General features: G+C 37.4%; 6 protein-coding genes and 2 pseudogenes across 8 annotated transcripts; 5 read left to right on the plus strand and 3 right to left on the minus strand.

The window, feature by feature from the left end:
• Positions 1-16,308: 16,308 nt before the first annotated feature.
• Positions 16,309-19,480, minus strand: LOC115956122 (annotated as a pseudogene).
• Positions 19,481-28,678: 9,198 nt separating this feature from the next.
• On the plus strand, positions 28,679-31,174 carry LOC115957764 (receptor-like protein 46). The gene is made up of 2 exons (XM_031076086.1): positions 28,679-29,384; positions 29,734-31,174. Exons 1-2 carry the CDS (start codon positions 28,679-28,681, stop codon positions 30,915-30,917), a joined length of 1,890 nt encoding a protein of 629 aa, XP_030931946.1. The 3' UTR covers positions 30,918-31,174.
• A 4,577-nt stretch (positions 31,175-35,751) lies between these two features.
• On the minus strand, positions 35,752-39,171 carry LOC115957765 (altered inheritance of mitochondria protein 32-like). Its single transcript, XM_031076087.1, has 5 exons — positions 38,656-39,171; positions 37,345-37,430; positions 36,963-37,268; positions 36,720-36,803; positions 35,752-36,334 (listed from the first exon to the last, which is right to left on the minus strand). Exons 1-5 carry the CDS (start codon positions 38,938-38,940, stop codon positions 36,019-36,021), a joined length of 1,077 nt encoding a protein of 358 aa, XP_030931947.1. The 5' UTR covers positions 38,941-39,171; the 3' UTR covers positions 35,752-36,018.
• Positions 39,172-40,932: 1,761 nt separating this feature from the next.
• On the minus strand, positions 40,933-46,189 carry LOC115955774 (WEB family protein At5g55860). Of its 2 annotated transcripts, none has more exons than XM_031074099.1 (4): positions 45,598-46,189; positions 45,300-45,364; positions 43,199-43,425; positions 40,933-42,978 (listed from the first exon to the last, which is right to left on the minus strand). In XM_031074099.1, the coding sequence occupies exons 3-4, from the start codon at positions 43,373-43,375 to the stop codon at positions 41,176-41,178; spliced, it is 1,980 nt and encodes a 659-aa protein (XP_030929959.1). In that variant the 5' UTR covers positions 43,376-43,425; positions 45,300-45,364; positions 45,598-46,189; the 3' UTR covers positions 40,933-41,175. The 2 variants fall into 2 exon arrangements, with proteins under 2 accessions (XP_030929959.1, XP_030929960.1); XM_031074100.1 differs by having other exon boundaries at positions 45,300-45,368.
• Positions 46,190-52,988: 6,799 nt separating this feature from the next.
• On the plus strand, positions 52,989-53,429 carry LOC115956123 (splicing factor U2af large subunit B-like). The gene has a single exon (XM_031074595.1). It carries the CDS (start codon positions 52,989-52,991, stop codon positions 53,427-53,429), a length of 441 nt encoding a protein of 146 aa, XP_030930455.1.
• A 22,552-nt stretch (positions 53,430-75,981) lies between these two features.
• Positions 75,982-92,889, plus strand: LOC115954547 (cellulose synthase-like protein E6). 2 transcript variants are annotated; one of them, XM_031072423.1, is made up of 8 exons: positions 75,983-76,453; positions 77,206-77,524; positions 78,730-78,870; positions 90,594-90,725; positions 90,957-91,169; positions 91,267-91,491; positions 91,571-91,918; positions 92,227-92,889. In XM_031072423.1, exons 1-8 carry the CDS (start codon positions 76,170-76,172, stop codon positions 92,770-92,772), a joined length of 2,208 nt encoding a protein of 735 aa, XP_030928283.1. In that variant the 5' UTR covers positions 75,983-76,169; the 3' UTR covers positions 92,773-92,889. The 2 variants fall into 2 exon arrangements, with proteins under 2 accessions (XP_030928284.1, XP_030928283.1); XM_031072424.1 differs by lacking the exon at positions 90,957-91,169 and having other exon boundaries at positions 75,982-76,453.
• Positions 92,890-102,152: 9,263 nt separating this feature from the next.
• On the plus strand, positions 102,153-103,878 carry LOC115956124 (annotated as a pseudogene).
• Positions 103,879-111,952: 8,074 nt separating this feature from the next.
• Positions 111,953-121,276, plus strand: LOC115955591 (cellulose synthase-like protein E6). Its single transcript, XM_031073779.1, has 9 exons — positions 111,953-112,179; positions 112,645-112,937; positions 115,248-115,566; positions 118,000-118,140; positions 118,454-118,585; positions 119,256-119,468; positions 119,567-119,791; positions 119,896-120,243; positions 120,550-121,276. Exons 1-9 carry the CDS (start codon positions 112,138-112,140, stop codon positions 121,093-121,095), a joined length of 2,259 nt encoding a protein of 752 aa, XP_030929639.1. The 5' UTR covers positions 111,953-112,137; the 3' UTR covers positions 121,096-121,276.
• Positions 121,277-122,881: the final 1,605 nt, after the last annotated feature.

The raw sequence follows: 122,881 nt of genomic DNA on the forward strand, positions 1-122,881 counted from the left end.
TATATTTCTTCTTGTTCCTCAAACTTCAGAGAATGTGGCAACATATTATTGTAACTTCCCTGTTCCAAATATTGTGTGAAAGTAGATGACAAATGTTAAATGCAAGCAAGGCATGTCTTGTTTTTTTTGCCACATTGTGTATAACGGGTTTACGGTTTATTGTAATAACTTATAGAGAACCTGATAATGAATAATAATTGGTATCATATTGCTATGTGTATCTTTGAAATAGGTAAGTTCCTATGAAAACGTGGGTCACTTTCTTGTAGTATGTGATTGGATGTAATGGTTGTTGATGGCCATTTTGGAAGCCCAAGTGGAAAGGAGAAGCCCAGCAAGACGGACAGGAAAGAGTTGGCAAATGGATAGAAAACCTATTAAGCCCAAGCGGCAAGAATAATGGATCACAGGCCCATGAGATAAACAAATGGGTCTTGAGGGGTAAATAGGCTTAAAGGAGCCCGGAAAGAGAGAAAAAAGCAAACCATGGGCAGTATATGATGTGGAAAAGTAACAATAGGCCACGGCAGGCCCAAAATAATGAAAGCAAAAAAAGTAAGGGATTGATAGCAAGCCCATGAACCCCATGGATGAGGAATAATGTAATTGGGTCGGAAAAACCCAAAGAACTCAGTAAAAGTCCATGGGAATGCAAAGTTAAAGAAAAGGGCCGAGGAAGTCCAAGGAAAACAAATGGGCCCGAGACACCCAAGGGGAAAACAAATGGGACACAGGAGTCCACCAGTGATGTAATAAAAGAACTAATGGCCGTATTGGGCCATTGAGAGAAGAATAAACAGCAGGCCCAAAAAGGCCCAGCAGGATTGAGGTAAACGACTTTGCAGCAGGAATGATATAGTGGTATGACAGGAGATGGTAATAGGAAAAAGGGTGGGCTGAAGAAAAGCAAAGCCCACAGTTGAGCAAGGCCCACTCCTAAGTGGGGCAAGCCATAAAGGAAAGGAGAACTAGAAAATAGTCAAAAACAGATGGCAGACTGTGTAGGCCAACCACGGCAAACGCATGAGCAGCAGGTAGATTTTGGACATACATGGAAGAGAGATATTTGCAAGGCCCAGACTTCACCAGCCTGTACCCAGCCAATACAGGACACGGTGAGGTCATGGGTCAGAGGTAAGAGGGTATGGTTTGGTGGTGGGGAGAGGGGAAAAACCTATTTTGAGGTTCTTGCTAGGGCTCTTTTGGGGGAAGTATCCTACTGGGATGACATACCACCCAAAGGAGCAAAACTGAGTTGGAACCACTAGGTGTATGCCATGAGGGATAGGGAGAAAGAAGACACCCATACCATAGTAGGAAAGGGTGCCACGGTAGACAAACAAACAAAATAGTTTTCTTTTGTTTGGCGATGGGGAGTGGCACACAGACGGACCAGTGGTGATCGGCAAGTACACCCAAACCAGAAAAAGGTAGTTAAGGGCTAAAATAGTAAAATCTGGTCACAGCAAGTACTATAAAGAGGCCCTTGTCGTGTACAAGAAGGAGGGACACATGCACCACGGTATTAGGAATTTTGAAAACCAGGAAATAGAAAACAAGTATTAAGAAAAAGAAGTAGTAAGAAAAAAGGTAAGAAAGAGGAATATTAGAAGAGAAGGAAAGAAAAAAGATAAAGAGTTAGAGCAGTAGGCATGCACCAGTACGTTGATTCCCTCTCTCCCTCTCAAAGTCTTGCTTTCTGCTGAAAACAAAGGGTTTTCTTGTGTACCAACCATTTAGGTCTGCTTCCCTCAAAGTGATTAATTTCCACACTCCCTATGAGATTATTCACTTTGAGAAGAGGCGTTCTTCCTTCTCTAGCTTTGGTCCTGCGGATCAGATTTAATCTGATTTCTTTCCTCTTTCAATCAACCCATATACTACCCACTTGTTTCCCTTACTTTTCTTATAAAATAATTGTTGTTAAATTGTAATTATATTTTCTTAAATAGGTATTATATGTTTACGTTAATAAAGGTGTCAAAGTACTTTATTTTATCTTATTATTATCATATCTGCCTGCCATAATTCGTTTGAAACAGTTTTGCTCGTCATAAGCGTGCTATTGGCGGACAAGGCATAGTTTGCGTACAAGCCGGACTAAACTGAGTTTCAGTTGGATCGATCTCAACTCTCTTACTTAGAATGTTTGGGCCTAGTACTGCAGGAGGCAGCCTAGCCAGATTTAACCAAAAAGGCCCACTACAATGGTTAATATTGTCAATTTGTGATTGGATGTAATTGTTAAGATTGTCTATTAGATAAATCTTTCTCTTAATTGATCTCTTCTTGTTCTTCAATTTTAAGTATTCGGCATGTTGTATTATTGTAAGTTCTCTATTCCAACAATTTCCTGGAAATTAGACTACATGCTTTAAATTCTAATTGACATGTCTTGTACTTTTTGCCACATCTATAATGAGTTTAGAATTTTGTTTTAAATGGAAAAAAAAAATGACATTTCAAATATATTAAAGGGTAAATTAAGAAATTTGTGAGAATTGTATTTCATCTATATATATTTATTTAAAAGCTGAAGTATAACATTTATTGTTGCTATGTTCTAGTTAAGCCACATTAGCATCCGCGTCATTATCTTTTTTCTTTCCAATTTTCCTATAATTTTCTTTCCAATTTTCATCTCCCCACTACTTCTCCAACCTTTATCCCTCCTTTACCTTTTCATTTCCCCACTACCTTCTACATTAATATCATTCTTCATTTTTCCCTTCATCTTCCTTTATTTTTGTCTCTTTTTATTCATACCCTCTTACTATAAATTTGTCATTATCTCTTCCATTCTATACATAGTTTCCCCTCACAAGAAAGGTTCTCTCTCTCTCTCTCTCTCTCTCTCTCTTAATTTTTTGGTAGATTTTTAAAAAAATTTCTTGCATCTTTGCTTTAGGTTGATAATTTTTATTTTTTATTTTTTTTTATATTCTTTAAAACTCTCCTTTAAGTTAATGCAATTTAATTTTGTTTTTTAAATTGTTGTTGTTTTTTAAATTGTTGTTGTTTTTTTTTTTTTTTTTTGGTTCTCTTTGATTGTTAAATGTTATCCTATTGCGTTATAAAGAATTAAATATAGCATATAAAATATAATATTGTTCTAATAATTTAGTATTTATTCTATTACAGAGCATGATTTTTTTTATAATGCTCAATTTAGATGTTAAACTATAAGACTATACTAATTTTTGTTTATTTTTTAATCCTTTGTGGTAGACAAAATCCTCGTAATAATTGTATTAGAAGTACTTTATAATGCCATTTATTTAGAGAAACGCAAAGGTTAGCCAGACAAAAATAATTTGATAGGTGACAAATTTTAGTTTTTGCAATTTTTTTAATTATTATTATTTTATAACAATGTATATATAGAAATTTAATTTTTAGATTTTGCTAATAATTATTTATTTGATAGTATGTTTTGGATGGACGAAATTACAATTTCTGAAAAAAAAAAAAAAAAAAAACCATAATAGATTATCAACAACAAATTGTTTTCCTAATTGGTCCAATTAATCATTGTTAAATTTTATTAATTTTTTAGTTATGTTTTTCGTTGTTTTGGATTGTAGGTAGAAAAAAATAAGGTTTGAGAAAATTTGTTTAAAACTAAAAGAATAATTTCTAAATTTTATATTCTTTTTAATGATTCACAAAATGTTATAAATAACTTATATTAAAAAAATGAATGTAGGGACTGGGTTCAAGCACTTCTTCTATTGGATGAGTAGACTCAAACCCAACTAGTCCAATACAATAAATTTATAGAGAATGGGTTTAAGAACTAGGTTTTAGTCAGGATTACAACAACTAGACACGGTTATGTATGGATTGGATAACAAGAATATAGACTAAAGTTTGAAATTCTGTCCTTGGGCACTTCGTTCGAGGAACTTAGTGTTCTTCTTCTTTCTTCAATGTTAGGTTACAAAGGCTTCCAAGATCATGCAAATTTCTCCCGTATTCTCCTTTTTTCTCTTTCTCCTGATTTTTGATCCCCCATTCTTGGAGGATCTCTCACATTATATATTTCCTTCCAATCGATCTTGGCCCTCCATCTGTTGATCATGCAAGTCCTTACTCGAGTGCTCGTCCCATTAGCCACCTTCCCAAACTCTCTGTGAGTTGTGGCAACTAAGGCCGTACTGTTTAGGGGTCATTTCCTCATTAATGCGGCTAGAACGTTAGTTGGGTACATTTAATGTGGAGGTGACAGTTTCTCCTTGAATTGCTACTACACCATACCCCCATGGGTGTCCTATTGTACTTGTCATTTTTTTGGGGGCGTTCTGGGAGGCTGCCTTTAACGGCGTGCCATTCTTTCCTTCTGGAATGCCGAGAACAAGATCGTCCTTGGCAACGTTTCTAGGCTATTTGGGCTTTCTTTGTTTGCCCTCGGCCATTTCTTCCTCCTCGGCGTGGGCCTTGGGCTTAGTATGAAGTGGGCTAGGGTTGTCAAATTCTTTGGCCCTATAATAGCCCCTTAAAATCCTGCTATCCGGCTCCTCGGACGGAGATAAGGGTTTTGGTGTCCTCAGGCCTTTATCATGGCTTATCAAGTCTTGTCCTCCATCAATACCAGAGCCTCTTCACTTGTCTAAGGCACGTTCCTGGTGCCTTGGTATACAAAGCACGTCTTCATTAAATTCTAGCAGCTCGGTGCTCCCTACGTTCAATGGTGTGATGGTAATCTAACGGTGGGGATTTCCTTAACTTTATGTGCGGGAAAACCCGTACAGTTACTTTTAATGGGAGGTATAAATACCCATTGGAACTGATTTGTCTCTTTACTTTTGCACTCAAGAGTTCTTGCGCACATATCCTGAGTTCAGTCAAACCTCCAGCCAAACTCAAGTCTCTTTCCAGTATAAAAAGCCTGTCCGAGGAGCTTTTCCTCATTTCTGTAAGTTTTCTTCTCTCTCTAACTTGCGTTTTCTCTCTTCTAAGTTTCTTTTCCTCTTATTCCTCTCCTTCTTTCGTCCTTCCCTGAGTCTTTTTAGCCGTTTCCAAGGATGGGTAAATTAAAAAAATTGGTTGAGTCCGAAGAGGCAATGGAAAAATTCATCGCCGATTATAGGATACCCCCTAGTGTAGGTTTGAGGTACTATGAGGAAGGGGAGTGACATTTTAGGAGGCATGAGGGTGAATTGGTGATTCCCCTAATCGCCTTTATAGAAGGTGGCATGAGGATCCCTATGGGGCCATTGATGAGGGATTACCTTAGGTATTTTCGATTAGCTCCCACCTAGTGCGCTGCCAACGTGTTTAGGATTTGGGTTGTATGTATGCCTTAAACGAGAAAATGGGGTTGAGGTTAACCCATCATGATGTAAACTAGTGCTACAACCTCCAACACTTAAGGGGTAAGTCCTACTATATGAAGACGAAGGATGATAAGGTTCGGCTTATTCAGTGCCTCCCTGAGACTAGCAAAGGGTTGAAACTTCCTCATTATGTCTGGAAAGTGGCACGACAGCCTTCATTGCCCAACAGAGGAGGGGGAATTAGGTGATGTATCGAGAGTAGGAGAGGGCTAATCTTTTGTGCCATCATAATTTGCACTGTTTGGTTACTAATATGAACATGTTTTCTTTTTGCAGATCCATAAACCTTTGAACGACACTTTCGCCTGGTCAACTGGCGAGATTTAGAAACTATTCTCAAAGTGGTGGTTTTTGTAAACGAAACTGACAACCAAGTCAGGGCTGCTCACAAGATCCTAGGGTACGATCCCATCCAGAAATTGTTCCCCGCTCCGAAGCACGTGATCAGAGCTAATGATCCTCGGCTTCACTAAATCACCATAGCAGAGCATAAGTTTTTCCTTCCCGGAGGATCTCCTGTCCTAGATGGCATCCTGTTGACAGGCCCTTCTTCTTCCCACCAAGTAGTGGAGGCCAAGGGTGATTTGGGTCCAGCCGAGGAAGAATTTGGTGTATTTGACCAAGTTAGTCTATCCGAGGATCCTTCTGGTGACTTAGGCGACCTCGATTTTTCCAAGGCGAATCTCCTGTCAGTAGGGACATCTTTTTAGGCAAAAATGGACTTTAAGAGAAAACCCTTGACAAATCTGTTCGACCTAATTGAGGGCCAACCGAGGAAGGATGCATTGGGAAAGTCACAATCCAAGCTTCCTCCTTCTCCACCCCAGCCTCAGCCTGCCCAGACCAGGTCGTCTTCTGCCCAACTACAGCCATTGTCCCCACGATTCAGACTTCCTTCTCCCCCCCCCAATCGACTTTACCTCCTCAGCCCAAGCCCACCGATCCAAAAAGGAAGAGGGCTACTAAAGGCAAAGAGCCCATGGATGGGGGGAAATCTCGCTCCTCTCGGGAGGAAGATGAAGCCCCACGAGCTTCAAAACAGTTAAAGATTGGGCACCACAGCCAGGAGAAGGAGGTCGATGCTCAATCCATGCCCCAGGCTTGGCTTCCCGCCCCAATGCTCCACGGGGAGCCGTTGATGGACAACGCATCCCTTAGGGACTTCTGAGAGGGTGAAGGCACTTATGTGGCTGACGCATTGGAGAGGTCCTTGTTGCTCCCCACTAATATGGCCGAGCTGGGGAACTTGAGGAGGCAGGAGGTCTTTCTCAGCATTAAGAGATACCTAGGCATGGTGAGGTTTCTAGTACACGTGACTCAGTTGATCTTTATTCCTTGGTTTCCAACTTACCGTGTATTTGTTCCAATTGGTAGGCCGTCTAGGCCACTTATAGGCTAGATGAGGATGCTAAGGAGCAGAGCAGGTCCTTGGAGCTCGAGTGTAACAAGCGCGTGGACGCTGCGCAGACCCTCAAAAACTCCGAGGCTGATTTCTCGAAGGCCAGGGAGGAGCTAAAGGAGATGACCAGGTCCAGGGACAACGATGAAACAGGCCTGGCTGGCACTCAAAAACAGGCCGGGAACCAAACGAGACACTCACTCGAAGCCGAGAACCAGTTGAAGATCGCCAAGGAGCAGATCAATGATTTAAAGAGGAAACTGTCCGAGGTAGAGGGGGCTAAAAGCGTCGCGGAATAGGCCAGGGATGAAGCCTTGAGGGCTAAGACAAAGGCGGAGTTCACCAGGACGGATGCTGAGAGCTCCAAGGAGAACGCCGAAGAGGAGGCTTATGACTTGAGAGTGGCTGAGACCCAGGCTAGTCTCAAGGCTCAAGTCCCTAGAGTATGCAGGCTTTACTACTCCGAGGTTTGGAATGAAGCCCTCAAACAAGCTAGGGTTGAGGCTTCATCAGATCTGTGGAAGGTGGAGAATGTATACTACCCTCTGGCCATCCAGGAGACCACCACTGTCAGTTTCGAGGTTGAGGGTGCTTCAGAGGAGGTTGAGACTGCTAAGCCTGAGGCTGCTCTGGCTATAACCACCCTTGATGAGCCAACCGAGGAGGGTGAGCTTCCTGAGGCGACAAAAACACATGGAAGTTTGAATCCTGAGGTGCTCCAGGAGGCTGCTGAGTCTACAGCTGGTGCTCAGGCCCTTCATGCCGAGTAGCTAGCTATCTTGGTTCAGCCCCTTCAGACCGTTCCTCCGGGTGATGCCTCCAAGGGTCTTGAGGTCACTCCTGCTCAGCTCCCCAAGGAAGGGGTCAAGATAAAGTTGAAGAGGTAGGCGACCCGACTAACTTTTGTATTAGTTCTAATTTGTTTTTTTTTTTTTTGTTTTTTTTTTTTTTTTTTTTTTTTTTTGTTTTAAGGGCATTGGAATCATTGTAACTAAATTTTTAGACTAAATGTATGAAATTCCTTTCTTTCCTTTCTCTTCTTCCCTTTTTTACATTATATGTTTATTGTCATTACTGCTATTGTTATTACTGTGAACCTTGTGTCTTGTGAATTGGTTATCCTAATGGGTAAGAATGGCTTTGTTCATGAATAGCTTTACAATCCTAATTATCAAAAAATTGAATTAAACAATTGGTAATAAAACGTCACCATCCATCCATGAATTGCTTGACAAAGGGTATGAGAGAAGGTGCACTTTAAATTGAAAGAGATGATTCTACCAATTTAAACTTTAAACTCTATATATGCACTATTATTGCCGGGTTTACATATCATCTTTGAAATTAAAAATTTAAATTCTAACTCACCGGCATTAAAGGGACGCTTAGTTTGTGTCTACCCACATTTTTAGAGGGCAGGGGCCGAGTATATGATCTGAGGCGACAAAAACACATGGAAGTTTGAATCCTGAGGTGCTCCAGGAGGCTGCTGAGTCTACAGCTGGTGCTCAGGCCCTTCATGCCGAGTAGCTAGCTATCTTGGTTCAGCCCCTTCAGACCGTTCCTCCGGGTGATGCCTCCAAGGGTCTTGAGGTCACTCCTGCTCAGCTCCCCAAGGAAGGGGTCAAGATAAAGTTGAAGAGGTAGGCGACCCGACTAACTTTTGTATTAGTTCTAATTTGTTTTTTTTTTTTTTTTTTTTTTTTTTTTGTTTTTGTTTTTGTTTTAAGGGCATTGGAATCATTGTAACTAAATTTTTAGACTAAATGTATGAAATTCCTTTCTTTCCTTTCTCTTCTTCCCTTTTTTACATTATATGTTTATTGTCATTACTGCTATTGTTATTACTGTGAACCTTGTGTCTTGTGAATTGGTTATCCTAATGGGTAAGAATGGCTTTGTTCATGAATAGCTTTACAATCCTAATTATCAAAAAATTGAATTAAACAATTGGTAATAAAACGTCACCATCCATCCATGAATTGCTTGACAAAGGGTATGAGAGAAGGTGCACTTTAAATTGAAAGAGATGATTCTACCAATTTAAACTTTAAACTCTATATATGCACTATTATTGCCGGGTTTACATATCATCTTTGAAATTAAAAATTTAAATTCTAACTCACCGGCATTAAAGGGACGCTTAGTTTGTGTCTACCCACATTTTTAGAGGGCAGGGGCCGAGTATATGATCTGAGGTACCGAGCACGTACTTACTACTTAGGCCATAGTCACAACTTTTACGAATCTTGAAGTAGCTAATTTCCCCATAAGTTTGAGTCCGAGGACCATGCGAGGTCTTGGTTCCATCTAGTACTTAGATTTTTCTTAAAGTAGCTAGTTTCCCCATAGGTTTGAGTCCGAGGACCATGCAAGACCTTGGTTCTATCTAGTACTTAGACGGTTAACAAAATGCAAGACATACACTCATGATAGACTTAAGATTTGAACTAGAGAAATGCTTTTGTTAATAATAATACATTTTCAGGTTATTTACATTCCATGGACGAGGTACAACTTTTTCATCTAAGTCTTCTAAGTAGTATGCTCCTATTCCTGCTACTGAAGTAATTCGGTATGGTCCTTCCAAATTGGGTCCAAGCTTTCCCCAGGATGGATTCTTCGCAGCACCCACAACTTTCCTTCACACTAAGTCCCCTAGTGCTAACGGTCTAAGCTTCACATTGGCATCATATTCCTCCTTGAACTTCTGGTGGTAATAGGCTAACTAGATCATTGCCTTTTCTCTTCGTTCGTTGATCAAATCTAGGTTCTTCTCCAGTAGTTCATCATTACTGTCTGGGGTGAAGGAGTTCGTCCTCAGCGTTGGGAAGTTTGCCTTTAGAGGGATAACAGCCTCGACCCCATAGGTCATGGCAAAAGGTGTCTCCCCCGTTGACCGCCGTGGTGTAGTTTGATAAGTCCATAAGATGTGCGACAGCTCTTCTGCCCATCTTCCCTTAGCGTCATCCAGTCTCTTTTTAAGCCCATTGACTATGACCTTGTTGACAGTCTCGGCCTGCCCATTTCCTTGAGGATAAGCTGGGGTTGAGTACCTGTTAGTGATCCCCAACTCGCAGCAGTATCTTCTGTAGGCCTTGCTGTCAAATTGGAGTCCATTATCTGAAATGAGGGTACGAGGGACCTTGAATCGTGTAACAATGTTTCTCCAGATGAATTTCTTAGCATCCACATCTCTGATGTTTGCCAATGGCTCAGCTTCGACCCATTTGATGAAGTAATCTATGCCGACCAGCAGATATCTCTTATTTCCTGCTACCTTTGGGAAAGGGTCTACAATATCCAGGCCCCACTAGGCGAATGGCCATGGACTGGACAAAGGGTTGAGGACCTCTCCTGGCTGATGAATATTTGGGGCGAACCTTTGGCATTGGTCACACTTCTTAACATATTACAGGGCTTCCATCTGCATCCTCGGCCACCAATATCCCTGGGTAATGGCTCAGTGCGATAGAGATCTTCCTCTTGTGTAACTCCCACAAATCCCTTCGTGCAGCTCTTCAAGCAGTAACTTTGATGCTTCTAGGTGAATACACAGTAAATATGGCCCAGAATAGGAATGCCTATACAATTTGTGATCCTCGGACAACCAGAACCGGGGGGTGTTTCTTCATATTTTTTCAGCCTGTGATTTCTCTTCGGATAGGACATCATCTTTAAGGAACCTCACTATAGGGTCCATCTAGCTAGGACCCACTCTAACCTCATGGATAGAGACCATGCCTTTTGCTACTTCATTTGCTCTATCCAGATGCTCGACAAGAATAATTCGAGGCAAACCCCCTGTTTAGGAGGTAGCAAGCGTGGCCAATGAATCTACATGAGTGTTTCCACTTTTGGAGACGTGTGATAGGCTGAAAAGATCGAAGTCTAACTGCAAGCGTTTGACTTGGCTTAAGTACTCTTGCATCCTTATGTCTCTGAATTTTAACTCTCCCTTTACCTAGCCCACTACTAGTCTCGAGTCCGAGAACATCTCTACTGCTTTTCCTCCCATTTTTTGCACCATGGTCATTCCTTGCAACAAGGCCTCATACTCGGCTTCGTTATTCGTGGCCGAGAACCCAAGTCTCAGGGATTTCTCTATGATAGTCTTCTCAGGGGATATTAGGACTAGCCCTACTCCGGACCCTCTTTGATTTGTTGCACCATCGATGTACACCTTCCAACATGGGGGTCCTGGCGTAGAGATTACCCCAACCGATTTCCCATCCATGTTGTGCTCTTTTGCTATTGTTTCTATTGGTGGTTTAGCAAATTCGGCCACCAAGTCAACTAGGATCTGGCCCTTTATGGCGGTTCGGGGCATGTACTTGATGTCAAAAACTCCTAGGATTGCGCTCCAAATGGCAATCCTTCTAGTGTAATCAGCGGTCTGAAGTATGGACTTCAAGGGTAGTTGGGTTAGAACAACCGCTGTGTGGGCTTGGAAATAATGGAAAAGCTTTCGCATAGCATGGACCACGGCCAGTATGGCCTTCTCTAGGGGTAAATATCTGACCTCAGCTTCATGCAACAACTTGCTCACATAATAGACTAGCTTTTGGAGGCCATTGTCATCCCGTATTAGCACCAAACTCACAGCAAGGGGGGCCACAACAATATATACGTATAGGACTTCATCGGCCTTAGGATTGGACATGATAGGTGGCCGGAATAGGTACTTCTTGAGTTGTTGGAAGGCCACAATACAGTCCTCGGACCACTCAAACCCTTTCCACTTGTTGATCAAGAGATAGAATGGTCTACATCTATTCGCCAACCTGGAAATGAATCGATTTAGGGCTACGATCATCCTAGTAAGCTTTTGAACTTCCTTAGCGTTTTGCTGTGGTTTTAGATCATTTATAGCCTTGATATGGTCAAGGTTAACCTCAATTCCCCTATGAGAAACCACATAGCCCAGAAACTTGCCTGATCTCACACCAAATGAACATTTGGAAGCATTTAGGCACAGTTTATCCTTCCTTAAGACACTAAAGATGCTGTCGAGGTCTCCTAAATGCTCGGACACCACTTTACTCTTCACCACCATATCATCAACATAGATTTCGATGCTCTTGCCCAACTGCGGCTCGAACATTCTCGTCATCATTCTTTGATAAGTGGACCCTGCGTTCTTCAGACTGAACGACATTACCTTGTAGTGATAGTTCCCAGCTGGTGTCACGAAGGTTGTCTTCTCCTGATCCTCCAGGGCTAGTGGTATTTGATGATAGTATTGAAAGGCATCTAAGAAACTCATCCGAGGATGGCGTGCTGTTGCATCCACCAGCTGGTCTATCTAAGGCATAGGGAACGGGTCTTTCGGGCATGCTTTATTTAGGTCCATGAAGTCCACATAAACCCACCATTTTCCGCTTTTCTTCTTGGCCACCATGGTGTTGGCCAACCACTCGGGGTAAAAAACCTCTTTGATAGCCCCTGCACGCTTAAGTTTCGCCACTTCGTCCCTAATTGCATTAGCATGCTCTCTTGATGGGCGTCGGGGTGGCTGCTTCTTGGGAGTGATGATCGGTTTGAAATTGAGATGGTGACAGGTGAAGGTTGGATCAATCCCAAGAGCATCGCAGGCATCCCATGCAAATACGTCAATATTTCACTTGAGAAACTCAATTGACTCATCCTTCTCCTAAAGGGGTAGCTGAGCCCCTACCCGAAAGAACTTCTCCAGGTCATCACCAATAACCACCTCCTTTAGATCTTCGTATTTCGCCTCATCGGCACCTGTATCAGGAGGCGACACTAGGGCCCTTGATTGCTATAAATTTTTTTCAGCGAAGGCTGAGTGCTCCGCATTGAGTCGATGTGAGATGGCAGCCACCACACACTACCTTGCCGTGGGCTGGCAACCACGGATTTCGAGAATTTGGTCCCCTGATGGGAATTTCACCTTCTAACGCAATGAGAAAGCAAGAGCCCCTAAGGTATGGAGCCAGGGCCTACTGACGATGGCTATGTAGGGAGAGTAGGTGTCCACCACGATAAAGTTCACCTCCACTATCTCCGGGCGTTCTGGATGGGTAGCCTAATCATGCCCTTTGGAATGACCAGCTTCCCGTCGAAACTCATTAGAGGGGAGCTATAGGGCATCAAATCTTCCAGTTTTAACCTCAGCCCCTTATAGAGGTCGGGGTACATAACCTCCGCCGCATTGCTGCCATCCACCATCACTCTGTTCACATCGTAATCCCTGATTCTGAGAGTGATCAACAGCGCATCATCATGGGGCTGGGTGGTTCCGATCTTGTCTTCTTTTGAAAAGCTCAAGATTGGATGAAAATTCATTCTGGCTCTCTTCGGCCCTAGCTGGGACTCCTCGGCAGGCAGTTGAGTTACGGACAACACTTGTGAAAGGCGTGTGCCTGTTCTTCTTGACACGGCTAGGATTACATTGATCGTCCCCACGGGTGGCCTTAGGGCAGTATCTCTCTAGGGTTCCTGGTGGGTTTGGCCTTGATGACCCCCGGAATGATGTAGAAGGTGCTTCGGCTTTCCTTCTCGGACTAGTTGGTTCAGATAGTTCCAGAGGTTCCTGCAGTTCTCCGTGGTGTGTCCATGGTCTTGGTGGTATTAGCAATAAAATTTTCGATTGCGCTTCGTGGACTTTCCCGCCATCTTATTCGGCCACTTAAAGTATGGCTCGTTCTTGATTTTTTCTAACACTCGATGTATTGGTTCTCAGAATACAGCATTGACAGTTTGCGTGTTGGTTACTCTGGATTGCCCTATGAAATCTCTCCTCGGGCGGCTGCTGTTATATCGGTCCAACCTGAAATCCCTCCTCTCTTGAGGGATAACCTTCTCTTTTCCCTTACCTTGCAGCTGGTCTTCCTCTACTAGTTTATACTTGTCGATCCAATCTATCAGTTGGAGCACACTGGTGGCCAGCTTGCCAGTCAGAGACTTCCTTAAGCTTTTGCTTGGCTGGGAGACTATTTTTGAAGGTACTGATGGCGACATCGTCAAAATTGTCGTCTATTTCATTATATATCTCCCAATATCTGTCCAAGTAGGCCTTTAAAGTTTCTCTATCATGCATGGATAGCAACAATAAAATGTTCAAGGGCCGAGGAGCTCTGCTGTTTGTGACGAAACGGGAGCCAAAAGCTTGGGTTAGCTGCCTATAAGAATCTATGGAATTCGTCTTTAAGCCATTGAACCACCTCATTGCCACTAGTCCTAAGCTAGACGGGAAAACCTTGCACATCAGTGCCTCGTTTTTAGAATGGACAGCCATCTTCTGGGTGAACTGGCTCACGTGCTCCACGAGGTCTATTTTACCGTTGTAAATGGCAAAAGTTGGCTGTTGGAATCGTCGAGGAAGTGTAGCCCCTTCTATGTGGTGCGTGAAAGGTGACTTGGAGAGTTGATCCAGTGCCCTGCTCTTGGCATCGTTTCCCAAGCCCCTAGGAGATGGGCTTTTACGCTTATGCCTCTAGTAATGCTCTTCTTCGTGAGAAAAGGTCTCACTTGGGGGAGTTCTCGATCTTTGCCTATAGTCATCGTCACTTTCATCATCGGAGGGTATGTCAAGCCTAGAATGAGATCGCCTTCGTTGTGCATGGCGCAGCCTTCTTTTCAAATCATCTATCTCCCGCTGCATGGCTTGCTTATCGTTCTGAATTTGGGATACATGACTCCTAACCTCTTCTGGTTGCGCAACCTACTTGTTGTTTCGTCTTTGGGGCACGTGACTGCCCACATGAGAATAGCTTTTGCTGGTTTGAGTGGTGTGTGCACTTTCCTCTCGGAACCTTCCATTCTCTTCATTTCGATCACGCTCAGGATTAGGAAAGTTGCCATGTTGCGATCTAGCTGGTTCAGGCTGATGGGAGTCTGCTTGATGAGGGCCTGATCCTACCATGCTTGATTGTTGTCCTTACTAACACACAAGTTCTTCCCACAGACGGCGCCAATTGTAGGGATTGGGTTCGAGCACTTCTTCTATTGGATGAGTAGACTCAAACCCAACTAGCCCAATACAATAAATTTATAGAGAATGGGTTTAAGAACTAGATCATAGTCAGGATTACAACAACTAGACATGGTTATGTATGGATTGGATAACAAGAATATAGACTGAAGTATGAAATTCTGTCCTCGGGCACTTCGTCCGAGGAACTTAGTGTTCTTCTGCTTTCTTCAATGCTAGGTTACAAAGGCTTCCAAGATCATGCAAATTTCTCCTGTATTCTCCTTTTTTCTCTTTCTCCTGATTTTCGATCCCCCATTCTTGGAGGATCTCTCACATTATATATCTCATTCCAGTCAATCTTAGCCCTCCATCTGTTGATCATGCAGGTCTTACTCTAGTGCTCATCCCATCAGCCACTTTCCCAAATTCTCTGTGAGTTGCGACAACCAAGACCGCACTGTTTAGGGGTCATTTCCTCATTAATGCAGCTAGAATGTTAGTTGGGTACATTTAATGCGGAGGTGACAGTTTCTCTTTGAATTGCTCCTATACCATACCCCCATGGGTATCCTATTGTACTTGTCCTTTTTTTGGGGGCGCTCTGGGAGGCTGCCTTTGACGGCGTGCCGTTCTTTCCTTCTAGGATCTGGAATGCTGGGAACAGGATCGTCCTCAGCAACGTTTCTAGGCTATTTGGGTTTTCTTTGTTCGTCCTCGGCCATTTCTTCCTCCTCGGTGTGGGCCTTGGGCTTGGTATAAAGTGGGCCGAGGTTGTCAAATTCTTTGGTCCCATAATGAATATTTTCGTTAACTTGCATTTTGAATTTCTGAGAAAAATTGTATTATTTTTATTTTGGTATGACAAAATTTATATTTATGATTGTTCCTTTAATAAATAAAAATATGATCACCAAATACATTACTCATTATTAATTTAGTTTAAATTGTAAAAAAAAAAAAAAAATTAATAAAACCACCATAAAAATAATTATCATGCGCAACGCGTGGGTTCATAGCTAGTTTATTAAATAAAATGAGATGGAGAGTGAGAGTCAATGCAATGTGCTTAGAATCAGATTATCGACACAAGAGAGAGCATACAATGTTAAGGAAAAATGTCATGCTCATTGGTACTTTCCTCCAGGCTTCTATAAGGTGAACTATGATATAACAATAGAAAGAACCCATGTTGAGATTGCACATTGTAATCAGTTTTTGCGATTAGGAAGGAGTTATGAGAATTCCCAAATGTAGTTTTGAAGTGGCAGAGGATATATGGGGATGAGAAACTTGATATTTGAGAAATGCAAGCTTTAGATGAGCATTAAAGTCTTGTGAATACTGTTCGTATTTGGACTTTTCCTCTTAAGGATATAGCACTGAGGAAAGAGCATTGTGCATTTTGATATACGTTAATGACTTTATCATTTATCCAAAATAAATAAAGGAATAAAACACTAGCAATCAATGTTTTGTGTTGTTGGTCATATTTTCAATATTACTAGAATTATATGAAGTCAATATTTTGTGTTGTTGGCCATATTTTCAATATTACTACAATTATACGAAGTCAAGGGCTATTAACACCACTTAGGGTTATTCAGGTGGTGGAATCATTGATTTGGAGCATGACATAAACACAAAGGTCTCATGTTTAATTTATCACACAATCAATCCATGGAGTTTCTAGAGTGTCTCATGGATAAGGAGTAAAATATTCTAGCCAGAGATTGGGACACCACTTCTTGATATACATACTTCAAATTATCAGAGTAGGGCTCCTTATGAGTTCCAGTCTTCCAGATGTGATGTGAAACCTTATGGTTTTGCTTACATCTTTACAAGTGATCAATCAATTAACTTAAGAACAAATAGTTACAAAGTTAATCTATTACCAAAGGAAAGAATGTATTCAGTCGATAATAGCATAGCTTCAGGGGACTAAAATCATGGTTCATAGGTTGGGGCGTGCTAAAGTAGGCTTTTGATCCCGGAGTTTAGTTCCTTGCTGCTATTTTTATCAGAAATCATCTTTGTTGCACCCACATTGGCATCTAGATTCTCTAGCTTTTCAGGAAGCACAGGGTTTTGGCAGTAGTATGAGTTTCCATTTCCCTGGCAGCATCCCTTTACCTCAAGTTGAGATCGACAAGCAGCAGTGTCCTTCTCACTCTTATGGGTTTGCAACAGTTCTTCAGCATTTTTCCCAACATCTGTCTCGCCATTTAACTTGATCCTTATTTCTTGGGATTTTTTCTGTTCCTCTTCCGAGAATCCCATCTCACCCCTGAATGCACCATCAAATGTTTCAGTAAAGCCTAGTCAACAATTTGAATTCAATCATGCTTGGAGGCAAAATATGGACCAGCAAGTGTTCGACACTACAATGCAGCAACAAAAAATGAGGGTTGATAAACTCATTTATATCTACTCTAGATCCTGGGTCAGTTGAAGCACAATTTTCCATTACACTATTTTCTTTCTTACCTCCCAGCTTCATGACTAAAACAAAAAAAAAAAATTCATGTATGCTCCTATCATACAGCTAAAACTGATATCAAAAGTGGATACAGCTCTGATGTAGATGCAAACTACCTAGAAAGAGATCTTACAGTTTACAGTTCACAGTTTACATGTGCACACACAAAGGACGAAGAAATGAGAATATTACCTCCACAGCCAATCTACAATTTCTCCTTTCAAAATATGTTGCTCAAGCAATACGGGTACATCCTCAGGAGTGACATATCCATACCTATAGATTTAAAAAAGAAAAAAAGAGGGCTCCATTATCAATAAACTGATCAATGTATTATTGGGAAGGATGAAAAACTTTACCTGCAAAATCACAGAGTATGAAAAACTTGAACGCATTAGGAGGTAAAAGTAAATCAATCAATTGACATCCGCTTACCAGTGCCCAGTGACTTCTCCATTGATTTTTGATCCAAATATGATAACATTTCCTGCATGCTTATGCCCCCCAAGGTGTGAGCATGGGTTAACAGAAACTGTACTTTGAACACCATGTAATTCTATCTCTTCTTTGAATCTACTAATCAAGGCAGGTCCACAAACTCCACAATGTCGATCCCATGACCCATGACAACATACAAAAACATAGGAACCCTATAATCTTTCAGGAGTTCCAGGAAGCCATTCACCATTCTTCACAAGCACTTCCTCGACAAATGAATCGACGTCAAAGTGGGTCAATCTCCTGCATTTTTCACCAAACTAAATCAGTATTAACCCCTTTTTTTTCTGGAGGGGGGCGAGAGGGGGGGGGGGGGGGAGATTGAAAAAGCATCTAACTAAATGCCAAATGAGCATGTCATTGACCTGTATCTTATCATGTCTGGAAAGACTAATACATCCCCATTTGATGTCTCAGTTCCATCATGTCCCTCACATATTGTCAAGCGGGTCTAAAGAGAAACAAGAGGAAAGAAACAAGGAGTGAAGGTTAACATCAACTAAATACTATATGCCTGAAGGGAGGGAGACTATGGAACAGCAAGCAACATGTTGACACACAAATTTAGGTAGGAAAGAATTATAGAATTGATGTAACCGGTAAGATCAAGGATCAATAAACAGCATTATTCACTATCATCACAATACTTCATTCACTTGCCTAAACTCATATGCTGGTGGATACTCTCATTATGAAACAAATATAAAATACTGATTACCATAATAATCAAATTTAATAATTTGCTGGCCACATTTAACGTTGGATCTAGGTAATAAGCGGTCAACTAGCAGCTGATAACAAATAAATTGCCCATCTATAATACATTATCTCCACACTCATGAAAGCTCTGACAGACACCCAGAAGGCCAAGAACTGTTCTCCTACATAATAGTTTGAAACAGCAATAGTAGTCCAGCTGAAACTGTAATCAAGATATCACAATTGCTATGCAAAGCACATTTCAATTCACTAAAGTTGCAATGAACCCATATCGACATTTAGAACAAAGGCCTCCAAAATCACATAACTACCCAATTCAAATTCACTAAATTTTCAATGAACCCGTACCAACTCCTAGAACAAAAGACACCCAAATCACACAAAACCCATTATTTCCATTCACTAAATTTACAATGAACACATATCAACACTTACACTAAATTCTACATGACCACACAAAAAAACCAATTTCAATTAACAAAATACCAAACCTAACTTTCACCAGAATTAGAAATGGCAAAATAAGCCGAAACCCATTTACTCGCCCAAACTCACCCACTCTAATTGAACCCAAACCCATCTAATTATTATTTGAGTTAAATAGACATCAACACCCAGTAATTATTGAATTTTAACTAAAAACTCATTTAACCCAAAAACAATTAACCCAAATTCAACCCAGCCCTTCCCATCATCCAAAATAAATAAATAAATAAAATAAAAAAAACCCAGCCTACCCTTCTTTCCGCCTCTCTAATCATTTCACTAGGTTTTCAAATTTTAAAATTTTCTTTCACTTTCTCAGCCTCCAATCATGTATTCAAATTCCTAAACCCACCTAAGCAATCACTGGGAGCGAGTTCAGAGCCACGGTCAGGCAAGAGCTAAACGACGTCGGTGAGTCCATTGCAGGCTGCGACGTTGAGAGCTGTGCGGCCGTCGCTGTCCTTGAAGTTGACGTTGACGCCGGAATCCAATAGTTCTCTCATCCCGTCCAGGTCGCCTTCGTTCGCCGAGTACATCAGCCTCACTTCTGGATCAATTGGTCTCTCCACGTCATCAGTCTCCTTCGCCGCCGCCGCCGTGGCTTCGTGCCTCTCCGGCGCCATCGACGACTACTTCCCCAATGTGAATCTCCGGCGCCAGCGACCGAGAGCGGGGTCCATGGGTTTTGGCGTAGAATGGGGAGAGGAGTGTAGAGAGTTTTTGGTGGGAGGTTGAGTCTGGGAGTGTACTTTCACTTCCGCTTCTATTTATTTCTCGGGGAGCGCTTGTTTGCTGAAAAAATTAGAGTTTTAATTTAAAATTTTCTTATTTATTTAATTTCTTTATATTGAACCAAAAAAAAAAAAAAAAGGTTTAATTTAAATTTGATTTTCTTTCTTTCTTTGAACTCAGAGACTCTGAATTTTAGTTTCGCTGGAAAGAAGTTTTGGTTTTCACTTTTCAGGTGTGTTTTGCTGTGAGATAGATCCATTTTGTTGTAGCAAATTTCTGCTTCTGATTAATTTTTTTTTTTAGTTTTTATTTATTTATTTACAATTTTGTGCATGTCTGAATTGTTTTGTTATTGATGTATACTTTGATTGGTTGTGGAGAAAATACTGGAAATGAAAAGGATGCTATTTTTATTTATTTATTTATATTGAACCAAAAAATAGGTTATTTAATGGCATTTTTACTTTAATCGTATTTTGATAATTTTGATAATTGGGTAATTAGGTGAGTTAGGGTTTACCCATAATAATTGGGTTGAGTTAGATTTGAATTAGAAGCAATTAGTTAAATAAGTTTTATATACTCAATTCAATTATGCTCACTCCAAACCTACCCATTTGACACCCCTAACTAGAATGAAACTAAAAACCACAAAAAATCACAGTGACAAACACACACATCTTTGTTCAATTAGAACTTAAAGTATATTTTTATTAAAATTATTTACTTATTTTATAATTTATTTCTTCTCTACATATTAAAATGATTTAGAAAGTTAGTTACCCTCTCCCTATAATGTCTAAAGTAGCTGTAAAATTTATTAAGCACTACTCTAAACAAAAAATAACTGAGTATGTTTAAGAGACGTTTAATTTAAACTCAACTACAAATACCTAACACGTTTGAATTCCACTTTTCACGTTTTACTCCCAAAAAACCTTTTTAACTTCTTCCTAAGAAAAACTGTTATTAATTTCTTTTACTTATCAGGATTTTTTTTTCCCAATTAATCGCAAAAGTTGGCCAAGGGAGCAGAGAAGCATGGAAAATCAAACTCATGTAGGTTTTTAAATTTTTAATCTCTGACTTCATCACCACCCTTTTCACATCGCTGGGTAATATCCCTATTTGAAGTTCTATTTATTTTATTAAAAGATAGAAACTCTCTTTTTGAAGTCCATAAGCCATTGCGCGAATCACATTGAGTCAGTAAAGATTTTTTATTATTATGAGAAACGATAGATTTTATTGCTTTAGAGTTTAGACCAAAATTTACGTTCAACGTATATAGCAATATATAATGGTGATTCTGTTTCTCAAAAAAATATATATATATATATATAATGGTGATTCTTCAAGCCACATAACACTTTGCCACAAGTAATCTATAATTTTACAATTCTACAGACTACAGCTGCTCCGTTAGCCTTTTTTCATGTGCTATTAAATACTACTCTTCTCATGCGCTGGCATATGCAATTAGGGGTGGAATTAGAAATTTTTGTTTGGAGGGTCGATTTGTGTTACTAATTTACTAATTTATACAAACTTTCGCACATATACACAAATACATACATTTATACATATACAGAAGTTAGAATCTTTTATAGTGAAATCCTTAAAATTAAATGTTTCATAGAATTAAATTATCTTTTACCATAATTTCAACCAAAAAAAAAAAAAAAAAAATCATCTTTCACCATCTTCCATAGTGAAATCCTTACAATTTTTATTTTCAATATAAGTTACCAAATTGCCTATCATTGCAAGTAAAAAATTTTCAATTAAACTAATGAAGTGTTTGTCGGGGGCTGTCTTTTTGTTGCCCATATGGTGTTAGGGGAGTTAAGACCCAGACTCGACTTTAGGCTTGGAACATAGCCCAAAGGCTATCGATGAAGTGTGAAAGACTCATTTTACTCAAGCCCTAGGTTGCATCCAACAAATATTATAATAAGGCCCCAAAATAAGATAAGCTGGCACAAAGGATGGTCCACTACAATGAGTGCTTAAATAATAGTAGCCGTAAATAAGAGAAACGTCCAACGGTAGATGTTTGGAAAATCAATAAATGTATTTGCATAGTAAAAATTATATATTTTCTCCTTAGTTAGTTAATATAAAAGTAGGCCCATTATTACAAGTACACTAGAGGAAAGAAAGGTCCAACAGTGGGTATGACAGACCTCCAGCGGTAGACGTCTGACAGGTTAATGAGTGTGTTTACATGGTAAAAATCATATGTTTTCCTTATTATTATTAATTCAACGTAAGGAAAAACTTTCATAGCATCCAAAACATCATGACTTTCATCATAATAACAATAAATAAGGATTAAAGGTTTCATAATTACAAGTAAAAGAGGAAAAAATAGGATGGAATGAAGGGAGAGAGAGATTCCAGGTCAGTGTAGCATATATTGAACTAAGATGATTGGGGAATATATATGTGGGGCATGAATAGGGTAGTATAGGCTGTTTTGAGTGAGTGGGTATGTAAGCTTATGATGGTATGATAGAGTTAATGTTGAAACTAAGTCTTTAATGGGTACAGGGTTGTTTATGACTAATTAGGAAGCATTTATGGGCTATTAATATGCAGAAAAAGAAAGGGAATATCTAAGGCTAAGTGAGTGAGGGTTGAGGGGAATGAGTTGTGAGCTTGGGGAGAGCTAAACTACAAGCAAAATAGCATGCAAATCAAAAATTTCAGAGGGAATAGTTGGTGTCTTGTGGGCTGGTATGCTTAGGCTTTTATAAGGGAGTTTAAGGGAGCATTAATTAGCAAAAATCCAAAACGTAGGACTGATTCAGGAGTAGAATAGTTGATATAATTATCATAGGATTTGGCCTAAAATGGGAGATTTGCTTTTGGGGCTGTTTTGCTTCTATGGGCAATATCACACATGGGTAAAAATCAAAATAATCTTGCATTAAATGCTAAGAATTTTGAGATTGTATTCAGCCAAAGGGATTAAGGTAGGTATTAAGGAGGAATCCTAGTGCTGCAACTGAGATTTGGACCCTAGGAAGTAGAATTCAACATCTCAAGCCAGGTGTCAAAGTTTAAGTCCACTTCAGAGGGTTTTGCTAGAGATCCCTTTATCCCTCCAAACCACATGTTCCCAAATTTTCCCCTTTGGGATTCATGGGCTTGGTTCATGAATTAATTACATACATTTTTAGTAATAAATTAAACTATATGGTTGAGGATTTCATGAGTTTGGAGGTTTTCGTTATAGCTTTCTTGAGTTGTGACCAAAACTTGGAGAAGAAGGGTACTTATTGCTCATTAGCCTTTAGGTGTCAGCCTTTGGTACTGTTCACGTCAGAGTTGGCAGTGGGACAGGTGGCTAGCTCCTAATTTGGTTTGGGAGCTTGGTTGCTTCTTGAGGTGACCTCCAGCGGAAGGCAGAACTGAATGGAGTTCTCCAACGAGACTTGCACACATGAGCTGTTTTGGCAGAGATTTCATGTTGGACTTGGCCATGAGAGCTGAGTATTTTGGTGGGTCTCTGATTTGGTGGTTCTCTCCACTTGGGCCTATCATTTTGCTTTCTCATTGTGAGCCCTACAAAATGGATAAAGCTACCATATATTGCCATGGATTTTTATTCTACATGGACTTTAGTTGTTAGTAGAAATAAAATTAATCCATAAGCTTTAATAAATATTTATGATAGATTCTGGGTATTAATTTCCATGGGCTTTGAATAACAACTTGTATAGTTTCTCATAATTTTTGTTATGGATTATTTTTGTAAATGATATTTTCTTTAGAGCTTTTAAATAATGACCTCTAATATTTCATGAGAATAATATTTACTAAATTGAGGCAATATCCATGGGTTTCAAATAAAATATGGTAACAACTACTATAGTGGAACAATGTGATTTATCATGGGTTTTTCTATAGCTAATCATAATATGCTTGTAAGGTGAATAATTATTATGAGTTTTGGAAATAAATATTATGAATGTTGTGATGTAAGATAAATAGTGAACATGAGTTTATAATATGATATGAAATAAATAAATGTCATGTGTCTAAGATAAATAATTATAACTTTCTATGGGCTTTTATAAGATGATTGTCATGGATTTTGAGAATAGATAATTCATAAATTCCATGAGCTTGTAATATTATAGTAATAGGTTTAAAAATCTAAAGTATTGTTCATTATTGGACTTTTAAGTGAAATAATTTAGATATAGTATTTTGCCAAGTATTAATTACCTTGGGCTTTTGATAAAATAGTGCCAACATAAGTTGGGCTTTTGATATTGCCAATAAGAATTGGGCTTTCAATATTGCCAATGAGAATTGGACTTTTGATGTTGCCAGCGAGAATTGGGTTTTGATGTTGCCAATGAGAATTGGGTTTTGATATTACCAATGAGAATTGGGTTTTGATATTGGTTTTGGATAAATAAACTGCCATGGGTTTAAATCATGGGTTTTGATTATAGATTTGAATTCCATTGATAAAATTGCCATGGATTTAAATTATGGGCTTTAATTATGGATTCGAATTCCATTAATAAAATTGTTTTGCCATGAACTTGAATCATGAGCTTTTCAAATATTGGCAAACATAAGTATTCTTGGGCTTTTAAATAAAATATGATGTGTGTATTGGGCTTATAAGGCCAGTTTTGGGCTTAACTAAATAATAATAATAAAATTGGATAAAATATGAGTTTTTTTGGGCTTTTTGTGATAATTTATATTATGATCCAATTTAAATAATGAGTTATGAAATATTTGTGATTAACATAATAATAGAGCATAAAATATTTGGGAAAACCCAATAACTTATTAGTAGTATTTGAAAATAAATAGGTGGTACTTAAATAAAATTAGGTGTAAAAAAAAAAGTACCCTAACAATGTTCAAAGACATGAATGATTTAAAACTTTATGAGATACGATAACACATTTTATAATAAAAATTACTTTGAAAAACAATACGGTCTCTATAACTACAAGACCAATTGAACAATTTTTTAAAGAACTACTAACTCAAATATTGGGGGGGGGGGGAAGTTCCATTTTTGGGGGCTAATTATTAAAATATTAAATATTTCAATATAGTATAAAGATACTCTCAAAATTTTTGGAATTTCATTTTTATATAATGGATTGGAAACCTGTAGTTATATTTGTGTTAGAAATTATTTCTATGATATTTAGACATCTATTACTATGTACTAGTCTCTAAGCATAGAGCGTGTGCTTGGAGACTTTTTTTTTTTTTTTTTTTTCCTAAAAGTTAATAATTTTCATTCATTATAATTTGGGGTTGTTGTATTTTTCAATCACAAAAATACTTAAGCGTGTGATGAGATTATATACTTAAAAATTATTTTTTCCACAAACACATAAATCTCATCACACTTCTAGGTATTTTTTGTGATTAAAATAATGCAACAATCTCAAATTATAATAAATGAAAATTATTTGCCTCTTCAAAAAAAAAAAAAAAGCATCTAAGCACATGCGTTAGTACATGTTTAGATGCTAGTTATTATTATTATTTATTTAATAATTTAATTTTAATTATTTAAAAAAAAAAAAAAAAAAACTTACACATGAATCTTCGGCGAGTCAGACATCTCACGTAATAATACTACTAGTCTTTATGAATTATGATACTTCTCATCAAGTTCACGTTAAAAAGCAGTGCCTTGTCCACAACGTTGAGAAGGTACCGTTTTTCAAACGTATGAATGAATGTTCAAGACCCTCCTTTTACGGTCACGCAGATTGCTTTAACTTTTTGATTTGTCAAACACTCTTCCTTCCAGCCCCTTTCCTTGGGCACACCCACCTACGGTTTTACTTGACTTTTAGTTTTATTTATTTATTATTTTTTAACTAATCTATTTTTTTTTTTTAGAAACAATAACTAATCTACTTGGCTTGACTTGACTAGACTGAATCTTTTAATTTAAAAAAAGAAAAAAAATAACTATTGATTATTTTTATCATCGTTCACGGAAATTAAAAATTAAATTGATCAATTTAGAAATATTTTAGACTTTAATTGGCATTAGGCTAAATTTCAATAACGTTAACTATAGTTTACTTTATTTTATTTTCTATTTATAAAAAGAGCGGAAGAGTAAAACAACGGTGGCAAAGTTATAGTATTTTGGTTTAGTCAAGTATTGTCTATTTTGCCTTTTTTTCTTCTTCAATCATCGGTTTATGCTCTCTTTTTTTTTAATATTTATATGAGTTGGCATATATATTGTTATATTGATACAATAAATTTCACAATTTTTTTCACAATTATTAAGGTATCAATTTTTTATAAGTCGAAATAAAATAATAAAATATGAATCTGTGACCAACTACAACAAAAAATAAATGTTTTGTGAAAATGTTGTAACACTTGTTTTTATCACCATATTTTAAATTGTCGAGATCTCAGTTTCTTATAGATCAAATAAAAAAATAACTACGTCCACAACATTTTCACATTAATTTCACAACAAATTATAAGTGGTAAGCTACTATTGATAAATAAAAAAATGATATTAGTCATGGGTCTATTTTAAAATCAGTAACAACTTACCATTTAGAATTTGTTATGAAAATATTATGAAGATAACATTTCTATAAAATAAATAATAAAATATCAGACCGAAACTAACCACTGCTAAAAATAAAAGTACTGTGAAAATATTATGACACTTTTTATGTTCCTAAACTTCTTTTTTGGTTTAGTCAAATTTGGTGGGCAAAAATTTACTGGTTCATGCACAATTTTCTTCTGTTGGTTTTTTGTTTGTTGTTTTTTTTAATGCATAGTTTAAAGTGGTTGTCCCAATAAAAAACCAATAACAATAGACCACCTATGATTTGTTATGAAAATGCATTATTCTAAAATAAAATAATAAAATATCATACCAGGGCTCATCATAGCTAAAATAAAGGTATTGAGAAAATATAATGACATTTATTGTGTTCTTGACTTTTTTTTTAGCCAATTTGTTGAGCCAAAATTCATAGTTTTATGGACAGTTTTCTCGAGCTAACCCTTTTTTTTTTTTTTAACACATTGTTTTAAGTAAAAAACACATAGTTTTACCAACAAACAAAAAATAATTATGGAAAAAAAAAAAAAAGAACTTTTCCCCTTTACATTTGGGGTAGTTTCATCCCCCAACTTTAAAATTGAATAATTTCCTCATTTATATTTGGCAGAAATACAATTTTCGTCTCTACATTTTCACCTCATTCTCACTTTGGTCCCTACTTTTTTTTTTTTGTTACCGCTTTTAGTCCCCAAAATAAAAAAAACGTTCCATTTTGGTCCCTACCATCATCTAACCGACGGAAAATAGCCTACATGGCAAACAGAATGCACGTTAGCACACAAAATGCTGACATGGTTATTAAAATAATATTAAAAATGCCATGTCAACAATCAATTAATTTTTTTTAAGTTATCAATTTTAATCCAAAAAATAAATCAATTTAAATCTGTCTTCATCTTCAACAAGAACACTAAAGACCACAAACCCAGATTTTAAATATAAAAACACGTGCCCAGATTTTCTAGCATTTTCTTACCCTTTCTTGTCAACCAAACACAAAAACACAAACCAATCTCTAGCAAGAACACAAACACAAGCCCAGCAGTAGATATCTCTTGTCAACCAAACACACAAAGAAAAACACATACCCAAAAAGCAGCAAGAATACAAACACAAACACAAACCCATCAATCCATCTTCAGCAACAACCCAACAGTCCATCTTCGACAAGATTTTCTTAATCTGTGAAACCAAACACAAAATCACAACAATCCGTGATCTAAAACCCAACGATTCGAAACTCAACTCAAACCAACGATCCAAAATCTCCAAACCCACCACATCCACATCCACAAGTTTTAATCCTTCACTGATCTTCAAACCAATCACAACTATTCGAACTTCTACTTCTGTTTCATCGCGAGGAACCCAAGCCGAAGCTCCTCAAGCTTTAATCCTTCACCGTTGACCACCACAGCCACGAATAGCAGTGGGTCCTTTCTAGGTTTGGTTTATAGGTTTCAAATCCAAACACCATACAACAATGGCTGAGGGTTTAGATCAATCTAAAGAGAGAGAGAGAGAGAGATGAAGCCAAGGGTTTGTGTGAGAAGAGATCTTGAGATAAGAAATTAAAGATGAGATCTGAAAACCATGGCCGTGAAGGTGACGATTGGGTCTTGATCTGAAGAGAGAGAGAGGGGCTTTGAGGAGGCCATGAGTCTTGATCTAAAGAGAGAGAGAGGAGCTTCGAATACACACACACACACACACACACACACAAGCTTTGAATTTGGTTTGTGTTTGAATCGGGTGAGAGAGTGTAAGGCTCTTCAACATAATATTTGTTTTGTTTATTTTTTTCCATTTGGGGCTATCAAGAGCTTGAAGAACATGAATTCATGTTCTGTTCTGAGTTCTTCGTATTCTTCCCAAAAAAGAGGGAAATTTTTTTTTTTTTGAGTTTTAAAATTTTTAGGTTCAAAATTCACTCAGATCTTAATTCATGTGATTTTTTATTTTTTATTTAGTTAAAATTGATAAATTATTTTTAAAAAAAATTTTATATGTTGATGTGGCAATTTTAAATGTGAAATAATTGTAGCATATGTCATTTATTGGAAATTTTGAATATTATGACAATATTTTATCAATACTTAGTTGTTTATTATTGGAAGATGATGGCATTTGTTATCATTCTTAGTAGAATTTTTTTGCGAGTAGATATTATCTTTAGTAAATAAGTTCTAAGATATTATCATACTAAATAAAAACTCATATGTTAAATAACGATTCCAAATTTAAGTACATAATTTGATAGAATAAAAAATTATCTTAAAATTTCTCACAAAGGGCAGCACCTGCCATCTACTTAACTTTGCGGATTCTTAAAAAAAAAAAAAAAAAGACTTTTTTTTTTTTTTTTTGGAGAAGATAATAAAGAAGACTTGACTAAGCCATCGCAGTATTCCAACGCCATTCCTCCCAACTTAATTTATATAAATAACCATCTGAATCCGTAAACAAAGAAGAAAGGAACACAAGAATGGCAAAGCTCCTCAGCCTACTAATGTTTATACTTTTCATCTTCTTTTTCACCCCTACTCTCTCTTGTCCTCCTGAATGTCAAAAACAAGCCCTTCTTCAGTTTACAGCCTCTCTCGCCAATCATACTGATGATGTTAGCTTAAAATATTGGAATTCCAGCTCAGATGGTTGTTTGTTCCCCTTTGTCACGTGTAGTTCGAGCAATGTGGTTCAAATAGTTCTGGGGGACCTCAACCCTTATCGGGAACCAGGGCGAGTACTGTGGAATTCCACCATCTTGACACCACTATTTCACATTCGAACCTTGACATACCTTGACTTGTCCTTCAATGAAATACAAGGAGAATTGCCACGCGACGGCTTTGCCAATCTAAGCAAATTAGAGTATCTATATTTGCGGGGCAATGACTTCAATGGCTCCCTTCCTTCTCAACTTTTGCAATTGAGGTCTCTTCAATTTCTTGATATGGCTGACAATTCATTCCATGGAAATATACCCCCGGAGATAGGGAATATGACAAAGTTGAGCTACTTGTCTTTTAGCAACAACTATTTCTCTGGCGAAATTCCAACCTCAATTGTGAGTTTGAAGGAATTGACAACATTGGACTTAAGCTTCAATTCATTGTCATTGGAAATTCCTATTGATCTTGGCAATCTATCTAACATAGACCATTTGGACTTGAGCTACAACAATCTCACAGGTACAATCCCATCATCCATACAGAATTTGACAAAATTGGATACACTCAACTTTGTAAACAACTTGCTCAGTGGAGAATTCCCATCTTGGTTGTTCGATATGAAGAACTTGACGAGTCTTCTTATCGACACAGCTAGAAGGAATGTTCCCACAATGGCTTGCTGAAATGAAAGCTGAATATATAAATCTGTCAGACAATCGACTTACAGGTTCTCTCCCACCTCAACTTTTTGCCTCTAATCTACTTGTTCTTTCCTTGTCTCGGAACAACTTTTAGGGAAAATTGCCAGGCAACTTTAGTAATGCCACTGGACTCATGGCTCTTATGTTGGATGGCAACAATTTTTCAGGGAAGCTTCCTAAATTCATCTCCAACATTAAACTTTGTTTATTGGACTTGTCAAACAACAAATTTTCTGGCAACACTCTACCAGATTTTAGCTCCAATGTAAATCTCCGAATCATTGATTTATCTTCAAATGAATTCTCAGGTGAAATTTCAACAAACTTTTCCCAAAAAACTTCATTTCTCTCATTGGGAAAAAATAAGTTTAGTAGCTTCCCTAGAAATCTTACTTATATGAGCAACCTTCAATACCTAGGCATCCATGACAACAAAATCACAGGTGAATTGTCAAATTCTATCTGTCAAATATCCACCCTTCAAATCCTAATTTTACGAAACAATTCCCTTCAAGGCTCAATCCCTGATTGTATTTTCAATCTTCCTAGCCTCCAAATTCTTGATCTGTCGATCAACCATCTTGTTGGAAAAATCCCTACAAATCTTGGAAATCTTACTGGTATGATTGAAACGCCTGGAGAAATCTTTTCAGGGTTTGGAAATATGGAAACTGCCTATCTTGGAAGACCGGAAACCCGTGTTCTTATTATGCTTGGAAATTGGAACAAGCCAAAACGTGTTATGTCATTCAAGACTAATGATCTGATTGTGAATTGGAAGAAGTCAATACAAGGTTTGTCATTTGACAACCTCAAGGGCTATTCCTTGTTAGACTTGTCAATGAACCAACTTTCTAGTGAAATTCCAGCTTCATTAGGAAGTCTGAAGGCTCTAAAAATTTTCAACATCTCACATAACAACCTTTTTGGGAGGATAATAGCAAATCTTGGTGATTTAGAGAATCTAGAGAGTTTGGACTTGTCACACAATAATCTGTCAGGCTCTATTCCACAATCCATAGCAAAGTTGCTACAGTTGACTATTTTTGATGTGAGTAATAACAAACTCAAAGGTAAGATTCCAGAAGGTAGCCAAATGGATACAATGAATGATCCAAAAAGTTATGCCAACAACAGTGGGTTGTGTGGAATGCAAATTCAAGTGCCATGCTCAGAACATCTATCGCCAACAAAACCACCAGAGCTTAAGAGTAAGGAAACATGGTTCTCATGGGAAAGAGCGGGGATTGGATATGCGGTTGGCTTCTTTGTAGCAGTGGGAATCTCATATCTAAGTAATTCCTGCAAAACCTTCAATTATTACAGTCAACAAAGAAGGCGAAGGGTATAAATTTCAAGTTTCCTACAAGTTATGCATGAAGTCTTCTACGAACATTGTACAGAAAAAGGTGTTATGTTGTTTGTGGGAGATCCCATTACTGTTTTAGATTGTTTGGTTATTGTTTTTGTTGTAATATAGTAGCCAGTGAGGCTTATTTCTTATTGTCTTAGTGTTTCTGCTTTTTTTTTTTTTTTTGGTTATGTTTAAGTTTTGTTTGTCTGTTTGCACCCTTTTCGCACGTTGTACTGTTGCTTGTTTATGTAGGATTACTAAGGTTGAATAAAATCTTGCTTATTCATCTAGAAATATATATATATATATATATATTTGTTCTAAGGTTGAGGATTTAATTGAAGGGGAAACAATTGCATTTTGTATTAAGGAGAAAAGACCCACCAGTAGAAGCAAAACAAGGGTGAATTTGAGCGAGGAAAGGAAAAATATGATATCCAAATTGTCTTTTTATTGGAGAATTGAGAATGCCACATTACATTACATGTTGTGGAAGTTGAACAATCAAATTTTGTGTGCTTGATATGGATACAATTTTTTCCATAATTGATATAATTGGTTGAGTGACAGAAAAATAAATAAATAAATAGCACCAAACTGCTTATGCATTATTGCTTCAGCTCAGCTTAAAGACTAGTTAACACCAGCGTTATTTTCAGAGGAACCATGTAATGGGCAGTTCTTTTGATCACCACAAAATTGGTTTATTTATCCTGATAGCTTTTAAGGAATGCTGATGGTAACAAAATGAAAACTCAGATTTCCAATGCCAATTTTCAAAACAATAATCTGACTTCTCTTATTTACAAAATCACACTTCCCTAAAGTTGCTATGGAACTCATCTTCTGATGGTTCATTTTTCCTCTCCAAGCAGAAGAACAGGGAAGTTAAGAGTGTTGCTGGAGGTCCATTTAGCCAATCTTTATGGAAGCTGGGACTGCTAAAGATGTGACCCTTTAGTTTCTTTTTGGTGAACTGTTACTGATTTAATGATAAAAAATTCAACACCTGCAAAATGTGACCTATTGTAATTAGTACACAATAAAAATAGAGTGAAGGGGAGTTTCTTGACCCTTGGAGTTGGAGTGTCTGTCTCTCTTTTGACTCTTGGATCACTTTTTCTAGTCTAATCTATAGTTCTTGGATGTAGTATAATGTTCATACTAGCTAGGCTAAAACTTTGTGTGCTTGTATTGTGTTTGTGGTGACATTCATAATATTTACTTTAACGGTCTCAAATAAAAAATGTTAAAGCTAGTAGTATTAAATTATCAATTATTATATAAAAGGTTTACAAATGAAGGTATCAATGAATGAGATTAGTATCATATTTACAACATAATAACTTAAAATTTGAGTTGATAATGAATATGATTGGTATCATATCATTATGTGAGATCTCTGATAGGTATGTCCCCATAAAAAAAGGGTAACTTTTGTGTAGTATATGACAGATATAACAATTAAGATTCTCATTTTGTGATTGGATGTAACTGTTAAGATTGTTTTTTTAGATAAGTCTTTCTTTTAACAGATCTCTTATGGTTCCTTAACCTTTGGAGAATGTGGTGTTGTATTATTGTAAGTTTTCTATGACAGGTAAGTTCCCATAAAAAAAAGGGACAACTTTCATGTAGCTTATAATTGGATGTAATAGTTAAGATTCTCAATTTGTGATTGGATGTAATTGTTATGATCGTATCTTACATAAATCTTTCTCCTAATAGATCTCTCTTTGTTCCTCATTTTTTGGAGATCGCGGCATTGTATTATTGTATGTTCTCTATTCCAAACATTTCGGAAAAGTAAATGACAGGTTTTAAATCCTAATGCAAGCAAGATATGTCTTGATTTTTTTCACCACATCATGTATAACACGATTAGTATTTATTACAACTTACAAACTAACCAAATAATGAATGTGATTGGTATGATATTTTGCTATGTGCATCTCTTTGATAGGTAAGTCCCCATGAAAAAGGAGTAACTTTCATGTAGTTTGTGATTGGATGTAACAAAAAATTGTTAGTTTGTGATTGGATGTAACTGTTAATGTTGTCTCTCGAGTAAATATTTCTCTTAACAAATCACTTCTTGTTCCTTAATTTTTAGAGAACATGGCATTGTATTATTGTAAATTCTCTATTCCAAACATTTCCTAAAAGTAGACAAGTTTTGAATCTTAATGCAGTTAAGTTAAGTCATGTCTTTTCTTTTAAGATTTGTTACAATAATTTGTGAACTAACTTGATAATGAATATTATTGGTATCATATTGCTATGTGCGTATTTGTGATAGGTAAGTCCCTATAAGAAAGGAATAAATTTTGTGTAGTTTGTGATTAAATGTAATAGTTAAGATAATCTCTTAGATAAATCCCTCTCTTAATAGATTTCTTCTTGTTCCTCAAACTTCAGAGAATGTGGCAACATATTATTGTAACTTTCCTGTTCCAAATATTATGTGAAAGTAGATGATAAGTTTTAAATGAAAGCAAGGCATGTCTTGTCTTTTTTGCCACATTGTGTATAACAAGTTTAGGGTTTATTGTAATAACTTATAGACAAACCTAATAATGAATAATATTTGGTATCATATTGCTATGTGTATCTTTGTAATAGGTAAGTTCCTATGAAAAAATGGGTAACTTTCTTGTATTATGTGATTGGATGTAATGTTTAACATTGTCAATTTGTGATTGGATGTAATTGTTAAGATTGTCTATTGGATAAATCTTTCTCTTAATTGATCTCTTCTTGTTCTTCAATCTTAAGAATCTAGCATTTTGTATTATTGCAAATTCTCTATACCAAACATTTCCTAAAAAGTAGACTACATGCTTTAAATTTAATTGACAAGTCTTGTACTTTTTGCCACATCTATAATGAGTTTAGAGTTTTGTTTTAAAAGGAAAAAAAATGACATTTCTAATATATTAAAGGGTAAATTAAGAAAGTTGTGAGAATTGTATTTCATTTATTAAATTTTCAAAGTGGACAACACCTCAAAATAGAACAATTTATAAACAAAATGAGATGGGGAGAGAGAGTCAATGCAATGTGCTTAGAATCAGATTATCGACACAAGAGAGAGCATACAATGTTAAGTAAAAATGTCGTGGTAATCGGTACTTTCCTCAAGGCTTCTATAAGGTAAACCATGATATAACAATAGAAAGAACCCAAGTTGAGATTGCACATTGTAATCATTTTTTTATGATTAGGAAGGAGTTATGAGAATTCCCAAATGTAGTCTTGAAGTGGCAGAGGATATATGGGGATGAGAAACCTGATATTTGAGGGATGCAAGATTTAGACGAGCATTAAAGCCTTGTGAATACTCTTCGTGTTTGGACTTTTCCTCCAAGGATATAGCACTCTTTGAGGAATGAGCATTGTGCATTTGGATATACATTAATGACTTTATCATTTATCCAAAATAAATAAATGAATAAAACACCAGCGATCAATGTTTTGTGTTGTTGGTGTAAGGTTGAATTTATTCAACCATCTTATTGGCTTTATTCCGTGTCAAATTTGCTTGTAATTCAGCATTTAGTAACCCTGTAATTAGGTGGGTTTGATGTAAGGGTAGTGAGTGAGATAGAGTGAAGTTTGTTCAAGAGTGTGCAAGAAAACAGAGTGTCGCGGCTGGGTCTCGCGGGTGACTCGCGGCTTCAAGCCGCCAGAAGCAACCTCACGTGCCAAGCATGCTGGAAGGTGAACAGTCTGCTAGCTGGAGCACTACAGGACAAAACAGAACAACTGGCCATACGGTTATCTCGCGACTGGATCTCGCGACTTAGTCAAGCCGCGAGGTCAAGCCGCGAGGTCAAGCCGCGAGCCACCCCTGTTTTGTAGAATTCTGACGTTTCACATTCCTCTCCACTCCAGTATAAATACCCCTATTACCCACGATTGAAAGAGAGCTTCCAGAGAGAATTTTGAGAGAGAAACCCTAAAGAAAAACCAGATTGTTTCACCCACAATCTCTACCTTAGAATCTCTTCAAATTCCTCAACTCTCTTCCTCTCCATTGTCAAATCCTTGAGAGGCATTATACCAAACCAGGTTCTCACCATCATCATCATTGTGAGTCTGTTGTTTGGATTTCTGGGAAGCAGTTAGGAAGGAACCAATCTTCATTGGTTGATGCTACGGTCTAGTAGCGGAATCCAGAAAGTTAGAAAAGAAAAAGGTTCGGCGCAACCTCGTTGGAGCAAGAAGCTTGGAGGGCTTAGGTGCACTGGGTAGATTAGGCTTGGAGGGTCTATTGCTGTCCTTGTATCCCAACTATATTTCCTAGTGGATTGATTACCGCTTGGAGGGCGGCGGAGAGGTTTTTCGCCGAGGACTTCGGTTTCCTCTTCGATAACACATCGCGTGTTGTCTTTGTGTTTGCATCTTCCTTCCTCTATCTTTGCCTTTAAATTATCTGCTGTGGATTTTATTTTGTTATGGCTTAGATAATATTTAATCAATTTCGTATGATAGCATATGTTAAGTTTCCGCACACTAGTTGTTTGACATATTGCTTGAATTGATTAAGTTGTTATTTGGGGGTCTAAACGTTCAAAGGTGTTTTTACACGTTTTTGAACTTTCAGTTGGTCATATTTTTAATATTACTAGAATTATATGAAGTCAATGTTCTGTGTTGTTATTCATATTTTCAATATTACTAGAATTATATGAAGTCAAGGGCTATCAACACCACTTAGGGGTATTCAGGTGGTGGAATCATTGATTTGGAGCATGACATAAACCCAAAGGTCTCATGTTTAATCCATCACACAATCAATCTATGAAGTTTCTAGAGTGTCTCTTGGATAAGGAGTAAAATAGTCCAACCAAAGACTGGGACACAACTTCCTTAAATATATACTTCAAATTATAGGAGTAGGACTCCTTATGAGTTCCAGTCTTCCAGATGTGATGTGAAACCTTATGGTTTTGCTTACATCTTTACAAGCGATCAATCAATTAACTTAAGAACAAACAGTTACAAAGTCAATCTATTACCAAAGGAAAGAATGTATTCAATCAAGAATAGCATAGCTTCAGGGGGGCTAAAATCATGGTTCATAGGTTGGGGCGTGCTAAAGTAGGCTTTTGATCCCGGAATTTAGTTCCTTGCTGCTATTTTTATCAGAAATCACCTTTGTTGCACCCACATTGGCATCTAGATTGTCTAGCTTTTCAGGAAACACAGGGTTTTGGCAGCAGTATGAGTTTCCATTTCCCTGGCAACATCCCTTTACCTCATGTCGAGATTGACAAGCAGCAGTGTCCTTCTCACTCTTATGCGTTTGCGACAGTTCTTCAGCGTTTTTCCCAACATCTGTCTCACCATTTAACTTGATCCTTATTTCTTGGGATTTCTTCTGTTCCTCTTCTGAGAATCCCATCTCACCCCTGAACACACCATCAAATGTTTCAGTAAAGCCAAGTAAACAATTTGAATTCAATCATGCTTGGAGACAAATTCAACCATCAAGTGTTTGACACTATGATGCAGCAACAAAAAATGAGGGTGGATAAACTCATTTATATCTACTCTAGATCCTGGGTCAGTTGAAGCACAATTTTCCATTACACTATTTTCTTTCTTACCTCCCAGTTTCATGACTAAAAAAACAAACAAAAAAATTTCATGTATGCTCCTATCATACAGCTAAAACTGATATCAAAATTGGATACAGCTCTGATGTAGATGCAAACTACCTAGAAAGAGATCTTACACTTTACAGTTCACAGTTTACACGTGCACACACAAAGGACGAAGAAATGAGAACATTACCTCCACAGCCAATCTACAATTTCTCCTTTCAAAATATGTTGCTCAAGCAATACGGGTACATCCTCTGGAGTGACATATCCATACCTATAGATTTAAAAAAGAAAAAAAGAGGGCTCCATTATCAATAAACTGAATAATGTATTATTGGGAAGGATGAAAAACTTTACCTGCTAAATCACATAGTATGAAAAACTTGAACGCATTAGGTGGTAAAAGTAAATCAATCAACTGACATCCGCTTACCAGTGCCCAGTGACTTCTCCATTGATTTTTGATCCAAATATGATAACATTTCCTGCATACTTATGCCCCCCAAGGTGTGAGCATGGCCTAACAGAAACTGTACTTTGAACACCATGTAATTCTATCTCTTCTTTGAATCTACTAATCAAGGCAGGTCCACAAACTCCACAACGTCGATCCCGTGACCCATGACAACATACAAAAACATAGGAACCCTTTAATCTTTCAGGAGTTCCAGGAAGCCATTCACCATTCTTCACAAGCACTTCCTCGACAAATGAATCAACATCAAAGTGGGTCAATCTCCTGCATTTTTCACCAAACTCGTCAGTGTGGGGGGGGGTGGGGGGCCAACTAAATGCCAAATGAGCATGTCATTGACCTGTATCTTATCATGTCTGGAAAGATTAATACATCCCCATTTGATGTCTCAGTTCCATCATGTCCCTCACATATTGTCAAGCGGGTCTAAAGATAAAAAAGAGGAAAGAAACAAGGAGTGAAGGTTAACATCAATTAATACTATATGCCTGAAGGGAGGGAGATTATGGAACAGCAAGCAACATGTCGACTCACAAATTTAGGAAGGAAAGAATTATACAATTGATGTAACTGGTAAGATCAAGGATCAATAAACAGCATTATTCACTATCATCACAATACTTCATTCACTTGCCTAAACTCATATGCTGGTGGATACTCTCATTATGAAACAAATATAAAATACTAATTACCATAATAATCAAATCTAATAATTTGCTGGCCACATTTAACATTGGATCTAGGTAATAAACGGTCAACTAGCAGCTGATAACAAAAAAATTGCACGTCTATAATACATTATCCCCACACTCATGAAAGCTGCGACAGACACCCAGAAGGCCAAGAACTGTTCTCCTACATAATAGTTTGAAACAGCAATAGTAGTCCAGCTGAAACTGTAAACAAGATATCACAATTGCTATGTAAAACACATTTCAATTCACTAAAGTTGCAATGAACCCATAGCAACATTTAGAACAAAGGCCTCCAAAATCACGTAACAACCCAATTCAAATTCACTAAATTTTCATTGAACCCGTACCAACTCCTAGAACAAAAGCCACCTAAATCCCATTCACTAAATTTACAATGAACCCATATCAATACTTTGAACAAAAGCCTCCAAAATCACACAAAAAACCCCATTTCGATTCACTAAATTTACAATGAACCCATATCAACACTTTCAACAAAAGACACCAAAATCATACCCATTTCAATTCACTAAATTTACAATGAACCCATATCAACATTTAGAACAAAGGCCTCCAAAATCACATAACAACCCAATTCAAATTCACTAAATTTTCAATGAACCCGTACCAACTCCTAGAACAAAAGCCACCTAAATCCCATTCACTAAATTTACAATGAACCCATATCAATATTTTGAACAAAAGCCTCCAAAATCACACAAAAAAACCCCATTTAAATTCACTAAATTTACAATGAACCCATATCAACACTTTGAACAAAAGACACCAAAATCATACCCATTGAATTCACTAAATTTACAATGAACCCATATCAACACTTAACACAAAAGTCTACAAAATCACACAAAAACCAATTTCAATTAACAAAATACCAAACCCAACTTTCACCAGAATGAAACTAAAAACCACAAAAAATCACAGTGACAGACACACACCTCTTTGTTCATATCAGCCTTCCTGACCATGACAGCAGCAAAGAGAAACCTGGGAACCTGATCGAATTCGGAGTCCTCGATTTTGGAGGGCCAAACCTGGGGGTTCTTGTAGCAAAGGAAGACATGGCGCTGGTAGAACTCGACTGACCCGGCGAGTTGACTCGTCCTGAAGTCCGGGCGAGAGAAACCGAACTCAGCATCAAGTGGGTCTGACACTGTGATTGGAGAAGAGGATGATGATGGGTTTGTGAGCATCAGAGCTTTTTCTCTGTCTCTGCGAGCCATAGATAGATATTATCACTGTCACAGAGAGAGAGGGAGAGAGAGAGAGAGTTGAGTGTTGTGTGTGTCTGTGTTTGTCACTTTTCACTTTTGAGACAGAAAGCCTTTTTGTTTTTTGTCTCTTTCTTTCTAGTTTCTTTCTTTCCCTTTGTCTGAAGTCTGTAAAGTAATGGATAAAAAAATTGATAGATGTATAGAGAATTGATGATTCTCCAATTATATAGTCAAATCGTAGGAAAAGATATGTTTTTTTTTTTTTTTTTTTTTTGCTTGAGTAAACACTTTATTTGCAAGAAGATACAGGAAGACATGTAATTAAAGGAGGGGCTTATGGCCAGCTCTATCTAAAACTGAGCTAACAATGACGACAATTTAAAAGACAAAAATTAATCCACTCTAGTTCGAAAGAGTAGCCCATTAGGCTAAAAGGTGAACAGTAACGTTGCCTGTTTTGTTAACTATACTCATTAAAGAGGACTAGCGTGCCCTAGTGTTGTCATATGTGATAAATGTTAAATTTAGCATACCAAAAACACCCCCATCAACACTCAATTAGATGTTTCAGATACCAAATTATTTTTAGAATATGCTAATAGAACTATAGAATTGCTATATGCTCATTTTTAAAAAATAATTTCTCTCTCTTCTCTACTACCTCTCTCCCTTTTATCTTGCCTCTCTCTCTTTATTGTGGGTGATTTACCTTTTTTTTTAATTTTTTTTAATAAACGACGGGTGTTATTTTAGGTTATTTTAATGGTTAATCGATTAAAGTAAGTGATAAGATATATGGTGTAATGTTAAATACTATAATAAAATAAATTAAGTAAATTTTTTATGTGTAAAAATAATATTTTTTTTTAGAACATTTGATTCTAATGCTCTAAGGTTTTACACAAATCACAATTGCATTGGAAGTAGTAAAAGTTAATGAACAAATATCATTTAAACTCAAAATACTTGACTCTCTATAAAAAGCTAATCGATTGCATTATAAAATTCAACTTTAACAAATGCTATAGACCATGCATTGACTGAAAATGAAATAATGAATGTTATCTATATGCTCATGAAATGTTAAAATTAAATAAATGATCCAAATTGTAATGCCAACAACAATGAATTGTGCGGAATGCAAATTCAAATGCCATGCTCAAAACACCTATCACCAACAAAACTACCAAAGTTTAAGAGTAAAGAAACATGATTCTCACGGGAAGTAATAGGAATTGGACATACGGTTGGCTTCTTCGTAGCAATGAGAATCTCATATCTAAGTAATCCCGGCAAAACCTTCAATTATTGTAGTCAACAAAAAAGGCAGAGGGTATAAATTTCAAGTTTCCTACAAGTTATGCATGAAGTCTTTTAAGAACATTGTTCAGAAAAACGTGCTATGTTGCTTGTGGGAAATCCGTTACTGTTTTAGATTTTTTATTTATTTATTTATAGGAGTTTGGTTATTGTTTCTGTTGTAGTACAGTAGCTAGTGAGGCTTATTTCTTATTGTCTTGGTATTGCTGCTTTTATTTTTGGCACCCTTGCTGCTCGTTGTACTTTTGCTTGTTTATGTAGGATTACTAGAGTTGAATAAAATCTTGCTAATTCATCCAGAAATATATATATATATATATATATATTTGTTCTAAGGTTGAGGATTTAATTGAAGGGGAAACGATTGCATTTTGTATCAAGGGGAAAAGGCCAATCAGCAGAAGTAAAACGAGGGTGAATTCGAGTGAGGAAAGGAAAAATATGATATACTGATTGTCTTTTATTGGAGAATTGAGCAATGCCACATTACATATTGTGGAAGTTGAACAATTAAATTCCGTATGCTTTATATGGACAATTTTTGCCATAATTGATATAATCGGTTGTGAGCAGCGCAAAAAAGAGAAAGAAAAAGCACCAAACTGCTTATGGATTATTGCTTGAGCTCAGTTTAAAGACTAGATTGGTTTATTTATCCTGATAGCTTTTAAGGAATGATGATGGTAACAAAATGAAAACTCAGATTTCCAATGCCAACTTTCAAAACAATAATCTAACTTCTCCCATTTACAAAATCACACTTCCCTGAGGTTGCTATGGAACTCATCTTCTGATGGTTCATTTTTCCTCTCCAAGCAGAAGAACAGGGAATTTAAGTCCATTTGTCTCAAATATACACACACAACCAAACAAGTTCCTCTCTTAACCATTTATGATTGCACAAATTTCTGCTACACAAAAAAATCACACAGGCTTCTCACCAGGTAGATACGAAGGAGATGCACCCTCAATCTGATTCTTTTTCCTGTGAAAGATGCCACTGATATTAGGTAAAAGTACTTTCTTTGAAACAGAAGTAGTCTTCTTCTCCAACTTCCGGGCCTCAATAATTTTTGTTGGTTGGTTTTGCTTCGCTGGTTGGATTTGCTTTTGAACCTTATAGTGGAGTGGGGATGACTCTGATGACATCTCTGTTTCTGCCAAAATCCGAGATGCAGCCTCAGCCGCCTTCTTTTGTTCTTTCTCACGCCACCTCCGCATCTCTCCCTCCACTGCCCTCTTGGCTGCTTCAGCCATCTCTGCCCTCTTAAGAGCCTCCTCAGTTGCAGCTTTCATATCTTGAATCTCCTTCTCAGTTGCTTCTAACTTCTTGAGGGCCTCATTTTCACTAGCCTTCACAGCTTCTACCTGAGCCACGGCAGCAGCCACTTTCATTTCTGCTAATGTGTCAGACTCCTCAACTTTACGGCTCAAGGACTCATATTCTTCCCTCGATATTGTGATATTGGCACCGGACTCAGAAGTTGAGGCACGTGCAGCAGTAGTTCTCTCAGACAAGGCCCTAATCCGATCAAGGGCACTTGCCTCTGCTGCTTTTGCTTCTTCAGCTTCTTCCAAAGCAACTCTCAGCTTCTTTTCTGCTTCTTCTAATGCAATTTTGGTAGTGTCAGCTTCTTTTTTCAACTCCACTGCTTTAGTTTTCATCTCTTCTGCTTCTCGGCATTCATTTTCAGTTTCAGACGAAAGCTGGTTAAGTGCTGAGATCATCTCCTCAGAAGCACCTCTTGCTTTCAATTCTTCCCCAAGGCATGCTTCAAGCTCAGATTTAACTTTCTGAAGCTTGACATGCAGATTTCCAGCAATGGACTCTGTTTCTGCTTCCTTTGCCTTCAGTTCGGAATGCTCTTTTTTCACATTCTCCAGCTCCACCTTGAGAGCTTCCGCCAAGCTTCGAAGGGTACTTTCCTCTTCTGCGACCTTCTGTAGTGACCCCTTAGCATCATCCAGCTCTGAAGTGACAGTTCTCACAGAATCCAAATCTGAAGCCTTTGCATTTTCCATTTGCTTTTGCAGAGCCTCAATTTCATTCATTGTATTGGTCAGTTGTGCTTCCATATTTTTGGTGAGTTCAGGATCCAACTCTTTCTTCAAAGCAAGCAAGTTCTTTGATGACTCCTCCAGACTAGCTTTATATGACTGTCTTTGAACATCCTTTTCTGCAAAAATATTTGCTTGTTCTTCTTGGGCTTGTGAAGTTGCAAGCTTCACTTGTTCAATTGATTCCTGTATAGTTGAAATTTCCTTGGAAAGCTCACCAGTTTTCTCCATGTTTGCTTTCACTGCACTTTCGGCTTCTGCTGCTTGCTTTAAGGCAGCAACTTTTGCTTCCAAGGACTCATCACAGCCCTGACGGATTTTCTGTAATTCTTGCTTTGCAGCATCAAGTTCAGTAATCACTATCATGTACTGTTCTCTTGCAGTTTCTAAGTCTTGCTTCCAAGCACCATTAGTTCCAATAGGTTGGCCAGAGTTTGATTCTTCAAGCTCCTTTGCCTGATTCTTTGCAGCTTCTGTTACCTTGACTGCTGATTCCCTGGATTCACTAAGTGAAGTCAACTTTTGAGTCAAACCCTCAACTGTTATTTTAGCCTTTTCAAGCTCTACAAAGGCTTGGGCCTTAGTGGTTTCAGCATTCTTTAGTTGTTCCTTTAACTTGTTCAGCTCTTTCTGAGCCAGGAGAAGATGGGTCTCCTTGGCTAGCACTCTCTGCAGTGAAATAATTAAAATCATAAACAGCATATTTGAAACTTTAAAAAGAACAATTGTATACTTGGCATTACAGGATTCATTAAACGTTAGAGGAGTCTCAATGGACAAAAATCTGTGGTGATTAACCATCTCAAAAATGCCTGGATAATAAAAGTGTCTAGTGGTACAGATTTATAAGTACTTTACAACACAAGGAAAATGGAAGATTCACAAGTACCTCTGCAGAATGAGGTTTCGCCTTCTTGATGGCAGGTTTTTCCCCTGAGAAAGCACCTTCACCAAATAGGTTGACAGCATCTTTAACAGATTGAAAAGGTGCACTGGTGTCTATCTCTCCCACCTCTGCTTTAGTATTAGGAGAGTCAGTAGCATTTTGATGGTCTTTTGTACCCATACTACTTCAATATTATTATTTTTTTTCTTTTCAATTTCTATGAGGCCCACCTGCCGATAGCAATTAAAAAAAAAAAAAAAAAAGGTTAAATATTGAACACATGTTGAGAAGGAAGAAGAGAGAGGGTGATCACCACAAGTTGACAATACATCAAACATATCTCAATCTCATCAGACAGTAGGACTTCAACCAAATTTCATTATCCTCAATATCTTAAAAAAAAAAAAAAAAAATACTAGTTACTACCACATTTAAGTAGAGGAGGGGGGGGGGGGGGTAGGAATGATATATACACATAGATTGAAAAATCCTAATACAATAGGATCTAGAAATTATTAAAGCAACTTGATTTTAAAGAAGGGAGAATTAGATCAGAGATGACCAGACAGTTTTACAAATTCATGAAGAGAGTGGGTTTGAACCATCCTTCTCCTATTCAAACAAATGTGAAGTCACTCTTGAATCTAAACAAGAGCTATGAGAAAATGATGAACCACTACTGGAGGAGGGGAAAAAAAATCACAACATATCAACCTTAAATTTTATCTTAACTTCGTCCCATTTCCTGTTAACATCCTTTTAACATGACAACAAATATACTGGATACGTACATCCAACTGGAACTACTATTATGAATCATTCTGAACCCCCCCTCTTTTACCCTGTGGTCCTACTGATCACAGATGCCATCTCTACAACAGACAGAGGCATCTATCAGTTTCTGAAACTCAGGGCAAGAGTTTCTCAACAGATGGGGAATAAAATATGATCAAGGGATATTGAAGCCATAAGAGACACAAGATCCTTACAATTTGGCATAAAATGGCCTAGATGGTACTCACACCTCCAATAAACCAACAACCATGTCATTTACGTACCCTTCATAATATCATTTTTGTAGGATCCTAGCTTTAAAGTACCAATTATAAAAATAAAAAATATACAAAACAAAGTCCCCAAGACCAGCACCAGCAATGCCCATAGACTTCAAGGATGACCTCAATTTTCCATAGAATTAACAACTAAAATTTTTCATAATTAATATATGATACCATAACTAAGTTGGGTAATTCTTCTACAATCTCATCAATTTCTCTTCAATCATTAAATGCTTCATCAATTTGAGGCTTTGATAAACTATTGATTCCACAGAAAAAATGATGCCAATGGCCCAATACAAGAACAAGGAAGTAAATGGACATAGCATATTGCTACCTAAATCGACCTCCAAACAGTAGCACAGAGTGCACTGAGTTTGGCTCCCCCACCCAAAGCACTTTACATAAGTATCAGCTATGAAACACATGTAAAACAAAACCAAAAAAAAAAAATTCTAAAAATACGTAGCAGAGCATATCTTGCTCTAGAGAAATCTATGCCAACTACAAAGAATAAGTGATAAAGGAAGGGTTGCCAACAAAGAAACTTTTAAAAATAGACTAACCTATACCTTCTAAGCATTCTACTGAGAAAATAAGGAACAGAATAATGATGAAAAATAAAATGTAAATATGTGATACCCTTATATAAAAAGTAAAAAACTTGAAAGGAAGCTGGTGGGCACCACATTTGGCAACAAGGTAAATTGTCCATCACTTGGCACTCATCTAATTATCCCAGAAATGGCCCAAAATCTCATTTGAAATGATCACAGTTCACACCCACATAGAAACTCTACCGCTACCCCTTAACTAAAAGTTAAAAGTAAAACTTTATTTTTTATCTAAAGTTTGCCCCAAACCCCAACCTCTAAAAACTTCATACAACACAAAAAAAAAAAAAAAAAAAAAAAAAAAAAAAAAAACACACAATTTAGAAGGCATTTCAATTATTCAATACTTTTCCCACAAGTTTCCAAGACTATTCCACAAATTCACATAGAGCAAAGCAAAAGAATTAATTATATAACAAGTAACAACTATACCTTAGTAATCACTTATTCTCTCAGCGATACAACTCTCCAATTCTCAAGCTGTTCAAGTCCAAAACCTAACTTGACAATCCACCAAGTTAGAAATTTTAAGCTTCCAAAGTTGAAAATGAAGTTAATAATGATAATAAAAAATAAAAAATAAAAAAATAAAAAAACCAAAACAAATAAAAAACAAAAAAACCTAGAACTAAACAATGATTAACCACCAAACAAAATTAAACCCAGAAAATAAAAATTTGAACTTGAAAAGCAGAATTAGAACAAAAGGGTTTAACAAAAACTTGCTTACCCAGAAACCCTAATCAAGCCCTAAAAAAGTCACGGCAAAGTCAAAGCCAAAATACCCACTTTCAGTACAACAAAACTGAAAATCAGAGACAGTCTTCTTTGATCATCATCTTCTTCGAATCATCTTCTTCAATCTTCTAATAAAAACTCAAAAAAAATTAACAATAAAAAAAAAAACATACCCTTTTGAAATTCAAAACCCAAATATTGAAAATTTCTCAGCTTTTGCAATAAATTCAGAGAAAAAAAATTTAGTACCCAGAAAAGAAAAAAATGGAAACTTTCCTCTGACAAAGTAAGGAACAAACTTATAAGAAGATACTGAGAAATCAGATTTTAGGGTTTTGAATTTGAAATGGTGTCTGAGAAAATAGAAACGGTCAGAGAGAGAGAGAGAGAGAATTTGAAATATTCAGAAAGCTGTTTGAGACAAAATTTCAATCAGAGAACTCAGTGTGTGAGAGAGAGAGTTGGGTGGGAATCTAGTGCAGTGTTTATTAGTGAAGTCATTTTATTGTGTGCTTTGGTTATTGTACATTTTGGACAAGTTTTGGGCTTCATGCTGACGTGTCTCTCAGATGTACAATGCAGTAGAGCGAGTTAGCAAAGAAAACTGGAGGGGTATGAATTGCAAGGGACTTTACAATGTAGAATTTTGGCTTATTGAAAGGTACGGGGGTGACACGTCAGCTGGTGGCACCGTCCAAGACGACACAGTGGGTGACCTAAAAAAAAGGTTAAGTTGAGAAAGTAGAGAAGGGGTTTTGGACCATTGGGTTTTTATGGGTCTCAGCAAAAAAAAAAAAAAAAGGTTATAGTTTATGGGATCATTGGAGATAGGGAATAGTGCTTTGCCTTTTAGTTATTTTCAAGTTTCATCTTTTTGATGTGTCAAGACTGATATGTGTCTCTCTCTCTCTCTCTCACAGGTCACAGTTCACACAGCAAACAAAGTTAACAAACACAAACTTGCATCACTTTCTCTGGCTTGAACCTCTGACTTGAAAGCGGTCCAAATGGACATGCATATTGCATATCCAAGTTTAATGATCCAAATGGATGTGCTACCAACCTTGATCCATATCCTTTTTTACTCAGAAAAAAAGAGAGAGTAAATAAATGTGCTACCATATATAATGATATATTTGGGATTTTTCACCAAGAGAATGATGGTAAGGATATAATTTTTTACCCAAATGATGGTGAGGATATGTTCACTTTATTAGTATCATATGAAGCATTTTGCTTATGGATTAAATGAAGATACAAGATTTACCACTCATACTCATCGTCTAGGGTTAATGGCTTGGTATGAGGTAGGTCTTGAATTCGTCCATTCAAAGATGATGGCATGAGACTAGTTTGCCTCTCAGCACCTGAAACCTTGGTATTGACATCTTCCACCACCTACAGCCATTGGCACCAGGGGGGTTGAGGTTTTCTTATGAATCAAATCACTTGAGGGCATCCTCATCTAAGCTCCTTGGGTATTATTGGTTACTCAACAGTAGAAGAGTTATTGTGGTCATACTCATATAGAATAGCCACATCTAGTCACCCCTCACCCTTTTTATTTAAAAACTTAGGGGGGGGGGGGGGGATGTTAAGTGTGAGAGAAAATTATGTGTGTAATGTATGAACCCTACCCCCATGTGAGAGATTTACACATATCCCCAGTTCACCTAAATGTCTAATACCATCTGAGGGGAGGTCATATGATTTAGAAAATCATTCATGTGATAAGTTTTATATTATTATTTTGTTATTAGATTTGTCATTTTGATTCATTTATGCCTTTTGGATGAACAAGATATAAAATAACATGACTAAAGTATCTAAAATTATTTTCTTATAGGTTAACTTTGCTCAAGAGTTATGTCAAAGAAGTACACCCTCGAAACATGACCTAGAATTCAAGTAATCTATTTAAATGAATGATACGTACAAGAATGATTATTCTAGAAAAAAAAGGGGGGGGGGGGGCTTGTGATGTCCTCCACCTTATTGGTAAGCTTTACAAGCATTATAATTTTATTTTTTTTTTTGATAATTTGATAGTTAAGAGAGGGGGATTTGAATATTAATCATCTCCATTGGAAAGACAAAAAATTGCTACTTGAATTATAAGACTCTTAGCAAATTAAATCCTAATTTTAAGGTTAACCATTTACTCCCACAAGTCAATCTCCTAATTTTGAGAATACATACATACATACACACATACATATATATATATATATATATGTATGTATGTATGAATTATTCACATATTTTTATAACTCCAAATATTAGCCTAAGTACATTTACCTAATGTGTTAAATAACATGTTTTATAACTTCTTCTTTTTAAATTATTTTTTATTGTATTGGTCAAAATATCAATGCCACACTAAAAATATTTGATATAATCGATATATGTCAATACATCTTGGAATTTTATCAAGTACATTTTAGAGGAGTACGGTACCAGTTTAATGACCGGTATTGCAAGTAAAATAGATAATGGTACGATATTGACTACTCTGCTTTGAATACTTTAGGATTTGAGTAAATTTATAAGACCTATAAGTTGGTATAATATTTACTTAAGCGTTTGGCTTGTTGAAAATTTTAAGAATTTTTGAAATCCCCTTCTTTCCAATATTGTTAGGCGTGGTTGCTTATGGCTCATGGATATTGAATCCAAATTTCTATGGGCATGTTATTTAAATATGAATTTGGATTAAAAATGAATAATTCCTAAAATATTGTGAAATTTTGATTATTTATTTGATAATTTTACATTTTAATTTTTTTATGGGAGATAATTTTACAATTTCTGAACACGCATCATAATTTTAGGAAATGCGAGAATTCTAGCCAACTCCCAACTTTTAGGTAGAAAATATTAATTCTCATATATATTGTATTTGAGATAATTAGTAATTAGTATTACTGATGAGTGGTGTCCTTGAATTCAAATTTTCATTTTTTACCCTTCAAAATAACTACACGAAGTTAATTTTGTAATATATATATTTCATCAAATAAGATGGTTATCAATATTCATGGGCATTGTTGCAATTTAAAAATGCATCCATGATATTTTTTTGGGCCTTACATCCGTAATGGTCTAATTATTAATTTTTAAAATTGATTTCTTTAGTCACTAAAGGTATATGCATAAGAATATTTTAATAATTAATTTTTTAAATATAATGTAATCCAAAATATGGTATAAATTTAAATTTTAACACATTTGAGCAACATCAATATCATCTCTCGAGAATTATGATTATTGTAAGTTTTTTTTTTTATAAGATAAAAATTCTACTATAACTTAATCTAAATGTATATGTATATAAAGTTTTTTTTTTTTTTTGAGACTTGAACTCTAGCCCTACTGTACTAAAAGTGCATAGTGTATAATTATTGACTTATTGTAAGTTTAAACTCTTATGGTCTGTTTGAGATCCGCTTATTTTATTGAAACTGAAAACTTTTTGCTGAAAGTACGGTAGATATAGGTAAAAGTTAACTTTTTTTTTGAAAATGATAGGTAAAAGTTAACTGAAATAGTACAGTGGAACCCATGAATAATATTAAAAAGTGCAGTAGGGTCCATAAATAGTAGTAAAAATAAGCTGAATAATAAAATAAGTTGATAAAAATAAGCATTGCCAAGAATCAGTAGTTTATATTATAATTCTTGAGATTTTAAAATTTAAATTCTCAACGACTGAGTAGAGACCCTTAAAAATATTCGGAATCTACTTTCAAAAGTGCCTTTAATGTCTAAAGAACAAGAATATTCTAATGAGATCCTTTTAATATATTTTTTACACAAACATGTGAAAGGCTATCACGTGGATATCTCACTAGCTGGCAATTTATTTTATCTAACAGTATAACGTCCCTATAAAAAATTTGAACTAAGATTACAAAAACTGTAAGGGGTATCTTTGAATTAAAAAAAATTATAAGATTCTCCTGAATAAACCAAATTTGGACATAATTGATAATTCTATTTCTATCATCTAAGGGAATTGATCAATATAACAATTTGTAAATCTTTAATAAAAAAAATTGTGCTATATCTTATATAATAAATCTCACAAATAGAAACACCAATCGATATTAATCTTTGATTGAATAACAAAGTATACCACATTACATGCTAGATATACTTAATCTAATGAGCTCATAACAAGGAAGTTTAATTCTTGCAAAAACGAGGAAAATGTTTTGTTTCATACTTATATGCAACAAATACTGCATAATAGGTTATGTGGCAGTAAAAAAAAAACATGTGTGTAGAGATCATGTATAATGCATATGATTAGGTGAACCTTTAAATACTTATCATTTTCTTTTTGCTGTCACATAATCCTATATGAACTAAGGGCACGTTTGGTAGATTGTAATAGATACTGTAATGTAATAGTTATTCCTATAGTTTAGTTATTCAATAGTTTGGTTATGTTTTTATTACAGGGAATAGTTATTTCTTATGAATAGCTATTCTTTAAAATGAAGAATAACTATTCCTCTCTAAAAGGGTTGTAATAGTTATTCCTTAGTAGATATAATAATTTCCAACACTAATATATTTCCAAATAAATAAACTTTCCATATCCACCTAACAATTATGGAAATAAAAAATCATTAAAAAATAACTCATCTCTCTAAAATTTAAAATATATTATTTTCTAGGAAATATAATCGTATGAATGAGATATTTTTTAAAATAGATCATAAGTTTTATTCTAATGTTACAACTTACAACCAAACTAATGAATGTGTTTAGTTATTCCATTACAACATATTTTATTCATGGTAATAAAGATTACCATTCATGTTGTAATCTACATTCAGTGTACCAAATATACCCTAATTGTTGTATACAAGTATGCAGCAAAACTTTTCTCAAAAGACAAATGCCGAAAGGTATATTTTTTGGGAAGAGTATTTTGGTGTTGATGATGATGAAATGTTGATGAAATGCGCAGCAATGGAAAGCATATCATTCATGATTTTTTTTATTTTTATGAACGCATACCATTCATGATATATTACAATCTATGTATCAATCATATATACAACTATAGGCCCTAAAAAAAAGAAAGAAAGTATATATTAGTACTACTATGGATGCCAACAAGGAGAGTACTGGCAAACATTTAGCAATATATAAATGCACAACCTGTCTAGAGGTACAAGCACTTACCACTCAACTACCGTAACAATGTTCTCAAAAAATGAAATAAAATATCACAACAATGTTTGCTTTTATAACTTAAAGATGTTGTTTAATTGGTGTGCAGAAAGTCTCTTGTTCTCTTATAAAAAAATTTCATAGGTTGAAATTCTATATATAAAGTGTGCACTTGAATTTTTTTTTTTTTTTTGATTGAAATGTTTATTTGTTAAAAAGTTGATAAAAGTATAATTATACTTAAAAGATTAATGAATTTTTAAAATACTGTACATAAATAAATTAGTTAAGAAATTACTGGAAAAAAAAAAATCCAAACACACTTATTAAGATTTTCATAATCTTGTAGCAGTGAAATGATTCTTTGTTCTTTATCCAGTTATAAATAAACTTTTTTTTTCTCCTTACACTAGTTTTGTTTTTGATAAACTGTTGTATTTTTCTTTAATTGTCTTATCTTCTGCAAATTAATAGGGACTAGGTGTCTTGTTAGTGCAGTGTGTCTTTGGTGTCATCCACTTAGGATCTACAGATTTTATTTTGTGTTTTTACTTTTAAGACAAAAGTCAAGTTGTTCATTATAACTATATTGTACATAATAACAAACAAGTTCTAACAATGGTATCAAAAAGTTACTCGTGTCTTTATTGTGTTTGTGGATTATTTGCATATTGCAAGTTTCATGAATACGTGTTTTTGGATTATTTGCATATTGCAAGTTTCATGAATACATATATATATATATATATTTATTATACTAAGGTGGGTGTACCTTGATTGGTTCTTCCAAGAACTCATATTTTGTTTTTATTTTCATATTTTGTATACATTTTCTGAATCTGATAACAAAAAACATTGAATATTCCATTTGGCACTTGATTTTTCATATAAAAAAAGTTACTTTTCTCATTGTTATGCTCACAATCTTTTCCCACAACCTTAAGTTCTGTTTACGAAAATGCCATTGAACTCATTTTGCTAAAGATGAAAATGCCAAAAAATTGTTTTTGTAATTTGCTTTCATTCTCACATTTTTTGGGTATTAAAAAAAAAAAAAAAAAAAAAAAAAAAAAAAAAAAAACAAGTTTTTCACTAGTAGGTCCCATGAAAAATAAGAAATAAAAAAACATAATACTTCATGTCTTCAGAGGAATCAATATGTAAGCTCTCGAAAGTTGAAACACTTTATTAACATTTTTGAAAGTTCAGTAAGTGTATAAAACACCTTGAACGTTTAGACCCCCAATTTATAAATTACCAATTCAAACTTAATATCAAACAATTAATATGCGGAATATGAACATAAACTTAATACAGAATTGATAAACAATCTAAACTGTACGACACCGAGATCCCAAGACCCAATTAGGCCCTAGGTTCAGGCCCAATGGCACGACCTCATTACTTTTGTATGGCACCAAGGTCCTAAGACCCAATTGGGCCCTGGGTTCAGGCCTAATGGCACGGCCCCATTACTTTAAATTCTGCTTGAAACTACCTTCACAAACTACGAGTTTTGAGCCTCGACCCCTAACCAATGCTCGGCATAAATTTCCCGAACAAACAAGGAAGTCTTGTCCAGACGTACCATAGAATGCTCGGCAGTTCAGGAAACATCACTACCGAGCATATTAACTTAAGTTGGAACCAAGTTCCAAAGCCATAATCGCTGCATTCCACTCTCACCTAAACATCCACTTACAACAGATAATATTGGACTTTCAATTGCACTAACAATGGCAGAAATCATGATCTCACCACTAACTTAGAGCTATAAATAGGAGAAGTTGGGGAAGAAATGGGGGTTGAGAAAAAAGGAGAAAAAACAGTTATTCAGGGAGGGAGAGAGGATATTACTTTGAGTCTCTATGCCGAGAACGACCCAAAGTAGGAAATCCTAAAGCCCACCTTATAAATAAGTTGTGAGCCTAAGTGAGGCTAAGCCCAATAGTCTCATTTCCGGCGCGCACAATTGGCGCCTATCGTGGGGCTCTGCTATGAAGCTGTGGTTCGACTGAGACTCAAACGAGGGAAATGTCCGAGGGGCGTTCGGGAGGGCGCGCCCAAAGCGGTTCGATAGGATTTTCTCGGGGTTCCACATGGCGGGAAAGAAGAGAGAAAGGGCGTGAGGATAGGGAGCGTCTGCGAGGAGAAGAAGAATCTGGCCTGGGAGAGGGATCAGACCAGACTCACCGAACCATGTCGGGTGCCTTGAGACACAGGCAGCGTGATGATAGGGACCGAGAGCTGGAGCGGTTACGCAAACTGGTAATGGATCTAGAGTTGGAAGCAAGGGGTCGACACCAGGAAAGGGATCGAAACCACCGACAAAGGAGAGATGATAGCATGGGAAATCGAGGCGAAGAGAGCTCTAGCCAATCTAGTCCCCAACGATTCCAGGACCGGTCACTCTCCCGAGAATCACGCCGGCGTAGGAACCACTCACACTCCCGAGAGACACGTTATCACCGGAACCGTTCACGTTCGCGCGGATACGACGATCGAGGCTCAGATTCACCAGAGGAACGACGACCCCACAATGCTGCCATGGACGCCATGAGTCGAGCCATACGAAGGGCTGCTCAGTCACCATTCTCCGATGAAATTGAACGGGCCCCTATGCCGAGTCGATTTACATGACCACCATTCAATTCCTACGATGGGAAAACGGATCCTGTGGAGCATGTCAATCATTATATCCATATGATGTCCTTGCATGCACACAATGATGTGCTGATGTGTAAGGTATTCCCCTCTAGTCTCGGCTCCACGGCCATGAGATGGTTCAATGGGTTACGAAAAGGTTCCATTCGCAGTTTCACCGAGCTGATCCAAGAGTTCGCCAATAGATTCGTGACACACAGCCAAGTGCCACAATCGGTGGATGTGCTACTTTCCATAAAGATAAGGGTCGGTGAAACCCTTCGGAGTTACACTAATCGGTACTAGGAACTATACAACGAGATCGGTGGGAGAAATGAGAAGATAGCGGCAAGCACCTTCAGGATGGGGCTCCCCGAGGATTTTGAACTACGGGAGTCGCTGATGAAAAGACCTCCCGAGGATATGAGGCAACTTATGAGGCGCATTGAGGAGTATAAGCGTTTGGAAGATGATCGGCTGTAGAATAAGGGGAAGGCCCCATTACTCGGCAGATCTTGGTAGGGCATTATTCTAGTAAAATCGAAAAAAAATTTCAGGATGCAGGAATCAGAAGCGCAAATTGAAGGAGTTAATGTGACGTTCAAAGAGCCGGTGCATAAAATTCTAGATCGGATTAAGAACGAATCGTTCTTCAGGTGGCCGAACAAGATGGGGGGTGACCCATCTCGGAGGAATCAAAACTTGTACTGCACATACCACAGGGATAAAAGGCACACCATCGAGCAGTGTCGGGTATTAAAAGATCATCTCGGGCAACTAGTAAAAGCAGGGTATCTGAAAGAGTTCGTAGTGGATTTTGTAGACCGAGATGCCGGCCAGGGTGTTCAGCAGAAAAGGAATCCCCTCCCACCCCCGCTGGGAGTGATCGAAGTCATCCACGCTGCCCCGAGAGATGCAGCCACAGCTAAGGGAGTATTGACAATGGCCTGCGCGGAGGGAGAATCACCCGAGAAAAGGATGAAAGTTGGTTGGCTAACAATCTGTTTTGACGAGGAAGACTTGGAGGGGACGATCCAACCTCATGATGATGTGTTGGTAGTAACAGCTCGGATAAGCGGGTTCTTGGTGAAAAGAGTAATGATAGACCAGGGAAGCGGAGCTGACGTAATGTACCCAGATTTGTTCGAAGGGCTCGGATTGAAGAGCCATGACTTGGTGAAATATGATACGCCGCTGGTCTTGTTTGACGGAAGAGTCGTGATCCCCGAAGGTCAGATTTCTCTCTCAGTGGACATGGAAGGCAAGGAAGTAATCGTGACCTTCATAGTAGTCCGATCATTCTCGTCGTACACTGCAATCCTGGGAAGGCCGTGGATTCACGCAATGAAGGCTGTTCCGTCCACCCTGCACGTGAAAGTTAAATTTCCCACCGAGTATGAAGTCGCCGTGGTACGAGGGAACCAACGAGTGGCTAAGCAGTGTCTTGTCGCTGCGGTCAGGTGGAAGGGCGAACAGGTTGGACAAACAGAAACCACCGAAAGAGAAACTTTATAGCAATTACAGAAGCCTCGAGGAGAAACAGGGGCGGATGGTGCCGAGGAGGTTTTGAAGGTTAGAATCTTTCCAGACACTGACAGGTATTTCCAGATAAGCACGAGCATGAATGACCAAGAAAAGGTAGAGATGTTGTTATTCATTTTGCAGAATGTGGATGTTTTTGCTTGGAGTCCGTATGAAGTGGCCGACGTAGATCCCGAGTTCATTGTCCATAAGCTTAACATGGACCCATCATTCCCCCTGAAAAAACAAAAACCGAGAAGAGCATCGAAGGAGCATGTTGATGCGGTAAACTTGGAAGTCCAGAGGCTGAAGGAGGCATGAGTGATAAGAGAAGTATTCTTCCCGAAATGGTTAGCAAATACGGTGGTAGTAAAGAAAAAGAACGGTAAATGGAGAGTTTGTGTGGATTTCACAGACTTAAATCGGGCATGTCCTAAAGATCCGTTCCCAATGCCCAAGATTGATCAATTAGTAGATGCCACATATAGGCACCCGAGGATGAGCTTCTTAGATGCTTTCCAGGGGTATCACTAGATCGCCTTGGCGCCTGAGGACCGAGAAAAGACAACATTTATCTCCCCTGGTGCAAACTATCACTATGAAGTCATGCCATTTGGGTTGAAGAATGCCGGAGCCACTTACTAGCGGATGATGACGAGGATGTTCAGAGAGAAAATTGGGTGCACAGTAGAAGTATACATTGACGATATGGTGGTACAGAGCAAACAGGAGTCGCAACATACGGAAGATATTCAGGGAGTATTCGAGATACTTTGGCAGCATAAGTTGCACCTGAACGCCGAGAAGTGTACTTTCGGTGTGGGGGTTGGCAAGTTCTTGGGATATCTGATTTCTACTCGGGGGATAGAGGCCAATCCCGACTAGATAGAGGTCGTGAATCGTCTCAAACCGCCGAGCAATCCCAAGGAAGTACAAGTGCTAACCGGGATGTTAACCGCCCTAAACCGATTCATCTCCAAATTTGCTGATCGCTGCAAACCATTTTATCAACTTCTGAAGAAGTGGAAGGGGTTTCAGTGGGATGAGGAATGTGACAAGGCTTTTCGTGATCTGAAGGAATACTTGGCACAAGCTCCCATGTTAACGGCTCTGGAGTCCGGAGAGGATTTGTTTATGTACCTCTCAGTGTCCAACCACGTCGTGAGTGCTGTGTTGCTAAAAGACCGAGGAGTGCAGCAGCCGGTGTATTACATAAGCAAAACCTTAGTTGATGCCGAGACGAGATATCTGCCCCTAGAGAAGTTAGTGTTGGCACTGGTGCATGCCACGAGAAAGTTGCCGCATTACTTTCAAGCTCATACTGTGTTCGTCCTCACTGAGTATCCCCTGCAGTCATTGTTAAAAAGATCAAACTTCACGGGCCGAATAGCCAAGTGGGGAACTCGGTTGGGTTCGTTCGACATAAGGTACCGACCGCGAAGCTTGGTGAAAGGATAGGTTCTTGCTGATTTCATTGCAAAATTTACCCCTAAGAATGACGGGAAGATAATCTGTAATGCAGAAAGTCGTCCGTTGAAGGTGTTTGTAGACGGTGCTTCGAATGCTATGGGGGCTGGAGTCGGTATTGTCATAACCACCCTGGAGGGCATACGACTAGAACATTCCTTCAGATTAGGATTCAAAGCCTCAAACAACGAAGCCGAATACGAGGCCTTTCTAGTCGGATTGAGGGCTGTATTGCATCTGGGCACGAAGGATGTGGAGATTTATTCAGACTCTCGGCTGGTTGTTTATCAAATCCTAGGAAACTTTGAAGCTCGGGACTCTCGGATGAAAGCTTAGCTGAGCATAACTAAGCAAATCATTAGCAAGTTTGGGACAGTGAAGGTGGCCCAGGTAGGTCGGGCACAAAACAGACATGCCGACTCGCTAGCCACGTTAGCCTCGTCTACTACCGAGGAGATTCCTCGGCTCGTCAAAATAGAACTTATAAGGGAGCTAAGTATCGATATGAAAAATGATTGTAACCTGGCCGGGGTTGAGGTGGCCGTGGTATCAATAGCCAATCCATGCTGGATGAACCCGATCATAGATTTCCTAGCCGAGGATAAAGTTCCGGACGATGAAAAGGAGGCTAAAAAGATTCGTCGAGTGGCTCCCCGATATTGGCTGTCGGCAGATCGCAAATTGTACCGGAGGTCTTTCGCAGGCCTGTACCTTTTATGCCTACATCACGAAAAAGTAAATGAACTTCTGACCGAGCTGCATGACGGAGTGTGTGGTGGCCATGTTGGGGGGCGGTCTTAAGCACACAAGGCGATGACCCATGGGTTTTGGTGGCTATAGATGCAAAAGGATGCTGCGGAATATGTCCGGAGGTGTGAACAATGCCAAAAATATGCCCCTCTGATCCATCAGCCAGCAGGTCGTCTAAACCCCGTCAGCAGTCTATGGCCATTTGCACAATGGGGGTTGGACATCCTTGGCCCTTTTCCCCGAGCAACAGGTAACCCCCGGTTCGTATTGGTGGTAGTCGATTATTTCACAAAGTGGGCGAAAGACGAGGCTTTGGCCAATATCCGGGATATCGACGTGAAAAAGTTTATATGGAAAAACATAGTCACAAGGTTTGGGGTGCCGGACTCATTGATATCAAACAATGGGCTACAGTTTGATAGCAAAGGTTTCCAGGCCTTCTGCAGCGATCTCAGCATTAAGAACAAGTATTCTACTCCGGCATACCCTCAAAGCAACGGCCAAGCTGAGGCAGTGAACAAGACAATTTTGAACGGGTTAAAGAGAAGGTTGGATGGGGCAAAGGGGAGGTGGGTTGAAGAGCTACCTAACGTTTTGTGGGTTTACTATACAACTCCCAGAAGATCCACGGGTGAGACCCCTTTCTCCTTGACATATGGGGCAGAGGTCGTGATACCGACCGAAGTGAGCCTGTGCAGTGCACGGGTCGCAGGATTTGACCCTGTCCAGAACACCGATTTAATGATGGAGCACTTGGACTGGTTAGAAGAATGCCGGGAGGCAGCAACCATACGGCTCACGGAGTATCAACAGAGACTTGCCCAAAGATACAACTGAGATATAAAGGGGTGAGAATTCAGCGCTGGGGACTTGGTGCTGAGGAAGGTCGTGGGAAACATGCGAGACGTAGTTACAGGGAAGCTTGCTCAAACGTGGGAGGGACCGTACAGAGTTACCGCCATTGCAGGCGCGGGGGCTTACTACCTGGAAGGCCTTGACAAGAGGCCGCTCCCCGGCTATGGAATGTCCACAACTTAAAGAAGTTTTATCCGTGACCATCCATACACTGGAATGTAAGTCGAAATCTTGTACTTCACTAAAATCAAGTTAATGATGAAGTTACTTGTCTAAGTTGTTTTCGATTCCGTCATTGCACTTTAAGTAAATTGCATATTTTGTACCCAAAAAAAAAAAAAAAAACTCTAAGGACAGAAGCCTCATTCTCGGTTCGATCAAAATAGCCGAGCAAGTGGAAACCTTATCGTTACCCAAAAAAAAAAAAAAAAAAAAAAACTCTAAGGACAGAAGCTTCATCCTCAGTTCGATCAAAATCACCGAGCAGATGGAAACCTTTATCGATACAAAAAAAAAAAAAAAAAAAAAAAAAAAAAAAAAAACTCTAAGGAGAGAAGCCTCATTCTTGATTCGATCAAAATCACCGAGCAAGTGGAAACCTTATCGTTACCACAAAAAAAAAAAACCTCTAAGGATAGAAACCTCATCCTCGGTTCGATCAAAATCGCCGAGCAGGTGGAAACCTTATCATTACCAACAAAAAAAAATAGCCTCATCCTCGGTTCGATCAAAATCGCCGAGCAGGTGGAAACCTTATCGTTACAAAAAAAAAAACTTAAGGACAGAAGCCTCATCCTCGGTTCGATCAAAATCGCCGAGCAGGTGGAAACCTTATCGTTACAAAAAAAAAAAAAAAAAGACATAAGCCTCATCCTCGATTCGATCAAAATGCACGAGTAGGTGGAAACCTTATCGTTACAAAAAAAAAAAAAAAAAAAAAAAAAAAAAAACCTAACGACAGAAGCCTCATTCTCGGTTCGATCAAAATCGCCGAGTAGATGGAAACCTTAACACCCCTACAAATACTAACGTCTGCAATTTCATTCTCGGATCATCCAAAATCGCCGAGCAGGGGAGAACTGTGCACCAGGTTTTGAGGCATCATGCCACTTACAGTCAGGAAAACTAAAACACGTTGTATGAACGCGATATATTGGGGCACGATTTAACCCACCGTGCAGGCAGCTCCCGGCCAAACATGCGACAGAATAAATAACGACAAAAATAGATAAAGAAAGACAGCACCGAGGGTCAAAGTGAAGTGCTCGCAGACATAATTCAAGCAAACACACAATGAATAGAAGGTCATTCAAAAAGTTAAAAGCAGAATTGAAAGCAGAATTAATGTCTCATCGCCAAAACTCGGCAACCGTTTACGGGTCATCCCTGCGAAATAAGGAAATTGTTCAGTGACCACAACCCGGTGACGTAGGCAAATTTACCAATAAAAAAAAAAAAAAAAAGAGATAGAAAAAATGCAGTAAAAAGAAGTAAAAGCATAAAAAGAGCTGGACGGCAAGTAACTTAGTCAGGTGGAGGGTCTAGTCGGATCTGTTGCTTTAGGTTGCTGCTGGTCGGTCACGGGAAAATGCAGGTCCTCACCGAGCAGGTCTTGTACATTCAGGATGCTGGTGGCTTCCATCTCATTTGGCTCTGCATGAGCATCGATCTGTTCTACCAGCTCCCTCATGCTTACTGTTTCTTCCTCCTCAACAGGCATTGGGGGATCCTACACGGCAGTAACGGGGCTCGGAAAGGGAATCTGGCCGGGGTCTCTCAGGGGGGAATCCTCAAGAACACCCAAAGCTTGCAGGGCGGCAAACCACCCTGCCTCAAAACCCAGCCTTCGAGCTTGGTCCACCACCGGTTCCGCAGATTTCTCGGCATCGGCAAACCCTTCGTTTTACCATTTTTGCTCACAAGCCTCCAAAGCCGCCCTCAGGTCGGTGAGTTCCTCGGCTTGGGATGCGTTCAGGCTAATTGCTTTAACTAGCTTGACGTCTGTTTCGTTCTGCTTAGCCAAGAGCTCTGCGCACCTCTTCTCCACCAACGCTCTATTCTTCTCCGCAGCAGCAGCCTTCTTCTCGGCAGAATCAGCTGCCTTCAGTTTTTCCTTCGCCGTTTTGGCAGCTGACTTCTATGCCCCCCTCTCACAATCAACCTCTTCGGCAAGATCCTTTGCACGACCAACCAGGATATGAGCCAATTGAGCAGCCTGACAAACACAGAAATTAGTACGGAAATGAAAAGAAATGAATGGTAAATAATAGACAAACAAAGAGTTACCGCGATAGTATGCCACTCTAACCGGCGTCCCACGGACTCCTCCGACCCGTCCTCAAAAGCATGTACGTCATCAGGAAGAAGAAGACCTGTGGCCAGGGTCTGAGCAATGCGACCCCCCTCACCTTTCTCCCACATCCGCATACAGGCAGTTGAGGGCAGAGGCTTGCCAGCCAGCAAAAACTTAGGCTTCCACGCTGGCACGGCTTAGGAGGAGGACGCAACACCCGGCCCGACCTGGGTTTGCAGCTCATGAATAACGATACCTCCTGTTGGTCGGGGAGGAGTCTGAGTGGCTACGTCTCCCGAACTCATGGATGGTTGATCAGTAGCCCTCTGCCTTTTCCGGGCTCGTCCAGCTTGAGGAGGGGGTGGAGGGGGAGGCACCTGGCTTCGACTCTGAGAGGGTGGGGGCTAAGTGGTCTGCCGCACACCGGGCATGAAACGATCGATAGTCATAACCTTCCTGGTCACCATGTCTTCGTCGAGAAGGGTATCGGTAGCCGACAAGTTTGTTGCTTCAAGTGCAAGATGCTCGACTTCCGCAACAAGGGCCTCGGGTTCAACGGGGTTCTCGGGCTGAGCGGGCTCTTGAACAAGGGCTTCTTCTTGAATAGCCTCGTGAGCTAACTCTCGAAGACGCCGAGACACGCGTTCCACAAACTTGTCCCGCAAAGGCGCTAGCTCGTCCGAGCAGGTGTAGCGCTTTCCGAACTCCCTTGCCTATCCAGTCGTAAGCTTTAGCAGCAGAAAATTTGCGTACCAAACGTCTATGTATGACAAAAGTGGACTGTCAACTAACAGTGCCTGTTTAAAGGACTGCCAGGTGGAATAAACGGGTTCTACTCCGAGGATCAGGTGCGAGGCTCGGAGCTGTCCGTCCTAGTGCACGAATACCTCGGAACGGAGGATAAAATTTAAGTCTCTGACGTGGACTGTTCTAATGTCCGGAACGAACGCTTTGCCATCTGTAAAAGAACGAAATGCTATATCAACAGCCAGTAATGGAAAGCTACTTCAGTAAAAAGAAAATAAAAGAGGGGGGGAGAGGGGGAAACGGTTAAGTCAGAGATTGATACGAACCTACTTCATGCCATGAAAGAGGGTAGGGGACCTCCCCGGCAAACTAGTTGCCGAGCACCCGAACAAACTCCCCGGCCAAGTTCCTATTCGAATCAGGTAGGCATGATATTAGTCGTACTCGATTATCCCTAGTTTTTAAGTAATAGTTGGAAGTTTTGTTCCCACAGAGACTATACATGTGGTTAATGTCATGGTAATCTAACTATAAATCAAAGGTTTGATTCAATCTACTAACGTAGCTAACTACCCGGTAAAAGTTGGGAAGAAGTTGGTTGGGACACAGCCCGTAGTACCTAAGTGTGTTAATCAAAAGAGGATCCACGGGGAACTTGACCCCACCCTCTAGAATTGCCATTAAAGGAAAAAAAGTTGTACCACGCCCTCGGTGGAGAGAGATTTCGCTCTCGTGGCAGTAAGCCACTTCCACGTCACCGGGGACATTAAACTTCTGCCTAAAGGTGGTCAAAGCCGCAGGGGCCTCCAGGAGATAAAAGTAACCCATTTTTGAAATTTAATACTGTGAGAGGGAACTCGTAGAAAGAAGTTGAAGTAATAGGAAAGGGAAGAAAATTTACTTTGGGTTTTAAGGGAGAAAGGAACTCTGGGCTAGTGAGTAAGCGCACAAAGGAGTGATCGGCAGAGAGTATGCTCAAGAAATCAGAGGTGAAAAAGTGAAAGAACGTTCTAAAGAGAACTATTTATAAGAGCAGAAGAGGGCATGGGAATGTTTAATCAGCAATAAATGGGCACGATTCACGAAAGACCCTACGAATGCCAAAGATAACCGACATGCGTGCCGCTTCGGTTCACGAACCGTCAGGCAATAATGACAACTAAACCTGGCGCCTCGGAATAGCGCGTCTTTTGAGAAGAGCATTAATGAGAAGCCATAACCGCATGAGTCCTTGGCCGTAGGGCTTTCGAAACCAAAAGGCTTGGTCTGTTCCTTGATTCTTCCCGACAGCCGGGTATGAATCAAGGGGGGGCTAATGTACAGCACCGAGGTCCCAAGACCCAATTGGGCCTGGGTTTAAGCCCAACGGCACGACCCCATTACTTTTGTACGGCATCGAGGTCCCAATACCCAATTGGGCCCTGGGTTCAGGCCCAATGGCACAACCTCATTACTTTAAATTCTGCTTGAAACTACTTTCACAAACTATGAGTTTTGAGCCTCGACCCCTAACCGATGCTCGACATAAATTTCCTGAACAAACAAGGAAGTCTTGTCCGGACGTACCATAGGATGCTCGACAGTTCAGGAAACATCACTACCGAGTATATTAACCTGAGTTGGAACCAAGTTCCAAAGCCATAATTGCTGCATTCCACTCTCACCTAAACATCCACTTACAACAGATAATATTAGACCTTCAATTGCACTAACAATGGCAGTAATCATGATCTCCCCACTAACTTAGAGCTATAAATAGGAGAAGTTGGGGAAGAAATGGGGGTTGAGAAAAAAGGAGAAAAAACAGTTATTCAGGGAGGGAGAGAGGATATTACTTTGAGTCTCTGTGCCGAGAACGATCCAAAGTAGGAAATCCTAAAACCCACCTTATAAATAAGTTGTGAGCCCAAGTGAGGCTAAACCCAATAGTCTCAATTCCGGCGCGCACATAAACCAAATAAAATCACATCCACAACAAAAATTAAATGGAAAAGATTAAGGGAAGATAGATGCAAACACAAGGACAACACTTGATGTGTTATCGAAGAGGAAACTGAAACCCTCGGCGTAAAACCTCTCCGCCGTCCTCCAAACGGTAAACAATCCACTAAAGAATATAGTTGGGATACATGAACAGCAGAAGACCCTCCAAGCCTAATCTACCCAATGTACCTAAGCCCTCAAAGCTCTTACTCCAACGAGGTTACGCCGAACCTATTTCTTCTTTAACTTGCCGGATTCCGCTACTTGACCATAGCATCTACCAATATGAAATTAGTCTCTTTTTAACTGTTTCCCAAACACTAAATAACCTCCTCACAGATATGGGTATGGTGAGAAAAGGTTTTGGTAATGTACCTCTCAAGGATTTGACAATGGAGGGGAAGAGAGTAGAGGAATTTGAAGAGTCTATATATGAAGATTGTGGATGAATCAATCTTGTTTTTCTCTAGGGTTTCTCTCTGGAACCTCTCTAAATATCGTGGGTATAAGGGTATATATATAGTAGGGTGAGAAAGAATGTGAAAAGTCAGTTTTTCCCAAACAGGGTGTTTTGGCGACTTGACCTCGCGACTGGGTTGAGTCGCGAGTTCAAGCCGCGAGCTAATGGCCTGGCCAACTTGGGACTTTTGTCTTGTAGTGCAACAGCTGGCGCGACTCTTCAGCTTCTAGCATGCTTGGCACGTGTGCAAATTTCTGGCGGCTTGCAAGCCGCAAGCCACAAGCCACCCGCGAGATCCAGTCGCAAGTCCCTACTTCTTTGCACAATCTTGAACATTTCTTCGAACTCTCTTACCCACCTAAATATAGGGTTATTAATTGTTAAAATACAAGCAAATTTGGCACGGAATAAAGCCAACAAGATGGTTGATAAAATTCAACCTTACAATTTTGGTAAGTGTTTTTCCTTCATCCCATAAACACTAAATAATTAAAATGAAAAATCCCTTGAACGTGAAGGTAAGGATACGAGACTTAAACCCAATATCTCATTTATCACCTAACACTTGAACACGACTAAAAGTTACTAACCCCTTAGAGTTATACACAACTTTTGTTTATGTATTTACTTTCAATGATCATCAATTGCTGAGAAACTATAATGATTCAAGTTTAATTCACTCTAGCATTTGCATGCAGTTGGCATCGGGTACCATGCTGCTATAATGTTTGCAGTGAAGATGGGACAACATAGTTGGCTGGACATTTATTCTTTTAATTTCCCCTTTATAGCTGTGAGGTGTTATGAGAAGAAATAAGCTTGGTAAGAGGAAGCCTCCAGATTATGGGCCTATAGGCCTTAAGAAAGGTGGGCTTGTAGTTTCATGGCTACACCAGGGACTTTTAGAGAGTACTTTTCACTAGAAAAAATATTTGTGTATCCATTTATATATCCACAATTTATCTCATGAACAAGTGACTGAGTCACACTGTATGTATACCAGAATTATAAGATAATTTATAAAATATTATATTATAAGATAATTATTATCATCACTAACGTTGGATAAGTGTTCCCACCACTTCTTTTGTTTTTTAAGATATGCGTTACAGATATCAAGCTCAGATCTAATCAAGGTCGAAATTTGTAATTCATATTGATTGCATCTAATTCTACTTGGATTGAAGTAAAGTAATTTTAACATTACTTGGGTTGTAAGTAAAGTAATTATAATTTTACTTAGTAATTCAAGCATTTTTAGATTGTAACCCTCATTTGCCTAAGTTTTTTCACTATAAATACTTTTCAATGATTTCATTTTTACACAAACTTAAATAGTAATTAAAGATGTAGGCATGGAGTGATATACTTATGCTAAGGCCTAGAATTTCCATAAAGTGATATCATAGCTGATGGCAGTAAGGTTCATATCTTCGTGAATCTTATAGGCTTTTTTAGCCATGCCTGGTGCTTTTTACTTCACTCATGGTATAAATAAATAAGCTTCCTTTTAAACACAACCAAAAAGACAAAAATAAAAAGCTTTGTATCTTGTTCTTGTCACAGAAAAGTGATAGCAATCTTGGTGGTGTCTCTTTTACCCAGAAAGAAAATCTTGGTGGTGTGTCACTAGCCACTAGGGCAAAGCATGGTGCATAGCACTGGACCAAGTCGTCTCTCAAATCTCAATTGGCAAAACACACAGCCGAGTAATGTCACCGACAATAAATTTTCACATTTTTACATCAGTTGAGCTGGTTTTTATTCATTATCAACTAATCATCTGATCATTTATCATTTATATCTTACCACCAGTTAGTGAAATATTTTGTGAAATGCTAATTTTCCCATACTATTTTAACTGAAATTGTGTTTTCAAACGATTTTAAGACATTGTATAACTATTACAGCCCATTGTGAAGATTAGTGTCACTCTAGACTTAATTGAATACAGACCGACTGTGCTAGTCTATAATATTGACACGGTAGCTATTACTGTGTGCCTCGTGTCCTTTGTTCCAGTTCTGAATAGCCAGCTTTCAAATTTAAGAGCTCAATGATCTATTCAGAGCTACATATGTAATGTCAAATACAACCCAAAGCACACCACACCAGTACAGTACTACTTTCCTCAACCATTAATTGTAGCACAACTTTCACATCCTAATCAAACAAACATGGCAAGCAACAAAGAGGCAAGTCATCCACAAGAAGCTAAGAATAATAGTACCCAAGAAGAAGAAGGGCTTATAAGTGAGAAGCAACCTAGTGAAATCATCACTAGGATGTTACAATCACAGCATCAACATGTTCATGGTGCTTTGGCACCAGCAGATGGCCAAAGAGATCACATTGTGAAAGATGTTGTCGATGATGAGTCGAGTGATGTGGTTGATAAATGTCCTGGGGTGGACCAACAAGCAGACCACTTCAAATGTGTGCACAGGAAAATGTGCTCTACGTAGCCTTTTCTTTTGATAATGTGTAATTGTGTAGCCTAGCAGTGAGCTACTTAGCTACTTGTGTGATAAATGGCTAGGGTATGAGGGTGTGGTAGGGTTTGTATTTGAGTTTTGCAATTTTCATGAAAACAAATAAATAAAGAAAGAAAATTTTCCTTTAAGAATAGCTGAAATTTCCTGTCAATTAAACCTGAAGATAATATGTGCTTGCAGATCTAGCCATTAAAAAAAAAAAAAAAAAAAAAAAAATCCTGTAGTACAACAAATTTCAACTTGGTTTGAGTATGTTACTTAATTACAACCTTGTAGTGATTCCCAAATGTTTCAAGCAATTGGTTGAACAATATTTGTACCACAAACATCAAAGTCGTGTCTTGAAGTCTTGATTTTAGTTAAAAAAGTTTTGAATTGAAATCATAACTTCAAAGCACCACTTTAATTTAAAAGTTGAATTGCATGTAATAGGATAGTGTGATAAATATTGCCCAACATCGAAACTCAAGTTGCTAAAAGTAATGATGCCTAAATAAATAGACTACAATTATTATACTGATTTCTAATTTTCAACCCCAAATTGAGATTTAGGGTATTGCACCTAATGCAATTCCTCTCAATGGTTGAGACTGAAAGTTGAAAAAAGCAACTTTCAATCTCAACTATTGATGAAAAAAAGTTAAGAGAAGTAAAAAGTGAAAGTTAAAAAAGTGAAAGGTAAAAAAAATTTGTAAGAAGAAAGAGAGGAATTGCACCTGATCTGAATCTAGAATTAAGAAGTGCATCACTACCCCTAGATTCTTGATAACAATTAATGGAACTTTGGTGGATTATTTTAGTGGGGGAAAGGATTGAGACAGGGGGACCCATTGTCTCCCTGCCTCCTTGTTATTGCCATGGAAGCCTTATAAGCTGCTCAAATCCAAAGTTCTCTCATCTGGTCTGTTCATATTTGTTATTATCATCATGCTTATAAGATCTCAAACCATGCGTTGACATATATTTCAAATACTTAAAATTTTAAACGTCCTAATCTACCTTGCCATAAAATGAAAAGAATCAACAAAATAAACAAATTTGCAACATCTTTATTAATAGACAAAATTGAGAGTTTAAATGTCATAATCTAGCGTGCCATAAAATGAAAAGAATCAACAACATAAACAAATTTGGTTTGCAACATCTTTATTAATAGACAAAATTGCAAAATGTTTGGAGTAATTTTGATTTTACTCTCTAAAGTTTCAAATTTGATTTGCACCCCTAACATTACCTATTGATTTGAAAAAGACACTTCTATCTATAATTGTTAATGAGCTGTCTGTTAAGTGCTAACTAAGCTTAAAACAATGTAATCTTTTACTTTTAACAATATATACTTTGTTGAATGTAGGTATGAAGCTTTTTATCAAGCAAGAGGAATCACAAAACTTTCTGCCATATGCTGTGAGTTGATTTGGATGGCATGTAAGAAGCTTAATTATCAGAGGGTCTCACCCATTAGATCCAAGGATGCTTGCCAAAAAAAAAAAAAAACTTTTTTTTTTTTTTGAGGGGGAAAAAATCGACTTTTCATACAACACCAAGCTAAGATTGCATGAAGGTTGGTGGGTTTACAAATTTTTAACCACAAAGGTGATAGCTCTAAATGTACTTTGATCCGATCAGCTACTCTTGGGCGATTCCTCATTGGTCCATTGTTTCTATCCTAGCTAACATTGGTGTGGCTCTTAGGACTCCCGTTTAGTAAGAGATTTTTAGTAATGTTGTTTGAATTTTTTGAAAATACGTGTGAGTAAAGAAGTGTGTTTAAATATGTGTAATGATATTTAAACACTAAAAACTATTATTTAAACAATGGTAACAAACACGCTCTTAGTTTTTAGGATATCAATCATGTTGCCTTTGGCCCATAACTTGGCTAGGTGGGCTTCCTATGGCCCTTTTGAGGGAAGGATTGCTATCTCCTTGGTGCTCTCATTTCATATAATTTTACGAGTTCAGGTCCCATCTTCATTGTGTGGGTGTATCTATTTTCTTTAATTTATTTTAATAAGTTAGAGAGAGAGAGAGAGAGAGAGAGAGAGAGAGAGCGTGCTACATCAATAATGGCCATACATACATTTGGGTAGGTGGGCCTCCAATGGCCCTTTTGAGGGAAGGATAACCATCTCCTTGGACCTTGGTGCGTTTGGGTGAGAGAGATCGATGTGATCTTTTCCTTGTGTGGGTGTACCTGATTCCTTTAATTTACTTCAACAACGTTATTGAGAGAGAGAGAGAGAGTGAGAGAAGTAGAATGCTACATCAATAATGGCCATACACTTATATAATACATAAAATTAAGTGTCATATAGTGTTATTGTCAAAGAGAGCTGTATTATCCTCATCAACCACATTCTGGAACCAAAAAGAGTCAATTTTATACTGTCTGATATAGTTGATATTTATCATATGGCTTGTGTAAACGGGTACTATAAGGTGCTTGTTAACAATAGCTTTTTTTTAAAATTTTTTTTTTGGCAACTTTTTGTTTTTGTTTGTTTTTTTTTTTTTTTTTTTTTTTTTTTTTTTACAGCTTTATGTCATTTATAGGTTGTGGGGCCAGTTTCATAAAAAGAAAAAAAATATTAAAATAAACTGTAGGGCTAGTTTTATGTCTTTTTCTTCCATTTATTCAATTTTTTTTTATTAAGTGGAATCCATATTACTCCAACCTTAACAAACCCCTTACCGTACTTGTTAACATTTCACTTATCATATTAACACTGGTGCATAAACAAGGCTGAAAGTTAGTGCTCTAAAATGTAGGGTGTACCATATTATTTTGACCATATATAGAGATAGATTTTGTATTTTGGTTGGTAAGTACATATTGGGTTTTAATTAAAACAACAATTGTGCCCATCAAAAAAAAAAAAAAAAAATTTAAAACAATTGTGGTTTAAATGCACAAAGAATTACCTTCTTTTTTTTTTTTAATTTTTTTTATATAGTCAAAATATGTGTTATACCAGTAATAATAGTGTATAAGTGTATTACAAATAGTACATTCGACCTCATGCCCATTGGACTTATATTCTCACAGTTTCTCTCTTTTGGAATTTTTCCCTCATTTGAGTTTTTGTTTTTCTAAATAATTCTCTCTCATTTTTGTTTTTTGCTGGCTTTATTATTTTGAATCTTTGAATGTCGGGCAAACCAAACGTTTTCTCCGCTACTCCTTTTTATTTATTTTATAAACATTTTAAAAGTTTGAGGGTTGATTGGTGGTTGAGTGTCCTGTCAACCACTCACACGACCTTTTTTTTTTAATCACTTTTTGAATGTTTTATTTTTATTATTGGCTAAGTAGGCTGGACTTGGGCCAGTTTCAAAAAAAAAAAAAAAAAAAAAAAGGCTGGACATGGGCCTAAACATGGTTGACATATGGGTTTGTATTTTATTATTATTATTATTATTATTATTTTATAAAGGGTAATTTTTTTGGGTCTTGATTAAATATATTAATTTAAAAATATAAATGTAAGGACCCGATTCGTAACGAACCGTAGCGGTGTGGGGTTCGCACGTAAAAAGGCCCAAAACAATATCATTTGTAGAGCGTGGGTTTAGAAGGCTAGGCCTTAGTCACCAGGCGGTGAGTTTTTCGTGGTATTCGTACGTGTCTAGGTTATCTTCACCCATGGAGTCTTTCTCCTGGAGGTGGGCCGGGAGGCTTTGGTTTTTGGCCATTTTTCCCAACCCCCTCTTTAGGTTACTTATTTTTCCTTTTATATTTGCCTGCGTTCATTGTCTTTCGTCCACGTATAGGGTCAACCTTTCCAAGATTGATACTTGTCCCATCAGCCCATATTCAAAGTCATTGGGGGTGGTTGTAAAAGTCAAAGAATGCGGCTCTGTCAGGTTCAGAGCATTGAATGGCAGTAAGGGCAGCTTTCCCTGGATATTTTAGATCTTTCTTCCAAGTTTCAGTCCTATACCGTTTTTACCCCTCTTTCTGGGGGGACTTTGGGTCTGCCGAGGACTGAACTGCCCTCGGCGGTATCCATAGGCTATCTTGTCGAGCTTGGGCCATAGCCCTCCTCGGCCTGGGCCTTTGGATTCTCCCCGGGTAGATGGGCCTGGCCCATAAATCATTTGGGCCCCACAATAGCCCCTCAAAACCCAGCTGTCCAACCTCTTGGTTGGAAATGGGGGTTTTGGTAATACCAAGCTTTTATGATGGCTCCTTTAATTCGGCCTTTCATTAATGCTGACGGTTTTCCATCTGTCCAAGAAATATACTGATCTACGAGGTGTTTTTTGATTTTACTCCTAACGCGTTCTCGTCGTTTGATTATTCAAAACACGCTTTTAATGACTTCCCTTTACGAGACTCATTTACATTCGACGGTTCGTTTGACGAGGCGGAGAAATGGAACGGACACATCTTCGTTTTCAGATACTTTTGGAAACCTGAACGAATTTAATGCCTTCCGTTTTGCCCTTCCTATAAGAAGACAAGTAGGAGGCTATCACTTTCGTGCAGAGACCCTTTTATTTTTCTGAGATTTGAAACCCTTTGCCTCCCTTAGCGTTTACTTAACCCAGTAGTTATACACTAAATCACAGTACATTTACCATAACAAATGATGAAGAAACCATACCCCTCCTCAAAGCGTCATGTTCTAATAAAACTCGAAATGGCTCGGTCAGGACAAGGATGACGGAGGCTTAAGATTCGTCTTACCTTCCTTTCAGCCAAAATCCGAAGCAGGGACTCGTCACGTCAAACTTTCGGCGTGACTGAGTCGAGAACACCCATCATCAGTACCAACCGCGCTTTCATGAGCATACCTAATATGGTTCCAGTGTGTTGGGAGTCAAGATCGAGGCAGGGACTAAGTGCCCCTGCTTCTTCCTCTCTTCGTTCACTGGCGCCTCCTTTTGCCTCCCTTTCTTAGTCTTCTCAGCACCAGTTCCATCCTGGTGCTTTTCTTTCTCCCTCTTTTGCTCCTTTTTCTTTCTCTTCATCTCTTCTCTCTTCTTCTCCTCCTTCTTTACTCATGTCCTCCATCTTCTTCATTCATCTCCTCCATCTTCTTCTTCCTTCTCCTTCATCTTCTTCCAAAGAAGGTTCTTCTTTCGATATAAGCAATACTGAGACAGAAATTGGAGAGACTTTGAAGACGAGTTTAAAAGACACCCGGCTGTTTACTTATCTGTACTGCGAATGTTAGTGTTGCTTCGGCAGCTCACCTTTTGTATAGGCTTGTTTGAGCCCTTCTTTGTACGTTGTAATAATTTTTTCATATTAATGAAAAATTGTTGTTATTTTACTTCGCATGCTCTGTCTCTATGTTTTTACAAATTTGCAAACGCTACTCAGCACGATAATATAGCATTTGAATCGATGACAACTAAGGCCAAAATGCTTGCTAATAAAAAGAAGTCACCACAACTTTAACAGAATTGCTTGAACTAGTAATGCGTACCTATGAATAACGGCAATTGCCCGAAACAATGCCGAGATTAGAACTGGATGCTCTATGCGGTGTAGGAAGTAATCGTTCGAAGACATATCACCCGCAAAAATGAACAGCCCCCTTAGGCTACCGAATAGTGGAGTGCCCCACCATCATTCTAACACTTTTATTGGCCTTAATATTTTACAATATATGAGTCGGGGACTCTTCCCATCCGAGCAGTTATAAAACTTGTAATTTTTCTTTCTCTTTTTTTTTACTTGGTTTCCCCATAGGCTTGGGTCCGAGGACCATGCAAGGGCTTGGTTCTGTCCAAAACTTGTAATTTTTCTTTTTTGTACTTGGTTTCCCCATAGGCTTGGGTTCGAGAACCATGCAATGCCTTGGTTCTGTCCAAAACTTGTAATTTTTTTTTTGTACTTGGTTTCCCCATAGGCTTGAGTCCGAGGACCATGCAATGCCTTGGTTCTGTCCAAAACTTGTAATTTTTCTTTTTTGTACTTGGTATCCCCATAGGCTTGGGTCCGAGGACCATGCAATGCCTTGGTTCTGTCCAAAACTTGCAATTTTTCTTTTTTGTACTTGGTTTCCCCGTAGGCTTGGGTCCGAGGACCATGCAAGGCCTTGGTTCTGTCCCTGGGCCCCCATGCAGAACGGGCCTGGGCCGCGAGTTTACTGGGCCCACAAATTAAGAGGTATTTCCGTAGTCTTTGGTCAAGCGGTACTTTTTGGCGTCCCAGTGTTCAAGGTGCGCCTTCACGAGACTTCTTTAATCTCATGGTTGCAGATGGCATGGAAAATCGAGCCGGAGACATTTTGTCTGTAGCGTTCCTTGGGACGCTGCGTGAATTAAATGCCACCACCTTATCTTTTTAAATAAATAGGAGAGAAAGTTGCCTTACCTGCGCGCAAATCCTTCAGTTTCCTCCCTTAGTATATCATGTTTGAGGCTAGGGTTGGGGAAAAGGAACTCTGTTCGCCACGGAGGCGCCGTGTCCTCCTAAGACTCAAAGTAGTGAGGTATGGGCAAAGGAGGCGTAAATTCAAGGGAACATTCCGTTTCGACAGAGGGGAAAGGGTGTTTCCCCCCCTTTTAGTCAAAATCCGAAGCAGGTTCTGTTCATGCCAGAATTTTGGTGTGTCAGAAGAAAGATTCTCCGCCATCAGCGCCTCTGCCTTGTTGCAGGCAAATTTTTGGTGAAGGCTCCTCAACTTCCGGCTCCCTGCACCTTTCCTTCAGCGGTGTGAGGCTCAAGTTGGGTTCTTTTGCTACCTGAGTTATGGGCGTGCAAAAGCATTGAGGAGGAATAAGGTCTCGAAGAAGTAGCCAACCTCTTGTCTGTGCTACCTCCTCGGCTTTATCTTCATTTTCTTGTATTTTCCTTTACTTACGTAGTTAGCTTTAATGTAAGCTTGTTTCAGCTTTTCATTGTACACTGTACGGTTCCTTTGCCTTAATAAAAGATGTGTTTATTTCTTTATACATACTTTTCTTCTCTGCAACAACTATTTGGTGCATGAATATTAAATGTAAGCTTGCCCTTAATGATATTCCGGGCAGAAAAATGTCTTAACACAGATTCCTACTGGTTTAAACTCACAAATATTATCAAGTATAAGAAGGGTAATCCTCAATAAATTAAACTCTTGGAACTAACCGGGATAACCGCCGAGTGCTGCGCGATGCATGCTAGACCACTGTCCGAGAGCGATAAACTCTAAATAATTCGTTCGAAAGGGTAGCCGAGTAGCGAGGGACCTTGATTGTACTTTTGGGTAATATATTGCACCGTATCGCATCAACCCCTTTGGTACTGGGGATCCGAAGGTAGACCGAGGAATCCGTGCAATTAAGGGATTAACCCAACTGTTAACGAGGAGTTCTCTTCGGGTGGATTTTGAGGTTTATGTGCCATAGTTTTTTTTTTTTAAATAGTTGGTTTCCCTATAGGCTTGGGTCCGAGGACCATGCAAGGCCTTGGTTCTATCCAAAACCTAGTTTTCCACATCCAGGTATAGTTTTCAATGCACATCCAGGTAGTTGGTTTTCCCATAGGCTTGAGTCCGAGGACCATGCAATGCCTTGGTTCTGTCCAAAACCTAGTTTTCCCATCCAGGTAGTTGGTTTTCCCATAGGCTTGAGTCCGAGGACTATGCAATGCCTTGGTTCTGGCTAGTTCTTCCTAGGGGTAGTTGGTTTTCCATAGGCTTGAGTCCGAGGACTATGCAATGCCTTGGTTCTGTCCAAAACCTAGTTTTCCACATCCAGGTAGTTGGTTTCCCCAGAGGCTTGAGTCCGTGGACTATGCAATGCCTTGGTTCTGTCCAAAACCTAGTTTTCCACATCCAGGTAGTTGGTTTCCCCAGAGGCTTGAGTCCGTGGACTATGCAATGCCTTGGTTCTGTCCAAAACCTAGTTTTCCACATCCAGGTAGTTGGTTTCCCCAGAGGCTTGAGTCCGTGGACTATGCAATGCCTTGGTTCTGTCCAAAACCTAGTTTTCCACATCCAGGTAGTTGGTTTTCCCATAGGCTTGAGTCCGTGGACTATGCAATGCCTTGGTTCTGTTGGTTCTGTCCAAAACCTAGTTTTCCACATCCAGGTAGTTGGTTTTCCCATAGGCTTGAGTCCGTGGACTATGCAATGCCTTGGTTCTGTCCAAAACCTAGTTTTCCACATCCAGGTAGTTGGTTTTCCCATAGGCTTGAGTCCATGGACTATGCAATGCCTTGGTTCTGTCCAAAACCTAGTTTTCCACATCCAGGTAGTTGGTTTTCCCATAGGCTTGAGTCCGAGGACTATGCAATGCCTTGGTTCTGTCCAAAACCTAGTTTTCTCTTCGTGTGGGATCTTGGCTTTAGGAGAGTTAGCTCCTCAGCCAAGCCCCTAGAGTTTATCCATATGATTAACGCTACCAAGTGCCTAGTTTGCTCTTTACGGGGGACCTTGGCTTTAAGGGAGTTAGCTCTTCAGCCAAACCCCTAGTCAAGAAACGTAGCCCCTAGCAGAATTTTATACTAGAACTCTATAACCAATGGTTAGAAATAACAAAGAAACTCTATTGACCCACCTCCTATATCAACACACAAGCCTTTCCCACAGACGGCGCCAATTGTCAGGACACGATTCGTAACGAACCGTAGCGGTGTGGGGTTCGCACGTAAAAAGGCCCAAAACAATATCATTTGTAGAGCGTGGGTTTAGAAGGCTAGGCCTTAGTCACCAGGCGGTGGGTTTTTCGTGGTATTCGTACGTGTCTAGGTTATCTTCACCCATGGAGTCTTTCTCCTGGAGGTGGGCTGGGAGGCTCTGGTTTTTGGCCATTTTTCCCAGCCTCTTCTTTAGGTTACTTATTTTTCCTTTTATATTTGCCTGCGTTCATTGTCCTTCGTCCACGTATAGGGTCAACCTTTCCAAGATTGATACTTGTCCCATCAGCCCATATTCAAAGTCGTTGGGGGTGGTTGTAAAAGCCAAAGAATGCGGCTCTGTCAGGTTCAGAGCATTGAATGGCAGTAAGGGCAGCTTTCCCTGAATATTTTAGATCTTTCTTCCAAGTTTCAGTCCTATACCGTTTTTACCCCTCTTTCTGGGGGGACTTTGGGTCTGCCGAGGACTGAACTGCCCTCGGCGGTATCCATAGGCTATCTTGTCGAGCTTGGGCCATAGCCCTCCTAGGCATGGGCCTTTGGATTCTCCCCGGGTAGATGGGCCTAGCCCATAAATCATTTGGGCCCCACAATAAATATATATAAAAGTTTATATATAGTGATATTCTTAAGATGATATATTACTATTGATACCTGGTATTGAAATACTTCATTCCTCTAATAAAACCAAAATAATATCTAATTAGTATTGACTACTTTTTTATTCTAACTACTTTTCCTTGACTCTCTCAAAAAAAAAAAACAAAAAAAAAAAACTACTTTTTATTGAACCTCATATGGTGCATCTTTTGTGCAATGAGATTGACCAATATCATAATACAGATAATAATAAGTTTTTGTAACAAATTTATAAAACTATTCTTTTAAGAGAAAATATAGATTTATAACTTTTTTTTGCCACAATTATGTCACAACTTTAATATAATAGAATATGAGTAGTAAAAAAAAATAAAAAAAATTATGGATTCATATGAAAATAATAAGTAATTCATTTATAGTCTACCACATTAAAATTATAACAAAAATAGTTGTGATATTAAAACTACGTACTTTTATTGATACAATGGGAGGATAGCATGTAATTCCCACCAATAAAAGAGAAAAGCTATTTCTTATCAAATTATTAATGTGTAAAAAAGTTCATATAATTACCGAAATTTAGAATTGTTTATATATTGGTAGACAGTAATACGTGATTTTCCTCACATAATATAGAAAAATTCGTCCTCTCAAATAGTGCTATATATAAATATGCCTGTCCCATGGTGCAGAATAATTTGTCCTCATTCAAATGGTAGTATACTATGTACAGAAAAAATCTTATATGCCCTGACGCCTTGTCCCGAGTCACAAGTCAATGGAAGAAATAACCGTTTAGAATTGTTTAGAATTTTTTTTTTTTTTTTTACTCAATGGAAGAAATAACTGTCTGCAATAATTGCTATGGGAAATATTACAAATAGAACGTCTTCAATAATTGCTGTAAATACCGTAACCACATGAATATTTGATATTGTTGCATCAAGTCTGCAAGATTTTTTAGTGTAAGCACACAGACGGAGATCATATGGGAAAGGAAGGTGGTGAAGAAGATGCACTTCCATTGTTTGAGACAAAAGAAGCAAGATTTGTAGGTGCATATAAGGTGTTAGCTTTCACAGTCTTTGTGGGAATATGTTTGATATGGGTTTACAGATTGACACACATGCCAAGAGCTGGAGAACAAGGGAGATGGGCTTGGATTGGTATGTTCATGGCTGAGCTATGCTTCGGTTTGTACTGGATACTCACTCAGTCTTGTCGTTTTAAGGTTGTTTACCATTACCCTTTCAAGGAAAGACTCTCATACAGGTTAGACCTCTCTCTCTCTCTCTCTCTTGAATATAGTATGAGGTTTTGTCTGTAAAATTTTAGATATAACAATGATGAAAAATTGTTTTATGAAGTATCATGTAGATGCAACAGTGTATAGAGTTCATCAAATATGAGAGAGGCACTCTATTAGTTGATATCATGATAGGATATGGCGGTAAATATTTGTAGAGACCAACCATATATTTCACTAAATACATCTTGAATATAAAGGTTCTTTTGGATAGAAGTATTTGCCAAGAAATATTTTGATTTCAAAATTTGGTTTTGATCAATAGATTATTACATAAAGTGTGAAAAAATTATACATTTTTTTTTCTATCGAAAAAAAATTCATGAATGAATAGTTTAAACCTTATTAATATGTATATTGAAAATGCTTAGACGGTAAGAATTAAGATATTAGAGGTTAGAGTTGATGCGGTGGTAAGTGTCTTTCATAAAGTTGTGGGTTAGTCAAATATAATAATGTCTTTCTCTGTCTTATTAACGTACGCTGACAATTACTTGCAATATGTTATTTTTTGTCAAATGAATGACACAGCAGGAATCATGTGTTATTGGAAGAGATATTCTTGTTATTAGATCAAAATCCTTTTCTCAAAAAAAAAGAAAAAAAAAAAAGGGAAGATTGAAATCCTTACCATATTTCTTAGAACAAATTTTTAACTTTCTTGGGTAAAATCTCTTTTTTTTTTCCCCTCAAAATACATTTTCTTTGCATGCTACAGATACAAAGACCAGTTACCGAGTGTTGACATTTTCGTCTGTACAGCAGACCCTAAGATGGAGCCACCAACGTTGGTGATCAACACCATTTTTTCAGTCATGTCATACAATTATCCACCTGAGAATTTAAGCATTTATCTTTCTGATGATGGTGCGTCAGAGCTGACATATTATGCTCTCCTAGAGGCCTCTAGTTTCTCTAAGCACTGGATACCCTTTTGCAAAAAATTCAATATCCAACCAAGGTCCCCGAGTGCCTACTTTGCTCAGCAAATTGATGTTCAAGACATCACATATGGCCAAGAATGGTTGGCTATGAAGGCAAGTTTATGATATGTTTAGTTTTGCTAGTTTAATCATATTAGAGTGTATGGGTTGGGTTTAAAATATTTTTCAACCGAACCCAATCATTAAATTGAGAAATCTCCAATTCGATCAATCCATTGATTTATGGTAGCTATATAAAAAAAACCCAACACAAATTGTACGGATTAAGTTGTGGTCAATTTGTTAGTCCTAATAAAAATAATTTGGCCTTCATTCAACTATTTAAACTCATCATTCAGTAAATGATTGCAATTGACACAATAATTAGGCCTAAAATTGCAACTTCATCAAAATTAAGTCTCAAAATACCAAAGTTATCAAGCTAAGAAATTTTAAACTAAATCTCAGAATTCAAAATAAAGCAAACTAAAAAAAATTTAAATTACATATATTCTTTAAACCATATATAACGTGGATTGAGTATAGTTATTCGGGATGAAAATTTTGTCAACTCAAACCTGACCCAATTGAAGCTTCAAAAATGAAAAATTCAAAACCTAACCCAACCCATAATCCATGACTAAAATACATTTTAATCCCTCTAACTTTAGAGTTGTCATTAGTTTTTTGGTCCTTTAAAGTTGCAATTAACCTCTCTAAACTTTCAAATTGCTCCTAATTTGCCCTTTTTCAAGTTATGTTAACTATTGACCATTAACTATCCTAAAAAGACTTATATAAAGAAAATAAACACTAGGAACCAAAGTGATAGAAATTTGAAAGTTCAATAGATTAATTGTAAATTTTAAAACTTTGGGGACCAAAACTAAAAGAACACCAAAGTTAGAGAAACTAAAATGTATTTTAATCAAATTTTATTAGCTCAATAATACCCTTAAGCCATTTACCTATTTCAGTTGGTCCATGTTTGATAGAATTTTCCTTAATTTGAGAAAAACTCCTCAAACCCACTGCATAAAAAAAAAAATTAAAACAACCATCTAAATAATTATGTCACTTATTTAGGTGACTTAATTGGTCATGTAAAACACAAATAGTAATTTAAATTACTACAAAATAGACTGGGGCAATTCCTATTGCATTAATATTTACTGGCATGAGCTACAATATGTACATTCTACAAAGGCCAAAACCATGGCACAAGGCATGAACTAATAAATTTCATGATCTCTAAGCTAGAATAACTGATTTTTCGTGATGACAAAATGGACTGATGAGATTTTTATGTGCTTTTAAAGAAACTATACAAAGAAATGGAAGATCGCATTGACTTAGTTGTTGAAATGGGCAAGATTCCAAAAGAAACAAGGGATCGACACAAAGGATTTTTAGAATGGAACTCCAAAGTAACAAAGCAGGATCACCAATCAATTGTACAGGTAATTCTTGTATTCTTGTTTATGATAAAATTTTAATTTCTATTAATTGATACATGAAACATGGTAAAAAAGAGGGAAAAATCCCTTGAGGAAGTCATGACTCATGTCTAGGGGTGGGAAAAAAATTTGAGCTACAAGTTTAATAGCATTTTGTTACTACCTAAAAAAAAAAAAAAAAATCAAACAAGCTACCTTGAGTCAAAATCTATAGGGATATTAGGCCTGGGAGTCTGTTATTTGTTTGTGTTATGGATTTAGGGTCCAATCCAAAAACAAGGGTTTGTCCGAGGGCGAGAAATCTTTGTTAGGCAAGGTTGTGTTAGTGAATAAAGGTCAACTTTGACCACTATGGCCCAGAGGATGGGCCGAGGATAAATTCATCCTTAGTTAACCAAGGCCGAGTTTTAAGAAAGGTTGTCTGTCACTCAGGAGTAATATTCCAAGAAGTCTTGTCGGTAGTGATAAGCATTGTTAGAGTGGTGATCAGAAGAATGCCCTAAAATATCTAAAGAGAAAGCAGCTACCACCACATTAAATGCACTGCAGCTAACACCTTGGCCGCATTAATGTGGAGGTGATACCTGAACAGTGTATTTCAGCCTTACAGCTATTACGTGAAGACTTATGAAAGGTATAGATGGGACAAGTATCAACACCAACCGGCTAACACGCACGTGGAAGAAGGAGAAGAGAAGGAAGGAGAGTATATAAAGAAAGGGGGGAAACAAGAGAGAGGGATCAAGAATTCACAAGAAAAAAGACTGTAACATCTAAGAACTAAACTTGAGATCAATACATAAGATCAGACCTCCTCGGATCTTTCCGAGGACGATTTTTCTTCAATACGAGCCTTTTTCCTTTTCATTCTCCTATGATCTGAATCCATTTTTGTGTTTGTTTGATCAATTAAAGCCCAGTATCCAAACTCATTCTCTACAAATTCATTGTTTTGGGCTTTTTGGGCCTACGTCTATCCACGTAGTGGGCTAGGAGTTCAAATCTGGTCCTTACAATTAGCGCCGTTTGTGGGGATACTGGTGTTTTAGTGATTTTGACTTTCAAAGATGGAAGGTTCAGGTCCACACCAAGGAGAATCTTAGGGGTATCAGCGTTAAGATCACTTTCGTGATCTTGAACAGCAAAGGGACCGGGAGGGAAGTGTACATGGTAAAAGCCATGTTTCTCATGAGGAGAATGCCAAAAACATGCAGAGGGAGATTGATCATCTGAAAAGAATCTTGCGCCATGAACGACGAAAGCGGGCTCCATCCAATCCTGACTTCTCTTCTAGTAGTGAAGAGAATGGTAGCTATAGGTGTAGATTAAGGACTCCTCCTAACGAGTCTTTCTCATATGATGAGGATTACCATTATGAGCGCAAAAACAAAAATTTGTCCTCGGTCGGCTTGGGAAACAACGCTATGAGTAAAGCACTTAACCAGATTTCCAAGTCACATTTCACGCGCTGGATTAAGAGAGGGAGTCTTCCTCAACGGTTTTCCCAACCCACGCTCACCATGTACAACGGAAGAATAGACCCTGTGGAGCATGTTAGCCACTTCAATCAAAGGATGGCTGTATACTCCAAGAACGAGCCTTTGATGTGCAAGGTATTCCAGTCCAGTTTGGGGCCTGTGGCAATGAGGTGGTTTGATAGTCTGAGGGCAAGTTCCATTGATTCCTTCAAGGAACTCGCTTAAGTGTTTGAATCCCGCTTTATCACGTGTAGCAGGGTTCTTCGGCCTTTAGCTTCTTTATTGTCTTTGTCCATGAGAGAAGGAGAAACCTTAAAGATATATTCGGATAAATATTGGGAGATGTTCAACGAGATAGATGGTGATAATGATGATGTTGCCATCAGCACTTTCAAGCACGGCCTGCCTGCCCAGCATGGTTTAAGGAAGTCTTTAACTAAAAAACCTGTAACCAGTATACGCCAACTCATTGATCGGATTGACAAGTACAAGAGGGTTGAGGATAACCAACGACAAGAAAGGGGAAAGGGCAAGGTTATCCCTCAAGAGAGAAGGGATTTCAGGTCGGACCGTTATAATAATAATAAACCTCGTAGGGATTTTACTGGGCAGTCCGAGTCTGCAGCCCCTCAAGTGGAAAATACTGTGTTCAGTGATCTTGTGCATTAAGTGTTGGAGAAAATCAAGAACGAGCCATATTTCAAATGGCCAAACAAGATGAGTGGAGACCCATTAAGGCATAATCAAAGTCTTCATTGTCAGTACCACCAGGAGTGGGGACACACCACCTAGGACTGCCGTACATTGTGGAATCATTTGGAGCAGCTAGTCAAAGAGGGAAGGTTGCAGAATCTTTTGTGCCGTCCAAACAGGCAAAGAGACCAGTCAAGGTCCGGGACTCAGGTGAATGCTTCTTCAAGGCCCCCTATAGGCACAATTAATGTCATCTTTTCTGCACCTGGGAGGACTGGCTTACGGCCCTCCAGGGTGATGTCTATAGCTCGACTTCCGGCCGAGGACGTTAATTCTGGGCCGAAGAGTGCCAAAGTGGAGATTCGACCGGCGTTGAGTTTCTCGGATGAAGATAAGGCAAGAACCATTAAACCACATGATGATACTTTGGTGGTAACCCTCAGAATTGGGGGGGGGGGGGTATGATGTGAAGAAAGTGATGGTAGACCAAGATAGTTGTGTGGAAGTCATGTATCTTGACCTATATAAGGGACTAAATTTAAAACTTGAAGATCTCACAACCTATAATTCGCCTTTAGTTGGCTTTGATGGGAAGCTTATTGTCCCGAAGGGCCAAATTAGGTTACTCGTACAGGCTGGCTCAGAAGTGGTAGAGGTGGACTTCATAGTAGTAGATGCATACTCCCCCTATACAGCAATTGTCGCCAGACCCTGGCTTCACACCTTGGGGGCTATCTCTTCAACCTTACATCAAAAGATTAAATATCCGTCAGGAGACCGAATTAAGGAGCTGGTAAGGAGCCAATCAATGGCTAGGCAGTGCCTTGTGTTTGCAATTTTACATCAATCGGCGGCTGAATCCTCGACCTCAGCTAAAGAGGACTTATAGCAGTTAAAGTCAAAGGAATTACCTGCGAAGGGGCTAGCCGAGGAGGCTAAATGTGAAGATTTGGAGAAATTTACCCTAGGTGATGATTCGGAGAAATATTTTCAAGTAGGAGCTCAGTTGCCACCTCAGGAGAAAGAGGAGTTGGTGGAGTTTCTCAAGAGGAATGTCGATGTATTCGCTTGGAATGCTTATGAAGCTCCAGGAGTGGATCCGAGCTTCATTTGCCATCATCTGAATGTTAACCCATCCATCACCCCAAAGAAGCAGCCGCCTCGACGTTCATCCAAGGAACACTCTGATGCTGTCAAGGACGAGGTGATGAAACTTAAACAGGTTGGGGCTATTAAAGAGGTCTTTTACCTTGAATGGCTAGCTAATACAGTGGTGGTGAAAAGGAAGACTGGAAAATGGCGCGTATGTGTAGATTTTACGGATTTGAACAAAGCTTGCCCAAAGGACCCTTTCCCAATGTCTCGAATTGATCAGTTGGTGGATGCTAATGTGGGTCATCCTCGGATGAGCTTTCTCAATGCCTTTCAAGGGTACCATTAGATCCCTTTAGCTCTGGATGACCAAGAGAAGACAGTTTTTGTCACTCCTATTGGAAACTATCATTATAAGGTGATACCTTTTGGTTTGAAGAATGCTGGGGCTATTTATCAGAGGATGATGACTAGGATGTTTGAACCTCAGTTGGGACAAAAAATCGAAATTTATATCGATGATATGGTGGTAAAGAGCAAGGTGGAGTCCAATCATGTCGGCGATCTTGGAAATATTTTTGAAATCTTAAGGAGACACAAGTTACGACTTAATGCTTCTAAGTGTTCTTTTGGTGCCGGATCAAGGAAGTTTTTGGGCTACATGGTCACGCACTGCAGAATTGAAGTCAACCCTAACCAAATTAAGGTGATTAACAATTTGCAATCATCTCGGAATCCCAAGGAAGTTTAGAGACTTACAGGGATGACTGTTGCTCTAAATTAATTCATCTCTCAGTCAGTGGACAGATGCAGGCCCTTCTTTCAGTTATTGAACAAGTGGAAGGGGTTCGAATGGACCGACGAGTGTGCTCTGGTCTTCCAGCAGTTGAAAGAATACATTTCTCAGCCACCAATTATGTCAAGTCTTGAGGTGGATGAAGTTCTGTTTGCCTACATTGCGGTGGCCTCCCACGCAGTTAGTTTGGTCCTAATACAGGATGATAATGGCGTAAAGAGACCGGTTTATTATGTGAGCAAGTCCCTACATGAGGCAGAAGTCCATTACTTACCATTAGAAAGGGCCATTCTAGCCATGGTGCATGCTACGCGCAAGCTTCGCCACTACTTTCAGTCACACACAGTTGTGGCCTTAACCCAACTCCCACTTAAAACCCTACTTAGTAGTGCTGATTACACATGAAGAATTGCGAAATGGGGTACAATTCTAGGGGCTTTTGACATTAAGTATATGCCTCGTACCTCGGTAAAGAGTCAGGTCCTAGCTGACCTAGTAGCCGAGTTTACTGAAATCCCAGTAGAAGAAAGGGCTAATGAGCAAAACATGGATGGAAAATCAGTTGGGGTAATCTCTATGCTAGAACCTTTGTCCTGGAAGGTCTACGTAGACAGTGCAGCGAATCACAGGGGATCTGGTGTGTGGCTAGTCTTAGTATCTCCAGAGAGGATCATGATTGAAAAATCCTCAAGATTGGGCTTCTCGGCTACAAACAATGAAGATGAATATGAGCTCTGTTGGAAGGGATGATCATGGTACAAAAAATGGGTGGAAAAGTAGTGGAATTGTTCTCCGATTCAAGATTGGTTGTTGGCCAAGTCCAGGGGGAGTTAGGAGCCAAAAATCCCAGAATGGAAGAGTACTTAAACCAGGTTAGACATTTATAGTCTAAGTTTGAGTCTTTTAATTTATCACAAGTCCCTAGAAGTAAAAATACACATGCGAACTCTCTGGCCACACTGGCTACCTTCTCAGGGCAAAGTTTACCTTAGGTAATCCTTATAGAAGACTTATGTAAGCCTACCGAGGCCAGAAGAACCATGGCCAATGTTCATCAAATAAGGGCAGGTCCCAGTTGGATGGACTCTATTGTATTGTTCCTCAAGGAAGAGGTTTTGCTAGAGGATAAGTCCGAAGCTAACAAAGTGAGAAGAAAGGCTCCTCGGTTCTGGCTATTCGAGGACCAGAAGTTGTATAAAAGATCTTTTTTTGGCCCGTATCTACTGTGTGTACACCCGGAAGCGATTGAGCTAATCTTGGAGGAATTGCATGAAGGAATTTGTGGAAGCCATACGGGGGGCAGGTCCCTATCACATAGGGCTCTTACGCAAGGCTACTGGTGGCCGAAGATGCAAAAAGAAGCACAGGACTATGCAAAGAAGTGTGACCAGTGTCAAAGGTTTGCCCCAAACATTCACCAACCTAGAGGAGTTCTTAATCCTTTGTCTAGTCCTTGGCCTTTCGCATAATGGGGCTTGGATATTGTAGGTCCATTCCCAAAGGCAGCAGGGAATAAGAGGTATTTGTTGGTCGGTATAGATTATTTCACCAAGTGGGTTGAAGCTGAACCGCTTGCAAACATCAGGGATGTGGATGCTAAGTGATTTATTTGGAAAAATATTGCTACTAGGTTTGGAGTCCCCCATACTTTTATCTCGAACAATGGACTCCAATTTGATAGTAAAGCCTTTAGGAGGTACTGTTGCGATCTGGGAATAAAGAATAGATATTCCACCCCGGCATATTTGTAGGGAAATGGGCAAGCTGAAGTTGTCAACAAAGTCATAGTAAGTGGACTCAAAAAAAGGCTTGATGATGCAAAGGGGAAGTGGGTAGAAGAGCTGTCACATTTTTTATGGACTTACCGGACTACACCTCGTAGGTCCACAGGTTAAACCCCTTTTTCCATGACTTATGGGGTCGAGGTTGTAATTCCTCTAGAGACCGGATTCCCTACACTGAGAACAAGTTCCTTTACTTCGAACAATAATGATGAACTATTGGACAGAAGCTTGGACTTAGTTGAAGAGCCAAGGGAAAATGCCACGGTCCAATTGGCCTATTACCAACACAAGCTCAAATAAGGATATGATGTCAATGTGAAACTAAGGTCACTGACAGTGGGAGACTTGGTCTTAAGAAAGGTTGTGGGAGCTGCAAAGAACCCGGCGTGGGGAAAATTGGGACCCAATTGGGAAGGGCCATATCGTATCACATCGATGGCTGGAATAGGTGCCTATTACCTTGAAGATTTGGAGGAAAAAGCTGTACCACGACCCTGAAATGTACATAATCTTAGAGATACTATTATTAATAAAGGCTTCCTTCACCCAATTTGGGTTTGCTATATTATGTGTCGTACGTTTTTCACCAATTATCTAAGTATTAAATAGAACCTTAGCTATGCCTGGTTCCTCGAATCATCTGCTTTGGGAAAATTAATACTTCCTGGCATCAATTTAAGTATCAAACAGAACCTTGGTCATGCCTGGATCCTCGGACCACATACCTTGGGAAAATTGATATCTTTTAATTATTTTTCTAAGTGTTAAATAGAATCTCAACTATGCTTGGTTCCTCGGACCATCTGCTTTGGGAAAATTAACACATCATGACAATTATCTAAGTATTAAACAAAACCTTAGTTATGCTTGGTTTCTCGGATCATCTGCTTTGGGAAAATTAATACTTCCTGGCATCAATTTAAGTATCAAATAGAACCTTGATCGTGCCTGGATCCTCGGACCACATACCTTGGGAAAATTGATATCTTTTGATTATTTTTTCAAAGTGTTAAACAGAACCTCAACTATGCCTGGTTCCTCGGACCATCTGCTTTGGAAAAATTAACACATTATAATAACTACCTGAGTGTCAAGGAGAAACCTGGTTGTGCCTGGATCCTCGGACGACATGCCTTGGATAGATTAATCTTTCCCTTCGAATGGCTATATGTTAGGGCAAAATCTTGTTCATAACGAACTTTGTAAAATATATGTTTTTACAGTAAGTCTGTTTCCTTTGTTAGCTACTTTGTTACCAGGTGTAATCACTCTAAACAACAATGATGTTCATTGCGTCAAGAGTTCCAAATGGATGCCCATGAGCATCACTTAAAGCATTTACGAGCATACCTGTATTTATGTAAAAGTTGACCATCTCTTTGACCCTCATTAGTACCACTCACACCTATATGCATACTACAATGCTGTGTGTGTTCATAGAATTAGGTTTATGTTTTGCCGAGGTGATTAACTTAATAAAATTCACCTGCTTTTGCTACTAATCAATATGAAGAAAGACAATTGCCTTTTGCTCGAGTAGATTAATGAAAGAAATGCTACCTCATCATTATTTTTAAGTGTTAGCTAAAATGGAAATGATATCAGCTTTAGTGCAGAAATCACAAGAAGAAAGGAAATATCCATAAACTTTCATTAAATAAAAGCCTTCAAATAAGGCAGAACAAGTACAAAAAAGATAGATTGGTTACAAACTGAAGAAGAAGAAGAAGAAGAAAAAAAAGAAAAAAAAAAAAGGAAAAAAAGGGAGAACGGGGTCAGCCAATTTCTTCATCCTTATTACAAGTTTGTCCTTTGGATCCTTGGGAGGCTGAGTACTAGTCGATGTGGTGGACAGCATGGCATCTTTCAGACCCACTTTTGGGGGTATGGAGAGGGTTGCCAACACCAACTCCATATTCTAGGAAGCCTCTTTGTCTTTAGGATCCTTTGGAGCCGTTGGAGGCAAGTTAGAGCCATGGGCTACTTCTTTGTTGCCTTCTTCTGCCTCTGTAGTACCCTTGGCTTGCTGAACCCTTTCTAGAGAAGCATCAGCTACAGGAGTATCCTTGGGTGGGCTGCTTTGAATCTCTCCATCCTTCGAGGACTCGAGGTCGGCCTTGGAGTCTGCGGAGCTTTGAGGGCGTATAGCCGGGGGATAGTAGACACTCTTTGCTTTCCTAAGCACGGAAGAAGCCTCAACCCCGGCTTGGTTGAGGGCTTCGTCCCATGTCAGGTCACAGTAAGTTCTACAGATTGCTAGGACCTCGGCCTTAAGGGCATCCTCAATCTCAGCCACCCCGACCTTGTATCCGTGTTGCTCTGCTGCTTCTTTAGCCTTCACTGCCTCATCCTTGGCCTCTTTGACTAGAGCCTTGGCCTTCTCAACATCCTCCAATTTTTTTGCAAGGCAGCAATCTGCTCCTTAGCAGCAACCCATTTATCCTTGGCACCTCGGAGGAGTAGCTGTTGGCTTTCGGCTTGTTTTTCCACATTCTCTAAGGCAGCCGCGGTGGATTTTCTCTCCTTTATCTCCTCGGTTAGCTTGACTTTCAGCTCTTTGTTACTTTTCTCAGCCACATGGAAGGTATCCACGACTACTTTCTTCCTTCCTTCCTCCTCCTTCATTTTTCGATGGGAGGAGTTTACCATATCTTTGGCCCTAAAGATTGCCTAGGTGGCTTGAGAAGAAAAAGAAGTCAAGTTTAAAAAAAAAAAAAAATAGAAAAGAGGATTTAAAGTTAAAGTAGTTACCATTGCCAGGTCTTTTTAAGCTCGAGAAAAACTTCATGCTGCCTCAGAGACCTGAGGTCAGCCATATCTTTGGGGAGGAGCAAAGTTTGTTCCATGGCATGGGCTATGTAGCCAGCCGTCCCTCCTTAGAAGTCCCAGATTGAAGCTTCACAAGTTAAGGGGGCCCCATTTAGTTCCATGTGCGGAGCCCAGGCTGGAGTTGTAATTGGGTGCTCAACCCTCTTGTTAGCCTTATGAGCCGACCTCATCTGCACGCCCCGGGGATGTTTAGACCCCCTCTAGAGATCACCTTCCTGATGGGGGTGGCTCTTCCCAACATCCATGGCCTCCTTAGCCTTGTCGTCCCTTTTTCTTTTATGGTCGGCAGGGTCGACACGGGTTTGTTGAGCAGGAGAAGGAGTAAGAAGACGAGTCTGAGCTGGAGGCGAAGGAAGTTGGGATTGGTTGGACTTCCCTAATGCTTTTCCCCCAAGTTGGGATTCCAGCAACTCTTGTAGGGTAGACCTCTATTTCCTTTGAATTCCCATCTCGTTTGTTGAGATAATAGCTTCTTCGGCCTCAGGAGCTGAAGGTTGGTAGAAAACCTCGTAAATGTCGTCCGAGTCCGAGACGTCTACTATTTCTTTTTCTTTTTCTTCTTCATCCTTGCCTTCCTCTCTGTTGGTGGGCCGAGAGGGAGTGGACTCACCGGTAGCTAGTTGGAGTGGAAAAGCCTATTTGGGAATGACCTTCGGGATGGTTTGAGAAGCAAGATCACATGTTATGATGGGTTGAGTGAGAAGGGTGCCTTCTGGAATAGGTGCGCCTTCAAGGAGAAGAAAGCCGGGGACAGCTACACTTATGTGGCATAAACGAGGGTCTCTGGCTCTAATCACGCACTTCGGTGCTTAGAAGCTGGATGAGATTGGATAGTACCCCAAAATTAGGTGGGCCACTCACAATTGGCCGTCGTCATGTACGAAAACCTCGGCTTGGAGTATGTTGTCCAAACTCTCTCGGTTGACTAAGCCAAAATTCAGCACGGCAGCGTGTCTATCTGTAAAATCATCAAGAATAAAGAAAATCTTTTGTCAGAAAAGAAAAAGAAAGGACTTGTAAACATAAACGTCCTAAGGACCTAAAACCCCACCTGGCTGTCCCTTTCTTGTCAGGTAGGGGAGGCCATCGTGCCACTCCCCAGACAAAATCAAAAAATCTTTATTTAAGCCCTTGTTGGACTCTGGAAGGCACTGAATCATTCTAACTTCGGGATATCTGGACTTTAGGTAATACCCTTGTCCCTTCAGGTGATGAAGGTTGTAGACCCAGTTGACATCGTGATGGGTGAGTCCTAAACCCATTATCTCGTTGAGAGCATCTACGCACCCTAAAATCCTGAACACATTTGGGGCGCATTGGGTGGGAGCTAATCTATGAGCCCTAAGATAATCTCTGGTCACAGGGCTTATGGGAACCCTCATTCCCCCTTCTATGAGGGCAATCATAGGAATCACGACTTCTCCTTCCTGCCTCTCAACATGCCACTCTCTCTCTTCGCAGTACTTAATACCCACCCCTGGAGGAATCCTATATTGAGCCCTAAAATTTTCTATCTTCTCCTCGGAGTCTACTAGACACTTAAATCTACCAATTCTAGGATGGTTTGAAGAGCCCTAAAGTGGTTGAAAGAAAAAGAATAGAGCTAAGAAGAGGAAAAATATGAAGAACAAAAAATGTATGGAAAAATAAAGAGTAGAGATTTGTGAGGACTTATAAGAGTAAAAAGTGAGTCCTCGGATAGGCTTTTAGTATTTGTAGAAGCTCGGGCAAGGTGAGAAAGTGGGTAGGTTCGAAGTATGTGCGCTAAGAGATAAGGGATTGCTAAGCTAAAGGGAATGTTTGATTTGATTGATATTTATATCAAAGAATTAGCTACAGAGCGGGAAAGTTCCCGCCCGAATCCTAACAGAGTTCTCAACTGTTAGATTTGCATCGCACCGTAGAACGTGGGGAACATAAGGCCGTAAAAATTTAATGAGGAGCACGTCTCGTAAGCTGAAGTGACGAAAACGTGTCTTGGGCAGTTGAAACAGCGTATCTTTGGGACGAGGTGGGACGAAACAAGCACAGAGCAAATCTGGAGACATCGAAATCCTCCTTTCTTCCCGGGGAGCCAGAAAGGAGAATCTCGAGGGGCTATTGTAGGGATATTGGGCTTGGGAGTCCATCATTTGTTTGTGTTATGGATTTAGGGCCCAATCCGAAAAAAAGGGTTTGTCCGAGGACGAGAAATCTTTGTTAGGCAAGGTTGTGTTAGTGAATAAAGGTCAACTTTGACCACTATGGCTTAGAGGATGGGCCGAGGATAAATTCATCCTTAGCTAACCAAGGCCGAGTTTCAAGAAAGGTTGTCTGTCACTCAGGAGTAATATTCCAAGAAGTCTTGTCGGTAGTGGTAAGCATTGTTAGAGTGGTGATCAGAAGAATGCCCTAAAATATCTAAAGAGAAAGCAGCTACCACCACATTAAATGCATTGCAGCTAACACCCTGGCCGCATTAATGTGGAGGTGATACCTGAACAGTGTATTTTAGCCTTATAGCTATTACGTGAAGACTTATGAAAGGTATAGATGGGACAAGTATCAACACTGACCGGCTAACACGCATGTGGAAAAGGGAGAAGAGAAAGAAGGAGAGTATATAAAGAAAGGGGGGAAACAAGAGAGATGGATCAAGAATTCACAAGAAAGAATACTGTAACATTTAAGAACTAAACTTGAAATCAATACATAAGATCAGACCTCCTTGGATCTTTCCGAGGACGATTTTTCTTCAATACAAGCCTTTTTCCTTTTCATTCTCCTATGATCTGAATCCATTTTTGTGTTTGTTTGATCAATTAAAGCCCAATATCCAAACTCATTCTCTACAAATTCATTGTTTTGGGCTTTTTGGGCCTACGTCCATCCACATAGTGGGCTAGGAGTTCAAATCCGGTCCTTACAAAATCATTCCATTAACCGAACAAATTCTCCACCAAAATCTTATAATGCACTCTTTTACAAAATGATTTTACTTATTATATTTTTCTTTTATTTTTATTCAACATTTTTCCTTTTATTTTTATTCAATATTTGTACTTTAATTTATAGATTATAATTGATGGAAGAGATAAAAGCGTGATGGATATTGATGGAGGAAGATTGCCAACACTAGTATACATGGCACGAGAAAAAAGACCCCAATGGCCTCACAACTTCAAAGCTGGGGCTATGAATGCATTGGTAAGATTTCAACTTTTGTACATGCATATGCAAAATATATATATATATATATATATTTTTCCTCTTCAACATATATATGTTTTTGAAGTGAAATGAAAATAAACATACAGAAGAGAAGTTTGATTAGTTTGCAAGTATGTGATATAAGTATTTTGTGGCCATCTTTGCTTGATAATACTCTACTAATTTTTTGTTCACTAGTATTTAGAAGACAATATTTCAAATGTGTAGATAAGAGTGTCTTCAGAGATAAGCAATGCCCCCTTCATCCTCAACTTGGACTGTGACATGTATGCAAATGATGCAGACACAATATGTGAGGCACTATGCTTTTTCATGGATGACAAGAGAGGCCATGAGATCTCTTTTGTGCAATATCCACAAAATTATGACAACATCATGACGAATGACATTTATGGGTGTTCTTTTTCGGTTCCTAGTAATGTGGGTAATCTATGACTATGCCTTTGTTTTCAAGAAGAGAAATCTATATAAATTATTTGGTGGACTAACATGCTATAATTCTTGGTTATATATGAAGATTGAGTTTGCTGGTCTAGATGGATATGGTGCAGCCCCCTATTGTGGCACCGGATGTTTCCATCGAAGAGAGAGTCTTTGTGGAAAGGCGCATTCAAAGGATTACAAAGGAGAATGGAACATAAAAGCCAAAACGAATGCAGATAAAACTATTGATGAATTGGAAAAGGAATCAAAAGTTCTTACTAATTGTATCTATGAGAAGGACACTCAATGGGGGAACAAGGTCTCTCTCTCTCTCTCTCTCTCTCTCTCTTTTTTGTGTGTAGACTTTTAACCTTAAAAATGGTAATTACAAAATGCAGATGGGTCTAATTTATGGGTGCACGTCCGAAGATGTTGTAACTGGTTTGGCTATCCAATGTAGGGGTTGGAAATCAATTCATCATAATCCAAATAGAAAAGCCTTCTTGGGTGTTGCTCCAACTACCTTAGATGCTGCTCTTGTTCAACACAAGAGGTGGTCTGAAGGCATGTTTCAGATATTTTTCTCCAAGTATTGCCCTTTTATGTATGGGCTTGGCAAGATAAAATTGGGTGCCCAGATGGCATATTCAATTTACCTTTTGTTTGCTCCAACTTCCATCCCGACACTCTATTATGTGATTGTTCCTCCTCTTTGCTTGCTCCATGGCATTTCCTTATTCCCTCAGGTTTGTATTTTTATCTTTCTTTTCTCGTTAATAGATTAATGCAGAGTAGACTTCATCAACTAAAAAAATTCTTGCGTATCATGCGCTTAATTTAATGATATATATGTGCTATGCACCTTCAATGGCCCTTAGATTGTGTATTAAAAACAAAAATTTTCATATTGATAAATTTTTGGTTAGTCTAAAACTAAAACTTGTGAGCAACTACATTGCAATAGATCATGCAGAACGAAGGGTACTTCTGTTGACATTTCCTGTTTGACAATATAGAGCTTATTTATACTAATTTCATGGCCGCATCATTCCAGGTTAAAAGCCTATGGTTCTTGCCCATTGCCTATGTTTTTGTAGCCCGAAATGCTTGTGGCATAGCTGAGGCCTTGAGCTGTGGTGATACACTCATAGCTTGGTGGAACTCACAACGAATGTGGGTGTTTCGAAGAACTACTTCATACCTTTTTGGGTTCATTGACGTCGTTAGATGGCAATTAGGCCTATCTAAAACAACATTTACCATCACCACTAAGGTGAATACAGAGGATGTCCTGAAGAGGTATGAGCAAGAAGTAATAGAGTTTGGAAGCTCAACTATTGTGTTTACAATTATAGCATCATTGGCACTACTGCACCTCTTTAGCTTAATTGGGGGAATCACAAAGATTGTTCTTGAATTGGAGTTCAAGTCATTAGAACAATTGATCCTACAAGTTATTCTTAACTTGCTAATTGTCATGATCAACATACCAGTGTACCAAGCACTCTTCATCCGCCATGATAATGGTCGCTTACCATCCTCAATTTTGTTTAAGTCTTTTGTATTAGCTTCACTGGCTTGTTTGATGCCTATAATTTAACACTGTTTACTGTAATGTAGATTGTACCAATCTTAGTATCCATGTGGTATGTATCTCCTTCATTAAAAAACAAAAAAGTGGTATGTATCTCTTCGTTTAAAATATGGTATTGGATTTAACTTGTAATGTTGAAGGTTAGGGCCGAGGTAGTATTCTTTTCTGCTATTTTGGAAATTTAAAAAAGAATGTGGCTAATTGTAGAATTTGGAGTAAAGATATTTGAGAATAAGCAGATAAACAACTATGCTACTTCTTCTTAAAAAAAATGGAATAGGACCAAAGTGGACCAAAGTTGATTTAATGGACTGAATAGGACCAATGTAGACCAAAAATAATTGAAGTGGACCGAATAGAACCAAAGTGGATAGGATGGACCGAAAAGGACTAATGTGTACCAAATAGGATCGAAGTAGACAGAAATAGGACCAAAGTAGACAGAATGGACCGAATAGGACCAATGTAGACCGAATAGGACCAAATAGAACCAAAGTGTACATGGTGGACCGAATAGGACCAAATAGAAGTAAGTGCTTTAAATAGTATAGCGTGATTCATGATAATATTTTAAAGGGAAAGTGAAGTGGTGTACAAACGGGGAGAGAACCTAGGTTAATATTATCGTGGGGAAGAGAGTGAAGGAAGAGAGGCTTGAAAGTTGAAGTGGACCAAATAGAACCAAAGTGGATAGGATGGACCGAATAGGACCAAATGGTATCGAAGTAGACAAAAATAGGACCAATGTAGGCAGAATGGACAGAATAGGACCAATGTGGACCGAATAGGACCAAATAGAACCAAAGTGTACATAGTGAACCAAATAGGACCAAATGGGCCAAATAGAAATAAGTGCTTTAAATCGTATAGCATGATTCATGATAATATTTTAAAGGGAAAGTGAAGTGTAGAAATGGGGAGAGAATCTAGGTTAATACTATCGTGGGGAAGAGAGTGAAGGAAGAGAGGTTTGAAAGTTGAATGGGAGTGGTGATGGAAGAGAAGCCTTGCTACATTATGGTCCATTTGGCATGGATTGAGGGGAAGGGAGGGAGAATAGAGGGGAGTTGAATGGAAATTAGCCTAATTTTTGGTTAACTCTACTCTACTCTCCCTTGCTCTCCTTCCCTCCACCTTCAATCCAAACATGCTATTAGAGTTGCAGATAACTTTTAAGAGATTGTCACTTGCCTAAGGCTGGTCCTTTTTTTTTTTTAAAGAAAAAAAATGTTGATGTAGAAAGTTGTGTTTAATCTTTGAACCAAATTTGTATCCTTGGCTAAAAAAAGAAGAAGAAGAGATTTAATCATATAATTTATTGGAATCAAAAACATATATATATATATATATATATATGAAATGAGTTCAAGTTATACTTAATATAACTCTACAAAAATTATACCTTTTTTAGACCATAGATTTCAAAAAGATCTAATGGTTAAAAAACCACATTAGCCAACTAAATTAATTTGAGAGAATATTATACTATTTCATTTTTTTTTACTTTGTTTCTCTCTCCTAAATAATTTCTCCCTAACCTTGCACAAATACCTATTCTTACCGTATTAATTTGCAGATTTGCTTTCTCATGGTCTTATTCTTAACGTTCTTATGTTGCAAATCAGTGAGTTGAAACTGCCGTCCATAATAATATACCAAGGACGTGATTCATAATAAGAGAACATAAAATACATAATATTTGTGTGGTGTAAGAAAATTAAGGTTTGAAGCCCCATGTTGAGGCTAAAGCTTGTGTCTGAGGCAACAACACGAACATGAAAACTTACTATTTCAAACTTCCAAGTTTAAAAGAATAAAACTTTCTTTCCAACTTCTTTTTTCTTTTGAAAGCTAGTATTTAAAACTTACTGCCTCTCTGGCGTTTGCAATTGAATATTAATAATTACTTTTGCTAGGAGATTTTGAGTTTATGAATCCACTAGCATTTATGAATACAAATTGGAATCTGTTTTTTTATTTATTTATTTTTTAATAATGAATCCACTAGCGTTCATGAATGAGGGGTCATTGTTTTCAAATGCAAATACGACATCATTTTATGGGAAAGGAAATTGAACTGCTAAAGTATAATTTCAATGGAGAGGATTAAAGAAACATAAAGGGTAATGACAACAAAGTTCCTCAAGATTGTTTATAGAAAATTATACAATTCCTTAGTTTTTTTTTTTTTTTTTTGGCAATAAAATTAACCATCGTTTATTTAAAAAAGAAGAAGAAAGGATTAAAAAAAGGAAGAAGAAGTGGTGGCATGCCCATTTAATGAGGAGGAATTTGGAATGCAATAAATAAGAGAGAGAGAGAGAGTTAATGATGCATTTTTAACTGTTAAATCTCTTTAAAATCAATGATTTAAAAAATGTGTAACTATTATGAAGTTATATAAGGTGTAACTTGAACCTAACCTTATATATATGATTTAGAATCTAATTAGATCTAGATCTAGACTCTTCAATTTTTGTATCCAATAATTCACTTGTCACAAAAATTAAAAAATTAGATGGGACACATGGTACAAAAGAATCTAATTGAATTTAGATTGTTTGCTTTTTGTATCTAATAATTCACTTGACACACAATTTTAAAAACTAGATAAGACACGTGACACAAAATTAAACTCCAATTTAGAATTTAATTAGATTTTCTCTTAATTTTGCATATATATATATATATATATAAGTCAGGCTAATGGAAAATTTTAAATATTAGTTTTTAAATTATTCAAGTATTTGATTTTAACTTTATAATTAGAAAAAAAAAATTAATAATTTATCTTTTTTTTAAGTGTCAGATTAAATATGAGTTTCAGTTAGCTCAATGGGTAAAGTTTCTGATGGTTGAATAAGAGATTTAAGATATAATCTCCACTTACATCAAAAATCGATTGGTGTCTTGATCTGATAATAAAAAACTATCATCAAAGGACTGACTTTGATAAAGAGCGAATGACATAAATTGAAACTCTCTTAAAAAAAATGTCAGATTAAATAGGTCTTCCACCTTTAAAAAAACAAAAGGGACTGGCCTTAATTGATCTTTCTCGTTTCTTCGTTCTCTTGTAGAATAATGATAATTAATTGAAATCAATTGATAGGCCTCATTTTCTTTGCTCCCTCTCTCAAATGTATTTGACCAGAAATTCTACAAACTTGTTGGGTAAAGAAATCAAAAAAGACTATTAAAAAGAGTTAAAAAAAAAAAAAAAAAAAACAAACAAACTTGAAGTGTTGGCACATCAGGGGTCCGTTTGGATTGAGCTTATTGTTGTTGAAACTGAAAACTGAAAACACTGTAGCAAAATAATTTTTCAATGTGTGAAAAGTACCGTGGGACCCATTTTTAATATTTTTTAATGCGTGAACAGTATTACTATAGTACATGAACAGTACTGCTACAGTGCAAAACAGTAATTTTTGTCCACCAAAGTCAACATATGCGGGCAAAAAAAAAAAAAAAAAAAACAAAGAAAACACAAAACCAAAACGTGGACGCAGGAAAACGGGGAATCCAAACGCCCTCCAGGATTATTTTTTCTTTCTGATTTTTTCGATTCTGGATTGTGACATATCACTATATCAATATTAAATTAAAGGATCTACTGATATATATGGCACAAATGACGAAAGCGATGATAGATGAATAGAACACTACTGAACCTGAATTATGACATATCAGAAAATTGGATCATCCCTAAAAAATTTAACAATTCATAGTTAAATGAACAGTTCAATTTCTAGTTTCTAGAACACCATTTTAAAATTATAGGCGAAAAACCACTTTTAGTTCCTACATTTTCAGGTGATTTTCATTTTAGTCCCTACATTTTATTTTTACCGCTTTTAGTTCCTATCCTAAAAAAGGCCTCCCGTTTTGGTCCCTGCCGTTACATCAAAAACGAAAATTGCACAGCTCGCAAATGGCATGCACTGTTGGCCTAACGTGGCCATTAAAATAATAATAAAAAATGCCACGTCAACATTTAAATCAAAAAAATTAATTTATTAATTTTAACTAAATAAAAAAAATTAAAAACAGAATTAAAAACTAAAAATTACATGAATTTAGATCTAAGTGTGTCTTGAACAAGAGCACAAACCCAAAAATTAAAATCCAACACTGAACCACCAGCATCCACTGAACACCATCCACAACCGAACCAACACCTCATGACCCACCGGCAACCCACAACTCGTAAACCCCAAAAAAGGATCTTGAAACCCATAACCCACAAAACCCGAAACCCACACAACCACCAGCATTGAACCACAACAACCCACATCGAAAATTTAGACCCACATAGCCAACATCATAGTCAAAACCCATCAAACTCACACAGCCACCGAACCCACAAAACCCAGAATCCGATACAACCAACCAACCACTGAACTCGAAACAAACAACCAACCAAACAAACCCGAAACCCACCGCTCCACTACTGGAAATTCCAAAACCGAAATAACCAACCCACACCGATTCAAAGAAGCCTCAGCCACCGTACACATCCCACTTGAAATAAGCATGCGATAATTATGTAAAATTTATGACCATGGCCACTTGATAATGTTACTAATTTTATTTTTCATAGTATTTTGATGAAGGTTATTTCACATGTGCAGATAAAAGTGTCTTCAAAGATAAGTAATGCCCCAATCATCTTGAACTTAGACTGTGACATGTATGCAAATGATGTGGACACAATACGAGAGATATTGTGTTTTCTCATGGACGAAAAGAGAGGTCGTGAGATCTCTTTTGTGCAATTTCCACAACAATATAACAATATCACCAAGAATGATATTTATGCAAGTTCTTATTCGGTTACTAACAATGTGAGTAATCTATGACTATGCCTTTGTTTTCAAGAAGAGAAACCAATGTTGATCCTTTTGGTGAACTGATATACTATTATTCATGGTTAAATATGAAGGTTGAGCTTGCTGGTATAGGTGGATATGGTGCAGCCTTTGTAGGGAATTTTTTCTATATACTCACACGGCTGCACTACTTTTCAAAAAACCTAATATAATATATATATATATATATATATATATTAAGGTCAAAGTCGGCTGTTTAGGAATTACTATTCCTAGTTGCATTCGGTCAATAGTGACCGACTTAAAGTGGATGTGGGCTTGTGGCAATTCAAGCCACACATGGCCCACTTCAACAAATCTCCACCTTGGCTTGAATTGATCAAGCTACACAAGCAAACTCCTCCATCAGCTCCACCTTAGCCCTTAAGGGCTCACAAGCTGCAAACATCAGCCACAATACCTCCATAACACAATCCCTCATCCCTGCAACTCATCCTCCTGTCCTCAAGCTAGAAGACCAATTGAAGCTGTGCACAGCTTCAACTTCTCAATAGTGACACCCTTAGTCACCATGTCTGCCGGGTTCTTAGATCCACAAATCTTCTCAAGCATTACCAGCTTATCTTCAACAAGGTAACGGATAAAGTGGTATTTTGTCTGTATGTGCTTCGACTTTGAATGAAAAGCCGAATTCTTGGCAAGAAAGATTGCACTTTGACTGTCACTGTGTAGAATACCCATCTCCTGCTTCTTACCCAATTCATCTAAGAAACCATGTAGCCAAATCATCTCCTTTCCAGCTTCAGTTGCTGCAACATACTCAGCTTCTGTACTAGACAAAGTAACAATCTTCTGTAGATTTGAAGCCCATGATATAGCTGTACCACCCAGAGTAAAAACAAACCCAGTAGTACTCTTTCTACTATCAATATCACCAGCAAAATCAGCATCTACATAACCCTGCAGTTTCAAACTTGCACCTGTGAAGCAAAGACATGTATCTGATGAACCCTTCAGATATCTCAGAATCCACTTGACTGCCTCCCAATGCTGCTTTCCAGGCCTACTCATGAATCTGCTCACAACTCCCACTGCATGTGCAATGTCTGGCCTTGTACACACCATAGCATACATCAAGCTGCCAATAGCTGAGGCACAGGGCACCTTGCTCATGTGGTCCCTTTCTTCTTCTGTCTTCGGTGATTGTTCTTTGCTTAGTTTGAAATGACTACCCAAGGGTGTGCTCACTGGTTTAGCTTCATTCATGTTGAACCTGCTGAGAACTTTCTTCACATACTCTGATTGTGAAAGCTTCAATGTACCATTAGCCTTGTCTCTAATGATTCTCATACCAAGGATTTGCTTTGCAGCTCCCAAATCCTTCATTGCAAACTGTTTGGACAATTGCTTCTTCAGATTATTAATCTCCTCAATGCTAGACCCTGCAATAAGCATATCATCCACATACAACAGTAATATGATGTAAGAATTGTCAAAAGACTTAACATAGCAACAGTGATCAGCTTCACATCTCTTGAACCCAATTCTATGCATAAAACTGTCAAATTTCTTGTACCACTGTCTAGGAGCTTGTTTTAGGCCATACAAGCTCTTTCTCAGTTTGCAGACTAAATTCTCTTGTCCTTGAGTAATGAACCCTTCCGGCTGAATCATGTAAAGGTCTTCCTCTAAGTCACCATGAAGGAATGCTGTTTTCACATCTAACTGCTCAAGATGTAAGTTTTCTACAGCCACCATTCCCAGTACTAGTCTGATTGTTGACATCTTCACAACTGGAGAAAATATCTCTGTGTAGTCAATGCCTTCCTTCTGCTGGAACCCTTTAACAACTAATCTGGCCTTGTAACGTTTGCTACCATCATGCTCATTCTTTATTCTGTATACCCACTTGTTGTGCAAAGCCTTCTTTCCTACTGGCAATTCAGTCAGTTCCCATGTCTGATTCCCCAACAAGGAATCCATCTCATCCTTCATGGCTAACTCCCACTTGCTTGAATTCTCATCTTGCAAGGCTTCTTCATAACACTCTGGCTCACCACCATCAGTCAACAGGAGATAATTTAGAGTGGGTGAATAACGCTGTGGAGGTCTAATGTTCCTGGAAGATCTGCGAACTTCAGCTACAGGTGTACTCAGATCTACCTGTGAATTTACATTCTCCTTATCTTCTTCACCCCTTTTCTGGACAGTACCTTCAGTCAATTCATCTAAGTTGACAAATTCAGATTTCTTTTGATCTATCCCTGTAACATCTGGCACTACAGTTGACCTGTCCTTGTACATAACCTGTTCATTAAATATCACATTTCTACTTCTGATGATTTTCCTGTTTTGTTCATCCCAAAACCTATAGCCAAATTTCTCATCACCATAGCCAATGAAAAAACATATTTTAGACTTTACATCAAGTTTACTACGAGCATCAGAATCAATATGAACATAGGAAACACAACCAAAAACTTTTAAGTGTGAAAACTTTACCTCTTTACCGCTCCAAACCTCCTCAGGAAGTCTGAACTCCATGGGAACTGAAGGTCCTCGGTTTATCAAGTAAGCTGCAGTGCTAACAGTATCAGCCCAAAAAGTTTTTGGTAGTCCAGCATGCAACCTCATACTCCTAGCACGCTCATTGAGAGTTCTGTTCATGCGCTCAGCCACACCATTCTGCTGTGGTGTCCCAGGAATGGTCTTCTCCATCCTAATTCCCTGTACAACACAATACTCACTGAACCCTCCATCTATGTACTCTCCTCCATTATTTGATCTCAAACATTTTACTTTTAAACCTGTTTCTGTCTCAACCATGGCCTTCCACTTCTTAAAGGTTTCAAATACATCAGATTTATTTTTCAGAAAATAAACTCATACCTTTCTACTTGAGTCATCAATAAAAGTGATATAGTACCTTGAACCTCCAAGGGATGCAACCGGAGAAGGCCCCCACAAATCAGTGTGTACTAACTCCAATTTTTCAGCCTTCGGTATCCTGCCAGTTTTCAAGAAGCTCACCTTTTTTTGCTTTCCTAAGATGCAACTTTCACACATGTCAAAATCAATGGACTTCAATTCTGGTAATTTTCCTTTTGACAGCAGCATCTTCATCCCTTTCTCACTCATGTGACCAAGTCTGCGGTGCCATAGGCTTGTATTAATACTTGCATCAGCAACTGCAATTGTGTCTCTTGGACTTGAGGTCATGTACAGAGTACCAGTCTTCTTTCCACGAGCCAATACCCTAGCTCCCTTTGTAACCTTCCAAGTACCACCAACAAATAGTATTGCATGCCCTTCATCATCAAGTTGTCCAACAGAAATCAGATTCCTCCTTAGGTCAGGAATATGTCGAACCTTCTCCAGTAACTAAACAGACCCATTGGGCAATAATATCCGAACATCTCCCATACCCACAACATCCAAGGCTGAACTATCAGCCAAATACACCTTACCAAAATTACCTGCAACATAATTCTGTATGATTTCTCGGTGTGGAGTGGTATGAAACGAAACTCCTGAATCCAAAACCCAATCATCAAGTGGACTGTCTACTGCAAGAAGTAATGCATCATGTACCTCTTCTGTTACAACATTAGCAGAATCATCTTCATTCTTCTTTTTAGGACTTTTGCATTGATTCCTAAAGTGACCTGTTTTCCCACAATTCCAGCATTGTACTTGTTGGCCTGATCTAGATTTACTTCTGTTCCGATTAGAATTTCTGGATTTTGATCTGCCCCGATTTGAATTTCTGTTATTACCTCTGCCTCTTGTCTCAAGGTTTAGGGCAAAACCAGATCCTGAGGATTCACCTGCATCTCTTCTGCGAATCTCCTCAGCCAAAATTAAATCTCGTATATCATTATACTTGAGTTTTTCTTTTCCTGTAGAATTGCTTACTGCCATCCTCATTGCCTCCCAACTGTTTGGCAAAGAAGCCAAGACGATCAGAGCACGAATCTCATCATCAAAATCAATTTCTACAGACGACAATTGATTTGTGATAGTATTAAATTCATTTAGATGTTGTGCTACTGATGCATTCTCTGCCATCTTCTGATTGAATAGTTTCTTCATCAAGTGCACCTTATTGTTTGCTGACGGCTTTTCATACATAAAAGTCAAAGTATGTGCAACAGACCTAGACAGAGTTAACCTGATAACTCCTAGTACCTGTCTGTCAAGAAGAGCCCATTCCTCAGCCTTCATAGCCTCAGGTTTTGTCCCCAAAAGAGGCAGATGCAATTTCCTCCCATAGAGATAATCTTAAATCTGCATCCTCCAATATGCGAAGTCTGTGCCATCAAACTTTTCTATTCCAGACGCCTTTCCTGCTTCCTCTGCCATTGCTCCCACTCAAACCTAACCCTAGGCTCTGATACCAGTTGTAGGGAATTTTTTCTATATACTCACACGGCTGCACTACTTTTCAAAAAACCTAATATAATATATATATATATATATATTAAGGTCAAAGCCGGCTGTTTAGGAATTACTATTCCTAGTTGCATTCGGTCAATAGTGACTGACTTAAAGTGGATGTGGGCTTGTGGCAATTCAAGCCACACATGGCCCACTTCAACAGCCTTGTATTGTGGCACTGGATGTTTCCATCGAAGAGAGAGTCTTTGTGGAAAGGTGTATTCCAAGGATTATAAAGGAGAATTGAATCTACAAGCCAAGAAGAATAATGATAAAACTGTTAATGAATTGGAAGAATTATCTAAAGTTTTTGCTAATTGTAGTGCTGAGAAGGACACTCAATGGGGGAAAAATGTCTCTCTCTCTCTCTCTCTCTCTCTCTCTCTCTCACACACAAACACACACACACTCACTCACATTTGTGTGTAGAAATTTTAATGAAAATGGTAATTATATTTGCAGATGGGGCTGATTTATGGGTGCCCAGTTGAAGACATTGTATCTGGATTGACTATCCAATTTAGGGGTTGGAAATCACTTTATTATAATCCAGATAGAAAGGCATTTTTGGGTGTTGGTCCAACTACTTTAGATATAGTTCTTATTCAACACAAGAGGTGGTCTGAAGGCATGTTTCAGATATTTTTCTCCTAGTTTTGCCCTTTCATATATGGGTAGGGAAAGATAAAATTTGGTGCTCAGATGGGATATTGTATTTATCTTTTATGGGCTCCAATTTCATTCCCAACACTCTATTATGTGATTGTTCCTTCTCTTTGCTTGCTTCATGGCATTTCCTTATTCCCTCAGGTTTATCTTTTATCTTTATTTTCTTATTTTATATAATTTAATGCATATAATAGATGTCATAAAAGAAAGAATTCATGCTTATCACGCACATAATTTTAATGATATATGTTTTGTGCTCCTTCAATACTTCAATGGCCCTTAGATTATTTATTAAACACAAAAAATTCCATATTCACAACTTTATGTTTAGCGTAGAATTGAAATTTGTGAGCAACTACGTAGCAACAAGTCAAGTAAAAAGTGTTTTTTTATGACGTTTCCTATTGTAGAGCTTATATATACTGATTTCATGGCCTCATTTTCCAGGTTAAAAGCATATGGTTCATGCCTTTTGCTTACGTTTTTGTAGCAAGGAATGTTGGCAGCATAGTAGAGGCCTTGAGTTGTGGGAATACTCTCAAAGCTTGGTGGAATTGGCAACGAATGTGGGTGATCCAAAGAACTAACTCATTATTCTTTGGGTTCATTGACACCATTAGCAGACAATTAGGCCTCTCTGAAACAACATTTGTGCTAACAACTAAGGTAGGTGCAGAGGATGTGTTGAAGAGGTACAGGCAAGAAGTCATAGAGTTTGGAAGCCCAACTATCATGCTTACCATCATAGCAACATTGGCATTACTAAACCTCTTTAGTTTAATTGGGGAAATCAGAAAGATTGTTCTGGATTTTGAGTTCAAGGTGTTAGACCAGTTGATCATGCAGGTTATTCTTAACTTGCTACTTGTCTTGATCAACATTCCAGTGTACCAAGGACTCTTCATCCGCAATGATAAGGGTCGTATACCATTCTCGGTTTTGTTCAAGTCTATTGTTTTAGCTTCACTGGCTTGTTTGATACCTATAATTTGACATAGTATACCATAATGTAGATTGTACCAATTTTAGTAGTCATGTGGCTTGGTATGTAGCTTTTCCTTTAAAATAAGGCCCTGGACATTACTTGTACTGTTGAGTTATGGTCATTTCCATTGTTTGTGATATATCAGACCCAAGTTCATATGGACTATGTGGTGCTATGATCTTCGTGATATATCTATTTTTCTTTCCAAGTTATGTGTGATCAAGGATCACTAATAAATTATTTACCTTTCTTCTTGTCCTCAACAAGGCAAAGGTGTTTTCCCTCACAATTTAGGTAAAGACTAATTGGCATTTTCAAAGTACTTTAATGATTTATTTTCATAGCACAAATGACTTCAGTCTAGCTCTAATAAGCAAAAAGGGTGCATCCCAAATGCTCAATAAGCAATACTAGTGCTCTATTTCAGCTACAACCATAGCCTAGGCATTACAAACAAGATTTGCTAGTGGTAAGAAGGAGCCTAGCTGCCCAGGGTGAACTATTCAGAATGATTTGGGATGTATTTCATAAGGCTAACTTCACATGAAATCCCGCAAAAGGACTTACACTCCATGCCTATGCAAGATCAAGCATGGCCTGAGACTCCCAACTTTGTTCTAATTTATGCTTTGCATTATGTTGGTTCTATCATACAGCCTTCTATTATTTAGACATGGTGTTAAGTTGTGTCCATAGGATCCTTTGCTACTTTATGTCACGTTTTCCCTGAAGGCATATAATCATCTGTTCTTAGAATCTTGTACCACATGGGCACATGCCATGGGTGGCTCCCAGTGAAATTATTGCTTCACTGTTTTCATAGAAATTGATATTATTAAACAGTTATACATGGGTAATGTTTGGGTTCAGTGTCCAGTTGCACTAAACCCATTAAGATGATGAGTCCAGTGCAACTGAACACTAGACCCAAGCCAAGTTCATTACAAATTTAGATAACACTTCCTTATTTTTAGTGGCATGAGAATTCTACTCATATTTTCATTTATTTTTAATAATTCGATAATTGGGGAAGATGGAGTAAAATGAAACTTTTTCTAAATTATACCATCAAGTATAAGTTCATCCTCTACCTTGGTTTGCAATACCATTTATTTCACTGATCTGTCATCTTCTAGCTTATTAATGGATTTTCTCTAAAGATCAGAGGTTTCTATCAACCTCTTGGTAATTGTCATGTGTATCACTCATGTTCCTGACCATTCATGTTGGTGACCCCAACGCATCTCAAATATAAAATTTGGCTTGATTTGACTATACCAATTGGAGTTTTGTTCGGTTTTATTGTTGTGGTCCTTTGATTTACACACTTTGATTTTACACATGGTTGGTTATGAAGATAGGAAGGGAATGTGTTTGATTAATTTTTAGATGGAAGCATTATTTTTACGGATTTTATTGTTCAGTTTTTTTATTACTACAACAAAATCCCAAAGTATTTTCTTTGCAAACTTAGGTCAACATAAATAAAAATATATATATATATATATATTTCACCTACACAGCTACACGTCTACACCCATTACAACTCAAAACAAGATTGTTTTGAAAATTCTGTGTGGTTTTGTTGTATTCCTAAAAATTCTCTTTTCTCTAACTTCATATTTTGCACAATTATTATTCTTTTATAATTATTTCTTCCTATTTCCCCTCCCTTGTGTATTTGATCGTATTCACAACTACGAGTTTGTAAATTAGTCAGGAATTTGATAGTAACTTTATAATTTTAAAGACAAAAAAAAAATTTTTAAAAAAAACTTTGTACAATTTTTTAGTATTAAAATAAATAAGTGTTTTTCCTTTAAAAAAAAAAAAAATTGAAAGGCGTGTGGGCTTAATGAAACTTGGGCTTAAACTTTTATACATTAATATATTGGTATAAACCGATAGTCCTTCTTTTCAAAAAAAAAAAAAAAAAACCGATAGTCCTTATTTCCTTTGCTCTCTCCATCTTAATGTCTATACGTTCTTTTCAATTAAGGTTGTACTTTTCTGATCCTCAAAAAAGAGAAGGTTGTACTTTTCTGGTTGGTTGGCACGTCAAAGAGTAAATGAATGGAGCACGACCTGACACGGTCATTGACTCATCACCATCTGAAATTATGAACCAATTCAATGCTACAATAATGCTACGTTGCTACCGCTAACCACTCTGATTGGATGCTCTTGGAATATAATACTATTGGGTGTATTGGAAAAAAGGTAATGCGGTGTTCTTTCCCTTTAAATTTATGTTTAGATTCCATCGTGAATCTAACATAAGAGAGAGCGTTACCCCATAATAGGTTCTGGATTGTGTCAGAGCATCAGCAGTGGAGCTTCTATATGCCAAATGTTAGAAATATTTGACATTTAAGCCCCAAAACTACTCAACAATGGGAAGGTCATATGCAATATGCCAATTCCAAATTTGGGATTTAGCTACAGTACCATCTCAAATGTAAGATGGTACTGTAGCTGAATGTTATAAAAAAAAATAATTTTTTAATACTCTCATTTCTCTCTCCTCTCTCATTTAACCCGGGAATTTCTCTCTCCTCTCTCGTTATTTCTCTTTCTTTTCTCTCTTTTCCTCCTCTCGTTCTGCTCTCTACTCTATCTCAGATCAGTTTGTTTCCATATATTAAAAAAAAAAAAATCTCAGATCAGTCTGCTATAAATTCCAATGGGTTTGCTATGGATTCCTTCCTCACTCATTCTCTCATCACACATCTCTCTTTCTCGTTCAAGGCTTGCACTATAGCTGGGTTTGGTTCGTGGTCACGGCATGGAGATCGGTGGATCGGTGTATCGGTGAATCATGGGTCAGGTGGTGGCATGGGTTTGGATCGGTGGAGATTGGTGGGTTGCCAATGTCGCCGATGATGGATCGCTCAAGATCGCTGATGATGGGCTGGATGTGGTGTGATGTTGGCGGCGTTGATTTGGTGGCGCCGTGGGTCAAATGGTTTCGCCGATCTGGTTTTGTGCTTTCGCCGATCTGGGTTTTGTGTGGGTTTTGTGTGGGTTTTGTAGTGAGGCATGGATTGATGTTGGCGGCGTTGGTGGCGGCGTTGATCTGGTGGCGCCGTGGGTCAAATGGTTTCGCCGATCTGGTTTTGTGCTTTCGCCGATCTGGGTTTTGTGTGGGTTTTGCAGTGAGGCATGGATTGATGTTGGCGGCGTTGGTGGCGGCGTTGATCTGGTGGCGCCGTGGGTCAAATGGTTTCGCCGATCTGGTTTTGTGCTTTCGCCAATCTGGGTTTTGTGTGGGTTTTGTGTGGGTTTTATCTTTTGGGTTCAGATGGGTTGGATGTGGCAGTGATCTGGTGGTTTTTTTTTTTTTTTTTTTTTTTCCTTAGTTTGGGTTTTTGGTTCCGGTGGGATTTGGTGGGCAGTGGGCATGGTGGCGTGGTAGGCATGGTGGTGGTGGTGCGGTGATAATTGGATTGTTTGGTTGTTGAGAGAGGGACAGATACTCAGAGAGAGAGAGGAGTGATAGATAAAATTTAAATATTATTTTATTGTAGAATTTATATTATTTTATTGTGTAAAAATATTATTTTAATGAGTAGAATAGGAAAATAAAAGTTGGGATGTTGGGTGTATTGTAAAATGGTATTGTATAATTGATAAAGTAGGTTTTTGGGATGGTAAAATAAGATGGGATTTAAGATCCGGATGTGGATGCTCTGACATATCACTATATTAGTATTAAATTAAAGGATCTACTGATACATATGGCACAAATGACGAAAGAGATGATAGATGAATAGAACACCACTGAACCTGAATTATGACATATCAGAAAATTGGATCATCCCTAAAAAATTTAACAATTCATAGTTAAATGAACAGTTCAGTTTCTAGTTTCTGGAACACCATTTTAAAATTATAGGCGAAAAGTTACTTTTAGTCCCTACATTTTTAGGTGATTTTCATTTTAGTCCCTACATTTTATTTTTACTATTTTTAGTTCCTATCTTAAAAAAGGCCTTTCGTTTTGGTCCCTGTCGTTACATTAAAAATGAAAATTGCACAACTGGCAAACGGCATGCACTGTTGGCCAAACGTGGCCATTAAAATAATAATAAAAAATACCACGTCAACATTTAAATTAAAAAAATTAATTTATTAATTTTAACTAAATAAAAAAAATTAAAAACTAAAAATTACATGAATTTAGATCTAAGTGTGTCTTGAACAAGAACACAAACCCAAAAATTAAAATCCAACACTGAACCACCAGCATCCACCAAACACCATCCACAACCGAACCAACACCTCATGACCCACTGGCAACCCACAACCCGTAAACCCTAAAAAAGGATCTCGAAACCCAGAACCCACAAAACCCGAAACCCACACAGCCACCAACATTGAACCACAACAACCCACATCGAAAATTCAGACCCACACAGTCAACATCATAGTCAAAACCCATCAAACTCACATAGCCACCGAACCCACAAAACCTAGAATCCAATACAACCAACCAACCACTAAACCCGAAACAAACAACCAACCAAACAAACCCGAAACCCATCGCTCCACTACTGGAAATTCCAAAACCGAAATAACCAACCCACACCAATTCAAAGAAGCCTCAACCACCGTACACATCCCAGCACCACCGAAACAACCAACCCATACCGATTCAATAGCCCAGACCAATTCAAACCCACACCCTTTCAACAGCCCACACTGATTCAACAACCCATAGATGATTCAAACCCGCACCGATTCAATAACCCATAGCCAGTTCAAACCCACACCGATTCAACATCCCAATCACCAAACCCATCTCGAAAATAGGAAAAAAAAAAAAAAAAAAACCAACAATGAGCAAACCCACCACCACCTGTTTGAGAGATTGAAAAAAAAAAAAAAAGTCATTGCCGATCTACACTGTCTGAGAGAGAGTGATGTTTGATTTGAAAAAGCAAGGTCTGAGAGAGGGAGAAGATAGAAAACAGTAGGCAAGAGAGAGATGAGATAGAGATTTTGAGTTTGAGATTTTTTTGTTTGGATTGATTGTGTTGTATTTTTGGATTGATTTGTTACTATGAGGCTTTAGGATTTGATGATATTGCTGTATTTGAGAAAACGATGATTTGGAGATTTTTAATTTTTGGATTTTAATTTTTGGGTTTGTGTTCTTATTCAAAACACACTTAGATCTCAATTCATGTAATTTTTAGTTTTTAATTCTGTTTTTAATTTTTTTTATTTAGTTAAAATTAATAAATTTATTTTTTAATTTAAATGCTGATGTGATATTTTTTATTATTATTTTAATAGCCACGTCAGGTCAACAGTGCATGCCGTTTGCCAGCTGTACAATTTCCATTTTTTATGTAACGGTAGGGACCAAAACGAGAGACGTTTTTCAAGATAGGGACTAAAAGCGGTAAAAATAAAATGTAAGGACTAAAATGGAAATCGCCTGAAAATGTAGGGACTAAAAGTGGCGTTTCGCCAAAATTATATATAGGTTGGCATGCCTAAAGAGTTGGTAGATGAATAGAACATGACTGAACCTGTAATGATATATATTAGATAATATTGGATCATTCTTAATTAAAAATTGTAACAATTCATACTTTCATAGTTTAAATAAAAGGTTTGGTTTCTACATAAATACGTAAAGTCCGTAAACAATAGAGGATGATAAAACAGATAGAATGCAATTCCTACATCAACAATAGCCATACACTTGGTATCAAAAAATTAAATGGCCATATACCGATATACCTACCTACCATTATTGCCAAGGACATCTTTTGACAACCACGTTGTGGCCTTGTTGTGGGTGGTAAGAGTTGGAAGCCATTTATCATGCCACACTTTAAAAAAAATAAATGGCCATATACTTACTTACCAACCTGCCATTGCTGCTTTATGGGTTGAGCTGTCATAATACTACGCCAAGCATAAGAAGGATTACTCTCCATGGAAGCATGTATAAAATCATAATCAGGGAAATAATGGGCCTTAAAAAAAATCTTAGAAACCAAAGAATTTGGATTAGTTTGTAAGCGCCACCTTTGTTTTGCTAACAAAACTAAATTAAAATCCTTTAATTGTTTAAAACCCATCCCCTCACAAGTTTTTAGAATACACATCTTATCCCAACTAAGTTAGGCCATCTTCCTCTAGAAAACTTCTTGTCAAACTAGTCATTCCATCACAAAGATTATCTGGAATTTTAAAAATGCTGATTGTATATGTCGGGACAACCACGTTGTGAAACCCATTTGTTGCACAACTATGGATGGTCAATTCATGGGTAAGCTATATGCAATAAAAATTAGACACGTGTTTATCTCATTGATTTTAGTGTATTCAAGCACTAGAGGTAAGTGGTGTTCATCATTAATGTTCACAAAGTCCCCCATCAATTGTTACCCAAAAGAAGAAAAAAAGTAAAAATAGTATTTTTTTTATTAAATTAAGAAGAGAGAATTATTCGCTAATGGAAAAAAGAAAAAGAAAAAAAAGAAGCGTCATTATTGACGTTCACGTTGGTCTTAGGCAGGCTGGCAGCCAATGGAATAAAAAATTTATCTGCTATAATTGCATTAAATTTAACATATTTGGATAAATTCTAAAAGATTTCTTCTACACCAATTTCACGGATAACAAATTGTGACATAAAAGTTGTGTGCGCAATGGTAATTTCAGGAATTTTTTCCAGGGTGTTCCTATTCCACTTTAAAAAAATTTCGGATAATTTCAGTCTGTTTTGGGACATTTTGATAAATATCAACCGAAATTTAAGATTTGACCCGCATGAAGTTTGTGCTTTTAAAAAAAAATGTTCTTAAAACCAAAACAAATTTGCATTCTATACACCGAAAAATCTCAAAAGGAAAAAAAAATGAAAAGAAAAGAAATGAACAAAGGTACCTATAGAATAAACTATAAGTTCATTTGAAATATTAATAAAATTATTAATTATTGTTGTTTAGTTGTTTCATAAATTTGTTTTTCTTTTATAAACTATAATTTGTTGTATTGTTGTTTCATTAATTATTAAATTATTAATTGATGTTTAGCCTAACATAATTTAATTTTTTTGTCTTTTATAATGTATTAGTTAATTAAATTATTAATTATTGATGTTTAGTTGCTTCGTTAATTTTTTTTACTAACTACTAGCAGTCTAGAACACACCCCACTGTGCATTAGCACACACCTCATGTGTGCACACACCCTTGCCTCTCCGATACCGTACCGGAGGCCATTTTGGTTTAGTTAGAGAAACGAAATATTTTGATACCAATTAATATCGGTGTACTGTTTTGAAATTACCACTAAATATATATATTTTCTTAAAAATATAAAATAATTTTAAAGTCTGACATAATAATTCCTTTAAATATAGTAATAATTATGGTTGTAGTATAAATTTGTTTTTAGAGGCATTGTAGTTTAATAATATTATGAAGTACATGTACTTACAACCTTTTTATTTAAAAAAAAAAAAAAAAAGGTAAATGTACTTACTAAGGCTCTGTTTGGATAGAACTTATTTTGCTGAAATTGAAAACTTAAAACTGAAAACACTGTAGCAAAATAATTTTTAAATGTGTGAATAGTGCTGTGGGACCCATTTTTAATGAAAAAATTGATAAAAAATGAAATTCGTGGGTCCATGAACAGTGCATATATGCACTGTTCACTGCAGAAAGTAACCGCAAAGCCAACATTTGCGGTTACTGTTCATTGAACAGTAACCGCAAAACTCCAACACGCGTGAAAACCAAAAAAAAAAAAAAAAAAAAAAAAAAAAAAAGAAAAAAGGACAAAAACGCAAAGTAGAAAAAGCTGAATACAAACACACACTAAGTGTGTGTTTGGGTTCGACTTTATGTGCGTTGCGTTGCGTTTCTGTTTTTTTTTTTTTTTTTCACGCGTTTTCATTTGGAGTATTGCGGTTACTGTTCAATGAACAATAACCGCAATTGTTGACTTTCTACAGTGAACAGTGCATATATGCACTGTTTACGGACCCACAAATTCTACTTTTTATCAACTTTTTTATTAAAAATGGGTTCCACGGTACTATTTACACATTTAAAAATTATTTTGCTACAGTGTTTTAAGTTTTAAGTTTTCAGTTTCAGCAAAATAAGTTCTATCCAAACAGACCCTAAATACAATAATGAAAAGACAAGAGAAATAAAAATTAATGTGCAAAAGTTAAAGCTATGCACGTGGGTGGTTGGAGATAAGGTTGAAAATTTTGAATACTGTTGACTCATTCAATGACTTCAGTATTCACGTGGGGAGTGAGACTCTAATGTACAAAGAACATACGGCAATTGGCGTTCAAAACTAGAAATAACAAAGAGCAGAGAAGCGGAAAAGTCGAAGAAAAACAGAGAACGGAGAAGAAACGGCAAGGAAGAAGAAGCTGAAGCAGGTGGGGAGACTGCGGTTGACCAAATGGAAGTGGCCGGAGACATGGAAGTGACCGGCGATGTGGTGGTGAGTGGCTGTGACGACAAAAACTGATGATTTTGGCTTTTTTTTTTTTTTTTTTTAGATTTTCTGTTACAATTTTTTTTTTTTTTTTTTTTTTTTTTTGTAGATTTTAGTTCAAAATTTGTTTGGCATAAAAATTTTGAGGGTGTTCCTGATATTGCTTGAGGGTGTTCCTATTTTTTTTAAAGGTAAACAAATAAAAAAATTTTAATTATTATATATAAATTTTTTTTTTTTTTTGAAGTCAGGGTGTTCCAGGGAACACCTGACCTCTGAGTGGCGTCGCCACTGTGTGTGGGTGTCTCTGGCTCTCTCTACGTTCTATTTTAAAACTGCTACTACAAAAAAAAAGCTTTTTTTTTTTTTTTTTTTTTTCTTTAGAAATATCGTTGCATCTGGTAATCAACTATAAAATATTCGTGCTTATTTTAACTCCATTTTTTCATTTACACACATACACACTGACAGAGAGATAATATGGGAAAGGAAGGTGGTGAAGAGGATGCACTTCCATTGTTTGAGACAAAAGAAGCAAGATTTAGAGGTGCCTATAAGGTGTTTGCTTCGACGGTTTTTGTTGGTATATGTTTGATATGGGTTTACAGATTGACACACATTCCAAGAATTGGAGAGCAAGGAAGATGGGCTTGGATTGGTATGTTCATGGCTGAGCTATGCTTCGGTTCGTACTGGATGCTAACTCAGTCTTGTCGTTTTAAGGTTGTTTACAATCACCCTTTCAAGGAAAGACTCTCATACAGGTTACAGTTCTCTCTCTCACATAGTGGTTGATCTAGCTAAGGGCACACAGCTATATAAATTGACTGGTTTACAAATTTCTATTCTCAGAGAAAAACTCTTTCAATTCACACTGTCACACAACTCACACTTGTGTGTTTTTATAATTGAAAACGTGAGTTTAAACAGAGTAAAAGAAACACGGGTTATTGTTTCTCAGATTATTTGCTGGGACTACATTAACTATATGAGGGCGTTTTGATAAACATGTTACTGATTTACTCATGTGGTTGGTTCATATTATTTGCTAATTTGCTGAAAATATATGCCAAATCAAAAGACTCTCTTTTAGGCTTCCCAAACTCATTCTATATTTCTAAAGGTTGAGACATATATGTCTCTGGGTTCTCGATCATCAGGGTAGATGATGAAATTATATGAAAGTATTTAATGAGAAAGATTCTTTTGGATATATAATATAAAGGTTCTGTTGTCTGTTCGGTGGAATTATTTGATGGGAAAGATTTAAATTTAAATTGAAATCCGTGTATTGGAAGTTTAACAAAGTATATATGATTTTTATCTTCTTCTTTTTTTATTTTTTTTTATTTGTTGTCTAGGTATCAAACAATTTTTAATAATCATTTATTGTAATTGTGTTTTTATATGAATATATATATATATATATATATATATATATCACGCCATCTAATGAAAGAGAAATGATATGTTTACAACATTTTTACAACACTTTCACAACAAATCTTAAGTGGTAGATTGTTATGGATGGATAAAAAAGTAATTTCAATTGTAAAATTCAAGTTAGAATCAATAATAACTTATCATTTATAATTTGTTGTGAAAATATTTGGGGATGTAACACCTCTTTTAAAGAAAATATAATTTGGTAAGATTTTTATGGATGCTTGAAATATAGATTTTTTTTTTTTTTTAAGATCAATTAAAAACATATAATAGAATAATGATGTGTAAAATTATGTAATCTTAACAGCTTATGTGGCAAAATATTACAAAGTAAACTAAAAGTTAAATGTCTTTGGTTTTGTATAATGCATATATGGGAAAGTTCCACAAAATATAATCTTTTCCGTCAATTTTTTTTTTTTTTTAAAAATATCAAATTTGATAATTATAGTAGTTATTAATAGAAATATATCATAATTGTGTTCTTAAATGGAATTATTTATTCTACCACTTCAAAGAAATTATGTGGAAATATTTTATAAAAAATTGGAAGATATAAATATAATAAATGTTATGTCCTTAAAATTTTCACAATAAATCTTAAGTGATATGTTTTTATTTTTTATTTTTTATGGGACCTAAGTGATATGTTGTTAATGATTGTTATTGTGAATTAGAACCAATAACAGTTCACTACTTCTTTACTATGAAAGTGTTGTGAAAATATTATAAATGTAACATTTCTCTATAAATATAAGGTTTATAAAGAATATCTATAGAATTTAATTTTAATTAAAATATATATATTTTTAATAAAAGAAATTATTCGTCTATAATATTTTTATAATAATTCTTAGGTGGTAAGCTATTATTGATTATTATAATATGTGATCATTACTAACATTACTTTTTTTATTATAGATTTTAAAATATTATAGATTTTAAATTACTTTTAAAATAATCTCTTAAAATAATGACAAGAAAAACTGTGAAACCTCCAAAATTTAAGAAATAATATGAATAGTTTTCATCATAATACAACAAGAATCATCTTTACCAAATTTGTATCCTTTGATGTAGACACTAGACAGCAAGAATCATGTATTAATCTTTAATGGAAAAGAGTAGGTAACCAAATTTCTATCCTCACATGGAGAAAGGAATAGGAAATAAAAAAATAAAAATTTGTGTCCACGTGTCATTATTCTCAAATATTGTTAGATGAAATTTATTATTGGGTCATGCTAACAAGAGCCCTTAGGGCACTCCTTAATAATCCATTTTAGGAAAGTGTTGATACTACTTTTATGGGAAATGAAACAAGCTGTCAAAATATTATTTTTTTTTTTTCATTTCCCATAAAAACTTTCTTTAAATGAATTATTAACTAGTGCCCACACTCGTTAGCATTTCCATTTATTATTACTCTAATTCCAAAAATGTTAGAATAACGGTTTAGCGGTTAGATTTATCATTTTTTTTTTACTTTGAGATTTATCATTTCTTAACAATTTAAACTTTTGAAACAATCGATAATTTAGTTTTAAAAAATTTATTTTCTTATGTAAAATCTTATTTTAATTTTTGTTATTTTGTTGCTTAATATTCACTTTCTTTGCATGTTACAGATACGAAAAGAAGTTACCGAATGTCGACATTTTTGTGTGCACGGCAGACCCTAAGATGGAGCCACCAACTTTGGTGATCAACACCATTTTATCAGTAATGTCATATAATTATCCACCTGAGAAGTTGAGTGTTTATCTTTCTGATGATGGTGGGTCAGAGTTGACACTCTATGCTCTCATAGAGGCTTCTAATTTCTCTAAGCACTGGATACCCTTTTGCAAGAAATTTAATATTAAACCAAGGTCTCCGGGTGCCTACTTTGCCCAACAAATTGATGTTCAAAACATCACATATGCCCAAGAATGGTTGGCTATGAAGGTTAGTTCATTGTATGTTTAGTTAGGTTAGCTTGATCAAATTAAAGGGTTTAAAACTTGGGGAAAGTTAATAGATATCTCAAAGACATTGGTTTATGAAATATTTTTAAAAACTTTTTTTGGAAAAAGATTGACAACTTTTTATATTTTCCATAAAATCAGTGTCAAAATTTTCTTTAAATGATTTATTAATAGCATCATGCTAAGGACACTGGTTAAGAATCCAGTTAAAGAAAGTTTTGATATCACTTTTATGGGAAATGAAAAAAACTGTCAAAACATTAATTGCTTTTTTTCTTTTCCAATAAAAACTTTCTTTAATTGGATTCTTAATGAGTACCCTAAGGACACTCGTTAGCATTTCCCTTATTAATAATTGTTTTAAAAGCACACATTAACAAAACCCTTAAAATTTTTTGGCTAAACCATTTCCTCTAACTTTAATGTTGTTGACATTTTAGTTATTTAATTATCAAAACTTGCGTTTCTCAAAAAAAAAAAAAAAATTATCAAAACTTGCAATTAATCACTCCGAACTTTTAAATTGTTGTTAGTTTGACCCTCTTATCAAGAGAAGATTATTAAATACTTTGAGAGTACTCTAAATACGTACTCTCCTTCTTACATGAATTGTGTGTTTTATCATGAATTTAATTAATAAAACCTAATTATGTGAGAAAGGAAAATATACATTTATAATATTTTGGGACTGAAAGTATCCTATAATTACTTCTTATCAAGTTTCGTTAATGATTGACTATTAACTACATTAATGATGTAGTTTTATTTTTAACGAAAATGATTTTTCGTCTATATATTTTGAGTCAATTTTCATTTTAGCCTCTATCTTTTAGACACAAATCAAAAACTATTTCCATTTTAATTCCTTTCGTCATTTTAGTAACAAAAATATCCTGCATGATAGACGGAGTGCTTTGTAGGCATTTTTTTTATGTTGACTTGATCATTAAAAATTATTTTTAAAAAAATCTTTGGCATGATGCCAAGTCAATATTTAAATTAATAAAAAAAGGCAGATCAGAAAATTTTTAAAATTAAAAATTAAAAATTGAACCTTAAATCTAATCAAATTAAATAATTAAAAAATTTTTTTTGGGTTACTTTTCATTAGCTTTTTCGTAAGAAACATCACGTTCTTTCCCTAGAACATGAACTTCATGTTCTTCCCCTACAAACAAACCAAATTCCAGCAACCCCATAAACTCAGAAATTTTCTTGAGAAACAAACACAAAAAACCCAGAAAATTCAGCTTAAAAAATCATAAATCTGAAAGCCTCCATTTTTTCCAACCCTAGCAAAATCATCAAATCCCAAAGCCACAAAGCACCAAATCAATCCAAACATACAGCCAACCCAAACAAAAAATCTCAACACTCAAACCCAATACACAAACCTAAAAATACCCAGCCACCACCACCAGCCGATCAAACCATCAAGAGAGAGAGAGAGAGAGAGAAAGTTAGAGATTAAGAGAAAAAGAACCCATTGTCTTTAGCTCTCTTCTGGGTTGGTTTTGAATTGGGATCTGTGCTTGTAGTGAAGCCTTTGGAGCATTGAAGCTGAAATCTGGTCTCTTGGTGGCATATTTAAGTGTTTTTGGTTTCTGGGTTTTCTTGGTTTAGTGAGTTGTGGAGCTGCAAGCAAAGCAGAAAGCCAAAACTTTTTTGTGAGTTGGGACTTGGATCTGTAATGTTGAGGTTTATAATTTGGTGAAGTTTTTTATTTTGTACCATGAAGTTGTGTGTTCAAAGTTGGAATCTTTGGGGTTGTGGGTGAGAATTGTAAGGTGCGAATGAGGCTTACTGTGCTTTGTAGTGGATACGGTTTGGGTTGAAGATTCCGAAGTGGGTTTGGGTTTCTGGGTTTGTGTTCTTGTTAAAGATGAACATGATCCGAATTATGTATTTTTGTGTTTTTAATTTTTTTAAAAGTTGATTAATTATCATTTTTAAACTAGATGCCGATGTAGTATTTTATTATTCTTATTTTATTAGTCATGTTAGTATCTAACATGCTAACGGTGCATTCCGTTTATCACGTATGTTTTTTTTTTTGTTACTAAAATGAGGTTTAAAATAGCAATAGTTTTTGATTTATAGAGAGCAAGGTATATGTGTCTAGAAGTTAGATATCAAAACGAGAATCAGTCCAAAATGTGGAACTAAAAATGTTGTTTCCTTTTAAGAAAGCATTAAAAAAAAAAGTCACAGGAAATTCCTAATGCATTGATGTTTAATGGCACGAGCATGAGGCATATTAAAATAACATATTGCATGAGGCATATTGTACAGAAACTCATCAAACCATGGCATTAGGCATATTGAACTAACATATTGCATGACCCCAAAGTTAGAATAACAAAACTTCTCTTGATGACAAATTTGATTGGTCTTATTTTTATGTTTATTAAAGAATCTATATGAAGAAATGGAAAACCGAATTAACTCAGCTGTTAAAATGGGCACTATTCCAAAAGAAACAAGGGATCAACACAAAAGATTTTCAGAATGGAACTCCAAAGTAACGGAGCAAGATCACCAATCAATTGTGCAGGTAAATCTTACAATTTTTTTTTTTAATAATAAACCTTAATTTCTCATTGAGTTAGTATTATTAAACCTTCTCAAAAAAAAAAAAAAAAGTTTTTATCAATTATCATGATCATGCCTTCAATTAAATACTCTTATTTAATGAATTTCGAAAAAAAAAAAAAAAAACTCTTATTTAATGCAATAATCGAACCCTATTTCATCAAATGATCCATTCCTCCACCAATATTTTAGAATACTCTTTTACAATTTTATTTATTTGTTTGTTACTTATAATTTTTAAATTAAAAAGTGGTGCAATATTTGCCTTTTTTTAGATTATAATTAATGGAATGGACAAAAATGCAATGGATATTGATGGACGGCGATTGCCAACACTAGTATACATGGCACGAGAAAAAAGACCGCAGTGCCCTCACAACTTTAAAGCTGGAGCTATGAATGCATTAGTAAGTTTTAAACTTCCGTACATGGGTAGGGTTCAAGTTAAACTTAGTATAACTTTTGTTTATGTTATACCACTTCATGATTCTCTAGTGGGTGTTTTTTTACAATTTCATGGTTGGATTAAATTGTATTCTTATACCTTACAAGTATGCAAGATGTTAAGATAATTAAATATCAATAACTATCTTATCTTTCTTTTCTTTTTTTCTTTTTTCCCATCTTTTTTATACAAGATAACTATCTTATCTTTAAAGTGATTAAATTTTAGGATTTTGAACTCTAAAATTATATACCAAACATGAGTTTATGAATTAAATGGTATGATAATATTTGATGTACACGAAATTTGACGTGTGTACAGAGTAGAGAGAATATGTAATCCATCCATGGAGCTTGCATAATAATATTCTAATGAAAAATGATTAAGTGGTATAACATTTAGTGAGTATTACACCAATTACTTTTAATACATGTTCTTTATTGTCTCCTTAACATAAATGTTGCTAAAGTGAAATAAAAATAAGCATACACACAAAAAAAAAAAAAAAAAAAAGTTTGTTTAGTTTATAAGTACATGCGATAATTATGTAAAATTTATGACCATGGCCACTTGATAATGCTACTAATTTTATTTTTCATAGTATTTTGATGAAGGTAATTTCACATGTGCAGATAAGAGTGTCTTCAGAGATAAGTAATGCCCCAATCATCCTGAACTTAGACTGTGACATGTATGCAAATGATGTGGACACAATACGAGAGATACTGTGTTTTTTCATGGACAAAAAGAGAGGTCATGAGATCTCTTTCATGCAATTTCCACAACAATATAACAATATCACCAAGAATGATATTTATGCAAGTTCTTATTCAGTTACTAACAATGTGAGTAATCTATGACTATGCCTTTGTTTTCAAGAAGAGAAACCAATGTTGATCCTTTTGGTGAACTGATATACTATTATTCATGGTTAAATATGAAGGTTGAGCTTGCTGGTATAGGTGGATATGGTGCAGCCTTGTATTGTGGCACCGGATGTTTCCATCGAAGAGAGAGTCTTTGTGGAAAGGTGTATTCCAAGGATTATAAAGGAGAATTTAATCTAGAAGCCAAGAAGAATAATGATAAAACTGTTAATGAATTGGAAGAATTATCTAAAGTTTTTGCTAATTGTAGTGCTGAGAAGGACACTCAATGGGGGAAAAATGTCTCTCTCTCTCTCTCTCTCTCTCTCTCTCTCTCACACACACACACACACTTGCTTACATTTGTGTGTAGGAATTTTAATGAAAATGGTAATTATATTTGCAGATGGGGCTGATTTATGGGTGCCCAGTTGAAGACATTGTAACTGGCTTGACTATCCAATGTAGGGGTTGGAAATCACTTTATTATAATCCAGATAGAAAGGCATTTTTGGGTGTTGGTCCAACTACTTTAGATATAGTTCTTATTCAACACAAGAGGTGGTCTGAAGGCATGTTTCAAATATTTTTCTCCAAGTTTTGCCCTTTCATATATGGGCAAGGAAAGATAAAATTTTGTGCTCAGATGGGATATTGTATTTATCTTTTATGGGCTCCAATTTCCTTACCAACACTCTATTATGTGATTGTTCCTTCTCTTTGCTTGCTTCATGGCTTTTCCTTATTCCCTCAGGTTTATCTTTTATCTTTATTTTCTTAGTTTATATAATTTAATGCGTATAATAGATGTCATAAAAGAAAGAATTCATGCTTATCACGCACATAATTTTAATGATATATGTTTTGTGCTCCTTCAATACTTCAATGGCCCCTAGATTATTCATTAAACACAAAAAATTCCATGTTCTTAACTTTATGTTTAGTCCAGAATTGAAATTTGTGAGCAACTACGTAGCAACAAGTCAAGTAAAAAGTGCTTTCTTATGACGTTTCGTATTGTAGAGCTTATATATACTGATTTCATGGCCTCATTTTCCAGGTTAAAAGCATATGGTTCTTGCCCTTTGCTTATGTTTTTGTAGCAAGGAATGTTGGCAGCATAGTAGAGGCCTTGAGTTGTGGGAATACTCTCAAAGCTTGGTGGAATTGGCAACGAATGTGGGTGATCCAAAGAACTACCTCATTCTTCTTTGGGTTCATTGACACCATTAGCAGACAATTAGGCCTCTCTGAAACAACATTTGTGCTAACAACTAAGGTAGGTGCAGAGGATGTGTTGAAGAGGTACAGGCAAGAAGTCATAGAGTTTGGAAGCCCAACTATCATGCTTACCATTATAGCAACATTGGCATTACTAAACCTCTTTAGTTTAATTGGGGAAATCAGAAAGATTGTTCTGGATTTTGAGTTCAAGGTGTTAGACCAGTTGATCATGCAGGTTATTCTTAACTTGCTACTTGTCTTGATCAACATACCAGTGTACCAAGGACTCTTCATCCGCAATGATAAGGGTCGTATACCATCCTCGGTTTTGTTCAAGTCTATTGTTTTAGCTTCACTGGCTTGTTTGATACCTATAATTTGACATAGTATACCATAATGTAGATTGTACCATTTTTAGTAGTCATGTGGCTTGGTATGTAGCTTTTCCTTTAAAATAAGGCCCTGGACATTACTTGTACTGTTGAGTTATGGTCATTTCCATTGTTTGTGATATATCAGACCCAAGTTCATATGGACTATGTGGTGCTATGATCTTCGTGATATATCTATTTTTCTTTCCAAGTTATATGTGATCAAGGATCACTAATAAATTATTTACCTTTCTTCTTGTCCTCAACAAGGCAAAGGTGTTTTCCCTCACAATTTAGGTAAAGACTAATTGGCATTTTCAAAGTACTTTAATGATTTATTTTCATAGCACAAATGACTTCAGTCTAGCTCTAATAAGCAAAAAGGGTACATCCCAAATGCTCAATAAGCAATACTAGTGCTCTATTTCAGCTACAACCATAGCCTAGGCATTACAAACAAGATTTGCTAGTGGTAAGGAGGAGCCTAGCTGCCCAGGGTGAACTATTCAGAATGATTTGGGATGTATTTCATAAGGCTAACTTCACATGAAGTCCCGCAAAGGACTTATACTCCATGCCAATGCAAGATCAAGCATGGCCTGAGACTCCCAACTTTGTTCTAATTTATGCTTTGCATTATGTTGGTTCTATCATACAGCCTTCTATTATTTAGACATGGTGTTAAGTTGTGTCCATAGGATTCTTTGCACTTTATGTCACGTTTTCCCTGAAGGCATATAATCATCTGTTCTTAGAATCTTGTACCACATGGGCACATGCCATGGGTGGCTCCCAGTGAAATTATTGGTTCACTGTTTCTATAGAAATTGATACTATTAAACAGTTATACATGGGTAATGTTTGGGTTCAATGTCCAGTTGCACTAAACCCATTAAGGTGATGAGTCCAGTGCAACTGAATACTAAACCCAAGCCGAGTTCATTACAAATTTAGATAACACTTCCTTATTTTTAGTGGCATGAGAATTCTACTCATATTTTCATTTATTTTTAATAATTCGATAGTTGGGGAAGATGGAGTAAAATGAAACTTTTTCTAAATTATACCATCAAGTTCAAGTATAAGTTCATCCTCTACCTTGGTTTGCAATACCATTTATTTCACTGATCTGTCATCTTCTAGCTTATTAATGGATTTTCTCTAAAGATCAGAGGTTTCTATCAACCTCTCAATAATTGTCATGTGTATCACTCATGTTCCTGACCAATCATGTTGGTGACCCCAACGCATCTCAAATATAAAATTTGGCTTGATTTGACTATACGAATTGGAGTTTTGTTCGGTTTTATTGTTGTGGTCCTTTGATTTACACACTTTGATTTTACACATGGTTGGTTATGAAGATAAGAAGGGAATGTGTTTGATTAATTTTTTGATGGAAGCATTATTTTTACGGATTTTATTGTTCAGTTTTTTTATTACTACAACAAAATCCCACAGTATTTTCTTTGCAAACTTAGGTCAACATAAATAAAAAAAAAAAAAATATATATATATATATATATATATATTTCACCTACACGGCTACACGTCTATACCCATTACAACTCAAAACAAGATTGTTGTGAAAATTTTGTGAGGTTTTGTTGTATTCCTAAAAATTCTCTTTTCTCTAACTTCATATTTTGCACAATTATTATTCTTTTATAATTATTTCTTCCTATTTCCCCTCCCTTGTGTATTTGATCGTATTCACAACTATGAGTTTTTGAATCAGTCAGGAATTTGATAGTAACTTTATAATTTTAAAGACAAAATAAAAAATTAAAAAAAAAA

Source organism: Quercus lobata, chromosome 8 (genome assembly GCF_001633185.2).
Source record: "Quercus lobata isolate SW786 chromosome 8, ValleyOak3.0 Primary Assembly, whole genome shotgun sequence".
Lineage (NCBI taxonomy): Eukaryota > Viridiplantae > Streptophyta > Magnoliopsida > Fagales > Fagaceae > Quercus > Quercus lobata.

Excerpts from the sequence above, each read along its gene's own strand:
- LOC115955591 (XM_031073779.1), top strand. The coding sequence starts at position 112,138 with ATGGAAGTGGCCGGAGACATGGAAGTGACCGGCGATGTGGTG. Across the intron at positions 112,938-115,247 it reads AAGGAAAGACTCTCATACAG|ATACGAAAAGAAGTTACCGA; the intron begins GTTACAGTTCTC and ends TGCATGTTACAG. Across the intron at positions 119,792-119,895 it reads ACACTCAATGGGGGAAAAAT|ATGGGGCTGATTTATGGGTG; the intron begins GTCTCTCTCTCT and ends TTATATTTGCAG.
- LOC115955774 (XM_031074099.1), bottom strand. The coding sequence starts at position 43,375 with ATGGGTACAAAAGACCATCAAAATGCTACTGACTCTCCTAATACTAAA. Across the intron at positions 42,979-43,198 it reads CGAAACCTCATTCTGCAGAG|AGAGTGCTAGCCAAGGAGAC; the intron begins GTACTTGTGAAT and ends ATTTCACTGCAG.
- LOC115956123 (XM_031074595.1), top strand. The coding sequence starts at position 52,989 with ATGTCGGGTGCCTTGAGACACAGGCAGCGTGATGATAGGGACCGAGAG.
- LOC115957764 (XM_031076086.1), top strand. The coding sequence starts at position 28,679 with ATGGCAAAGCTCCTCAGCCTACTAATGTTTATACTTTTCATCTTCTTT. Across the intron at positions 29,385-29,733 it reads GAGCTACAACAATCTCACAG|GGAAGCTTCCTAAATTCATC; the intron begins GTACAATCCCAT and ends ACAATTTTTCAG.
- LOC115954547 (XM_031072423.1), top strand. The coding sequence starts at position 76,170 with ATGGGAAAGGAAGGTGGTGAAGAAGATGCACTTCCATTGTTTGAGACA. Across the intron at positions 76,454-77,205 it reads AAGGAAAGACTCTCATACAG|ATACAAAGACCAGTTACCGA; the intron begins GTTAGACCTCTC and ends TGCATGCTACAG. Across the intron at positions 91,170-91,266 it reads CTTTTTCGGTTCCTAGTAAT|ATTGAGTTTGCTGGTCTAGA; the intron begins GTGGGTAATCTA and ends TTATATATGAAG.
- LOC115957765 (XM_031076087.1), bottom strand. The coding sequence starts at position 38,940 with ATGGCTCGCAGAGACAGAGAAAAAGCTCTGATGCTCACAAACCCATCA. Across the intron at positions 37,269-37,344 it reads CCAGACATGATAAGATACAG|GAGATTGACCCACTTTGATG; the intron begins GTCAATGACATG and ends TGAAAAATGCAG. Across the intron at positions 36,804-36,962 it reads GGAGAAGTCACTGGGCACTG|GTATGGATATGTCACTCCAG; the intron begins GTAAGCGGATGT and ends TTAAATCTATAG.